At 39.3% G+C, this 125,819-nt stretch overlaps 6 protein-coding genes across 13 annotated transcripts; 4 read left to right on the top strand and 2 right to left on the bottom strand.

Annotated features, from left to right (window-relative positions):
- The first annotated feature begins 9,217 nt into the window (after positions 1-9,217).
- LOC117300984 (glutamate--cysteine ligase catalytic subunit-like) lies at positions 9,218-44,624 on the top strand. Of its 2 annotated transcripts, none has more exons than XM_033784859.1 (15): positions 9,218-10,380; positions 25,917-26,124; positions 27,868-27,977; positions 29,034-29,156; positions 31,128-31,199; positions 32,240-32,356; positions 33,371-33,429; positions 33,957-34,171; positions 35,266-35,382; positions 36,054-36,192; positions 36,926-37,038; positions 38,354-38,551; positions 39,139-39,220; positions 40,853-41,056; positions 41,982-44,624. In XM_033784859.1, the coding sequence occupies exons 2-15, from the start codon at positions 25,969-25,971 to the stop codon at positions 42,203-42,205; spliced, it is 1,929 nt and encodes a 642-aa protein (XP_033640750.1). In that variant the 5' UTR covers positions 9,218-10,380; positions 25,917-25,968; the 3' UTR covers positions 42,206-44,624. The 2 variants fall into 2 exon arrangements, with proteins under 2 accessions (XP_033640750.1, XP_033640749.1); XM_033784858.1 differs by lacking the exon at positions 9,218-10,380 and adding an exon at positions 24,193-24,473.
- Positions 9,736-10,248, top strand: LOC117301029 (C-type lectin domain family 4 member A-like). The gene has a single exon (XM_033784913.1). The coding sequence runs from the start codon at positions 9,736-9,738 to the stop codon at positions 10,246-10,248; it is 513 nt and encodes a 170-aa protein (XP_033640804.1).
- Positions 44,625-56,527: 11,903 nt separating the features above from the next.
- Positions 56,528-90,248, bottom strand: LOC117300803 (ras-related protein Ral-A-like). 3 transcript variants are annotated; one of them, XM_033784619.1, is made up of 6 exons: positions 90,078-90,248; positions 65,058-65,238; positions 64,099-64,307; positions 63,414-63,597; positions 62,342-62,479; positions 56,528-56,739 (listed from the first exon to the last, which is right to left on the bottom strand). In XM_033784619.1, the coding sequence occupies exons 2-5, from the start codon at positions 65,154-65,156 to the stop codon at positions 62,357-62,359; spliced, it is 615 nt and encodes a 204-aa protein (XP_033640510.1). In that variant the 5' UTR covers positions 65,157-65,238; positions 90,078-90,248; the 3' UTR covers positions 56,528-56,739; positions 62,342-62,356. The 3 variants fall into 3 exon arrangements, with proteins under 3 accessions (XP_033640510.1, XP_033640508.1, XP_033640509.1); XM_033784617.1 differs by having other exon boundaries at positions 62,361-62,479; XM_033784618.1 differs by lacking the exon at positions 56,528-56,739 and having other exon boundaries at positions 61,847-62,479; positions 90,078-90,247.
- On the top strand, positions 76,429-102,598 carry LOC117300802 (ribose-phosphate pyrophosphokinase 4-like). 3 transcript variants are annotated; one of them, XM_033784616.1, is made up of 9 exons: positions 76,429-76,608; positions 91,754-91,970; positions 92,474-92,621; positions 93,950-94,022; positions 94,670-94,763; positions 95,825-95,943; positions 97,181-97,371; positions 98,106-98,182; positions 100,115-102,598. In XM_033784616.1, exons 2-9 carry the CDS (start codon positions 91,782-91,784, stop codon positions 100,352-100,354), a joined length of 1,131 nt encoding a protein of 376 aa, XP_033640507.1. In that variant the 5' UTR covers positions 76,429-76,608; positions 91,754-91,781; the 3' UTR covers positions 100,355-102,598. The 3 variants fall into 3 exon arrangements, with proteins under 3 accessions (XP_033640507.1, XP_033640504.1, XP_033640505.1); XM_033784613.1 differs by lacking the exon at positions 76,429-76,608 and adding an exon at positions 90,686-90,784; XM_033784614.1 differs by lacking the exon at positions 76,429-76,608 and adding an exon at positions 90,956-91,094.
- Positions 102,599-106,271: 3,673 nt separating this feature from the next.
- Positions 106,272-113,146, bottom strand: LOC117300801 (F-box/WD repeat-containing protein 2-like). Of its 2 annotated transcripts, none has more exons than XM_033784612.1 (7): positions 112,999-113,146; positions 111,543-112,166; positions 109,818-110,012; positions 108,999-109,132; positions 108,550-108,636; positions 107,943-108,121; positions 106,272-107,259 (listed from the first exon to the last, which is right to left on the bottom strand). In XM_033784612.1, the coding sequence occupies exons 2-7, from the start codon at positions 112,045-112,047 to the stop codon at positions 106,953-106,955; spliced, it is 1,407 nt and encodes a 468-aa protein (XP_033640503.1). In that variant the 5' UTR covers positions 112,048-112,166; positions 112,999-113,146; the 3' UTR covers positions 106,272-106,952. The 2 variants fall into 2 exon arrangements, with proteins under 2 accessions (XP_033640503.1, XP_033640502.1); XM_033784611.1 differs by having other exon boundaries at positions 113,004-113,146.
- Positions 113,147-113,157: 11 nt separating this feature from the next.
- Positions 113,158-122,899, top strand: LOC117300804 (protein Mpv17-like). 2 transcript variants are annotated; one of them, XM_033784620.1, is made up of 8 exons: positions 113,158-113,216; positions 114,308-114,401; positions 114,667-114,782; positions 115,971-116,063; positions 116,258-116,353; positions 118,375-118,407; positions 119,901-119,953; positions 121,477-122,899. In XM_033784620.1, the coding sequence occupies exons 2-8, from the start codon at positions 114,329-114,331 to the stop codon at positions 121,625-121,627; spliced, it is 615 nt and encodes a 204-aa protein (XP_033640511.1). In that variant the 5' UTR covers positions 113,158-113,216; positions 114,308-114,328; the 3' UTR covers positions 121,628-122,899. The 2 variants fall into 2 exon arrangements, with proteins under 2 accessions (XP_033640511.1, XP_033640512.1); XM_033784621.1 differs by lacking the exon at positions 113,158-113,216 and adding an exon at positions 113,223-113,240.
- The last annotated feature ends 2,920 nt before the right edge of the window (positions 122,900-125,819 follow it).

Here is a 125,819-nt window from a genome sequence, read left to right as displayed (position 1 = left end):
CGTGATAGTGTAACTGAATGTTGGCTGGTAACCTGTTATGCTTAGCAAGATTTGTCTTTGCTTAGCAGTTTTTTTTGCTTAGAGCTTTATGAAATCGGGCCCAGCAGGTACTGCTAGAACAGTCACTTTCTATTTTGGGCTCTAATTTGACACTGGACAGCTGGCCTGAGGCAAGTGGATTTAGCTTTGGGCCAGTAAACTGACAAGTTCTGTGGTCTTGTGTTTTTCATTTAGTTGAATAGTAGTCATTTTGTGTCACTGAAATTGTTACAATTTTGACTTTGAGTTTGGTATTTATACAATTAATTTGAGTATCAAAATGTACTAACCCATTAGACAAAAGATATTCTCTTAGTGCTTGTGCAAATAAACATAATTTACATGAATATTCTGGTCTTAAGAAATAAGTTATGGGACCGGTCCGGTAAAAATGTTGAGCAACCAAGCCCTGTGGTCTTGAGCCCTGACTGTCCACAGCTTCAAACATCATTTGATGTTGATAATGTTTTCATTTTGCTTATGAAGTCAAATTCCACATAAATGAGGACCCTGTCTTAACTTTATTCCCCAAATTTCTTTCACTGTCATCTTATAACTAAAGTTTTACCTTATACATTGGTGTGCAGTTTGATTCTTGTTTTAATTCACAAGATTTGTCTCCCAAGTTTGCCATCATGTGTTTGTGCAATATCAAATGGTGTGTGGTACCCAGTCTTTATACAGGGACCTTGTGTACTAAGTGGTCAAAGGAGTCTGCTGATAATGCATGGGGAAGTACAGTATATTAAGTTCCTGCAGTGACTATCGTTGACTATAGTTTGACCTCATTAGCCCAAGCTCTGTTTAGTCATACATAAGGCCTTTTCATATCAACAGCTCTTGCTTGGCACTGGATTGTCCTCTGGGTTGGCTTGTTGGCTCTAGTATACACATATTGACTGGCAATGAGGTAAATAGTGTACATCTATTCCCCCGAGGGACTTTGAGTGACCAGAAGAGGGACCTACAATCCCGGCCATATCTCGTTGGGCCCCCCCTGACCCCTTTCAATGTTGGTTCCAATTGCTGATTGTGTTCTGAGTTGTGTTCTGCGTTATTGCTGATTGTGTTCTGAGTTGTGTTCTGAGTTAAAGTCAACATTGAGCGGGGGGCGGGGGACAAATGTTTTGAATGTGAATGGGAAGTGCACAGGGAATCGTTGTATACAACGTTAGGAAAGGGTGGCCCAAGCATTTTGGCCGGGATTGTAGATGTACACTAGTTACCAAATTATGCTAGTCAATCTGCGTTTTATAACACAGCTCGGTCTTAAATGTGAAATAAGAACAGAAATCTGGAAAAGAAAGGAAGTTTTGTAGTTGCAGTTCACGAGAGTCAAGAGAGGCCGCTGTAACCAGGCACTATTTTCAAAGACTAGTGCCCGCTCGGGAACTAGTTCCCGCAAAATACGCGCGCGATCACTAGACTATATTAGTTCATCCCATGTGACCATGTTACAGCCAACCAGAATACAGAACAAGCAAGAGGTGTGTTATAACTTGAAATAGAAAATGTTTGCTTAGAAAGGCTGGGTTACAAAACAAAAAATACAATGGAATGTATATTGTAACTGATTGGTTCCTTGCTAAATTGTGCTAAGCAGTATTATCTTCAATATGAAGTACGTAGGAGCCTGAGATGTGACTGCCTTATAGAACAATCTACCCGGATTCCCGGCGGGAATCCAATGGGATTCCACTGGAAATCCTAGCAGGATCCTGGCAGGAATAATTTGCAGAAGAATTTGGCGGGATCCGGGATGGCGGGATTTGGATGGGATTGTTTCATGCGTAATGCATGGTGTGCAATCTTTTCAAATGAAAATACGTGCCAGTAAAGCATTTAACTATGTTTGTAACACTAAGAAATATGTATACTTGGAATTATTTGCATTGCTTGGCAAGCAATTTAATTTGTACACATTGCTAATACTATGTGTTAGGCACAATTCAAGGCAAACACAATAATATCAAAGTCTTATGTAGCGCATGTATCAACCAAACAAGGTATTCAAGGCGCTGAGTATAAACAAATGTACAGAAAGATAGGTTATTGCAGTGATGGATTCTGAGACCCAATTATGTAGCACCTTATAATTGTTTACAAAGTGCTATGGCGCTTACAGCAGCCACAGCCAGGAACACCGGGGCACACCCCTTCTCTTTTCGATAAGTGCACTTGGTTCTTTTACTTGCGTTACACAACACATGGGACCAACGGCTTTATGTCCCATCCAAAGGGCGAAGCAATGGTCAAGTGTCCTGCTTAAGGACACAAGTGTCATGGCTGGGGATTCAAACCCACACTCTGCTGATCAGAAACACCAGAGTTTGAATTCGGTGCTCTAAACCGCTCGGCCACGACACTTCAACACGGTTCCCATAGATTTACAGGCAAACTTATGACAAGGTACGCATATGATTTCACTCTTCCCTCTCTAAATTATTTAAGCCCTGCTGCATGGTAAAATTTTGCATTTCAGAGAAGGCTCCATTTAAGAATTCATGAATTGGCCACAAAAACTTTGAAACTATACATCCTTTTGAGTAAGTGAGTGTGTTTACACTGTCATTACTTGGGTCGTTAAACTTAATTGATGAACAGTTAATCTGCCTGGAACAAACAGCAGCACTCCTGGTTTGTTCTTGATCCTGTAATAAATTTGGCATTCACTGTTTGGACAAGGAATTATATGGAGATAACAGGTGTGAGTTGGCAAAGATAAAAAGGGTGTATTATTCTGGACTATTTCTTAATTGAGCTTTACCTTAATTTATTGCATATGGCATCCTACATTTTGCTTAATACAATGTTCAATTCTTTCACTAAGGTATTCAACTAACTTTCCCCCTAAATCTCAACTATAAATCCCAAGGAAAAAGTTGTAAATTTGATGTTAGATTAATACCCTATGTTAACAAATTGCCTCCCCACGATGTGTATTGACAAGTTGTAATGTGCATATACATGTAGGACATGATACGATGTACTAAATTGACTGTATGAATAATGTACTCCATATTTTGCGTGTATGATGCCACCCTGTATATGAAGTAACGTTTATAACAAATTACAATGTATCTAGAAAATTATAAACATCCAAACATGGAGTCGTTATATGTAAATGATTTTGTTGGCCTGTATTAGTTTGATTTGTGTCATTTGTCATAGCGCAGTGTATGCCACGAAAGATTTTGAGTGTAAAAGTTACCACTAAGCTCACCTGGTAACGTTTCAGTCATTTACGCAAGTCTGCGCGTGCGCTTCCTTTCTGAGAACAGTACCTTATCGAAAAGGTCCATCAATCAGTTTCAGCTATCTGAAACAAACTAACATCACTTACCACAAACACTTGATTCATGTATTGATTTGCTCCCCAATACATGGGTGCATTGATTAGCTTCCCTGTGTCGCCCTCTCGAGGTGACGTCATGCACCTCGGGCCAGCCCAAAGTGACCCACTCCACAAGCAGGGCACTTGGGGCTGACCAGGGCCCAATTTCATAAAACAGCTAAATGCAAAATTTTGCTTAGCATGAAATATTTGCCTCAATAAAAACAGGATTACCAACTAAATTTCCACGTGAACAACAGCTGAATACCAGTAACAAACAATATACAACGAATGGAAATTAGGTTGGTAATCCTGTTTATATCAAGGAAGAAATTTCATGCTAAGCAAATTTTTGAGCTTAGCAGCTTTATGAAATTGGGCCCTGCGTGAGCCCCTGGAATGACATCAAAGCTATATGATCGTACCAGGCAAATCGGGTTGACCCGGGGCCAGGGGAAGCCAATCGAACGCACCCGATGTAATTGCAGAAATCCGTGGTAAGCAGACTCGAATTCCGGGTCATAGTGCCACATAAATGGGTCCAGCCAGCTTGGACCCAGAACTGGGTCAATTCTGAAACAGGGGTCGATTTCTCAAAGAAATAAGGACTACTCCTAACTTAGTCCCTAGTGCTTTTATTTAAATGTATACCTGGATATCCCAGGGCCTCTGATAGTGCAGGGCCCGATTTCATGGCTCTGCTTACCGCCGAATTCTGCGCTTACGATGACGATTCCTCGCTTACGTGCAAGTGCCTAATTTCTGCGCTCGCCTTGTAAGCGTAGAATGCCTAGTAACGTGGAGTACGCACGCGCAGAAGCCAAGATTCGCCACTAACCCGTGAAATACGCTTGCCGTAAGCACAGAATTCCCTGCTTCCGTAAGCGCCAATTCTGTGGTTGGTTAAGGTAAGCAGAGCCATGAAGTTGGGCCCAAGTAGCCTCATGTTTATGTCATGCATGATTAGGCAGGACACGAGGCAAGACGTCAGATAGCTGGGTGTCACACCCTCTATTCTTTTTAGGCCTTTCCCAGAGTTTAGATATTGCTTACATAAGGGTAGTCAGACACCTCATTAAACTTTATTTATTTACCGTAAAACAACAGTATAGTCTGGAACCAAGACTGCCACCAAAAGGCGAACACGCCCCACACGATCGACTCCGACCAAAGGGTTCTTGGTTGAAAAGCTCAAAACAAAGTGAAGATTGATCTATGGAGATGCTAGATTGCATATTGCTGTGCAGCTGTGAGGATAGTAGATAAGTAACAAAGATGCAAGTAAAAAACCTTCATCGGCTGCAGACGGTGGTGAGTGGCAGTGGGAAGAAATTGCCGCACTGCCGGTATAGCCACGGATTTGACGACCGCGGAGGAGATGTTGCAGTCACTGCGTTGGCCGGTTATCTATTCCAGGCAGAGGTTACCGGTCATTTCGGCACCTTGCAAACTCGGCACCTTTCAAACTCGGCACCCACTAACTCGACACCAACTTAGCAAACTCGGCACCCACCAACCGGCATATGCCGAGTTTGCGAGGTGCCGAAGTGTCCAGATTGGTAATACCAATGGTATGATCCTCACATATAGAAGGAGAATTTGTAGGAATCACGAGCAGCATCATGAATTGGACAAGTGATGTTCCTCCGGGTGTTTGGTGAAGGTGTGGACACATGTGAACTGGATATTAATATCATTGTGGGGGATTTTATGCAGTATCATATGGCTCATCAGGCACCTTGTTAAACTACCCAGGTCGAGTTGGCTCAGCATTGCTCCATGGCGGCTTACGCCTCGCACAGCGAGGAGACGGAACACGATAAAGATAGGGTAAGTTTGTGAAGTATTCACAACTAACTATTTATTTTTCCTCTCTCCTTTCTCTGGATGCTGTAATCCTTTCTCAGGTATGAAACAAATTCAGTGGAAATTAGGGCGGATAAATTGGTGGCGAGGTGCGGAAAATTCATACACTAAAATGCTTAGACATGGGTTTGGTCATGGTTTTCTTTATGTTATTCTATTACTGCTGAAATTAGCGTAAAAACTGGTAACATAGTACTATGAAAAAGGCACTGGACACGTTTGTTTAAATTGTCGAAGATAAATATTCTCACTTGGTGTAGGCCTATCCCAATATTATGCATAAAATAAACCAGTGAAAATTTGGGCTCATTATATGTAATTGATTAATGAAAGAAAAATACTCTTGTTGCACAAAATGTGTGCTTTGAGATGCATGGGACAGGCTTAAGGTTCTCCACAAACATGCCAGGCAAGTTTGAGTAATATATAGCCCGAAAAAATGCACTGTTGTTTGGGCGCATGGCCATTTTTGAAACTCGCGCGGAAGGGCAATTTTTTCACGTAGCAACCTTTTCCCGGACATTGCCTTATTTTTCAATTTGCGTAGGATAGTTCGGGCGCAAACTTTCTTACCCCAGATGTGGTGCAAAAGATCTACGGATCATAGTATGTATTTGCTTTTGTTGTCCCTTGCCCATCTCGTGGTATATTGTCTTGTATTTTGTTTTGTACTGTTATGGCAAAAAAAGATTATAATAATTATAATTATGAAGTTATAATTTGTCCTTTGTTTGAAAATGGGTCTGCTCACACGAACGTAAGTTCAGAATTTCCTGTGACAAGCTTGGTCTCGTCCGCGCTATAACTTATGCTATGCCAGTTCGATAACTTATCATGTATGTACACGATAAGTTATCATGTACGTACGTGATAAGACTTGAAAAGTCCATAGCCAGGGAACATTAATTGCCTCGCGTAGACGGCTACCGATAATTTGTTGATGAGTATTTATTCAAGGATGACGACAATAAATATTTGTAATTGTTCTCTTCGGCGTTGATTTTTAAAGGCAGTGGACCCAATTGGTAATTACTCAAAATAATTGTTAGCATAAAACCTTACTTTAACGAGTAATGGGGAGAGGTTGGTAGTCTAAAACATTGTGAGAAACAGCTCCCTCTGAAGTAACGTAGTTTTCGAGAAAGTTGTTATTTTCCACGAATTTGATTTCGAGACCTCGGACTTAGATTTTGAGGTATCGAAATCAAGCATCTGAAAGCACACAACTTTGTGTGACGAGGGTGTTTTTCCTCATTGTTATCTCGCAACTTCGACTACAAATTGAGCTCAAATGGGTTCTCGTGGGTTCCTGGCTTCTTTTGTAAAAGCATCTCATAATTTATGTTCAGAATTTGTACTTATATTTTCAAATACCTCTGAGAGATATCTTTCTTCAAAATTCATTGACAACTTGTTAGTAATAATTGTAAAGTTTATTTCGGCTTGTATTTATTGTGTGTAAAAAAGAAAAAAGGATAATACACCGAAAATCACTGTCAATAGGGCTCGGTAGCTGAGTTGGAAAGGCACCTCTACTCTAATTCAACTTCTTATTCAACCCCTGCAGCACAACTGCAAGTTCAACTCTAGGAAACCAAGCAACAGGCAGACAACTTGACGGTAACTTTGGTCAAGTTTTAAGTTGCTTCAAACTTATTGACAAGAAAACAGGCATGTACCAGATGTTAATATTGATTCTGTGGTTCCTTAAACGACGTGTCATATAAAGTTGCTAAATAAAAGCATTGTTACAGAAATCCTTGAGGTCGTAGAGACAAATTTATCACGAGAGAAGTGTGCGCTGCGAAGTAAGTAAAGATGTGTAGAGAGCCATCGATAACCGTTGCTGACGAGTGACGTGTCATTTCAAATTATTTTACAGAAATCACTGGGGGCTGAAAATATTGATAATGGAGAGAGAAATTGAGAAGTTAGTGCAACAAAGTGAACATAACATCCAGAATTGTGAAGAACCGTAAAGAGCGATATTGATCTAACGGTAGCGGTTGATATATATTTTTTTAAATGCAACTCGATAAGTACTAGGGTGAATATGTGAGCAGATTGCTAGTTAGGTATCTGAACCTGTCACATCTGTCAATAATAATAATAATATCGAAGTCTTATATAGCGCACGTATCAACAAGGTATAGGCCTACTCATACGGCACTTTATTATATTATATACATTTTTACAGAAAATTATAGGTTATTGAAGTTATGAATTCTGAGACCCAATTATGTAGCACCTGATAGGGTTTACAAGGTGCTAAGGTGCATTCAGCAGCCACAGCCATGTTACCTGTTATTGGTTACGGCCACATTGGTTAGATAGCCAAAGTTACATCATTGCTGACGTTTCGTTTTAAAACCTCAGAAGCAATTCTACACAATGGCTAGAAAAATTGATCAAATAGACAGACAAATTAATCATGCGAGAAGTGAGTGCAGCAAAGTGAATAATAACATAGAATTGTGAAGTACCTTGACGCGCGGTATTGATCTATGTACATGCAGCAAGGGGGAGCACTAGGGCAAACCTTTATAACTTACTGCTTATTTTATTGTTTTAAAGGCACTGTACACGTTTGGTAATTACGCAAAATTTACATTAGCATAAAACCTTACTTGGTAACAAGTAACGGAGAGCTGTCATACAATGTAGTATAACACATTGTGAGAAACGAATCCCTCTGAAGTAAGGTATTTGTTGAGAAAGAGGTAATTTCTCACTAAAATGATAAAAGACCAGAAGCCTTTTATTCCTATCTGAAAGCACACTATTTTTTTAACAACAAAGGTGTTTGTCTTTCATCATTTTCTTGCAATTGATTCAAAATTTTCACAGGGTTGTTATATTATGCATATGTTGGGATATACCAGGAGCCTGTCTGGCATGAGCTGACCCCGCATGATTTAGCTCACAGATCGTCTCTTTTGTTGTTTTGCCAGCGTTGGCATTGGCAAAACAAAAAAGAGCTAAATCTGTGAGCTAAATCATCGGGGTCAGCTCGTGCCAGACCGGCTCTTTTGTTATTGACTAACGCTGGCATTGCGGTCGGGGCACCATACCCACGATGATGTCATCGTCAGCCAATCACCGTGCAGGAAAACCATGGTGTCTAATGGTTGATTTTTTTCGTAACGGGAGTTTTGGACTACCGGTGGAAATCGCTGTATCCTGACTGGACTAGCTCGATCCAGTCTCGCTTTTAACATTTCCGGCAAGACTATGAAATAATCTATCCATATTTACTAATTGGGCACTTGCCGATATTCATAACGGGAAAATTTGCCGTGTTTTTGTGACTTGTTTTCTTTCTTTTTGAAGCCATTTTATACGTACAATATTCTCTTTTTAAAATTTGAGTTGCGTCGGTTTTTTCATATATAACGACAGATATGCTCTTCATTTCAATTTACTGGTACATTATTTTGGTTGAGAATTTTCAGAAAAGGCCGAAAATGACCGAATTCCAGAAGCCCTGTTGACTAATTAAATATTCACACGGAGGTCACGCACGAAATACGATGAATAATTTGGAGATAAAAGGAAAGGAAATTTAGTGACCTGCGGATTGACTGTTCAGCACAGATTTTGAAATACATGTAAGTTTCAAAATTCAGCTCAAACTTGAACACATTAATGACATCATTTTGGCCTTTCCATGTGGTCTTGAAAGGATGATAAAGCGCAACATTGAAAGAACGGTTCCATCAGATGATATCATGATGGTATTCATGTAAAAAATAAAGCCATTTGTATAAACGAGGGGTGGATGATAATCACATATATATCCGTGGTGAGTTGTTTTTAAACCAATCACAACGCAGTATTTGCTGTACGTCACTGATGTAGACTGTGCCAATTGGAGCCAATTTTAGCTGACTTTACATTGCGGTAGGTGCCTTTGGCTATCATAATGCAACGCTTCCTTGGAGTGGCGGCGACAACTCAGTATTCCTTTTTTCAATTGGAAAACCGTTGTTTTGGAAACCGATCTTGGCACAACTCATCGGTGTGATTAGTTGAGTGGGATGCGGCCACGATACAACAGGTTGCAAAAATACCGTCTTTTGAGTGGTGTTTGATTGAAACAATTACAATCTATTGTGTTTAAATAGACATTTTTCTAAATTGAGTATTAAAAAAACATCACTATTTGGCGCAAAAACCTCATCATACAGACTGTGGATTGATTTCGCTACGAGCCGTGTCTTACCCCAGTTCGGATACCGCCTTGGACAAAAACATTTGGATTATGTTTTCAGTTCTCAAATGATAACGTGTGAATGCTGCAACTTCTTAAACCAGCAAGCAAGGATGCTAGAGCTTAACAATCTGTTCTTTGTAGTCTTTTCATCGTACCAAAGTGCAGTGCTACAGCTACTTTTGATGAAAATCAACCGTTTTCAATCATGAACAAACGTTTTAAAGGTTCGTGTTTTTAAGCCATGTAGCAGTGGTTTGTGATTTTGTCAGCAAAGACGGCAATCATGTTTTCAATAACCTTGCAGACTATTTTACTGACTTGCTTTCTGATTTACATCATACCTGGTAAGAGCCAAGTGTGTTTGACATTTATTGACCCTTGCCCAACATCTTGGCACCTGTGGGGAAACTCTTGCTACATAATCACCGAGACGATCGTGCCCTGGGCAAGCGCTAGAGGCGAGTGTACCAAGCTGGGAGGTGCCCTTGTTGCCCCACGGACAGTCCAAGAAAATGACTTTATTGGGGCATTGATTCCGGCGGGCAAGAATGCTTGGATCGATTGTGTTCTAGATGGGAGTGACGTATGGGTTTGCAAAGATGATGGTGAGGAGGTCCAGTTAAGGAATTGGGACCTTGGGTGGTCGCCACGGCAGCCCGATGAAGGGCGCCAGAGGTGTGCCGTCATACAGCGTGAATGGAGCTTTCAATATCTGTGGCATGATCACTGTTGTAACATAGACCAACGATCAGCTTGCAAGAAACCTGCAGGACCAAGATATATCTTCGATGAGTAAACGAAAAACAAAACATTATGCGAATCAGACGAAGAAAACCCCCCAGGATAAACCGACTTCGCAGGAGACATTAAGGCAACAAGAATCAGAAGCGGTTTAGAAGCCGTTTTGCAAGAAAATAACAAATAAACTGTGAGTAATCCTCTTGTATATTGGGAAAACTCTCCTCAAAAATTGTCAATTTATTTCGATTCAAATCAAAGAAGGCAACATTTCTAAAATAAGCGCGTAAAATTCACTGCGTATCTTTCATTTGATCTTTCTCGAAATCGCAGTCATGAGAAATGTTATGGTTCTCTGAAAATCGGAGTATTTGGATTGAAACTGGAGAAGTATGGCACTATTTTTGTATGGAAATAAACTACTTTAGAGTGTGGTCATTTTTACTGACTTGTTTGTCAGGTTGTTCATGTGATGTACATGCTGTAGTATTAATGATTTATTAATTTTAAAATAATATCTTTTGAAGGTTTTTACCTGCATTAAAAGCGCATCTTGATTAATGTTCAACGAGGAATTGTTGACACCATCATTTCAGTATAATGGAAAGCCGCGCGAATGTGACGTACTACATAGTAACGTTATCCTTTAATTTGTCAAGGCCTTCGGGGCATTGACAGCTTCTTCAAAGGCAGGGTTTACTTTTGGTAATTACTCCTTCATAAGTATGACCATTTGCAAAGGGAAATGGAGAGATAGCTGTTGATACTATACAACATTGATTTGGGGTTGGACATAAAAAATGACTAAACATGCTAACATGTCGAAATGTAGTTTTAGAGAGAGAGAGAGAGGGGTGTAATTTTTCAAAGTAGTCACTTTTTGAAAGTAAACTCACTCCTGGCTCGAGAGACAAGTCTAACGATCTCAATCCAAAACAGTTTATTTTGAGCCAGATGTCGTGTTGCGATCGGCGACTACGTTTTTACACAATGAACGTTAATTGCTACGCAAGACTACACCTTTTGCCGGCTGGCGGTCAAGTATAGATGAGAGGATGACACCCTACAGTGAAGGCCTATTGTAGAAACGAATTTCTAATTTCCCTTTTTCAAAAATAAAATCTTAGGAGCGGTTCATTTTGTTTATGGTTGAGCAGCTCTGTGAAATCGGCCCCACCGGATCGAAGATTTCTTTATAATATTAAATTATAGCTTTGTGACCTTGAGTGGTCATTGTTATCCCTTCTTTCAATGATGGTAGCTAGAAGGAGAATTAAATAAAAAATTATTAACAACCTTTTGTGCGTAGAGGAAGTCCGTGTAAAGCTGGATATACACAACGTAGATTTTAACAGCACCGTATAAGTTAGCAGGTTGTTTGTTGTGATTTGTCTTGAAAATAAAGGACACGAAATAATATATCTTATGCACTCTTTGAAGCATTGACTTTTTGTTTTCGATAGTACTGTTGCTTACCTGTCAATACCCCTTTTTGAAAATTTAGGTGTAAATTTAGGGCTACGTTTAGGTCTGGCGACATCTAGGCTCAACTTTGGGCTATGGTCGGTGATTTGGGGCCCGGGCTACATTTTTAAGGTGCCGCACAACCGAGCATACCCACAGTGAACTTTTCGTTAGCTCTGTTTTATTCTTGGGGATTCAGTGAACCTTTCTGAGTCTAGTTATTCGATATTAGCAAATATTGTTTTACACACAATTTTACCGCGGTATATTCACTAAGTATACGACCACGGGAATGCGTGGGTTTTGATTGGCATACTACACTGCAGGGTTAAGGACTGACAAACGCTATACGCAACTTGACCTCGCTCAATCCTAAGAACTAGCTCCAACCGGAAAAATTTGGTTTTAAAAGTCTACACATAATTGTAAAAGTTAACTAAGGTTGGATACATTTTTTACTCTGGTTGATTTCAGGTTGATTTTTTTAAAGAATATATCATGGTTATATAATGTTGTGTTTGAGTTGAAGCTCTCCTCTGGCCGTTAATAGAAGATTGTCTCATATAATATAAGACTTCAGTTTTATTATTACTAAACCTTGATTCAGACTTGATAGTTTGCCTTTTCGACTGATACCAGATAACAGACAAAGACCTTGGTGTCACTCATAAACGACAATCACTTAAAAACGGCACTGCGGTCTGCCAGAGAAACAACAATCAAGTCTATTTTGGGCAGGTTTCCTTAGTGAAAGTAATAGGAGACTTTCCAACGCTAGGTGGCAGCAGACATACCGGGTAAATTTCCATTGTTTACGTAGTTCTGAACATGCGCATAATTCTGAGAACAATGGATTTACCCGGTAAGTCTGCTGCCCTCTATCGTTCCAGAAAGTCTCCCATTGGTTTTCGTCAATACAGGCACCACACGCGTGTGTGGCAACAGATAAAACTACAATTAGACTAGCAGCCATTTTTCGAAAATATAGTCAGTTCGTCGTGTCTCTACGTACCTTTCGTACCCCTTGGACAAAAGCATCTGGATTATGATTTCAGTTCTAACATTATTCACGTGTGACTGCTGCAATCTATTCATTGAAGTCGCTACAAGTGCAACGCTGCAGTAACCTTTAACGACCATCAACCGTTGTCAATCCTGAGTTAACTTTTTAAAAGTTCGTGTTTGCAGCCATGTAGCAGTGGTTTGTGATTTTGTCAGCAAAAACGGCAATCATGTTTTCAAACTTGAAATCTTTGCAGACTATTTTACTGACTTGCTTTCTGGTTTACATCATACCAGCTAAGAACCAAGTGTGTTTGACATTTATTGACCCTTGCCCAACATCTTGGCACCTGTGGAGAAACTCTTGCTACATGATCACCGAGACGAGCGTGCCCTGGGCAAGCGCTAGAGGCGAGTGTTACAATTGGGGAGGTGCCCTTGTTGCACCACGAGCAGTCCAAGAAAATGACTTTATTGGGGCATTGATTCCTGAACGCAAGAATGCTTGGATCGATTGCGTACTAGATGTGAACGACGTGTGGGTTTGCGTAGATGATGGTGAGGAGGTCCAGTTAAGGAATTGGGACCGTGGGTCGTGGACACGGCAGCCTGATGAAGGGCGCCAGAGGTGTGCCGTCATATCACGGGAGTGGAGTTCTCAACATCTGTGGCATGATCACTATTGTAATTCAAACCAACTATCAGCATGCAAGAAACCTGCAGGACCAAGATATATCATCACTGAGTAAAAGAAAAACACACATCACGCGGATCAGAAGAAGAAAAAAAAACCAGGTTAAACCGGTTTCGTGAAAGACATTTAGGCAACAAAACAGATCCTGATTTTATTGTTTGTAAAACGAATTTTGCCGTTGTGCGAGAATGAAAAATTACAACTCTCTGTACGGTTTCTGAGCTACCGTAAAGGTCCATACAATATGACCGTAGAGGTAGTTTCACAAGTTATTGTTCTATAACTAGTGGATTTGTCTTGAAAAGGATGTTGCTAAAGACGTCCTATAATATTTCAATGCATTATGATGTTGAAATCTAGCCGTAAAGCCGCGCATTTGGACACCTAGCAATAAGAGAAACTGTGCATGTGTTTCATTAAACAGCCGTCAAGAACTATTTGAGAATGAGGTTTCATTAGCAGTGTAGAGCAATGTAGCAACAGCTCGGCTAAACTTTTATTATTTTACAACCCCTCGACGTTTCGATCGGCATGTTCTGGTGGTATTCATGGTGAGTCATTTGTTAAAACGAGAGTGTGGATGGTGGACACCTATTACATGAATGTAGTGTATGATGATTTGTTTTGCATTGCAGCAGTGACATCATTTGTTTCCAAATGACAACTAAATTTACTGTCACTGAGGTTGACGGTCCGAATTATAGAGCGCCCCTAGCGCTGATTTTACATCGAGTTTCTGATGTAGCTTGAACAAATGACGTCACACTTCGAGGCTCGTGGTCTACGCTGGAGAGTGTTCTTAAGCCTGCGCCAATAATCTGACGGTCACGTGGTACAGATGTACCGTTGATATTGCATTCGTTTTGCTGTTGAATTAGACGAACACGTTTATACATCAAACACCATTATATGGATGTACAATACTGTAATACATTTACGTTGTATCCAATGATATCGCTGGTTCCGTAAAACCACATACCTATCTTTTATCGTTGCGGATAAAGACAGGGGACCAGTCCAGTGCCGTCGAGCTTGGACATCTGACGTCACTCTTTAACATCTGACGTCACTCTTGCAAGAAAGGGCGGGGACCAGTCTAGTGCGGTGATCATAATGTCAACCTATGGTGTTTGTTGTGGTTGTAGCAGCGACAACACATCAAACCGTTTTGGAAACCGGTCTTGGCATGACTCATCAGTACGATTAGTTGAATGGGATGCAGCCACGATAGCTGCAAAATACCGTCGTTTGAGTGGCGTTCGATTGAAACAATTACAATCTATTGTGTATTTTAAACAATATACATTTTTCAAACTTGAGTAACATCACCTTTTGGCGCCATTACCTCATCATACAGACTGTGGATTGATTTCGCTACGAGCCGTGTCTTACCCCGGTTCGGATACCGCCTTTGACAAAAACATTTGGATTAGGTTTTTGGTTCTCAAATGATAACGTGTGAACGCTGCAACTTTATTAAACCATCAAGCAATGATGCTTAAACTTACAGTCTGTTCACTGTAGGCACCTCATCGTACCAAAGTACAGTGCCACCGCTACTTTTGACGACAATCAACCGTTTTCAAACCTGAGCAGACGAGGTTCGTGTTCGAAGCCATGTAACAGCGGTTTGTGATTTTGTCAGCTAAAACGGCAATCATGTTTTCAAAAACCTTACAGACCATTGTACTGACTTGCTTTCTGATTCACACCACACCAGCTAAGAGCCGAGTGTGTATGACATTTATTGACCCGTGCCCAACCTCTTGGCACCTGTGGAGAAACTCTTGCTACATTGTCACCGAGACGAGCGTGCCCTGGGTAAGCGCTAGAGGCGAGTGTGACAAGCTCGGAGGTGCCCTTGTTGCCCCACGGACAGTCCAATAAAATAACGTCATTGGGGCATTGATTCCAGCGGGCAAGAATGCTTGGGTCGATTGTGTTCTAAATAGGTATGACGTGTGGGTTTGCAAAGATGGTGGTGAGGAGGTTCTTTTCAGGAATTGGGACCGTTTGTATTTGCCACAGCAGCCTCAGGGAGGGCTACAGAGGTGTGCCCTCATATCACGGGAGTGGAGTTCTCAACATCTGTGGCATGATCACATTTGTCTCGGGACACATCAACGAGCAGCTTGCAAGACACCTGCAGGACCAAGATATCTACTCGATGAGTAAACGAAAAACACACCACGCGGTTCAGGAGAAAAATTAAAAGAATTTTTAAACAGGACAAGTCGGCTTCGCGAGGGACATAATAAAATAGACAACAAAATTGACCCTAACTTTGTGTATAAAACGAATTTTTCCAATTTGCCAGAATGATAAATAGAAATTGCAAACCACCTTGCGGTATATGGTTTACCATAAAGGCCTACACATAATGTTAAGTTAACCGGATTATTTATATTTTGGTTTGAAACTGACGAAGTATATTACCGAAATATTGTGTGGCAATGAAGTTACTTGCGTTGTGGTAAATTTGTACATAGCAACCATTTACTGTCTTGTGATGTAATAATATTAAAGTATGATTGAGTATGGTTATTTGTTTACACCTGGGAGCAAAGAAAAGGATCTGGTTTTTGTTTCTCCCTTGTCTATGAAGCAGTGTTTACTCAGTACTTTCCTGAGTCACTTGAATATATAAAATACACCAACATGCGTATCACTCGGGTGGGATTCGAGCCACCACGTTTGCTTAAAGGCAGTGGACACTCTTGGTAATTGTCAAAGACTAGCCTTCACAGTTGGTGTATCTCAACATATGCATAAAATAACAAATCTGTGAACATTTGAGCTCAATCGGTCATCGAAGTTGCGAGAAAATAATGAAAGAAAAATAACCCTTGTCACACGAAGTTGTGTGCGTTGATTTCGAGACCTAAAGCTCTAAATCTGAGGTCTCGAAATCAAATTCGTTGAAAATTACTTCTTACTCGAAAACTATGGCACTTCAGAGGGAGCCGTTTCTTACAATGTTTTATACCATCAACCTCTCCCCATTACTTGTCACCAAGAAAGGTTTTATGCCAATAATTATTTTGAGTAATTTTTACCAATAGTGTCCACTGCCTTTAATAGAGCACATGTAATGCAACTAGACCATCGAGTAAGCCCGATGGCTAGTGGCAGTTCGAATCCATATATTTTTAGCAGCAGGTAATGAATGCCGGGGATAAAGAACAATATTTACTGTTTTTAATCGTTTGTGCTATAGACGATGTGACCTATGTTTACATTCAAACCGCCCTCTGTTGACAAAACACTATATACGTCATGTTTCGCCGGGCACTGAGCTGCGTAGTCATAGTAAGATTGCGTACACTTTCTAGCTGGCTGCCAAAACACAAAGGTTTTGCCCGGCGGTATGCGCGCGAATCATGTTATGGTTTTCGTGTGACGTCAGAGGTCACATCGTCTTACAAACCTCTCGGTGGAATATTATTAGGGGCAGTCAGTATTTCGGATATCGGAGCCTACGTTTTTCGTATACAATGAACGTCGCCAGTCAAGACTACACTTTTGGGTTGGGCAGGAATATGATGACGCACATCGGTGTAGGTCTATATGTAAAAGACAATTGTAATATTATTTTTCCTCTATTTAGAAATAAATTCGTGGGACCAATTAATTTTGTATGCTTGAGCAGCTCTGTGAGATAGGCCCTACGGATCGGAGATGTCATATTAATATTTAAGTATCGCTTTGTGACCGTGACGCTTTTATAGAAATAAATTCGCCAGTGGTCATTGTTATCCCTTCTTTTATAGGAGGAGAAATATTTTTAAAAATTATATATTTAATAATTAATTAGCAAACAACCTTGTGTAGTTTAAATCTGGATGCATTGAAACGTTAAAGACAGTGGACACTATTGGTAATTGTCAAAGACTAGTCTTTACAGTTGGTGTATCTCAACATATGCATAAAATAACAATAGCTATTATATTATAGACAGTATAGTTTTGTGGTGGAGAAGCCTCATACATTGTTTGACAAATTTTCTCAAATTCAGTTTCATATTTGTTACCATGTTGTTGTTTTTTGCAGTTTTTGCGACCGTTTTACGGGTTGTTTGTTTTGATTTGTCTTGAAAATAAAGGAAATGAATTAGATCTAGTATTCCCTTTGAAGAATTGATTTCTTTTTTCGTCGATAGTTTTGTTGTCAATGCCGCCTTTTAATGCTGTGCATAATCTAACATATGCATAATAAATAACAAAACTGTGAAAATTTGGGCTCAATAGGTCATCAAAGTTGCAAGAAAGTAATGATAGAAAAAACACCCTTGCTGCACCCTGTATTTTCATATGCCTATAATAAAGGGTTTCAAGCCTGAAGTCTTTTAATATTTGAGTGAGAAATTACCCCTTTGTCAAAAAACTATGTAACTTTAGAAGGAGCCGTTTCTCACAATGTTTATATACACTATCAACAGCTCTCCATTGCTCGTCTAATACCAATTTAGTTTTTTATTACCAATTAGTTCCCAGTGCCTTTAAGACAATTAAAATATTAAACCGTTGTCAGCAAAAGCTGACAAGGGTACTTTCCGCAAGATTGCTGCAATAAATTCAGGATAAAGTGCCCACTAAAACAGCAGTTTGTTTTTAGTGCAACCGGTGCAGCTCAGTAATCATCTTGTTATGCTAAATTAACAGTGCAATTTGTTTTAAACAACGTTTACATATTATATATATAATATTGACCCCTTGCACGCGCGTCACACGCGGCGACTGATGCCACGCCCACCATGTTTGGTGGGCAGTAAGGTCTACGTGTATTAACGCCGCGTCGCCTCTGATGATGACGTCAGGTGAAATGGGTCAATAGGCCTACATGTTTAGTTCCAAAGAGGCCTTGACATTTCGATATTATTGCACATTGAAAAATCCTCTCATAAAATATATATTTTGTACATATATTTTTAGAGACATGGTTTTGTTGGGTCTGGTTACCATGCGCCTCTCTTAATATTTATGCATGAGGTACGTCACAATGCTGACTCAAAACGAGGCGATGGGCGCAGCCACTGCAAGTGATCGGGGACGTGCGCCCATAGCCTCGTTTTGGGTACGACTTATGACATCATGCATAATATTTAGAGAGGCGTATGGATCGGCGGTCTGTTGTTGCAGGGTCATGAAATTGGGCCCACATTACAACGAACATTTCCACAGAGCGTATATCGCTCACGGCATCGGTGTGTTAAAAAGACAATACAATTTCGAGTGCGAGCATTTTAGTTGACCCGTGATCAACCACTGACCGGAATTTGCCACAGTGCAGTGGCGCACTCACTAAAACGACTCGTTTGAGAGCGAGTCAACCATCGGGAATACTGCAGTGTGCCACTGTTTCCCCACCGCGCTGTACACATATAAGCACGAAACACGGAGGGTGCTAATTCAGGCAACTGTGAGACAAAATAACAACCGTTATCACAGACTTGAAGCCAAGTCTACGAATTGTGTAGAAATTCGTCTGATAACGCCCTCTTTTGAATCAACTTCACCGCACTAGACTCACCCCTTTCTTTATCCGAAACGACAAAGGTATTGGTTTTCAGAAGTAGTGACTTAATTGAATACAATGATTTCAGCTTTCCATATCTGTGTTTTGATTGGTCCGATGTTTGTCAGCTGCAGGTTGCATTGTTTCGAGTTATGCGTATGTGATTACACACACACATATTATGCAAACATTATTGATGGTATTATCACGCAATATTTGAACTGATTAGAAATGAATAAAGGTATGTATCAATGCTTACATTTTTGGAAATTCGAATTGCTGTGGTGTCCGTTTTTTAATGATGCAGTCACAGATAAGGTTGGTATACCCGCTGTCACCCCAAACGTAGATGAACGCGACGTTCTGACAAAAATATCTTGTCCGTAGTTTTTAGCTCAACAAACAAAGGAGAAACTGTGTTCAGCTGAATTGTTCATACTCCCCCATGTACTTTTTATTGTACCTTTCTTGATATTGTGCCTACGAATCAGTATTACGTTTACAAAAACGAGGTCTCTGCGTCTGACCGCGTACATGTCTTTAGAAATGATTGAATTGTTAAGACTATAGTTATGCTATAGGAGTGTCTCAAAAAACCTGTACACTTTTGAATGGCTGCCAAATAAAAAGTACATGACTCTTTGGGAATTTGTTTTAGATGTATGGAAAGCTTATGGACTCGACTTTCATGTATAGCACCAAATAGTCCGTAAATGATTTATGATTTTGGTGAGCACTGCTCACTTTTGTCAAGGGTGGCAATTATGTTGCGCGGTAATTATCCTTCCAATTTTTTGAGTCGAGGTAAGTCCTTTGGAGCTAACAAAATTCACTCCAAGATGTCGGCTACTTATTTTTCAGTGAGCAGTGCTCAACCAAGCATAAATTATTTACGGAATTTTTTGTGTTATATGAAAGTTGAGTCCACAAGCTATCCAGACATCCGACCTTTTTCCACAGAATCATATATTTTTGATTTGGTAGCCATTTCAAAAGTGTAGATTTTTTTTTTAGACACACGGTATACTCATACTTACAAGGATTGTCACCAAAAGGTACGAACTGTAGATCTACCTTAGTACGTAAAACTAGGATTATCATAATTTAAATATCGGTTTAAAACGATCAAAAACGAACAATTATATATTTTGACGACAGATATTGTTTATAAACAGAAACTCTTAACTCAATCATCGGTTTTTGAAAGAAAGCATTCACATGCCAACTAAGGCAGGCCTGAACTAAAGGTGATTACAATACTAATTAACGAACGTTGAGTTAAGGCCGAGTCAAGCTGCAGCAATAACGAAAACGATATCGATCACGACACAAAGAGAACGCACTCTATTGGTTGAGTTGCTCCATACGCCCACGCTTATTCAACCAATCGAGGGCGTGCATTGTTAACATTCTCGTTTTCGTTCTGGTTATCGAGGCGTGTGTGACCGGGCCTTTAGCCGCACTTTTTCACACAGAATGCCTGCCCGAAAACGAACTTGCATGACAACAATGTACGCAGTGCCGAAACTAGGGCACAATTTTAAGGGTCACAAGGGATGAACCATTTTTACCTTGGTGGCACTTCTCAAATTAAAATTGCCGTTTCCGTTTACATTTCTCGTAAACAAATCCATTTTCAGCACTCTTGTTGTGCCATTTTGTATTAAAACGTAAGCGGTTTGAAAAAACGAAGGTCGTTTTTGGCGCCAGACCGTCATTTCGTTATGTCCACGTAATGCATTACATTGCCCACGTAAGGTCCTTGGCTGTGAATCAATATGTAATACAAAGAATTACAAATAGATATGTATAGAAACTTGAACCACGAGACACATTATTTATTACTTCAAACGATGAATAACTCAAACCTTAAAACCGGGTCAGAATGAACCCGGATTGGGGGTCTCATCAGTGTGCCCGACTATTGGTTTACCCTTCCATTGGTCGGGGTGAGCCTTGGTCGGGTTTACCCTTCCATTGGTCGGGGTGAGCCTTGGTCGGGTTTACCCTTCCATTGGTCGGGGTGAGCCTTGGTCGGGTTTACCCTTCCATTGGTCGGGGTGAGCCTTGGTCGGGTTTACCCTTCCATTGGTCGGGGTGAGCCTTGGTCGGGTTTACCCTTCCATTGGTCGGGTTGAGCCTTGGTCGGGTTTACCCTTCCATTGGTCGGGGTGAGCCTTGGTCGGGTTTACCCTTCCATTGGTCGGGGTGAGCCTTGGTCGGGTTTACCCTTCCATTGGTCGGGTTGACCCTTGGTCGGGTTTACCCTTCCATTGGTCGGGGTGAGCCTTGGTCGGGTTTACCCTTCCATTGGTCGGGTTGAGCCTTGGTCGGGTTTACCCTTCCATTGGTCGGGTTGACCCTTGGTCGGGTTTACCCTTCCATTGGTCGGGTTGACCCTTGGTCGGGTTTACCCTTCCATTGGTCGGGTTGAGCCTTGGTCGGGTTTACCCTTCCATTGGTCGGGTTGACCGTTGGTCGGGTTCCTTGGTCGGGTCCCTTGGTCGGGTTGACCCTTGGTCGGGTTGACTATTCCATTCGTCGGTTTGACCCTTCCATTGGTCGGGGTGAGCCTTGGTCAGGTTTACCCTTCCATTGGTCGGGGTGAGCCTTGGTCGGGTTACCCTTCCATTGGTCGGGGTGACCGTTGGTCGGGTTCCTTGGTCGGGTCCCTAGGTCGGGTTGACCCTTGGTCGGGTTGACTATTCCATTCGTCGGGTTTACCCTTCCATTGGTCGGGGTGAGCCTTGGTCGGGTTTACCCTTCCATTGGTCGGGGTGAGCCTTGGTCGGGTTTACCCTTCCATTGGTCGGGTTGACCCTTGGTCGGGTTTACCCTTCCATTGGTCGGGGTGAGCCTTGGTCGGGTTTACCCTTCCATTGGTCGGGTTGAGCCTTGGTCGGGTTTACCCTTCCATTGGTCGGGTTGACCCTTGGTCGGGTTTACCCTTCCATTGGTCGGGTTGACCCTTGGTCGGGTTTACCCTTCCATTGGTCGGGTTGAGCCTTGGTCGGGTTTACCCTTCCATTGGTCGGGTTGACCGTTGGTCGGGTTCTTTGGTCGGGTCCCTTGGTCGGGTTGACCCTTGGTTGGGTTGACTATTCCATTCGTCGGTTTGACCCTTCCATTGGTCGGGTTGACCCTTAGGTCGGGTTGACCCTTCCAGTGGTCGGGTTGACACGGAACTGATTTAAAAAGGGGGGATTTAAACCCTGATTCTGCATCAGTTTGACATAGATTCTGGCGTGGCTGAATGAGTCAAGCTCAAAGAGATACCTAGGCCCCTTTCTTAAATAATATGAACACACAGCATAGTTATACTAACGTTCTAACAATGTCAAAATATTAAAGAAATGCAAATGCTTATTTACTAGGGGTTATTATTATTGTAAAAACAATTATTTTTATCTTCATTGTTCACTGTGTAGATCATCAACCAACGATGAGTAAAATCTTCATAATATATGCCTACTGATGTTTCTTGCTTTCTCGGTTCTGTTAAGGGAAATCCAGATTCACCACAATTTCATGACTTTAGCACCATTTTCGTCTTACAATGTTCTTCTATGAGTCGAAAGGATACCCAAGTCCGGTCCATAACTATCGAAACTCTCTCCTCTGGCTGTTTTCCTACCCATGTTTACTGTTGGTGGTTGCCAGATTTCGTGGCGGTTGACAGTTAGTGTTGAAATGATTTTGTTTACAGATGGTCCATGAAGATCACGTCTACACTGGAGTTTAATGTTAAGCCAGTGTGTTGTTACGAGCAGCCGGTTGCTTACAAACAGCAAATTCTTGAAACCCGCAAAAATAATCATGCCACTTACGTTGGGAGCCGTGCTGCCGTGATATCAGAACACAGTCCTCCCCAGCACCTTTGCCGGGTTGGCCGACTTCCCAATTCCTGTAGGCGACCTCGTCATTGCCTTCTTTGCACACCACTGCCCCATCAGTCTCCAAAGAACTACAGTCAATCCAAGCATTCTTATCCACTGGAATCAAAGTCACGACAAAGTTGCTTTCTTGGAGAGATCTTGGGACAGCTAGAACGCCCCCCAAATTCTCGCACTCTTGTCTGGCGTTTGCCCAGGGGAAGGTTGTCCCTGTTACCCTGTAGCAAGAGCTGCCCCAGTGGTGCCACGATACTCGACAGGGGTCGACAATTGTGTAGCACAACTTTTCAGCAGCTGCTACGACTTGTGGTAAAATACAGCATGTGGTTGCTACACCAAGGAAAAGGATAGAAATGTTCATGTTTTAATTTATGTCCATGGACTCTCATCCAATAAGAAAGGTTTTCCTGCTTTGAATTCAAATTCGGAAATCTAGTACAATGTCACTCCACTGTAAATAAAAATGACCCTATGCAGATCAGAGGTACACATCGATAAAGGGTAACACTAAACTTAATAATCTCTATCTCCGATGCAAATTTAACGTCCAACAGATCAGAGTTGCTTCCTAAGTGACGAATCGTGCAGGATATATCGGTACAACGTGCAGCGAAGCTTATGGAAAACTAAGGAATCTGCTCTTCCGAAGTTTTAATTTTACAGAGTCTAGAGCTGAAGGTACGCCCATACGTCATAAGAGGATACTGTTTAATATTACCATGACTACCCAATAATTTATGAGAAGAGTATTGTCGATCGATAAAGGAGATTGCGGATTGCGGCCTTTCCAAACGAGCGTTTTAATCCTGAAAACGGTCGTGGCGTCCTCAAAATCAAGGTGTACTCGAGAGCTGCTTGGCTTTTCAAAACCTTTGGTGATGAATAAATAATGAATGATGATTCAGACTGGTATACTCCGAAAAATTTAATGACTATAAAAAGTTTGCTCCGGAATTCGGCGATATCTCAGAAACGGCGACTTATAATAGGAATAAAACAATCAAACGGTTCAAAAATTCAAAAGGTATCGATTCAAAAGCCTTTATGACCCCTTTTTTTCTGGTGATAAATTTAATTTCCAACATCCACCTCGGCAATGGATGCTCGTGTCCCGTAATAAAGGATATACTTATAACTACGACAATCGGATAATTGCTCGTGTAAACGACTAGGTCGTATGTACAATATACAAAGCTGAAATGAGGAGAGCATGAGTAGAAAATAACTCGTGTAAATGGCGGCTACACACTTAGGAATGGCGCTCGGAAGAGGCTGTAGTCGTTTTCCGTAGGCCCTAAGCATAACATCACTTTTTGTGCTCGAAGGCATAGCCCACAAGAGGGCGCAATTCACGGTCACGACACCAAAACACTACACAGACTAGGCCAAGTCTACATGTGGACGGACACCGTGCGTGACTCAGCAATCTGTTTCTTTTGGCATGTCAATCCTCTACGTGAATATCATCAACTTTGTTTGAATTGTTTGTTTGGGAGCGAGTGTGTACAAACAATCAAGGTATAATATGAACAACGATGACATTGCTATTTCTGCAGACAAGATAAGATTTTAGACGAGACGTGGGTCTACTGCACCGCAGCAAAGACATATTTACTAAAGAGAAATCTCCTCACTTACAAGTTTGTTACAGTCACACGGAAAGCTCAGCGAGTCTTTGGTTTAGAGCTTGGATTTGGAAAGTGTCGCACAGATTGCGTAAGTATTTAACCAGATAACAATACAGCATATGAAGAATAGCTTACTTTGGTTACTTTACTTTATCCTAATCATGAAAATACGTAAATATGAAACAATAGTAGAACTTAGAAGAGATGGTTTCTAAGTAATACCATGGATGGAGGTACGTGAGCCTTTAATATATAAATATACTATATTATATAATAGGGGTCTACGCTAACTCTAATATTTTGGGTCCCTTATTAAAAAAAAATATTAACACAATGTGTTTTTAAAATTGGCATTGATAGATGAAAGTTTTACGACCGTTAGCCATCAATAACTGAAGTTTCCTTTGTACAACCAAAACTTTCCCCACACACTCAATATACATTCATAATGCTTGTAATTGCCTTTTTGTTGAGTGAAATTAAAAAACATCTTAAAAAAATACAATTTTCTGCTCGGTACTCACTGTTGTTTTTCTGCCGCACCGCCGAATTTTTGACTTCTTAATTAATATGCTCAACGAACGCTTTATATTTTAAGTCACTACCTAAGCGCTGTACATGCGGGCACCAGCCTACTAGATCGATGAACTGCCGAGCCGCGACCTAGTCGGACTAAACCATTCTGTAAAAGGGGTGTTACAAGGCAGTGCGTGGGCCCTGTCCGTTTACAATACAAAGGCGCGTTATGAATACGGTTATTTATTATTATTGTTATTATGAGAATTCTAGTTTTTAAAAATCGTAGGAAAACCCTTTGCATGAGTTCCAAATTCAGATAGATTTATTTTTCTTCTCTTTCATGCACCGACCGGTCGCTAGTGACTGGTTCAACCCTTTCACTAATGACTGGTTTAAAGACACTGGACATCAATGGTAATTGTCAAAGACCAGTCTTCTCACTTGGTGTATCTCTCAGCATGCATTAAATCACAAACCTGTGAAAATTTGAGCTCAATTGGTCATTGAAGTTGCGAGATAATAATGAAAGAAAAAACACCCTTGTCACACGAAGTTGTGTGCTTTCATGCTTTCTGTTCGAGACCTCAAATTCTAAATCTGAGGTCTCGAAATCAATTCGTGGAAAAATACTTCTTTCTCAAAAGCAACTTTACTTCAGAGGGAGCCGTTTCTCACAATGTTTTATACTATCAACCTCTCCCAATTACTCGTTACCAAATACAGTTTTATGCTAATAACTATTTTGAGTCATTACCAATAGTGTCGACTGCCTTTAATCTCTTCAGAAAAAAATAGATGTAAAACGGAAAAAATAAAGATAGCTCGACTAATTTTCCGAATGGGATCAGAGGACTCTTGAGGGTGATATTGTGACCTGCATAAGGGTGGGCATCGTGGGTTGTCATTTTAAAAAAACAACGAGAAAACAATTACTATGTCCATATCATCAATTTATTTAAAATAAATGGTGCATGAAAAGATTAAATTTAATATAATTGTTTTGATTTTGCAGGCTTTAATCGGAGTGGTGTATCTATCTGACGTAACTTTGACTCAACTGTACCATGGGTCTGCTATCACTTGGGAAGCCACTGACGTGGGAAGAGATCAAAGCAAACAATTATCATGAACACGTCAGACGTCATGGATTAATTCAGTTTGTGAATCTCTATAACCGATTGAAAGATAGACCTTGTGATGTACTCAAATGGGGGGATGAGGTAAGTTTTCAGATCTGTAAAGGGATCGTATATATGTTATGTAAAAGAACCCAGTGCACTTATCGAAAAGAGTAGAGTTCGTCCCGGTGTTCCTGGCTGTGGCTGCTGTATGCGCCGTAGCACCTTGTAAACCCTAATAAGGTGCTAAATAATTGGGTCTCAGAATTCATTACTTCAATAACCTATCTTTCTGAAAGTTTGTATGTACTCACGGCCTTGAGTACCTTGTTTGGTAGATACGTGGGCTATATACAGGTAAGACATCAACTCTCGACAAGCGGTTTTGGACAGGCGCCCAGATGAATGGAGCCTTCTGTCCAGTGTTGAAACCATGGTGGGCGGTGCTGGGCAAGCCTGCCCAGGACTCACAATTTTTGCTGTAGTACTCTGAGCGAAATAAATTGTTCCTGTCCAGCGCAGGTTAAAAAATATTTTCCACTGTGCATTGATCGTTGAACAAAGAAAAGAAGAAAAATTTGCTATAGAGCAGGATGTGAACCAACGACCTCCGGCGCTCTACCCAAACTAGTAGCCATCTAGCCCTACTACATAGGTTGGTGTACTCTCAACAAAACAAGGGGGGTCGTTGGTTAAAACCTTGCTCCAGTAATTTTTTCTCTGTTTAACCCAAAACATTTCAAATGTACCCAGTCAGTTTCCCTAGTGGTTTATCATTTGCTATCAGAGTGGTTACATAAGACTTTATATATACTTTCTTACATTCCTTCATTCTTGAAACTCTGTGCAATACAGTGTTTTTAGTTTATAAAGCCTGCACTACTTGAATGAGAATGGCAACAAGATCTTTGCTGAATCTCAATTAAAGACAACTGGACACCTTTGGTTATTGTTAAAGACCAGTCTTCTCACTTGCTGTACATGTATCTCAACATGTACAAAATAACAACTTAAACCTGTGAAAATTTTAGCTCAGTTGGTCGTCGAAGTTGCGAGATAATAATGAAAGAAAAAACACCCTTGTCACGCGAAGCTGTGTGCTTTCAAATGCATGATTTTGAGACCTCAAAATCTAGTTCTGAGGTGTCAAAATCAAATTCGTGGAAAATTACTAAAAAAACTATGTCACTTCAGGGGTGAGCCGTTTCTCACAATGACTTATACTATCAACCTCTCCCCATTACTCGTTACCAAGTCAGGATTTATGCTATTAATTATTTTGAGTAATTACCACTAGTGTCCACTACCCAGATTGCCCGGTGGCTAGTGGCAGTTCGAATCCTATTGTTAGTAGTTGGGTACTCAACTAGATGTTAAATTTGCATCGGGAATAAAGGGTAGTTTCAATGAATTTTGGGTTTACCCTTACACTGATGTGTGTAAGCACTGTTTACTCGGGTAAAGTGTACTTTCAACCCCCAAAAATCATTTAAAAATTTGCCCAGTCAGTTTCCCTTGTTATTAATATCTGAAACAAAAAGTTGCTTCCCCTTAAGATGATCCCCTGGCTGCCGCTTCTTAGGTTGTACTATCGTAATTTGGGTGTGATCCCTGGCTACACGGAAGTTAAAGGTTGTATGGATTCTAACTGGCACCCCTGAACAAAGATATTGAGAAAATAGGGACACTAGGGCCAATATAGGGCTAGATAGCTCAGTTGGTAGAGCGCCGGCACGTTAATTTAGAGGTTGTTGGTTCGAATCCCACTCTAGTCAATTCTTAGTTCAACCCCAAAAATCATTTGAATACTTTTCAATGAACATTCTGTGTCTCTTTTTTGAATAGGTGGAGTACATGTTGGTGAAGTTGGACCACAAGACAAAATCAGCGAAGCTGTTACTGAGTGCTGAGAAGGTACTTCCAGTCCTCCAAGAGCATGAGGAGATGAACCCAAAGTAAGTCGACCTTTAAACCACCGACAGCTAGATAAACATAATGGGATCTACCAATGTTAGTGGTCTCCCTATTTTGAGACATGTTGTGGGTGATTGTAAGGTCACCGGACCGAAGCAACAGTTGTCAGCAACAGTGTGTGGGTTTGAATCCCAGTCATGACACTTGTGGGCATGAACCATGCACTTAACCGTAGTTGCTTCATAAAAAGTTTGGAAGGTACATGTACAGGTTGTGCATTCTGCTTACGGGCTGTGAAAGGAGTAACCCCCTTTCAGCTCCAGGAGTAGATGGCAACATTCACCTGGTGACAGCCCGAATCTGTTAATTGTAGCTCTCACCTTGAAATATCTTTGCTTGTGGAAGTGTCGTGGCCGAGCGGTTAAGAGCACCGAATTCAAACTCTGGTGTTTCTGATCAGCAGAGTGTGGGTTCGAATCCCCAGCCGTGACACTTGTGTCCTTAAGCAAGACACTTTACCATTGCTTCGTCCTTCGGATGGGACGTAAGGCCATTGGTCCCATGTGTTGTGTAACGCATGTAAAAGAACCCAGTGCACTTATTGACAAGAGAAGGGGTTCGCCCCGGTGTTCCTGGCTGTGGCTGCTGTATGCGCCGTATCACCTTGTAAACCCTTATAAGGTGCTACGTAATAGGGTCTTAGAATCCATCACTGCAATAACCTATCTTTCTGAAAGTTTGTATATACTCAGCGCCTTGAGTACCTTGTTTGGTAGATACGTGCGCTATATAAGACGTCAATATTATTTTTATTATTATTATTATTATTATTATTCTTCTTATTATTATTATTATTATTATTATTATTATGGTTGCTAGTCAGCGACAAAATTGATATAAGATAGATAGCTTAGTTTGTAGAGCGCTGACATGTTAATCCAGACGTCAAAGCTTTAAGTCCCTTGTCGAATTCTCTTTGCTCATCTCAAAACAAGTTCAAAACTGTAACAACTTTTGACCAAAAGCAGTACATTTTTAACGCTGTGGTTCAGAATAACAAGTTAGTTTATCAAACACCTGTTGTGTTTTTTTACCAGTGGTGACCTGAAGACGTTATGGCGGCCTGAATACGCAGCCTATATGGTGGAAGGAACACCTGGGAAACCCTATGGAGGTCTTATGGCTCATCTCAACACTGTAGAAGCAAATATGAAGCTCAGGTTCGTCCCCTTGCATTATTTTCATTGGCCAATTCCCTTTAAAAGACACTGGACACTATTGGTAATTGTCAAAGACCAGTCTTCTCACTTGGTGTATCTCAACATATGCATAAAATAACAAACCTGTGAAAATTTGAGCTCAATCGGTAATCAAAGTTGCAAGATAATAATGAAAAGAAAAAAAAACCTTTGTCCCACGAAGTTGTGTGCTTTCAGATGCTTGATTTCGAGACCTCAAATTCTAAATCTGAGGACTCGAAATCAAATTTGTGGAAAATTACATCTTTCTCGAAAACTACTCCACTTCACAGGGAGCCGTTACTCACAATGTTTTATACTACCAACCTCTCCCCATTACTCATTACCAAGTAAGGTTTATGCTAATAATTATTTTGAGTAATTACCAATAGTGTCCACTGCCTTTAAAGGAACATTACAGAATTGGTAAGACAAATACTCATCTAAGATGTCAGATTTACTTAAAACTTACACGGTCTAATGATGATGATAGTACATTGTGGGTATTTGTAAGGTGCATGTAGAAGCTATATTTGAGGGGTGTTTTGACTTTGCAACCACAATGTGTTGAACATGACCAATAACAATCCTGACGATGACTAGAGCAAGATAGTCGAAACGTTGGACCAATTCAAGAACTGACTCCACGATAGTACAGTTAATTGCGATCCTATACGCTGAATTTCTAAAACATCCGCCCGGGTAATAGTTAATAAGCAGGACAGTTCTTTTCAGAATCGAGAAGTCTCCCGAACAATCCGATAAATCTACTCCGCGGTAGTAGAATATAGAAAGACAGTTCTCTAAGAACAAACTCTACCTGGCAAGTACATGTAGATACACACATGGCGTTACCGCAAACCAATAACAATAATAATAATAATAATTATTGATTGATTTTGTATTGCGCTGTCTCCAGGACCAGCCTGTTTGGGGGCTACATAAAATAATAAATGGCAGTAGGGGAAAAGTACAGTAGAGTTCTGGTTGTGATTAGTAATTCGCAAATTTGTTGTGCGTACCCATCATTACATGTACGTAGTTCATTTAATTAGCTAATTTATTTTTAAATAGCAAATTTGTTGTGCGTACCAATCATTACATAGTTCATTTAATTAGCTAATTTAATTTTAGATACCAACTAAAAGTACTTTGACTAAATTCCCAAAGTAATTGATTGATTTGCTATTTTATACTGGTAGTTGGCTTAGCCGTTACTTACTTGTTATCAACCTGTCTCATCTATGTTTTCTAATTCGTATTGTTTGTTTAATTATTAGTCCCTTTGTCTACTTCAAATATACATGTACTGTTCTGGTGTTTATACCTTCTTTTTAAACATGGTTAAACCTTTGTGTAATTATCTACCGTTTCATTCATTCAAACTTATATTTATTTCCATACTTTTTTTTAAGGATTAACCAATTAACAAAGCTATTTAATGTAGCCGAGAAGAAACAAAATATAGTATGGAGGCTTCATCTGGAAGCGGAGGCTTATTTAGGGATGCCGTGGGACAGACAATAAACGGGGACAAGAACGAACGGACAGACAACTAGAACAAAGACAGACATGATGACGACAACAATGATAAGAATAATAGTTGCACAACAATAATAATACAAATAATAACAAAAATGAAAAGAAATCAAGTAATAATAAAAAAACCTTTGCTGACAACTAAGCAATAGTAAAATGGGATTGAGAAGGCAAACTATGTCAAGTAACCGTAACAGTGAGTATTTATTTGTTTGTCTATTTAGTGCTGTTTTCCTGTTTTGTTTTGTATTGAGCACATCTGCCACAAGCCTGGGCTTTTAGGATGATGCCTCAATGTGATAATGGAACTAAATGTCATAGGCCTATTGATGTAGTGCCATGTCATTTCTGAAGCATTGATATTGTTTGAAGCTGGTGGAAACAAGTATGTATATTTTGCCGTTCTTTTTCCAGGAGGCAACAAGTCATTGAATTACTGAATAAAGAGGAAGGAGAAACGGCTCTCAGTCTGACTGCTTTCCCCAGGTATTGTAACGGCATTTTATTTGGGATATTTGTTTCTTAAAGGCAGTGGACACTATTGTTAATTACTCAAAATAACTGTTAGCATAAAAACTTACTTGGTAACGAGTAATGAGGAGAGGTTGATAGTATAAAACATTGTGAGAAACGGCTCCCTCTGAAGTAATGTCATTTTTGAGAAAATACATAATTTCTCACTAAAATATTTGAAATGAATTTGAGACCTCAGCTGAGTTCTGGAATTCAAGCATCTGAAAGCACACAACTTGTGTGCGACAAGGGTGTTTTTTCTTCCATTATTCTCTCGCAACATAGAGTTAGGACTAGTCCTAGGAGCTTTTAAAAACGTATGGCAAGGACTAAGTTACCTAATTCGAGATGAGACTAGTCTTAACTCTTGGTGATATCCTCGCCAGTGCATTTTAAAGTACTTGCAGGAGGTAGCAATGTTTTTGTGCACCGAACGCTATTGCAAAATAATTATTAGCATAGCAATTGTTAGGTAACAAGAAATGAAGAGCTGTTGAGTTTTGCAAAGTAGTTTCACATATTGCCTACAGTAATTGTTGCCAATTTAAGATTATCTTTACCACTTGTTCGGCTTGATATTTACAAAAATGATTTATTGTTATAACTATTCCTATTTTTATTGGGTGAGTAAATCTTGGAGAGGTGCCTCAAGATTCTCAATGACTCATATGACTTGTGCTTCCAGGCTTGGATGTCCCAATTTCTCCTCCCCATCCTATGAACCACACTCAACAGATGAAGGTGTTTCTAAGTCTTTCTTGTTTGATCATTTAGACTAGCTCGGCTACTATATTATTTTATTATTATTATTGGGTGTGCGTCATTGCTTCGTTTGACTTGTTCTTCCAGGCTTGGATGTCCCAATTTCTCCTCCCCATCCTATGAACCACACTCAACAGATGAAGGTGTTTCTAAGTCTTTCTTGTTTGATCATTTAGACTAGCTCGGCTACTATATTATTTTATTATTATTATTGGGTGTGCGTCATTGCTTCGTTTGACTTGTTCTTCCAGGCTCGGATGTCCCAATTTCTCCTCCCCATCCTATGAACCGGACTCAACAGATGAAGGCGTTTCTAAATCGTTATTCTTTCCTGATGAGGTGATCTACCCTGGACATCCAAGATTCAGGTAAAGATATTATTCTTAAAGGCCTGTTTTTAGTCGGTCGCGCTATGTTCGCTTGATGGTCGGGTGATGGAAATAATGACACGCGATCAAAAAAAGACACAGTTTTTAGGCCTCAGCGATCACTATAAACTGTGTCGCGAGTCAAAATTTTCATCGTGCAACCATCACGCGACCGACTATTAACCGTCCTTTACGCAAGTAACACATACGGTACTCAACATCAAGTATATAAAGACATGCACGTAGTACAACTATTGAACGTTGGGTGCAATTTAAACTTTGGTGAAAAGGCCTGAGGACAGGATTTGAATGGTTTTACAAAAAGATAAGCTCAGTGACATTTGGGTGTAAAAGAGTATTTGACTCGGTCTGAAACTCTTTTTTTTAAACTATTTGGTTTTTATTGTTTTATTGGGTTTTTTTATGCACGTCGCCAGACACACATGGCCTGAAGGCCACTTCAAGGTGTGGGCTACAATTATTTTTTTCCCAGAAGCCGTTGCAATCTACTGCTAGGGCTGAAAAAGGGTTGCCCCTTTTACAGTCATACGAATGTAGGCTTTGGTATCATCAGTCTAAAGCCTGGCCGGTGCCAATTTTACATAGCAAGTGTCATGACCGGGATTCGAACCCACACTCTGCTGGTCAAATACCAGAGCTTGAAATCGATGCTCTTAACAGCTGGGCCATGACAGGGCTTGGCCTCGGGGTAAAGAACCTTTCCCCTTTTAGTTCAGTGCCTCTTATCAGCTAGAAGTAAATGGAAGCAATATTCATAACAGGAGCAGGGATCTTTGCGCTTAAGTCAAGCCTAGGGAAATTTTGCTCGGGCATGTGTGTACTCCATGATACTAGGTGTTCTTCGTTTAGTTTACATGGCCAGCGCAGAAATTCAGAGCTTGCACAGTAAGCGGTGAATGGTGATTGTAAGCGCAGAATTCAACGGTAAGTAGAGCCATGAAATTAGTTCCAGATTTGTTTGTTACAATGTATGATATTTTCTCCTTGTTTCAGAACTCTAACCAAGAACATCAGAAAGAGACGTGGAGAGAAAGTTGCAATCAATATACCAAGTACGTCTTCACTGTTCTAGATTCTCTTTTTAAACCATACGCCCACTTCAAGGTGTAGGCTACACTTTTAGGCTATCGACCTAAATCAACTGCCACCTGGGACACGTTGCCACCTACTCCTTGGGCTGAAATAGGGTTACCCCCTTCACAGTCTGCAAGGATGTAGGCATGGGTATCATCCACTAGGAGCCTGGTTGGTAGAGCAGAATGCACTCCCTTCCCAGTTTGTTTACGAAGCAATTATGTGGTTAAGTGTCTTGCTCAAGGGCACAAGTGTCAAGACTGGGATTTGAATCCACACTCTAATGCTGATAGCATTGGCTTACAGTCCCATGGTTTCACGCGTGCGCCCAGCCGCAGTGCGGTAATCTTCAAATTTTTGAAGCAGCACTTTAAAGGTAAAAGAAGAAGCACAGGAGCTTGGGTCCGGTGACCAAGTCCGCTCGGCCACGGCACACCATGGCTACTTATTATCTCCAATTCTCTGTCCTTTTTAAAAATTCTTCCTTCATCATTTTACTTTGCAGTTTTTAAAGATATAAACACCCCTTCCCCCTTTGTTGAGAAGTTCACCAACGATTACGACGGTGAGAGCGCCCTCGCAGCTAAGCCTGATCATGTATACATGGACTGTATGGGTTTCGGTATGGGTAATAGCTGTCTACAGATGACTTTCCAAGCATGTAACATTGATGAAGCGAGGCATCTCTACGATCAACTGACGCCTCTCTGTCCGATATTTGTGAGTTGATGTACATTTTCATTGAAAACAAGAATTTGGGGGCATGGTTGGCTTGTGCGTAAAGCGCTCGCCTCTCACCAAGGTGACCCTGGTTCGATACCCGGCCAGGGCCATATGTAAGTTTAGTTGTGCGTTGGTGCTCTGCTGTGCCACAAGGGTTTTCCCTTGGGAAAAATCAAACACTTTCGGCCATGCTCCAGGGTCATAATGGGTTGTATGGCTGGCTGCCAAGGGCGGCCTTGCATGCCTGCTTCTCATACACATTGTAGCCGCGTCCTTTGCATTTCAGCTCTTAGCTGCCAGTAAGAATGATGAGCCTCCGATATTATTTAAATTATTATAATTTGCTGTGGTGAATTGTCACATACCAACCAAAATTATTTTTTACATTTTTGTTTCAATTAATTTTTTTATTAATAATTTCTGCTCAAATAAATAGCAAGTCATAGAACAATCCTGGGTTGAGGGCCAAGGGGCAGCCTGGACTTGGTGTAAGGGCAGTCCTCCCGGAGCGTGACAAAGTACGGAGTCAGAGGCCTTCATAGGGGAGGATTCGTGGGGGCCAGCGGGGCTCCGTCCCCCACGACCTTGCACGGCAGACACGGTCAATTGTCTCAGCAAACTTTACTCGATTTTTGGGGTTGAACAAGAGTGGGATTTGAACCAATCACCTCCAGATTAACGTGCCGGCTTTCTACCAACTGAGCTATCTAGCCCTATGTTGGCGGTGTCCCTATTTTGTCAATATCTTTGTTCGGGGGTGCCAGTCAGAAGCCATACAATCGTTAACTGCCATGTAGCCAGGAATCACATCCAAATTACTATACAACCTTGGAAGCGGCAGCCAGGGGATCACCTTAAGGGGTATTTCTTTTGGTTTCAGATATCAATATAAACCACAAGGGAACTGACTGGTTAAATTTTTAAATGATTTTGGGGGTTGAACAAAGAATTGACTAGAGTGGGATTCGAACCAACGGAGGTCGTTGGCTCGAATCCCACTCTAGTCAATTCACCATGCCAAGTTTTGAATCCTACTTGTAAACTTTGTTATTGAATGTAACCACCCATGATGTTGTGTTTGTATTCATCAGCTTGCACTAAGTGCAGCCTCACCTCTGTACAAGGGTTATGTGACGGATCATGATTGCCGATGGAATGTCATTGCAGGATCTGTTGATGACAGAACCAAAGAGGAACGCAATCTGGAGGTGAGTGAACTCTCAATTAAATTGTTTTTTAGTAAAAAAACATACAAAATGATGGGTTTTGGGTGAAAATAAACCCTAGTAGAGATGGTCAGGTTGTGATTTCACTGAACTGTATGTAACTTTGGCTTGTAAGCTGTTTCTGTTAAAGGCAGTGGACACTATTGGTAATTACTCCAAAAAAAATATCATCATGACACCTTTCTTGATTACGAGTAATAGGGGAGAGGTTGATAGTATAAAACATTGTGAGAAACAGCTCCCCCTGAAGTGACGTAGTTTTCGAGAAAGAAGTAATTTTCCACGAATTTGTTTTAGAGACCTCAAGTTTGCGAGGAGGTCTCGCAATCAAGCATCTAAAAGCACACAACTTTGTGTGACCAGGGTGTTTTTTTCTTTCATTAATATCTCGCAACTTCAACAACCGATTGAGCTCAAATTTTCACAGGTTTGCTAGTTTATGCATATGTTGAGATACACCAAGTGAGAAGACTGGTCTTTGACAATTACCAATAGTGTCTTTAAGCAATACTTTTCTGTACCTGTACCGAAGTTGCTATGCTTACACGCTTTACGAAATTGGGCCCAGTTCGCTAATTCTTTTGCTCAACAGTTCCAAACTTAAATGTATACTATCATGTTCCCGATTCTCTGGTTCTATCTTTTCCCTCCAGCCTTTGAAGAATAACAAATTTGTGATTCCCAAGTCACGTTATGACTCCATCGATAGCTACCTATCACCTAATGGTGAGAGATACAGTGACATTGACTTGATTCTAGATGAGAAAGATTGTCAGGAGCTCATGGATGCAGGTATGTCTTGAGTCTTGAATCTTATCTCCCGATGCAAAACTAACATCTATTAAATCATTACGGTACCTGTTGCTAATACATAATACAGGATTCATACTGCCTCTAGCTACCGGGCAATCTCCGTGGTCTAGTTGGTAAGACATCTGCTCTAGATAGGCAAAGGTCGTGGTTTTGAATCCCATCCAAATATGCCTGTGATTTTTTTTCACAGAACTCGGGAAAGTACTGAGTAAACAGTGCTTATACACAGAGCTGCTTATGGGCCCAATTTCATAGAGCTGATGAGCACACAAATTTGCTTAGCATGAAATATCTTTTTGGATAAAAACAGGATTATCAACCAAATTTCCATTTGTTGCATACTGCTTGTTACTGGTATTCAGCTGTTGTTTGCTTATCCTGAAAATCACATGGAAATGTTGTTGTTGGTAATCCTGTTTTTATGTCATGCTAAGCAAATTGTTGTGCTTTGCAACTCTATGAAATTGGGCCCAGGTTGGAAGGGGATGTTCCATGATTTCATGGCCCTTGTAATAAATGCAGGCGCTTAAAGAAACAGTTTATCCTTTCACAATGGCTAATATCATCAGTTGACAACTCTTTTCAACACTTCTGTACTTATTCTCATGCAGGCATCGATCATCAGTTGGTCTTGAAGACTCTTTTGTATTACATCACAATTTTACTTCACATTGAGGCAAATGATTAACTAGCTGTACTAATTCTTATTCAGGCATTGATCGTCAGTTGGCCAGACACATAGCTCATCTCTTTATCCGTGACACTGTGTCAGTATTTGCAGAGAAGATTGACCAGGATGATACGCAAGATTCAGATCATTTTGAGGTTAGTGGACTCGCATTCCTCTCCTGTCCTTTCCAGTCATACAACTCATAAATATTCATGAGCAAATATGCTCACCTGATTGGTCAACCCTTGCATCATGGAAAGAAAGTGAATCCAACTCACTGCATCCACTCATAAATATTCATGAGCAAATATGCTTACTTGATTGGTCAATACTACCATTATGGGAATAGAGTGAATCAAACTCACTGCATCTGCTATTTTGTTGGCACCCATAGAGTTATTTATAAGAACTAGAGGGCGCACTGGTGATGCTTCTTGCACAAACGCGACGGGACCGCAAGAAAACACGCGCACCATTCTGCACGCGCGTTGAATATGAAGTACACGTTGGAGTTTGTGTTTGTTGAACGCTGACGCGATCCTGTTTTGTCAACTTACAAAATGGCCGCACTGCCTGTAGTTCTTATATATAACTCTATGTTGGCACCATGGTTTCTTCCCTGTCTTTAACCTTGTATCGGTTCAAATCCTAGACCATATCCTTACCGAAGGTCGTTTGCGATGAAATTGCATCGGTGGTAACCTAACTCAACTACATCACACTAATTGGAACAGTGAAGACCGAGTTACACTGCATTGATAACGAAGTGACTTTTTGTCGCTATTGGCTTTCCCTGCCAGGGTTCTTGTTTTTTGTTTTGTCTGTAGTGTTTTGTGTTCCACCCCCACTGGAGGTGTTTCCTACACAATCCTTATATCTGCCCGCGGTCAGGCCAGGTTTCTCAGTAATTTGCTAGTGGTTTTACATAGTTTTTTTTCTTTCTCTTTTATAACCATTGTATTGCTTTTTCTTTTAAATCTTTGATGTGCAATTTTTTAATACATGTATGTGTTTTTTCATGTTTGCTGGCAAATAAAATGAAATGAAATGAAAATGATAACGATCACAATGCAAAGAGAAGGCATTCTATTGGTTGACTTGCTCCACGTAGAATACGCACACGCTCATTCAACCAAATGGAATGCATTCTCTTTGCGTCGTGATCGTTTTCGTTATCGCTGCAGTGTGACTCGGCCTTAACTGAGCACCAGCGAACTGATAAATTGCGAACGAGGGACGTCAGAGAAACGTGATGTGTGTCATCGTGTGATTGTGTGTCATGAAATCGCATACAACCTTTGGGACAGACAAGTTCACTTGGCAAAAGGGGCTGATTAATGTTTTATAATATCAACAGCTCTCCAGTGTTTTTTACCAAGTAAGGTTTTATGGTCAATAACGTTTAGCGTAGATAGTAACCAATATACACCATGCCTTTAAATGGTTCCATTCTTAACATTCCTACTGTAGAACATTCAGTCCACGAATTGGCAGACGATGCGTTTCAAGCCCCCGCCAGTCAATTCCAATATCGGCTGGAGAGTTGAGTTCCGGCCAATTGAGGTTCAGCTGACGGACTTTGAGAATGCTGCATTTGTCGTCTTTCTGGTTCTACTGACTCGGACGATTCTGTCTTTCAAGCTCAACTTTTTGATGCAGCTGTCAAAGGTAAATCAAACTATTGCAGGATGAACCAATTTAAATGAACAAAACAATATTGCTCTGTTACAATATTTCTTTCTCTTTTTCGCAATTAAAGACAATGGACACTATTGGTAATTGTCAAAGACCAGTCTTCTCACTTGGTGTATCTCAACACATGCATAAAATAACAAACCTGTGAAAATTTGAGCTTGATTGGTCGTCGGAGTTACGAGATAACTATGAAAGAAAAAAACACCCTAGTCACACGAAGTTGTGTGCTTTTAGATGCTTGATTTCGAGACCTCAAGTTCTAAATTTGAGGTCTTGAAATCAAATTCGTGGAAAACTACTTCTTTCTTGAAAGCTAGGTCACTTCAGAGGGGGCCGTTTCTCACAATGTTTAATACTGCCAACCTCTCCCCATTACTCTTTACCAAGTGAGGTTTAATGCTAATAATTATTTTGAGTAATTACCAATAGTGTCCACTGCCTTTAAACTATTGAAGGATGAACAAATTTAAATGAACAAAACAATTTTGCTCTGTTACAATATTTCTTTCTCTTTTTCGCAATTAAAACACGGCACTCTGGACTTTATTTCTTTGTTTCAGGTTGATGCTAACATGCAACAAGCGCAGAAACGCAACGCTGTCCTAGACTCCATGTTCCACTTCCGTAAAGATTTGAGATCATGTAAGTAGTTTTGTTGCTTCATTTCAAAGGAACCAAACCCTCATGTGAACCCTATCTGGATTTCTAAACTAAGTATCAATAGACTTGAAGGATTGCAGTAAAGATGTTTGGAGATATGTGCACAGTCATTCATCTGGATGAAGATTTTATTCCTACTTAAGTTTTATTTTCCATTTTTTGTTTTGCCCTTTGGAAAAAAGTAACTATGAGTGTTATTATTATTGATGGTTTATTAAAATCGAACTTGTAGCCAATGGCTTAATTGCGTCAGATTATAAAATACATTTTTTAAAAGAAATAAACATTAAGCAATGAACAATAAAAAGGAAATGATTAACTAACCGCAACAACACACAGGAACAGCTATAAAAAAAACTTGAGATTAAATAGCCTGAAATATCTTACTCGGGTGGGATTCCAACCCATGACCCATGCAATTCTAGAGCAGTGTCTTACCAACTAGACTATCGAGATTGCCCGGCAGCTAGAGGCAGTTCGAATCCTATGTTTTGGCAGCGGGTACCGCAACGATATAAGAGATGTTAAATTTGCATCGGGGATAAAGAATATTAATTTTGGTTTTTACCCATACACTGATGTGTGTATATATCTTCTAAAGCTGACACCTGTGTACATGTACGTTAACTCCTGTACTCTTTAAAATGTTCCTACTTTTTCCAAAGGAAGGAAAGTGTATTAAAAGCCTTTGGAACGCTACAGTTGCCCGGGGTTGTGTACTCCCTAGGGAGCTGAGAAAGATTAAAGGAATGTTATTGGCCCATTGACCAAGGCACACGTGTAAAGTGCATTGATACGGTTATTGTAAATAGCGTTACTACTATACGAACTTGTTTTTATTATTAAATAATAATAATAATAATATTATAAAGGATTTGAGGCATTGCATGGTGAGGTATCAATTATTTGGTTTGTGGTAACACCATGTGTGTATCTACTTGCCAGGTAGATGACTAGAACGAGCTAGTCGAAACGTTGAGACCAATTTAAGAACTCACTCCGCGGTAGTGCAGTTATTAACGATCCTATAGGCTAAAGTAGTAGTCCCAGTCAATTTTCTATACCTTCTGCCCAGGTAGTAGTTAAAAAGCAGGACAGTTCTTTTCAGAACTGAGAAGTCTCCCGAACAATCCGTTAAATCTACTCCGCAGTTGTAGAATACATATCAAGACGGTTCTCTAAAGAACAAACTCGACCTGGCAAGTAGATACACACATGGTGTACCGCAAACCAAATATATAATTCTATCTTCAAGTACGCGCTAATCCTCCGATCAGGTTCGCAGAATGGAGGGGTGTTAAAAACCTATATTGCACGGCTAATATCACTACCTGCGTCTTGTGTGTTCTATGGTCACGCGCCAAGTTTGCTTGGAGATTAACACGTTATCACACGCACGCTCATGGAAATACGGAAGATATAGCGCATCTGCCTCCCATATCCAACTCGGCCTTTGGCCTCTTTGGATATAGGAGGCAGAAGCGCTATATTTTTCCGTATTCCACTCGTGATAACTTATAATATTAATATTATTATTATTATTATTAAAGGTTTAATATCAAGAACCAATTATAATGCCTATCAACCGTTTGACCCTTGACCTTTCAACTCCAGGTTCATGTGACTGTCCAATCGAGAAGGAGCAATGTTTGATGAGTGTAAATACAATAATCAATGGAGGACCATTAGGTGATGGACAGGGCGAGTTCCCAGGTTTGATACCTCTTATAAACCAGTACGTCAGTACAGTAGAGACGGATCTAGATACAAGGTGTACAATCATGTGTTACCTGAAATTCATCTCGGACCGAGCCTCGGGTAAGTCTTATTATAAAGGAACATTACAGAATTGGTTTTGCTAGCAAAGAAAAGTTGCTGGCAGTGTAAGCACATTTTGTGATCCACCATATACAAACTGACAAACTTGTGGAAGTTTGAGATCGATCGGCCATCTGGGTCACGAGAGAATAGTGAAAAACCAATTACAAATTTTGCATTGCATCGATGCCAAAATAAAAATGAATAAAACACTCACTGAGCGATAAACTCCTAACGCGAAATTAGATTATTTATACATTCAAGGGATGTTTTCTACTATCATGATCATTAGACCGTGTAAGTTTTATGTAAATCTGTGATCTTCACGGTTTTTGTTTCTTACCAATTCTGTAACGCTCCTTTAACATTAAAATATAAAATTTGAACTCATATGTGTATCTCTTTTAAAGGCACATAGATAGTCCTAACAACTAGTCCTAAGAGTTATTAAAAACTTTAAAGGCACTGGACCCTTTTGGTAATTACTCAAAATAGTTGTCAGTATCAAAACTTACTTGGTAACAAGAAGTGGAAAGCTGTTGATAGTAAAAAACATTGTGAGAAACGGCTCCCTCTGAAGTAACGTAGTTTTTGAGAAAGAAATAATTGATCACTAAAATATTTGAATTGAATTCGAGAACTCAGTTGAGGTCTCAAATTCAAGCATCTGAAAGCACACAACTTGTGCGTCAAGGGTGTTTGTTCTTCCATTAGTCTCTCACAACTTTGACAAGATTTTCTCAAGTTTGTTATTTTATGCATATGATGGGATACACCAAGTGAGAAGACTGGTCTTTGACAATTACCAAACAGGTTGAAAGGAGTTTTATGCTCATATGTATTTTGAGTAATTACAAAAAGCGGCCGGTGCCTTTAACTTCTTTTTGCATAAAATTTGAAATTAGAATGGATTTTTTTTTTTCAGGCAAACTGATGACACTAGCAACCTGGATAAGGAACTTTGTCTCGGAACATCCCGAGTACAAACAAGACTCGGTCGTTACCGATCAAATCAATTATGACTTGATCTCGGCGTGCGATCGCATCACTAAGGGAGACCTTAAAGTCCCGGAGCTTGTCCACATCATCGAGTCTAAATCATCCAATGACATTCCAAACTCCATCAAGATTGCTCAGGATATTAAATAGCGCCCTCTATTGGCATATTGCCCCCCCCAAAAAAAAAAAAAATTAAAAAAAAATTGAATTTTATACACTCGGGGAATTCTGACCTGATATATTTTTGATGAAAGAATAGAAAATAGATTTCTATGTAATTCTGTAAAATGGGATTGTTTTGAGGCATTTTGATGTTTAGGCTGAGTAATATGAGGATTAGGTGATAGGAATTCTGACGTTTATTGATGTTTTTCATGATTGTTTTATACAAGTGATAAAAGTCCAGTTGGGAGAACTAAGTACTATACTAAACTGATCCACTGTCCTTATCTGCAAGTATGAGGACTGGACAGGTATTGGTTTATATGAATACATATGTACATTGGATTTAACTGCGAATCTCCAGAGTCATGATGAAAGCCATATGAAATGATGTGAGGTCAATGGTTAATTGGACATGGGCTCAGCGGCAGATCTCTGGCTAACTGAGTACCAAGCAGCCAAAGTGATTAGATTTGGGACAGGGCCCTCTACCAAAATCATTGAACCCAAATCCAAAATCACCCGATTTTGATTTCTTAATCATTTTGGATTTTACTACCCGATTTTGACGAGTGATTGTTATTTTGAAGGGTGATTTTGATTTCTGAACAGGTTTTGCCAACCAAAGTCAGGTCTGATTTTTGGTTGGTAACACTTCTAGTACAATTCCCTGGTCATTGTCTTGACTAATTCCATAAACTGTACATTATTGTGACTGGTGCTTAGCAAACCAATTTGCTGAGCAGTAATTTCTGTTTGACAGCTTGATGAAACATTAGCCTTGGTTTAAGGTTTCACAAAAAAAGGTATTAGGAAATGGTATCATATATTGTAATTGACATAAATATAGTTATTTTATGATGTACATTTAATAATGCAGTCACATGATTGTGATGTGTGTTTATGAAATTAATAGGTTTTCTCCTGGCTCGCTTAAGATGAATCTTAGTGATTTGTAAAATCAACCCCGGTGACCTGGATGGAAACTTGAACAGGTTATATTTGTAATTATAGAATAATATCTGTGTATATATATCTCTTCAAATAAATAACTTTTTGATACCGGTAATAGTTAGAGTACTGAAAAACGAGGATGTATTGAGGTACCGACAGGGAGGATGGACTAGTCTTGGTACAAGACAGTTTTATAGTTATTGTTTGTGACTATTTCACCAATAGAGGGCGTTACCTAGAAGCCACGAACTAGCTACAGTGTATGAACTAGCCAATACAAACATGAGGTGGTTGATGGAAGAATTCAAGTTTTCCTATCATTGGATGGTAAGAAACAACATTGTATTGTGACAAGACTCAGGTTGTAATTCAGCAAAAACTCCTAAATGAATGAAAACAAAACAAAACACAAATAAGCAGTCAGCGCCCCATTTCCAATTGTGATGAAAGGAAATTTGCCTCCCACAAAATATGCACAGGCAGAATGAACCAGGCTTTTGGCTTGTATCATATTCAGCCATCTTGACTTATTTTAATCGCTAGCCTGGTACCTTTCTATGTAAAGACATCCATTATCTACAATAGTTATTGCACATTGGGAACTAGACTCAAATGATGAGTGCATGATACACCTAATCATGTTGATTGAAGTGCCTTAAGTTTCTATGGAAACAGAAAGCCAGTCTTAAATTCTGGAAACAAATTGTACAAACAGAAAAATGCTGCTTTTATTTTTCAAACAATTTCTAGATTAACACATAAAAGAGAAAGGTGCAATTCCAGTTGAGTGTTTAACTTTCATGGAGCTTTTTGTACAAGTTCACAGTGAAGACTATAGACAAATCCATTTGGGAGTCCTGTATGTACCAATGTTTCACCCATTATAAAATGTAAAATACTATTTTGTTACACACTACGCCAATTCTGACCAATGACGTGCCCTATGTAAGTGCCGTGTCGTGGTTGAGTGGATATTAGAACACTGGACTCAAGTCTGGTGTTTCTGATCAGCAGAGTGTGGGTTCAAGTCCCGGTCGTGACACTAGCTGCGCCCTTGGGTTGGGACCTAGAGCCTTGGGCTCATATGGGTGTAATGCATGTAAGAGAACCCAGTGCACTTATCGAAAACAGAAGGGGTTCGCCCCGGTGTTCCTGGTTTGGTTGGCTGCATATTGTCACCACAGCACCGTGTAAAACATCACATGGTGCTATAAAGGAATTGGTCTCATCACTTAAAAGACTTAATAATGACCAGTCTTTATATCCGGAGGGTGTCTCAAAGGGCTTCCAACATTATTACCCCTGGTCACTGGGCCTTAATTCACTCCTTAAACCATCTCAGCTCCCTGTTGGGGAGTACGCAGCCTGTGCAACACTAATATGCGCTACTCGGCAAAACCAATCAATCACAAGAACCATCTCTGTCCTCACAGGTACCCATTCAGCCCTGGGTGGAGAGAAGCAATTATAGTTAAGTGTCTTGCTCAGGGACACAAGTGTCCCGACCGGGGTTCGAACCCACACACAGCTGAACTCAAGCACCAGAGCTCGAGTGCTCTCATCCGCTCGGCCACGACACCCCACATCTCTCAAACTCTTCAGTCTCCTGATGATGATGACTAGAGCTTCAAATACCTTGCAGGACAAAATACTGAGCGCGAATACGCACCCAAGCGTGTGATAAAGCGCTATAAAACAATCTATTATTATTATTTTGTCTGTGTGAGCGTGAAAAGGTTGCAGTAAGTTTGGAAACATTGGTACATGACCTATGAACTTACCTAAAATGGAATGATCTATACTAGGCTTTTTGTTATTTTCTGTACATGTTTCTGACTTGGCAGTATTTTGTAGTCTTCTTTATCTAAACGCTTCCATATTGTGTTCAATGGGATTCAAATTGCAGGTCCCATTTGGTTGTTTCTTTGTCAACTATGTCCAAGTATGGCTGGGGCATCATTGAGCTTGGGAAAGTGCAACATTAAGGCTGGTCACCAGATTTGAATAATGTCTGGTATAATGACTTGCTTAGTCACAATGTACCGCTTACATTTGAATTCCTCATACTACAGAGACAGTTACTATGTCAAATGGTTCGAGGCAAGCTTTGTATAGCAACCTCCAGATGAGCAAACCCTGGTACCATTGTGCCGTACAAATCCATTCAGAATTCTGTGTTGGAGTGCTCACCGTCTCTTACGTAACTACGCAAAAAGCTTGCCCCGAATCATGTGACATAGCAACTGTCTCGACAGTCTGAGGAATTTAAGTGGTAACTTGTGATCAAGGACATCATTGTACCTGAAAATATTCAAATCTAACACACAATTGGCTTATTAGTGGTGTTGCTGCACCAAAAAAGTGGAGGCAAAAGTTGCACACAAACTTTACGCGGTGAATCTTTCCAGTTAAAAGTTGATTATTTGAACATTTCTGACTTACTGCTAAAATGTGGTTGCTAAATTTTCTACTCTTCTAAGAAAAATCTATTGCAATTTATGATTTTGCAGTATTTGTTATTATTGTATTCATTTTACTTATATCAGGTACCTAAGTAATATTTTTGTATAATTTAGATAGAAGCGGCAGGCTATAGACTATATTGAATATGACGTCACAATTCAAATACCTGCCCTTCAACGTGGCGACTGTGAGCGAGTGCGTGTGCCATACATAGATGTAGAATTATAATAACTAGATCGGCCGCGCGTGCATACGCGCCATTGCTTGTGTAGAACAAGTTTTGGTTCGCCATGGACGCGGTAAAAATTTCACGTTCGAAATGTTACGCGCGAAAACCAACATGGGAGATAGGCCTTTGACGCGCTAAATGTCACATGCTGACGGCAAAAAGTCACGTGCTGACGGCAACGCACAAAAAATGAACATGGGAGATAGGCCATGGCGGCCCTATTGCCAGAACATGCGTACATGAATGTAAGCGCGGCAGATCTAGTTGTTCTATTCTATATCTATGGTGCCATGTATATCAAACCGGGGACGCTGCGTGCATCATTGATGTACGCGTTTAGATGCGCATATGGCCTGCCCGACATAATGGCCACTTTCATAGCATCAAAGGGCGTTATTGGATACGGTCTATACCTAGTGCTAACAAATACAATTTAAATTCCGAGGGTTGCAGTTTTGGAACAGAAAATGGTTATCTGGACAATATTTTGTTGTATAAAAGGGTCTGTACACGTTTGGTAATGACTCTGAAAATTGATAGCAATACAAACCTGAGTTAGTATAATGCATTAATTATTAGAATATTTTCCCTTTGAAATACTGCAGTTATGGAAAAAAATATATATCGTATTGTTATCCGCCAAAGTTTGAATCTGAGAAGTGTTACTGACGGTAACATTTCTCAGATTGTGTATTCCAGTTGTAGATTATTCTTCCTGTGTGGATAAAACCCCTCCAGATATTCAGGCGATGATTCAAAATGGCACTACCATCTTTTGAAATGATAATAATACGTGTAAATCTTATAACTATTTAGAATTGAAACAAACGGTGTGTTCCAGTTACCAAATATACACAGTCCCTTTTAAAGGGAAGGTACACGTTTGGTAATTACTCAAAACAAATATTAACTTAAAAACTGACTTGGTAACGAGCAGTGGAGAGCTGTTGATAGTATAAAACATTGTGGGAAACGACTCCCTCTGAAGTAATGTAGTTTTTGAGAAAGAGGTAATTTCTCACTAAAACAGTAAAAGACTTCTAGCTAGAAGTCTTTTATTCCTATATGAATGCACACAAATTCGTCCAACAGGGGTGTTTTTTCTTTCATCATTTTCTCGCAACTTAGATGACCAGTTGAGCCCAAATTTCACAGGCTTGTTATTTTATGCTTATGATGGGATACACCAAGTGAGAACACTGGTCTTTGACAATTACCAAACGTGTACAGTGCATTTAAGTAAGCATACAGGTTTAAAAAGGAGGAAATAATTTTACGAATACAGATGGTCGCTTTCCAATGAAATGATGTTAACCTTGAAGTTGGCTGAATGGTATTGTGCAGTGGGCTCATACAACCCATGTTAGAACGACTAGTTTTTAATGTTATACAAAGTCTACGGTTGTGTATTTTAATTGGTACATAACTTTGTTAAAAGAAAAATTATACATTTATTATGAATATATGAATAATTACTCTTTGTTCATGGCTCTCATTTAAGAAGTCCCATGTCAACCTTTGTTTGTTTGTTTGTTTGTGTTTTACCTTGTACCAATGTTAAGGGTATTATACTAGATTTGTATAGCGGACAAAACAGTGTTCAAGTTTTTGGTCAACAACCATATACATGAAATAACGAACCCACTTGTGACCCCACATTCTAAAAAACACATTTGTTATTTACTAATGTCAAACACCTTCTCGATTTGATTCTACCGGAGTAGGCGAGCTGGCCTAAAGATTGACGTTTATTTAGCAGATTTTCACTGCTCATAAACCATAAATTTAAATAATGAGTTTATGAAAAGTAGTTAAGCCCACTCAGACAGCCTTACTTTTATTTACTTATTTATTTGTGTATGTATTTCTTTGTTTATTTGTTTATTTCATTGCACATCCAACATTATTTTTATCACAAATAACAAGATTAATAGGGGCGATGAAGAAATAAGATGTTGGAGTGCGTGCGAGTAAGCTTTGAAACTCCTTATGAGATCTAACACTTGATGTAGTTCATAATAGTCTTATCATGCCCCAAAATCAGCTTCGTGTCTGTAGAGGGAGCCCTATTGGCTTACAATAAGCGCATTTGAGTTTTGATTACAACTTGCTCAAGATAACAGCAACTCAAGACTACGACTAGAGTAAACAAAGCATCAAAACAACAACATCATTTGACATGTGATAGCAAAGCACAGGATAGACTTGCTCAAGGCAGTCACGGTTTCCCGCCCCTCCCCCCCCCCCCCATAAAAAAGACGGTGTAAACCCACATGTATGTACATGTACTGTGTAATTTGTGTATCACTTTGAGCTTGACTCTTGTACTACAATTGTGCGCAGGTTAGCCGCAGTCTTAGCCGCAGTCTTAGCCGCAGTCTTAGCCGCAGTCTTAGCCGCAGTCTTAGCCGCAGTCTTAGCCGCAGTCTTAGCCGCAGTCTAGCTGTAATAGCTCAAAGAGAAAACAGACTTTAAAAAAAACGTATACAAAATTAAAATACAGCTCCAACACCTTGGTTTTTAGACTGAGTTGACTCGATCAAATCAGAGGATGCATTTAAAACGTAGATTCAAAACACAATAGACAAGTTAGTTTTGTATCAATGCGATGCTACTTTTTTATTTCAATCTACGGCCAATAGGGAAATGCAATACTACTTTTTACAATTACAAAATCTATTTCTTATAACTAAGGTACTCCTGGATTAGTTAATCTAATCCCGGATTAGTTAATCTATTCCTGGATTAACTTAATCTACTCCTGGATTAGTAAATCTATTTCTGGATTAGTTAATCTGTTCCTGAATTAGTTAATCTATTCCTGGATTAGTTAATCTATTCCTGGATTAGTTAATCTATTCCTGGATTAACTGAATCTACTCATGGATTAGTTAATCACTACACTTCATCAGTTGAATGAACCAGCTGAGCAGTTACTAAAGGTTTTACTAGTATAGTTTAACCAGTGTAAAACTAACACTAAACTGGTCTCTATGCTTAAACCAGTTTATAGCTACTACGAGTGTAAGCTAGTTTAGCCAGTGTAAAACTGATATTATTAAAAGGTAATGTACAAAGGAGATATATTTGAAAAGTAATTATTAGGTTAAGTGCAAATTATATAAATCTTCAATGATACATTTACATATACAAATATTTAACAAATGTTCAGACAGTTTGACAGATTCATAGTTAGTGCTATGTGAACACTTAAAGGCAGTGGACACTATTGGTAATTGTCAAAGACTAGCCTTTACAGTTGGTGTATCTCAACACATGCATAAAATAACAAACCTGTGAAAATTTGAGCTCAATCGGTCATCGAACTTGCGAGTTAATAATGAAGGAAAAAATACCCTTGTCACAAGAAGTTGTGAACGTTTAGATATTTGATTTGGAGAACTCAAGTTCTAAACTTGAGGTCTCGAAATCAAACTCGTCGAAAATTACTTCTTTCTCGAAAACTATGGCACTTCAGAGGGAGCCATTTCTCACAATGTTTTATATATCATCAACCTCTGCCCATTGCTCGTCACCAAGAAAGGTTTTACGCTACTAATTATTTGGGGAATTACCAATAGTGATAAATTGAATTACTTTTTTCTCTTTTCCGGTTTCAGTGCTTGCATCCTTTACTTTAAACATGCCTTTACAATTATTCATCAATAGTTTATCAGTTTGAGTTAACCTATACATATACTGGTTAATTTTTGTGTCCAGTTGTATCCCCTCAATACAAGTATCTATGTGGCTTGGCTATACACTTTTTAAAGGTACAAAGTAATATTTTAAAAGTCAATAGTCAGGTTTAACATCAGCTATTTAGTTAAGTAACTAGGTTATCTAGCTTTACATTCGGTTTATAAATAAGCTTAACCTGTTTACAGTCATGGTAAGTCGTATAACCAGATAACTAGATTATCATATTCTGGTAATCACAGTTTCCTGCTTAGCTAGTTTTTAGTTGTGTATGTACAACAAGGAGCTAACAGCAACATAAATGTTACCAGATTAAGATTACCAACAAAAAATAGAATGTCACATGTACAATTTGTGACTGGTATCCTGCTAATTTCTGCTAAATTGTTAAGCAGAATTTTCTGATTAAGCAGCTCTATGAAACTGGGCCCCAATTTCATAAAGCCTGAAAGCACAATAACTTGCTAAGCACAGAGTCTTGCTTAACAGAAACAGGTTACCAGCCAACATAACACTTACATTATTGTGACTGGTTGCCCACTCAGTTTTTGTTTTGGACATACTTTGTTTAAGCAGTTCTTTTCTGCTTAACAGCCCTATCGAATTGTGCCCTGGGCCCAACTTCATAGAGCTGCTAAGCGCAACAATTTGCTAAGCATGAAATGTTTGCCTTGATAAAAACAGGATTACTAACCAAATTTGATTGATTTTAGGATAAGCAAACAACAGCTGAATACCAGTAACAAGCAATATGCACCAAATCAAAATTTCGTTGGTAATCACAAGGAAGAAATTTCATGCAAAGAAAATGGTTGTGCTTAGCAGCTCTGTTAAATTGGGGCCTGGACAATGTCTTGTAGAGATAAAAAACCACCTTTTTGCCTTTGAACTAGGATTCTTTGTCAATGCATACACATTGAAACATCACCTGTGTGACTACATTCTTTCGGCAACGCCCATTGAGCCTATTCCCCTTTGTTTAGTTACATCATACACTTGCAGCATGGCCCAGTTATTCACAAAGTCCTTTTCTTCAACAGCATTCTTTAGTTCTTAAATCTTACAGCTAGCTGTAGGCAGAGAAAGCTAGGCTAGGGTGATTTTGTCTTTTGGATGTGGCCAGGTAACACCATATGTGTGGAGGGCTGAAGGCATGACATATTCTGGGGATGAAGGGATTTCTTTTAAGGGGAATGCATTCTTACACCAAATCAGAGTAAGTTTCTTTGAAATGTTCTTCTCAAATAATTGATTAAAACCCATTTATTTTGCATACATTTTAGTCTGTAACCAGCCACATGAGGACTTTGCAAATAGGTTTGTCTTTGTTCATTTTCTTTACAGTTCAGTGCCACCATTAGTGGTGTGTTACGTTCGTAAGGCATGTCTCTAACCAGTAATTTAGATAGTTATCATAGGTCCATGTTCTACTCTTTAAGCAGTTTGTGTAAGCATTGATTAAGCACTGTATTAGCTCAGAACTTGCCCTAGATCTGTGAACAATAACTTAAAAGGCATATTACTCGAGTGGGATTCAAACCCACAACCTTTGTATGTCTAGGAACTGAGTGTATGATAACAACAACTGATATTATTATGTAAGTGAACATTCCAGCAAAGCAGAATTAACAATGATTTAAAAATAAATTACTTGGGCTGACACATTTTGTTATACATCTGTGCAAATTAACATGCAAAATAATTAGGAGCCAATATACACAAAAGAGAAGAAATGAAAATTGTTTTTCTTTATCAAGTTTTAACATAAACAGGTTGCTGGGAAAAATAACATTAAATTTACATTGTGACTGGTGCCCGCTCAATTTTCGCTAAGCAAAAAAGTTTGTCAAGTAGTATCCTCTGCCAACAATTTTATGAAATGGGGCTCAATCGTTCACAGCCTTGACATGGTTTGGAGAACAGAGGTAATACGCAGGCAACAAAAGACATAATACAACATTTGTTTAACAATTACATGGAGTGAACATGAACAAATCAACAAATTGCAGACATTGTTTTGTTTCTATTATCAACTATATAAGCACTGTAAGATGCAGTGCTTTATGTATTCAGTTGAAAAAAACAAAGTTATACCATGCATGCATGCAAGACGTACATGTCAAACGTGTCAAAACAAATAAAATGGAGTGCACTTTCAAGGGTGCAAGCCGCGGACATAAACAGCAGTGAAAAACTTATTACATTGGCCTTGTTTAAACATAAGAACAGTAATAAGGTATTATAATATGGAAGTTTAAAACCAGGAGGGACGTGGCCTTAGAATGTATAGGTCCTTTATCGCAGGACCACGGCCCTGCAAGGTTTTAAACGGTGGTTTAACACAGCCTTAAATATTTTATTACCACTTATAAAGGACCCTTTTTGTTCGTAATAATGTAGGAAAGTCTCAGAATTATGTTCTGAATATTTTAAATTTCTGTAATGTACTGTCTCCAGTTTGCAAGGGGTCAAACATTGTCAAACTGCACTGGTTGATTGTATGCAGGCGAATAGATTTGACATTGGGAACCAGAGTTCTTCTGACTAATTCGGGACCTTTTCGTTTTCGGGCCTTTTTTTAAAGAAATGGGTCTTTTTAAGCCATCATTTTTTGTTTAAAAACTGCAAGGGGTTAAACTTGTTCATTTGACTGATTTGGGACCATTTCGGTTTTTTTGGCGAATTTTTTAAAATGGGTCTTTTTGAGCCGCTGTTTTTTGTTTAAAAAACTGCAAGGGGTTAAACTTGTTCTTTTGACTGATTTGGGACCATTCCGTTTTCGGGCCAATTTGTAAAAATGGGTCTTTTTGAGCCATGATTTTTGTTTTAAAAAGTTGCAAGGGGTTAAACTTGTTCTTTTGACTGATTCGGGACCATTTCGTTTTCGGGCCAATTTTTAAAAATGGGCCTTTTTGAGCCATGAATTTTGGTTTAAAAGTTGCTAGGGGTTAAACTTGTTCTTTTGACTGATTCGGGACCATTCCGTTTACGGGCCAATTTTTAAAAATGTGTCTTTTTGAGCCATGATTTTTGGTTTAAAAATCTGCAAGGGGTTAAACTTGTTCTTTTGACTGATTTGGGACCATTTTGTTTTTGGGCCAATTTTTAAAAATGTGTCTTTTTGAGCCATGATTTTTGGTTTAAAAATCTGCAAGGGGTTAAACTTGTTCTTTTGACTGATTCGGGACCATTTTGTTTTTGGGCCAATTTTTTAAAATGGGTCTTTATGAGCCATGATTTTTGGTTTAAAAATCTGCAAGGGGTTAAACTTGTTCTTTTGACTGATTCGGGACCATTTTGTTTTTGGGCCAATTTTTAAAAATGGGTCTTTATGAGCCATGATTTTTGGTTTAAAAATCTGCAAGGGGTTAAACTTGTTCTTTTGACTGATTCGGGACCATTTTGTTTTTGGGCCAATTTTTAAAAATGGGTCTTTATGAGCCATGATTTTTGGTTTAAAAATCTGCAAGGGGTTAAACTTGTTCTTTTGACAGATTTGGGACCATTTCGTTTTTGGGCCAATTTTAAAGAAATGGGTCTTTTTGAGCCATGATTTTTTTTTTTAAAAGTTGCAGGGGTTAAACTTGTTCTTTTGACTGATTCGGGACTATTTCGTTTTCGGGCCAATTTTTTAAAAAATGGGCCTTTTTGAGCCATGAATTTTGGTTTAAAAGTTGTTGGGGGTTAAACTTGTTCATTTGACTGATTTGGGACCATTTCGTTTTTGGGCCAATTTTAAAGAAATGGGTCTTTTTGAGCCATGATTTTTTTTTTAAAAGTTGCTAGGGGTTAAACTTGTTCATTTGACTGATTCGGGACTATTTCGTTTTTGGGCCAATTTTTAAAATGTGTCTTTTTGAGCCATGATTTTTGGTTTAAAAAACTGCAAGGGGTTAAACTTTTTCTTTTGACTAATTTGGGACCATTCCGTTTTCGGGCCAATTTGTAAAAATGTGTCTTTTTGAGCCATGATTTTTGTTTTAAAAAGTTGCAAGGGGTTAAACTTGTTCTTTTGACTGATTCGGGACCATTTCGTTTTCGGGCCAATTTTTAAAAATGGGCCTTTTTGAGCCATGAATTTTGGTTTAAAAGTTGCTAGGGGTTAAACTTGTTCTTTTGACTGATTCGGGACCATTTCGTTTTCGGGCCAATTTTTAAAAATGGGCCTTTTTGAGCCATGAATTTTGGTTTAAAAGTTACAAGGGGTTAAACTTGTTCTTTTGACTGATTCGGGACCATTTCGTTTTCGGGCCAATTTTTAAAAATGGGCCTTTTTGAGCCATGAATTTTGGTTTAAAAGTTGCTAGGGGTTAAACTTGTTCTTTTGACTGATTCGGGACCATTTCGTTTTCGGGCCAATTTTTAAAAATGTGTCTTTTTGAGCCATGATTTTTGGTTTAAAAATCTGCAAGGGGTTAAACTTGTTCTTTTGACTGATTTGGGACCATTCCGTTTACGGGCCAATTTTTAAAAATGTGTCTTTTTGAGCCATGATTTTTGGTTTAAAAATCTGCAAGGGGTTAAACTTGTTCTTTTGACTGATTCGGGACCATTTTGTTTTTGGGCCAATTTTTAAAAATGGGTCTTTATGAGCCATGATTTTTGGTTTAAAAATCTGCAAGGGGTTAAACTTGTTCTTTTGACAGATTTGGGACCATTTCGTTTTTGGGCCAATTTTAAAGAAATGGGTCTTTTTGAGCCATGATTTTTTTTTTTAAAAGTTGCAGGGGTTAAACTTGTTCTTTTGACTGATTTGGGACCATTCCGTTTTCGGGCCAATTTTTAAAATGTGTCTTTATGAGCCATGATTTTTGGTTTAAAAATCTGCAAGGGGTTAAACTTGTTCTTTTGACTGATTTGGGACCATTTCGTTTTTTTGGCCAATTTTTTTAAATGGGTCTTTTTGAGCCATTGTTTTTTGTTTAAAAACTGCAAGGGGTTAAACTTGTTCATTTGACTGATTTGGGACCATTCCGTTTTCGGGCCAATTTTTAAAAATGTGTCTTTTTGAGCCATGATTTTTGGTTTAAAAATCTGCAAGGGGTTAAACTTGTTCTTTTGACTGATTTGGGACCATTCCGTTTTTGGGCAAATCTTTTAAAAATTGGTCTTTTTGAGCCATGATTTCTTCTTTAAAAAACTACAAGGGGTTAAACTTGTTCTTTTGACTGATTTGGGACCATTTCGTTTTCGGGCCAATTTGTAAAAATGGGTCTTTTTGATCCATGGTTTTTGTTTTAAAAAGTTGCAAGGGGTTAAACTTGTTCTTTTGACTGATTCGGGACCATTTCGTTTTTGGGCCAATTTTTAAAAATGGGCCTTTTTGAGCCATGAATTTTGGTTTAAAAGTTGCAAGGGGTTAAACTTGTTCTTTTGACTGATTCGGGACCATTTCGTTTTTGGGCCAATTTTTAAAAATTGGTCTTTATGAGCCACGATTTTGGGTTTAAAAATCTGCAAGGGGTTAAACTTGTTCTTTTGACAGATTTGGGACCATTTCGTTTTTGGGCCAATTTTAAAAAATGGGTCTTTTTGGGCCATGATTTTTGGTTTAAAAATCTGCAAAGGGTTAAACTTGTTCCTTTGTCAGATTTGGGACCATTTCGTTTTTGGGCCAATTTTTAAAAATGGGTCTTATTGAGCCATGATTTTTGGTTTAAAAATCTGCGCACTTGTAAAATAACTAATTGATAACTACTTATTGATCTCTATTGCACTATTAACAACTATACACATATAATACCGAGAGAAATTATAGCTACAATTATTCTACTTAAATAATTCATAACAGAAGAGAACCTTTTTTATTCTTCACAATCACAGTTAAATATTTCATTTGATTTGGGATGACATAGCACATGTGTCCATTGGTTATTTTCAAAGACCAGGGGCCAATTTCATAGAGCTGCTTAAGCACAAAATTTGCTTAAGCACGAAAATAGCTTGCTTATTTTACACATGTTACTTGCAAAAATTTCATGCCACATACATTGCTTGTGACTGGTATTTAGCTATTGAGCATAACAATTGAGTGGGGTCTTGGCTGGTAATTTGATTTTACGAAGCAAGGACTTTTTTGCTTAAGCAAAATGTTGTGCTTAAGCAGCTCTATGAAATTGGGCCCAAGTATCCACACATGATGTTAACCAACATATACATGTACACATGAAATAACAAACCTGAAGTTGTAGTCATAAGAAAAATTGAAGAAGAAAAAAAAAATATGTTTTTACGTTTTTAAACATCGAGTGTTATACTCGCGAGATAAAAACTAATTGTTTTACTACTTTTAAAAAACTATTTCCAGCAAAGATTATTCAAAGGAAATTGTCCACCCAGATTGTCTTATTCTTTGTACATTGTGTTCAAATCTGTGAACATTTATGTTGTTACTCTTTTATGAACACTCTCTAAAGAGAAGAATTTAAGATGAAAAAACCAAAAGAGGAATTATACATGAAGTTGAAGTTGATGTTAATATGGATTTTGAGTAGAGCGTAGACGCAAAGTGAACATTGGCTAAAGTGGTTAGATCCAATATACAAGCTTAATGAAATTAGGCCCAGTGCTATGACCACAGCCATTATGTTAATTTGCTTAGCACAGAAAAACATTGCTAACACTGTAATGTATACTGCTTGTCACTGGTTCCCTGCAAAGTTATGGTTAGCGGGACAATTGTGTACTGAAGCAGTTCAATGAAACGGCGCCTTGTGTCTAAATCGATAGAATAGCAATGGGTCCCAGACATAACCATCACCATGTGCTTAGCAAAAAAGGTTACCAGTTAAAATACTGTACATTTACCGCTGCCGTGACTGGTACCCCACTCATTGTTTGCTTAGCAAAGGAATGTTTGTGCTAAACAGTTTTATGAAATTGGGCTGTGCCGTTGATTTCACCAAACTCTTAACTTTAGGTTCATCTTAGGACTTATGAAGATTAGCCCATCCCAAGTTCCTAACTCGAGATCGGATTAATCCTAGTGTTTTGTGAAATCGGCAGCAGGCCAAATAAAGCGCAGAATTCTGCAGTAAGAATGACATTACGCCCTAAATATATGATAATGAAGATCCTTGTTATGAGTTGAGTACTAGTAGGCCTCCTTCCTATCAATCCATGTAGAGTAACAAGATGTACATGGGGTGCCACACACGTTGTTTACAGCACAGAACAACTGGAACGAATGCAAAAAAGTACAGGGCCAGTCACCCTAAATAGCACAAGAAAACTACCATGCTTTAAAAGGAGAGTATACCTCTGGTTATTTTCTCAAAAAAGAATGACCATAAAATCTTATTTGGTAAGAAGAACATAGAGAAAGAAAATGTTTTACATTCTCTATGGTAAGACGCAGTTTTCGCTGTCATACCATTTTGAGAAACAATTCCTTTTCAAGGAGTGTGGTTTTAGAGAAAGGGATTCAAAAAAACATTCTAATCTGATAGACGTTTCTGCATGTAACGTTTCTCAGATTGTGTTTTTTCAATTACGTACTATTCTTCCTGCTTTGCCATAACCATCTAAGTTTGTTTGCAAAATCTCAAAAACGCTACCATCTTTTGGAAAATGAAATGAGCACAGGTTATTTTGATTGTAAAGGGACATTTATATAGGGTTAAAGGGAAGGTACACGTTTGGTAATTACTCAAAACAAACATTAACTTAAAAACTGACTTGGTAACGAGCATTGGGGAGCTGTTGATGTATAAAACATTGTGGGAAACGACTCCCTCTGAAGTAACATAGTTTTTGAGAAAGAGGTAATTTCTCACTAAAATAATAAAAGACTTGCTAGAAGTCTTTTATTCATAACTTAAAAACTGACTTGGTAACGAGCATTGAAGAGCTGTTGATAGTATAAAACATTGAGAAAGTGGTAATTTCTCACTAAAATGTTAAAAGACTTCTAGCTAGGAGAAATCTTTTATTCCTATCTGAAGGCACACATTCCTCCAACAAGGGTGTTTTTTCTTTCATCATTTTCTCGCAACTTCGATGACCGATTGAGCCCAAATTTTCACAGGCTTGTTATTTTATGCTTATGATGGGATACACCAAGTGAGAACACTGGTCTTTGACATTTGCCAAATGTGTACAGTACCTTTAAAACAATCAAACGATTTCAAAAACCAAAGGTATACTTTGCTTTTAGAGTAACATTTCTAGAAAACTTGTAAAGATACACAAATTTTAATGACCCTCTTGTAAAGCTTGCAAGAAAACGGCGTAACATTACAAGACAAAACAAAAATCACTAAACCAAGTTTGATGATAGTCAGTTCCAATCAGCTACATTTTATTTCAGAGGCCATCTTTGTCTGGGTACCCTGACTTCATTAGCCACTGATAGCTGATAATATCTTTCAGCACCTGACTTTTGAGCCATTGCCCTGGCCTGTGTGCTGCATTCAAAACAAGTCTGGTTCCCTGTGCTCTTAAAAGCATGTACAAGCAATACATGGAGAAGTGTACCAATCTGTTCCGTCTTGGGCGCCAAACTAGTTTTGTTTTCTAAAGTGCTTATAGAAAATGAAATAAGCTAGTACGACATTCTCTTTGTGGAATGGTTAATTTACAAAATGATGTTTGACTCTTTTGTAAATAGCTTCATATCATCAAATGACATTTTCTGATAAAAACTACCTTTTGGCAGTTTGGCACCCCTATATGTCCCCAAATGTTCCAAGGATTCCTAAAGTTTACTGGACATGACACCAATAAAGTAAAATAACTGTCGGCTTAAAAAAGTTCATCAAGTCAAGTGCGCACATTTTTTTAAGCATGTGCGCGCTTGCCAGCACTCAATCCACACAGAACACGGAAATTCAGACCAGTTTTAAACGAAGCTCCACTAAAGCCATCTAAACAAAAATCAAAACAAAATGGCTGCCTAACTTATGCATACAGCAACAATACATGTACAATCCAATAGAATAGGTCGTGCAACACATGCAATACATTAGCAAGTAACTCATAAATCTTGATTAGGTTTTTGTCTCAAAAAATAATAATGCCACTTTAGCTTCATTACTATTACCTTACAATAGTGGGGGGGGGGGGAAGAAAGGAAAAAATATACAAATAAAGAATATACAATCATCATTTACAATCAAAATGATACAAACTTAAACCACATGTAACTATTAAAGTTACAATTACAAGAAAACAACTTTCAAATGTTTGTTTTAAATAATGTTTTCCTAGTCAGGGAAGCCCATCAGATTCTGCAATTGTATGGACCAATCAGGGAAGAAGTAACAAATTTCTCGTTTATAAGGCAAGTTGTAATTGGAGGAAGAGTAAAACAGTCTAGCCACGATTGGTCGATTGATTACAAATTTAAGTTTTACTATTCAATACTCGGTTTAACTTTTTAAATGACGTAATTTTGTTCATTATGTGATTAAATAAGCTTCTTTGTCTAGTAAAGGAGGAAGACTTAAAAAAAAAAAGTTTTCATCAAATATCTGCCATTTCGGTTTTCAATTTGTAGCAACAGAATAGAATGCTATAAAGCCAACTGCAAGCAAAGAACCAGTCTGACAATGTTGAACTGCATGAAATTCGGCTGGTAACCTATATCAGCTGAGCAAGATTTAAATGTGCTCAGCAATTTGTTTGTGGTTAATTATTTGTGCAAACCAACAATCTGAAATTGGGTTCCCCTTTTCAAAGCGACAGAGTCGTTCAGAGCTTGTCAGCATTTGTTAAGCTGTTAGCAATTTGCACACAATTTATTAACAGCCCAAGTCAGTGCCAAACTCGGTCATCATACAGGAGCCATTCCTTATGCTGCTCAGCACACAACCAAAACTGCTTACCAGCTAAAACACCAAAGCTTATAAAAAGTTCAATGTTACTGTTGTTGTATGTATAAACGGTTTCTAATGCACAGGAATGACACTGACTTTTAACATAAAAAGTAGGACAACTATACTGGGAGCAGGGGTGGATTTCACAAAGGTCCTAACTTAGGACTAGTCCTAGGCAATGCTAAGAGATAGGACCAGTCCTAAGTTAGGACCAGTAACTCATCCTAACTTAGGACTGGTCCTATCTCTTAGTATTGCCTAGGACTAGTCCTAAGTTAGGACTACCTTTGTGAAATTCACCCCTGGGCCTCTATGCATATGATGAGCATAGGCTTTCACAGACTTTCAAAGGGAGGTGCCTTTGGTAATCACTCCAAAAATGTATGACCTTAAAACAGAGGTTAGTTTATCGTGTCAAAAACTTCATTTAAATAAGATAAACACAATTGAATGTTTCCATAAACCAAAGGTATACTTTGCCTTTAATTAAAACTCCGTTAATCTTGTACCATTTTTTTCTGAGGGCACAAACAAAATCATAAACCAGAACACCATGCCAGAAATGTCTCAGCTTTATGACAGTCGACTGTGGTTTTGTTAAGACTCAAATTATGGAAACAAAAAGGTGCCTTTTCAGCTACTGGAACCCCAAAAGTACAAACTGGTTTCTTTTAACCAACCAACCATAAAACAACCAATATAGACACAGGTTCAGTTTGATAAAGCAGAACATCTTTCTCCGCAAAACAAAATATTGGCAGGGTACCAATCACAACAGTTGAACCAATACAGCATTTTGGCTGGTAACCTATTCCTGCTCAGCAGGTTTTTTCTGTACTTAGCAAAATTGTGTGCTTACCAGGTTTATGCCATTATTTGAGCATACTCTAGTGATCTTATAAAGGCTTTCAAGAAATTCCCGCTTACAAAATATACAAATCAAGATACCAGTCTACACCTCTGCCAACCAACCGGACTAAATTCATTCCAAGTTTTTTTTTCCTCCACTAATTTCAACTAAATAATCTTTTTAATTAACCAATTCAAATTCATAATTCTTCTCAGCGGAACAAACAATTTACAAACTTAAACCTGTACAACACCCCCAGCTGCATTTCATGCACTTGTTTTTTTTAAAGTTTTTTTTACGCCATACTTTGGTGCCGAGTGCAACAGTAATTATGCCATGCAAGAACGTGTGGAATTTTGCTATTCATTTAAAGTAAGGTCTATCCATATTGGCGGATACAGCTACGGCTCTGGCTAGATTTCCACGTCATCATGCGTTGGAAGTAAAGGGCGTCCAAAGCAACACACCTAGCAACAGCCGTAGCCGTAGCCACTACTAAGGATACAACCTTAGCATGCAAGATATTAACTCAATCAAAATACAACATTTGCACAAAGATCCAAATCACGGCTTTGTCAGAAACGTAAAACCACAACTTTCAAAATCACGTTTCAATTTCCAGCCAGGTTAAACCACATTTTTTTCAGAAAAAAAAAGAAACATAAATAATATTACAGTGTGAAGAAAAAGTCCAAGTATGTTTCATAATTAGTGTACCAAGGAGTTACAATGATGTTTTGATATGGAGTGAACAATTTTATCACAAAAGAACATTTTCACAAACAACACAAAATTTCATCTATGAAAAAAAAAAACACCCCATACAACAAGCAAATAAACAACTGCCCAAACTTGACAAAAAAAGACAGAAGTTTTAGAAGAAAATAAATAAATGGGCAACACCCATTTAAGAATTATCTTTTAAAAAAGTGGATTAGTTGACATTACTTTTAGATTCCTTTAGGGATTTGTAAACGGCTTCAACCAAAATGCAGGGCGACCAGAAATGCCCACAAATTATAACCGAGTCTTAGTCAGGGTTCCTTCCTTCAAGCCATACCCCCCCCCCCCCCCCTTTTGTAATTGCAGTTACAGTCCGGCTCCGAGTTGTAGACTTCTTTAGTTTAATGCCTACAATTTCATAAGAAAAACAAGTAACCGTTCTGTTTAGATATCGTTACAACCAAAAAATTGTCATAAAATCAGAAAAATTAGTTTGTCTAGCAGATGTGGCAACATAAAGGATAACGTTCACATTTAACGGATTAAACAGTATAATGGTTTGGTCAAAGTCAGTGTTAATTTATCATTTTGTCAGTTTTAGAAGAGTATAAGTTACAGAAATAAATGTATCTTTTGTCCTTAAAATGTGACAAAAATCAAACTCTAAGTGTAAATTTGTTCCTATAAATGAATATTTATTCAATGAAACTAAAAGTATTCTAATTATAGGCGGTGGTTAAGAGTTTATAAACTTCAAAAATGCTTCAAATATGGGTCAGTTTTTTACACGCATCAAGGTTTAAGGCGCTTTGAAATAATGAGGGAAGTGAACCAATAACCATGAGAAAAATGTTCAGAGGTTGACAAGAATATGATATAGTTTTTAGTGGTGTCTCTTTTTTTTCAATGATTGAATATCTTTTGGAAAAATTATAGACGACTGGCGAAGTAGAAAGAATTTTGAAAATCTTATGTAGGTATGTTTCATAGTTCTAGGAGAAGATACTTCTAATTCAATCAAAAGCACCTAAAAGCGCCTTGATGTACCCATTTTGGACTGTTATAGATACTTCTAATTCAATCAAAAGCACCTAAAAGCGCCATAATGTACCCATTTCGGACTTTCATAGATACTTCTTATTTAACTAAAAGCACCTAAAAGCGCCTTGATGTACCCCTTTCAGGCTCTCATAAGATACTTGTATTTCAATCAAAATCACCTAAAAGCGCCTTGCTGTACCCTTTCCCTTAATGACTCCCAAACCCAAAGCACCTGAAAGTACCTCGATGTACCCACTGGCTACCAAACCCCTTTACTTTTTTTTCATTGTTTGTATAATACACATGAGATTAACATCCACTTGGTTAGAAAACATTCAGTATGGACGCACAACAATCACACAGCCTCACAGGATGACACACTTCCGTTTATGCCGCCCCGGTGTGTCTTTGCTCTTGCTCTTGCCGTTCTGTTTCTGGTTTTCTTTCGCCTTCTGCTCGCGGATTTTCCGCATGAGGTCATAGAACGACTGCGAGGGAGAAAGAAAATGTCAAGAAATCATTGCCTAATACCTTAAGGCTTGAATTTTACAGCCAGTGTCCATACAAGTAAACTCAAGACAGGACACGACCACAGGTCTTGTTGTTTTCAATTCAACACTTCATTTTATTTATTGTGGTTGTAAAGCCAACGACTCTCAGAAAAGCATGATTTGATCGGGATCCCAGTAGTGGAAAGCCAGGAAAAATACGCCAACCCGACCACCCAACATCTCTGTCTCAAATGTTAAGTTTGAGTCTTACAAACATCTTTCAATCCTGCCGAATGTCACCCATAGAAAAAAAGAGATACATCTTCTCTTACTGTTTGTTCAAATGAAACAGTTTCGATGATGAAACTGTGTTTTCATTTCGACTCCGGTCTCTTCTCATTTTGATTCTGGTCTTGTATTTTCTTCTGGTCATCTTCCCTAAACCTCCCCCTTGCCTCCTTTTTCTTTTCTGTCTCTCTTTCAGTTCATCTCTTTTCACCTTCTAAACCCTTATAAGGTGCTAAATAATTGGGTCTCAGAACTCATCACTGCAATAACCTATCTTTCTGAAAGTTTGTATATACTCAGCGCCTTGAGTACCTTGTTTGGTAGATACGTGCACTATATAAGACTTCTATATGTCCCACTGGACTGCTTCCATTACACCAGTATACCTGTTTATGCGAGTTGTTTTGTTATGTAGCCTTTGAGAAAGACTCTGCTAGGTTTAAAACGTCAGGCCATTAACTGTTTTTCCCATTTATACCAAACCTCATTTTGGCTGGTAAGCAGTTTGCAACACCAAATTCTATTTACTCATCTTCTATTTTGACCGAATCAAATTTTGAGCAAACCTTGTTGACGTTTTTCCTTGTTTTAATCTATTTACTCATCTTCTACTTTGACCGAATCTATCAAATTAAGAGCAAACCTTGTCGACGTTTTCTCTTGTCTTAGCGGATGTCTCTACGTAGGGAACTTTCCATCCTGCAGCTCGGTTCTGTGCCTCCTCTTGACTCACTTGCCGCTTGTCGTCTAAATCTGCTTTGTTTCCAACGAGTAGGAACGGAATCATGTCCTCTGTTTTATCGCACTTCACTCTCAAAATCTGCTCCCTGGTGAAATCATTTGCACATAAGAAAATATCTTTAGTGAAATTCTAGCATGTAACGGGTCTGATACTTCACGGAGGTAACAAAGGCGATTGCCTCCATGCGCCCCCCCCCCCCCCCCCCCCCCGGTCATTGCCTCCATGCCCTTGAAATGTGTGCTTCTATGGGTGCGTTCGATTAGCTTCCCTGTGTCGACTCCGCGGTGCTCACTCGGGTGAGCCCCCGACATGAGCTAATCCAACGATCACTCACCCTCTCGTTGTGACGTCATGCAACTGGGGCCAGCCCCCAATCTACCCACTCCACAAGCAGGGCACTTGGGGCTGACCCAGGTGAGCCCCTGGAATGACGTCAAAGCTATTCGAACGTACCGGGGCAGACCAGGGTCGACCCAGGGAAGCTAATCGAACGCACCTTGTATGAAGTGGGTATGGTTTATTGTGGACTTACACCACATAATCCGGATTTGGGTAAAACGCATTTTGGGGACACTTTCGCCCTCACCTGAATTCCGACGTGGTAGCAAACGATTCTTGCTCTGTGATGCTAAACACGCACAGGAAGCCCTCGCCTGACCTGAAGTAGTTATCTCGTATGGCTGCATAATCTTCTTGTCCTGCTGTATCGAGGATGTCTATTTGTACCTCTTCACCGTCGAGTGTTATCTTCTTGCGATAACTGTCTGCTTTAGTCGGCTCATAGTCTTCCACAAACTACAAGACAAAAGAAAATCATTGATGAGGGTAAACTACACACATATTTAAAGGCACTGGACACTCGTAGAAGGTTACTTGGTAATTAGCAACGGAGAGCTGTTGATAGTATAAAACATTGTGAGAACCAACATGACTCAAAAGAGATTTACACATGGTGCTACCGCTAACTTCACCTGATTATAATCATTATACTCCCACTGTGCACAGCCGTGCAAAGTTTCACATCCTATGTATTATTTTGGTTTATGGTTTCACATCCTATGTATTATTTGGTTTATGGTAACACCACATGTATATTTACTTGTGGCGTGTCATGGCCTAGCGGTTAAGAGCATCGGACTCAAGCTCTGGTGTTTCTGATCGGCAGACTGTGGGTTCAAATCCACTAGTCATGACACTTGTGTCCTTAAGCAAGACACTTAATCATGATGCTTCGTCCTTCGAATGGGATGTTAAGCCATTGGTCCCGTGTGTTGTGTAACTCACATAAAAGAACCCAGTGTACTTCTCGTAAAGAGAAGGAGGTTAGCCCCAGTGTTCCTGGCTGGATTGGCAGCATATTGTCTACAGCACCTCGTTAAACCATTACATGGTGCTATGTAAAAGGAGTAGCACTACATGTATATAAGAAGCCACTAATATTATTATTACTACAGTTGTTCTTTTGAGAACTTGTCTTGCTATATTTTCTACTGTCGCGGAGTAGATGTTTACTAAATGCTACTTATCAAACCTGTACTTCCTCACCTCATCATACATGAACTGTAGTGTCAGAGCAGACTTGCCCACCCCTCCACTGCCCACCATGATGACCTTGTGTAGGGGTAATGCCTTAGGGGTCGGCATGGTGTCGTTCTTGTCTTCTTGTCCGTCAAGAATAGAGAAAACCGATCCTTGTGATCCCTAGAATTTACTTCCTGAGCAGTGCCTATCAGAGAAAAGAAAGATAAACAAAGATTGAAATCATCTACGATCAAAGAAGGTTATTTTCACCGGACTGAAACCTTCTTAAGACCCAATTCACCTGACGTCATCATCAGAATAATCATGGATGCGCCATTTTGGTGTTCAATGTCACTGTGCATTATTCAGTGAAGTGCGCATTTTAGGCGACGCAGAGTTTACACGTAAACGTATTGCCCACCAAAATGGCACAGTCGCCGCGTGTGACATGCGTGCAAGGGGCCAGAACGTGTGGGTCGTATCGGAAGTGGAGACTACAGCTTCACTGTTGGTGAGAGTGTTGCTATGGGCAGTCAGGTTGGTGTACATGTACATGGTATAGTGATGCCTTGCCTCGCCTTCCACCTCTGGGACTCTAGTTCGAATCCCACTAGGGGCACTAGTCCTATACTTTAACCTATTCAAATGCTGTCCTCTAAACTTACTGTCCTCAAATAGGAATCCTTTGTATTTTTGTGTTCCCACGTTTTTTCTTGAGCTTGTTTAGGGAGAGATTGTGTAGGTAATGTACGCTCATTTCTCATAAACAGAAACACATCAGAGTTCAACTGCATATTTCAAGTACACATGTATGTTTATAATGCAAGGCTATGTATGTACATATATACCTCCAGCTTCACTTTTGCTATACTAATATTGCATTTTCTACATCAGAACCAATCATAATGCATTTTATCTTCAAGTACGCGCTAATCCTCCAATCAGATTCGCAGAATGGAGTGGTGATAAAAACCTATATTGCACGGCTAATATCACCACCATGCGTATTGTGTGTTCTATGTCACGCGCCAAGTTTGCTTGAAGATATACGTTATCACACGCGCGCTCGTGGAAATACAGAAAATATAGCGCGTCTGCGTCCCATATCCAACTCGGCCTTTGGCCTTGTTGGATATGGGACGCAGAAGCGCTATATTTTTCCCTATTCCACTCGCGCTTGTGTGATAACTTATATAGTACCTACTTGTTATTACTATGATAATTATTCACAAACACACTCAAAACTTCAAGTGTGATTCAGATAAAAATATTTCAAGTGTCTATTTCTTTGTAACTAAAACGGACTGAGATGGTGTACAAATGAAAGATCCATGATGGAACATGTGGGAGAGGAAGCACAAGATCATAGAGCTATATCCTTTCTCTATGATAAGACACGTCAGTAAATGTAGTCCGGTATGCAAAAGCTGTGTGGAATTCCATCCTGAAATGATAAAGAATCACAGCAGGATCTTGCCACTACCCTGCTAGGAGGTTATGATACGCTGCGAGGGGTCCGTGGCTTGACCATACAGGAATTTGTGTCTGAACCTATTACAATGATACGCAAGAGGAAGGAAGGCTTATATTGAGTAGCGCTATGATGGGACTCTTGGGACCAATTGGTATTCTCCATGCATGACCCACCTTTAAAGGGAAGGTGTACATTTAGTTAGCACTCTTTAAATTAGTGGCAAATAAAAGCTTACTTGACAGTAGCTTTCGATAGTATTTAAAGCATTTTGAAAAATTCATCATGTCCACTGGTTATGGACAAATTTGTCAGTTTTCACCTCCAAAATTTGAATCAGAGAAGCGCTACGAACAGTAACGTCTCTCAGATTATGTAGTCCAATCACAGATCAACCGCTTTTTTCCCTCGGCGATTTCTCAAAACCGCGACCACCTTTTGAAATGAAATGTTTACAGTTTAGTTTCATAGTATATTTATTTGTGTAGGTTTAAAACAATCAAATGGTTACAAAAACCAAAGGCATATTTTCCCTTTAACAGAGTTTTGATTGTAATAAAACCTGTTATGCAAATACGTACGGTTCACAGATTGCATCTGTCTCCAATATTAAAATGTTTAGCATGACTGCATGTACATTACCACTTGAGTACATGTACATACATGTACAATGAGATAAAATGTTCGCAACACATTCCCAGATGTTACAGATTACGTTTGTACGTCTGCATTATGAAGCTTTAACCAAGTTGTATGTGCCTCACGTGGTAGACAAGTTGTAACATTATACATGTAAATCGATGAACAGACACAAACATTTCATGCCCAAAGTACTTTTAAATTTGTCTTAAAGGGTCTAGGTACTTTTTGTAGAACACAAAACACAATGTCCACAGACTTATACGATTTGAAGATTGATGATAGAAAGCTTCCCTTAAAATATTACTTACTGAGGTGCTGTAGTTTTTGAGAAATGAGTACCAAGACAAGTCAAGAAAAATATTTTTTTTCTGAGTGACACAAAAACTATTTTAATTATGTAAAAAGTGATTTTGTGACATTGTTCTACTAATTTCTCAAAAACCAGAGCACCTCAGCAAGTAATATTTAAAGGGAAGCCTTCTATTATCGTCATCTTCAATTTGTGTCAAGTTTTTTCAATGTAAATGCAAACAAAAATTAACGGCCTGTTGTTATGACTCTAGCTGAGTCATTCCCGAAAGCTAAATTTATTGTAAATGTGCAGACATTGTGTTTTGTGTTAAAAAAAGTACCCCAATCCTAGGCAAAGTTTTGGAACCGTTCGATTGTTTTACAAACTGAGAAGCGTTACTGATTCAAGTAACTTTTAAGTGAAATGTTTTTCAAAATGATTTTTACTATTGAAAGCTGTTGTAGGCTTCTATTGCCATTAATTTCAAGCGTATACCTTCCCAAACGGTTACCTTCCCTTTAAAGCCATTGGACACTTTCGGTAAACAGTATTGTCCAAGGGCCCACACTTCGTATAAAAAATAACAAACCTGTGAAAATTTAGGCTCAATCGGTCATCGGGGTCGGGAGAAAATAACGGGGAAAACCCACCCTTGTTTCCGCAAGTTTCGCCGTGTCATGACATGTGTTTAAAATAAATCCCTAATTCTCGACAACAAGAATTGATAATTGTTTTAATGTTTTCTCGATAAGTAAACCATTTCATGGAATAATATTTCAAGAGAAGTCTTTCACCATTACCTTCTGTAAACCCTGTAAGTTATTTGTAAATCTGTGAACTTTTTTTTTTTCTGTGCCGAAAGTGTATAATGACTTTAAACCACAGCTTCATTACTCCTTTCGAAAACCGTAAATTCTAAACAAAATTTCAAAAATACTAACCTTAACTGTGTATTGTTGAAATTTATTAAAGAATTGTTTACACACCTTCAGGTTTTAGCATTGTACTTAGTGAATGTACATTGACATATTTATCATACAAATCTGACAAAAGCCAGGCTATACTACGCCTCTACACTCCCACGTGTCAAGCGGACTGTATCTACAGTACATGGTAATCATAGGGCAATGATAATCATCAATGACAGGTGATGGGTAGTAGTTACTGAGTATTCCCTCAACTCAATGCCACGGGCGAAAATGATAAAATACAGCCTTCAAGTGGCTTAGGAGCTATTACTGTACTCAGCCTGTGCACATTGCTGCTCAATAGCAAAACTACAATGTGCATTTAGATTTGCCTGGTGCCCACATGTAAATTGTTTAAATTTCTGTACAGCGATATTAATGGCAGTGGACACTATTGGTAATAACTCAAAATATTTATTAGCATAAAACCTGACTTGGTAACGAGTAATGGGGAGAGGTTGATAGTATAAAACATTGTGAGAAATGGCACCTCTGAAGTGACGTATTTTTTGAGGAAGAACTAATTTTCCACGGATTTGATTTTGAGACCTCAGATTTAGAAATCCAGCACACAACTTAGTGTGACAAGGGTGTTTTTCTTTCATAGTTATCTCGCAACTTCGACGACCAATTTTCACAGGTTCATTATTTTATGCATGTTGAGATACCCTAAGTGAAAAGACTGGTCTTTGACAATTACCAATAGTGTCCACTGTCTTTAAAGGCAGCGCGCGATTTTCACAGCTCAAGTTAAGTTGGTACACAAACATATGTAGGTCAAAATAGGTTTGTGAAAGCTGCATTTTGTTCGCATTAGAGAAAAAAAAGGAAGTTAAACTTATATTGAATTAACACAAGTAAGCGATCATCCATTTTTTAACAATGCAGCTGGCAATGCTCAAGACAAACATCAACGCCTTGCCAGCCAAGTCTGCTGACGTGACAAATTTAGTTTAGATTGAAAACACTCGGCCTACTATCATGACTATACATTACACACACTGATCGCCCAAGTCTCTTCACTGCAGACTAATTATTTCCCAACAGGCGCATCTACTATTAATTATTTACCACAGTGACTGATGCAACTGTTAAGTGAATATCCATGACAGAGTTAATAGGGTCCCTAAAACCAACTGTATGCTCTTTGCCTTTAAAGGGTCTGGGTTCCTTTTTGTACAACATGAATAATGAAAGAAAACACCCTCAGTGCACAAAATTGTGAGACTTTCAGATGCCTAATAAAACGCTTCAAACCCATGGACATCTTTATTTGAGTGAGAAATTACCTCTTTCCCAAAAACTACATGTTTGACTATGTTACTTCAGAGGAAGTCGTTTCTCAAAATGTTAGAATGTTAAAATCTCTGTTGCGCGTTACCAAGTAAGTTTTTATGCTAATAATTATTTTGAGTAATTACCACAACGTGTCAAGTGCCTTTAAACTCCACATTGCACTGCTTAGCAAAATTACAATGTGCATAATCTACGACCTGACTACACACACATTTTGTGTTGTAAATTTCTGTATGGAGAAATTAAAGGCAGTGTATATGACAATAAAAACTTAGGCCCTAATTGCTGAGAAGCACTGAAGCTCTCCGTTGCTCGTTACCAAGTAAGTATTTATGCTAGCAATTATTTTTTAGTAATAACCAACCATGTCCAGTGCCTTTAAAGCCATTGGACCCTTTGGGTACAGAAAAAGAAGAAAAAAAGTTCACAGATTTACAGGGTTTACAGAAGGTAATGGTGAAAGACTTCTCTTGAAATATTAGTCCATGAAATGCTTTACTTTTTGAGAAAACATCAAAACAATATAAATTCTCGTTAGCGAGAATTACGGATTTATTATAAACACCATGTCATGACACGGCGAAACGTGCGGAAACAAGGGTGGGTTTTCCCGTTATTTTCTCCCGACTCCGATGACCGACTGAGCCTAAATTTCCACAGGTTTGTTATTATATATAGAAGTTGTGATACACGAAGTGTGGGCCTTGGACAATACTGTTTACCGAAAGGGTACAATGGCTTTAACCTCCACATTGCACTGCTTAGCAAAATTACAATGTGCATAACCTACGACCTGACTACATTGTACATACACATTTTATATTGTAAATTTCTGTATGGAGAAATTAAAGGCAGTGTAATATGACAATAAAAACTTAGGCCCTAATTGCTGAGAAGCAATGAAGCTCTCCGTTGCTCGTTACCAAGTTTTTATGCTAGCAATTATTTCGAGTAAAACCAACCATGTCCAGTGCCTTTAAAGCCATAGCTGTTTATGACACGTGTATGACATGAGGGTACTAACTAAAGCCATGAGCTATAGTGAGTTAATAATTGACTCGGACTAAGCTGAGAGCTTCAGGACAAACTGTCTCTACCTTTAGGGTCTGGTTGATGATGTTTCTACCTTTAGGGTCTGGTTGATGATAGACGTCATGATGGATCTCTAATTGGGATGTGGTCTAATGACCTGGGCACAATTTCATGGCGCTTCGTCACTCGTACTCCTGTGTGTTGTGCAATGTTTGTAAAAGAACCCAATTACTTTTATAGTTAAGAGCAAAAATTTATTACCAGTCGTTCTTGCAGTGGCTGCTGAATGTACCACAGTAGTGTACGTATACATGACATACCTAGTAAAGTTTACTGTAAACCAGTATAAGTTGCTACATACATGTAAATGGGTCTCATAATCCAAAAACTGCCCTGAGTATTCTACATGTTTTACCCTTGTATTGTACAACATTACTTTCCCGAATTCTGTGAAAAAAATACACAAAGGCAAATCACTTGGTTGAGATTGGAACCCACAATGCTTGCATTATAGAGCAGAGTCTTACCACTAGACCACCGAGCTGGCATGGTGGATAGAGGCAGTTTAAATCCTATGTGTTAGCAGTTGGTATAGCAATGATTTTGATAGAGGTACTACAGTTTCGCACGAAACAAACTAGACTCCCTGCGCGGAGAGTGTGGGCCCAGTATCTGTACATAATTATGTAGGATACGTGCACTTAAGACTCATTTGGCGTGTCATGGCCGAGAAGTGTAGTTCATCAGACCCGAGCACTTGTGTTGTCAGCAGCAGAGTGTGGGTTCAAATCCCAGTCATGTCACTTGTGCCCTTGACTTGCGCATGGCACTTAAAACCATAATTGCATTGTAAAAAGTTGCAGCCAGGCTCCTAGTGGAAGATACCAATGCAACCATGCCTACCCATCCTTTGCTCATAAGCAAACCTTTAGCATCAAACAACTTTGCTTACAGTTTTAAAGGATTACCAGCTAAAGTATCATGTTACGGTGCACCGTTTGGGACCAGCTCCCTGCTCATTTTTGCTAAGCAGAAATGTTTAAGTACTATTTTTTTCGCTTTTCAAGCAGCTCAATGAAATTGGGCCCAGATCACTGTGACTGTTAGCATAGAGGTTAGAATTAATACCTGTTACTATGAAACAACCCGTAGCATACAGTACAGTGCGAGCTCGCCGTCAAAATGTGGTCCCGAGAATGGGACTTGACGATGTCGTTTCTTACTCTGCACGTTGTTATTGGAAAATCTCCCCAAATGGGGAGATGTACAAAACCAATGGGAGCATGCTGTGAGTAACTTGAACTATCCCTTCTGTTTGATTTCCAGTCTCGAGGGATCTCCATCTTGTTTGAGGTGGAACACTCCATTATGACCAGAGGGAGTTCAGGTACACAGTGAATTACTGCAAATCGAATTATAGGGGCATACACACTCTGGAATTGATAAATTTATCCTTCATCAAGTCCTACGTTACCTAGACTTGGTTCAAGTCCCATTCTCGTGTGAGAGGTCCCTAAGCTATTACCTCAAATTACTATGAAACAACCCGTAGCATACAGTACAGTGCGCGCTCGCCGTCAAAATGTGGTCCCGAGAATGGGACTTGACGATGTCGTTTCTTACCCTGCACGTTGTTATTGGAAAATCTCCCCAAATGGGGAGATGTACAAAACCAATGGGAGCATGGAAGCGTTGCCCTGCTGGTAAAATATTCATTGTACTCTGTGACATCACTATAGAAGACGTTGTAAGGCACGCGTCTATACGCGGCATGGGTCTATACGCGGCACGCACGTCGGGTGGGTAAACTCATTAGCAGGCAGGGGGTGTCGGTGTCATAAGTCCTTTTATTGCACTTCCCAAAATTCAAATTTTTTACAAACAAAACCGACCCCAATGTATGTTACAACGTATTACTTAAATTCAAATGAACATTTAGTGCTTTCTTTTTTATAATTAATTGGTTGTTAAAAAATGTATTTCAATCATCAACTAAGTACTTAACCCACAAGTGACAAATGATCTAGTCTTCTTTTTGGGTGCGTTTGATTGGTCAAAACGTATCACGTAACAATGTTACATATTTCATAAGTGAATACATTTACATACCAGGCGACTGTGACATCGTCAATTCCCTGTCTCGCATGCGGAACAGGTTTTGGAATGCAGAGCGTCACACAACAGTAGTTTCCTGGGGATGGCACGGGATTGGGACTTGAGTCAAGTCTATACGATACAAAAGTACAGTACAGTGTGCAGTAACTTCTGGAAAATCACATTGTTTCCTGTTTAGGCCTTGATGTGTTTAGCATTTAGGGATTGGCATGATTTCATATAACTCTTTAAGCCCATGCTGTTTGCGTTTTGAACTTTTCTTTTAAAGACACTGGACACTATTGGTAGATGTCAAAGACTAGCCTTCACAGTTGGTGTATCTCAACATACGCATAAAATAACAAGCCTGTGAAAATTTGAGCTAAATTGGTCGTCATAGTTGCGAGATAATAATGAAAGTAAAAACACCCTGGTCACACGAAGTTGTGTGCTTTCAGATGCTTGATTTCGAAAAAAATATATCTTGCTGATTTGTGTTGCCTTGGTACATCCCAAAGTCAAAAGTCTTTCCAGAGCTATTTTGCCCTCTTATTATCTCAAAAACACAACCTGACCACCTTTTTAAATGAAATGTTCACAGGTTATTTTGTAACTTTTTTTATCTACATTTGCAAAGGATTAAACCAATCGAAAGATTCCAAAAACTACATTCCCTTTAAAACTGTCACACAAGAATGTTTAGATATTGCAAAGTTTCAGACTAAATATTAATTTTTGATACTCACACATCCGTGTATGGGTAAAACCAAAAATTAATATTCTTTATCCCCGATGCAAATTTAACATCTATTATTTCAGACTAAAATTCGACACCATTCTAGATGCATCTCAAAATATTCTTGTATACACATTTTGAGGTGCCCGTCCCTTCCCGAAAACATTAACGAACGGTAGAAGGCTGTACATATAAGTGTACATTTCCTAAATCAAATTTACTCAGCACTGAAGTGTACATCCCATATTTCATAATGAACGTGATGTTATCAGCCTGTACATGCACATGTAGCTGCCAGCAGTCTACCCTTCCCAGCATAATTCATTTGTACACATTAATGCGGAAAACCAAATTGAGTACGTGCACTTAGCGACGGCGAACTGATTCAATAATCTTGATTAACTTTAAGCTCTACATATTTTCCACAAATACGGCTGACGATATTCGTGCCCAACCAAAACAACAACCAAATTGCAGTCTGTGTGTGTGTTAAACATGTTTAAAAAGGCACTGGACACTATTGTTAATTACTCAAAATAATTGTTAGCATAAAAACTGGCTTGGTAAACGAGCAATGGGGAGCTGAAGATAGTATAAAACACTGTGAGAAACGGCTCTACCTCTGAAGTAACATAGTTTCTGAGAAAGAGGTAATTTCTTCGTATGCAAATATTAAAAGAATTCAGGCCTGAAGTCTTTTAATTATTTTTAGGCATCTGAAAGCACATAAATTTGTGCAACAAGGGTGTTTTTTTCTTCGTTATTTTCTTGCAGTCATCAATGGCCAATTGAGCCCAAATTTGTACTGGTCTATCACAATTACCGAAAGGTGTCCAGTGTCTTAAATGCGCTGTGTCGGATATTATTTTGGGACATGGTCATGATGGTTGTTAGACGCTGAATGCATTAGGAAGCCTTCAGGCATTGGACATGTTGGAGTGGCGAGGATCTCTGATGTTCAATCCTTGGAGACCACTCTCAAAAGAGCTTGCTTGGGTGTTGTACCTGGGCACGTAGACAAACAAATGCTGATACATACATGTAGCAAGTGCATGTATGTGTGACTGTTAAAGACATTGGTACAGAAAAAAAGAAAAAGTTCACAGATTTACAAATAATTTACAGGGTTTACAGAAGGTAATGGTGAAAGACTTCTCTTGAAATATTAGTCCATGAAATGCTTTACTTTTTGAGAAAACGGTAAAACAATATAATATTTGTTTTATAAACACATGTCATGACACGGCGAAACGCGCGAAAACAGGAGTGGGTTTTCCCGTTATTTTCTCCCGACTCCGATTGTCCGATTGAGCCTAAATTTTCACAGGATTGTTATTTTATGTATAAGTTGTGATACACGAAGTGTGGGACTTGGACAATACTGTTTACCGAAAGGGTCCAATGGCTTTAAAGGTAGGGTTTGGTAAATACATGTATGCCACAAATAAATGACATAAAAACTAGGGTAGGATCCGTGGCCACACCATTGTACACGTTTGGTAAATATTAATTTAAAAACTGACTTGGTAACAAGCATTGGAGAGCTGTTGATAGTATAAAACATTGTGGGAAACGACTCTCTCTGAAGTAACATAGTTATTCGAGAGAGAGGTAAAATACTAAAAGCACACCAATTCGTCCAACAATGAACAATGGTGTTTTTTCTTTCATCATTTCTCCAATTTCGATGACCAATTGAGCCCAAATCTTCACAGGCTTGTTTTTTTATGGTTATGTTGGGATACACCAAGTGAGAAGACTGGTCTTTGACAGTTACCAAACGTGTACCTTCCCTTTAAAACCACAAAAAAAGTGTATAGAAGGCAGCTACATGTAGATTATGTGTACACTGTACACAACTGAAAGATGACTGGAAACAAAACCTGAAACCTTCTTTTTACTAACACCTAAAACCATACAGGAAGGAAACTTTAACATAGAAATGATCTCAGGTTCAAATGACTATACTTCCTGATAATGATATCACTAACAGTCAAACCCACATCCAGCCATATTAAACAGCACCCATTGACAAACGATGTCACATTAGGATTCGAACTGCCTCTAGCTACCGGGCAATCTTGGTAGTCTAGTTGGTAAGACACTGCTCTAGAAGTGCAAGGGTCGTGGGTTCAAATCCCACACGAGTAACATGCCTGTGATATTTTTTCACAGGACTCGGGAAAGTACTGAGTTTACAGTGCTAACACACATCGGTGTATGGGTAAAAACCAAAATGAATATACTTTATTCCTGATGCAAATTTAACATCTATTAGATGTCACATTGTTAAAATAGAGAGTGACCAGGACTGATACTTCACGGAGGTATTGAATTGCCTCCATGCCCCCTTGTCATTGCCTTGGTGCCCTACAATGCTCCAGTAGAAATTTACAGTTTCCTCATAAGGTGCCCTTTACCAAAAAGAAAATGCCTTGATGCCCCTTCAAAAAACGAGGCATACAGGCCTGGAGTGACTATCTATATACAGACTGGCATCATGTATAACTTTGTACCCAAAAATAATGTGTACACTCTGGGGCATTCCTGGCAGGCAAGATACAGGACTAGTCTTGTACAGCAAGCTTCACATTTTCTGTCACAATTTTAATAAATTGAAGATGGGGGGATGTACACGTACAATGTACCCGGTAGTATAATACTGTATTCATAGATACCTCAGACAGTTTCGCTATTCCTATTGGTGGAGAGCGCGTCACGTGGGTGTGTATAAACCTTTGTTTATGACCGGTTTTTTTATTTCACATAATACTTCTTGGTTGTACTTTCAATGTTTAGATAATTTATAACTTTACAATTAAATTTATTATCATTTATCATAAACGTATTATTGTCCACAGGCCTTGTATTTCATCTTTGAGAGAGCAAGACCATTTTCGTTTTGCAAAGGAACCTTGATCAGAAAATCATCACGTCAATGGGAAGCTTTCAAAGGGGCACCAAGGCCAAGACCAGGGGCAACAAAGAGCCATGGCCTACGTGGACTTCATTTATTCCTGAACTGCATCTACACCAGTCATAACGTGAGTACATGAATTTGTACCTATTTCTATTGGTGGAGAGCGCGTCACGTGGGTGTGTATAAACCTTTGTTTATGACCAGTACAAAGTATTGAAACATGGGCGTGACACGCGAGCTTGCACCTCTTCTTATAAGACAGTTTCTTCATTCCTATTGGTCGAAAGCAACGGCTGAAACAGTTGCGCACAGCATTCCCTTATAAGGAATTGTTTACCCGAGGGCAGCGGAGGGCTTTATCATTTCATAGCTGGAGGGGTGTTGTGTTGAAAGAAATCATTGAACAATTATAATTTTTTCATTTATTTTACCTTTTGACCTAAAAGCGTTGATGTTTTGACCGAAAAGGTATTCATGAATGGGAATCAAAGTGTGTTGAGTCGGTTTTCAACTAGTGGTTTAAACCCACCAAGGCCTGGTTCTTGATAAACTTACCTTGACTTCGTCTCGGTAAAATTATCAAGAACCAGGCCTCGTTGGGATTAAACCACTAGTTGAAAACCTCTTCACCACACATTGATTCCCTTAATCAAGCTCTACAAGCTATTTGATACCATCAAGGACATTGGGGACACTACATAAACCTTTTAATCGCAAACACGCGGTACGCGCAAAATAGACGTGGAATGAGGTGCGTGCTGGTCTATGCTAGCGATCAAACTTGATCACTAGCTAGACCAGCATGTACCTCATTCAACAGTTAGCGCTTGCGCAATGGGTATTTGCGAAAAGGTCTATGTAGTTGGCAGCCGGCTTACCAGTTGAATCCATTGTTCTTGGTAAGGTACGCTTGCTCAGAAATACGTACATTTTGTGTGCGTAAACAATGGAGATGAATGCTGCCACCTACTGTTTAAAAATTGCCCTTTGTGTCTCTGCGATGAAACTGTCTGCGCAAAGATAAAATGATCCGAGTACACTTATGCCCGTTTCATCTGATAAATTATTTTGTACTCGTGTGATGTCATGAGTCCATGATTAGAAAAAAATACTAAACGTTCCGCATAAAAAGGTTGAATGCCTAACCTTGGAATAAGCAGTGAGTCAGATTTATCATAAATTGACATCCAGGTTGCGTTTACGGTTGTATGCAATGCATACTGATATCACCAGAGCTATTTGTACGATCTAATACCATTTGGGATAGTGTACATTGTACATGTACATTTCAGATTCAGATGAGACTTTAAAGGCAGTGGACACTATTGGTAATTACTCAAAATAATTGCTAGCATAAAACCTTACTTGGTAACAAGCAATTTAGAGCTGTTGATAGGATAAAACATAGTGAGAAACAGCTCCCTCTGAAGTACATGTAACATAGTTTTCGAGGAAGAAGTAATTTTCCACGAATTTGATTTCCGAGACCTCAGATTTTGAGGTCTCGAAATCAAGCATATGAAAGCACACAACTTGTTCAACAAGGGTGTTTTTTCTTCCATTATTCTCTCTCAACTTCGACGACCAATTGAGCTCAAATTTTCATAGGTTTGAGAAGACTGCTCTTTGACAACTACCATAGATGTCCAGTGCCTTTAATGTCAAAATGTCAGGCCTTATACTTGTTACGGTTTTTTAAGTACTTAGCGTACAATATTAAAAAAGGCTGCTATAATATTATCTCGCATCCATATTATATGAAAATCTCTGTTTACATTTTGTCAGTATCATACATTGTGTACAGTGTAGTGTGTAAAAGCATGATCCGATGTGCGGGGGCCACAAGTAATTTTCCACTTGTCAAGAAATGCAAAGAGATAAAATGCAAAGAGATGGATCAATAACCATCTTGCCCAGCAGGTCCAAAACCAAGAATTGTAACATTAGTTCCGAAAAGACTGGAGGGCTTGCATACAAATGATCAATAGGTACATGTTCACTAAATATTAGAAATGCACGCAAACAACCGTGGGAATGCATTTTCAGGATACAATTTTGTATTCCAATTTTATGTCAAATCTTGCCTTAAATTTTGATTTTTTTTTACATTATTGGCCTATTAATGATCTTGAGTACATCTTGGTTGCTTTTGTAAAATGTCTACGGTGCGTTATTGTACGTGTTTTTGGTGGGTTGAGGAACATTTGGCGTTCACCAACATTGGTACTGTACATGCACATCAATGAAACCACTGAAGGTTGACTTGACTTAAAACAAAAACCAGGTCTAAGATATCATGGAGGTGACCAGATGACTAAGGCGATTGCCTCCATGCCCCCTGGTCATTGCCTAGGTGCCCTTCAAATTGCAGGCCTGGAATTACACACGGGCCACGGAGGTGGCCTCTGTTGCCCTCTGGTCTTGGCCTTGGTGCCCCTTCAAAAGTTTCCCATAGACCTTAACATTTTCCAATGGAAGTGCCCTTTGCAAAATGGAAATGGCCTTGCCCTCTCAAAGATGAAATCCCATGCCTGAAATGCTCCAGTAGAAAATTACAATTTCCTCATAGGGTGCCCTTTACTAAAGGAGAAAATGCATCAATTGGTGCCCTTGTCCTTTCAAAAACGAAGCATACATTTGGTACATTCTTGAAAAACAACATCGCCAAGTCTTCTCATTTATATTCTAGTCACGTGAAATAAATTCTGTTCTAGTATAAACGGATTGAGCTTTATGTACAAAGTCCTTTTGGTCTCGTGGATTGTACCCCCAGATGTACAATAAGCTCTGGAAGTTCCACTATGAGCTACTCACATTACAATGTGCATTGAATTCAGATCAGATACAGTGTATTAAATTTAGATTTCTCTTGGGACAATTGCCGGAGAAACTCATTAAATTAGTCATTTAAATTCATCCACTGAAGCTGTTCAGCAGAAAAACATACTCAACCATTTCATTTGTCAACTTTTAGGTGCTAAGCAGCCTTACAAATACGTGTAAGAGTGATCAGTTACAATACTGTAAAAATCCCGCTAGTGGTAAATGGTTTTTTATCAACCCTAAATTATTTTTCAAATTTACCCAGTCCGTTTCCCTTATTTATTACTCAAAATTACTCTGCATTAAAAATCTTTCTGAACTATACATGTACAATGTATGGCTCAATGCTACACGTACCGGATACACCAAAACTGCCGGCCCACTGAATTGGAAGTATACATTTAAGTTTGGTTTCTCTAAAGGCAATACTTTTGGTTTTGTTTTGGAACCGTTTGATTTAAAGGCAGTGGCCACTATTGGTAATTACTCAAAATAATTTTTAGCATAAAAACTCACTTGGTAATGAGTAATGGGGAGAGGTTGATAGTATAAAACATTGTGAGACTCGGCTCCCTCTAGAGCTGTAGAGTAACATAGTTTTCGAGAAATTAGAAATTTTCCACGAATTTGATTTCGAGGTCTCGAAATCAAGCATCTGAAAGCACAGAACTTCGTGAGACAAGGGTGTTTTTTCTTTCATTATTATCTTGCAAAGTTCTTTAATGACTGATTGAGCTGAAATGTTCACATGTTTGTTGTTTGTTTGTGCATATGTTGAGATACAGCTAGTGAGAAGACTGGCCTCTGACAATTACCAATAGTGTCCACTGTCTTTAATTATAATCCCACGTGTTCTTGTAGAATTATGAAACTTAGAAATATGATACCAACATGACCAAGTAATTTTTTATTTTTTTTTGAGGGGGGGGGGTCATTTTTTTGAGAGACCTTCTTAATCCAGCTCAAAATACAACCAACAGATACAGTACTGTTCATGTAGTCTCATTCTACATGACATGTCAAGTAGCAGAGAAAATAGAAAAGGGGTTGTTCAGGAGCACTTAGCGTACTTCTGGGCAAGCAGCCAGGTGCAAATATCAACCAATCACTTAAATCGTGAATTGATTGATATCTTGATGTACAGTACAGGTGCAAGCCTACATTTTAAGGGTGTGTACAAACAAGTACAAGCAAGTCCTCAACTTTCCATGCAAGACTCAAATTTAGAAGAAAATCCTCAAGACTTAAGGCTGGTCCTACATGGGGATGTAAGTAAGGACGAGTAACTCGTCCTAACTAGGATGAGTAACTCGATATAGGACCTAAGTCTGAACTCTTTGTAAAATCCATCCCATGGGTCAATTTCACAAAGATAGTTTGAACTAACTTTGGACTACATGTAGTCCTAGATGTATCATAGCAGGTTTTTTAATCAAAAACTTTTACATGTAAGACTAATCCTAAGATAAGACGAGTAAACTCGTGGCTTTCATGGCTTTACCACACCTAATGCAACACCCTAAACAAAAATCACAACCATGCTAAAATTAAGCAAGGGACCCTTGCTAAATTGCCCTAGTGTGAATGGGGCTTTGGTACAAGATCCTCAAAAATGGCTTCTATGGCTTTACATGTATGTAATGCAGCACCCTCAAAAGAATTAGCATGGTTGTAAATTCAATTTACAACCATGCTAAAATTAAGCAAGGGACCCTTGTTAAAGCACTGTCGTGTGAAAGGGGTCTAGTCAATGATCCTCAAACATGGCTTCCATGGCTTTGCCACACCTAATGCAACACCCTCATTCGAGTTCACAGCTTAAGGAGCTGGCAAAGTCCGGCACCGCATAGCAATTATCACGAGAGAGAATCCACGGAAAAACAAAACTGATTCCTCGGTGGATTGGTCAATCCGTTCTCCCTGACGTGGACTTGTTTTTATCGACAGACCAGTCGGAGTTGATTAAGCCGGTTGTTGGGGAAACTGGAGCGCAGAATTGTGAGGCAGTTCCGATGTGGAATGCCACAGATTTACATGATGCTATTTTTGGACACCTTGAATTTTGTGTTTGTGAAAATGAAAACATGTTTGTATGGGAGAAGGGTAAACAGGGGTAAACACAATTTTTAAAGTTCATATTACAGTTCCATTTGTATACAGATGATGTGTACACTTAGTGTGTAATTTTCCTGTAAATTACAACAAAATTGTTTCAGCATTTCAGGGCTTGCCAATTAAATTGGAACACTGGCCTGATGAGTAGGCCAGTGATTTCAGCGTCGGCATCTTCAGTCCAATAAACTCAAGACAGGACAAAACCGATATTTTTTTTGTTTTCCCCAATTCAACATCTTTGTCTCAAAAGAATGATGTTCAAATGTTGAGTTTGAGTCTCACAAGTATCTTTCAATTCCGCTGAGTATCACCCTTGAAACAAAAGATATAAATCTTATTGTGTTTTTTTTCTTCTTCAAATTAAACAGTTTATAAAACTGTGTTCTTGTTTCGATTCTAGTCTCTTCTCATTTTGAATCTGGTATTGTAACTAGAATCCCGGTCCAGTAAAGATTCTGAGTGCTCAACAAGTCATGCGGTCTTGTGGATTGGATTTTCCCCCGAAATTTGAACCCTGGGCCCAATTTCATAGAGCTGCTAAGCACAAAAATTTGCTCAGCATAAAATTTCTTCCTTGATAAAAACACGATAACCAACCAAATTTCCACGTGATTTTCAGGATTTAAGCAAACAACAGCTGAATACCAGTAACAAGAAATATGCAACAAATGGAAATTTGTTTAGTAATCCGGTTTTTATCAAGGAAGAATATTCATGCTAAGTAAATTTGTGTGCTTAGCAGCTCTATGAAATTGGGCCCTGGACTGTGTACAAAGACAATATTGTTCTCATTATGTGTACATGTACAGTAGTGTAATATCATTAGCATTTAGTTCCAGTGTCCATTAATTTTTGTTGCCGCTTATGGCACATGAGTATTATTACCTAGTCACTGAACCATTTAATTCATTCCGCAAACCATCCCAGCTCCCTAGGGAGTACAACAGTCTGTGCTGCTATTAGTATTTTAGTGCACTAAGAACCATCTCTGCCCTCACAGGTACCCATTTACCCCTGGGTGGAGAGAAGCAATTATTGATGCCTTGCTCAAAGACACAAGTGTCATGACTGGGATTCGAACCCACTAATTTCACCACCAGTACTAAAAGTCCAGTGTATTTTTAGATACTATGCCACGACACTTTATCTGGTTTTTGCTTTTGCAAACCTTTTGTTTGAGCACAGCTACCCTGCCGGCAAGTTCAGCCAGCAATGCATCCAGGCGTCTTTGGGTAACCATGTTTTAAAATTGCATGTATTTTTTTTACGTATACAAAATATGTGTGCATCTAATGTAGGTGAGCAATTTTCATTGCAAATAAACTAAGGCCCAGCCTAAATTTCTATTAGATCGTTATGAAAGAAACCACAGCAAAAAGGGCACCCACAGGGAATTGTCTGATTCCGAGCTAATTCTAGAAAGTATTTGTGTGGTCTGGTCTACATCGTATCAGTGCCCTAGGTGTCAATCCAGCTGAATCTGTCATAGTTTACCATCTTAATCGGGGTAAAGGATGTCTTCTGGCGTCAGTTTTTTACATTCATACCACACTTTGGGACTGACATTGCCAATACCTGACTCCCTAGTGATGCAATCTACATAGTTCAAAACACTAGTCAGAATCCTAGTCTGAACAAAATAGTTCCAGGCCTGATACTTCATTGAGGCACCAGAGACGACTGCCTCGATGCCCCCTGGTCATTGTCTTGGTGCTACTGCTCTTGTGAGTCTGACCAGCCATGCAGACTGACCCCATCTTTAGTTGTTTTTCTGCATTCAGCAGCAATACACTTGGTCGGCACTGCCGGAAAAATGCAAGATTTTTTTTTTGAAACGTACAAACTCACGACTTGGACTTGCATGTACACGCTACGCACCAAGGCAAAGTCTGCCTCGATTGACGTCACAAAAGGGGTAGGCGGAGTCAACCCCAAAACAACTTTATCTATTTTTTAAACATATAAATCGTGGCAAACAATTACTTAAAAAAATTGTTTTATTGTTTACATGTACTAAACATACTCTTATGTTTGAAAAAATAAAAATTATATTTCCAGGTGACTTCATAGGGTGCCCTTTACCAAGAAGAAAAGGCCTTGCTGCCTTTGCCCTTTCAAGAACGAAGCATACAGGCCTGTAGTTCAATTGAAAAAGTACATTGTAATGTAGAGAAGACAAAGGTAAACAAACTTTCCAGTTCATTGAAAATATTTACAAACATTCGTTAGAATTGAGTTAAACCTACCTTTTTGTAACTTTTAAAGGCAGGGTCATAGGGACTATTTAGATTGGGTTTTTTTTTGTCAAAGTAGAGCCTACATGTACTTGTAATGCTGATTTATTGACCAAATTATCAATGTATGTAACCCGAAGAAAGGTTAGACCCAATTCCTTACTAACACCATGGAGGTAGAATATTTCTACCTACATGCTAACACCGAGATTGGTGGGTTCCCTAGTCATGCTAGTCCTGGGAAGGATTAAGTTTTACCTGAATTAAGCCAGTTTTGGGTTTGTTAATCCAGAGAACTTACAGCCCTGAAAAGTGCAATGAGAATGCTCAACTTAATCATGAGAATCTCTGCGTTTAATATTTCCCCGGATTAAAGTGTAGTGTGAAAGTAAGACAAACGGTGTTGCACTTGAAGCAAGAACAATTTTAGTGGTGAGCTCTAAACCCAATTTAGTCCACCAAGGGCGAGCCGCGGTTAAACAAACTACTTATGTTTAGATATGTATGGGGCCATCACTGGGGGAAATCTGTGCTGGGCAGCACAGTGTATTTTGCTCAGAGTGCTGGGCGGAATTTGAAATTTGTTATTGTTAGATCTGGGCTAGACTTGTGGACAAGTCATTAAATCGGCCCCTGCAGTAAGATAGTCGAGTTGTATCGGTGCTCTCGCGAGATCACTGCTCCCGCGCGAACTGCTGGCTCCCCGATTTCTACTCGTTAATGAGGAATAGACATCGGGGAGCCAGCAGTTCGCGCGAGAGCAGTTATCTCGCGAGAGCACCGCTACAACTCGATCTATCTTACCGCGTGGGGCCGATTTAACGACTTGTCCACAAGTCTAGTTCTAGGCAAGCCCTTCTAGCACCGCCCACCGTGGCCAGCTACACCACTGATGATGGCAAAGCCAAAGAAACTCACCCAGGGCATGCCAGAAATACTTGTTTATGTACACACTACACCTGTAATGTACACTGTTGAAAGAACTGTTTACTATAATTACACTTAATGTCAATTGTCATGATTGTAGGGCTTTTGAAGGCTGTCCAATGTGAACACAGTCAAGGTAACTAGTCTCTGTTTTTACTGGACTATGGGCTTGAACACCCACGCAGTGCACACAAAAAAAAGCACTGTCAGTTTGACACACAGGGCTATTTTTTCACTATGGGTAATTTGGAAGCAGAGCACAAATGTACCAGGGGTCAAACTTTACACTAGGCCACCGGCCCGAGATTTCAGTGTTGGGCCAGTAAACTCAAGACAGTACAGAGTAGTCTTGGTTATTTTTTCTTTTCAATTCAACTCGTTTTATAATGTCTCAAAAGATAAAATGTTCAAAATGATGTGTTTGAGTCTTCACAAAGATCTTTTAATGCTGTTGAGTATCAACAAAACAGGAGAGATAAAGCTTCTCTTCTCAAAGCCATTGGACACTTTCGGTAAACAGTAATGTCCAAGGCCCACACTTCGTGTATCACAACTTCTATATTTAGGATCAATCGGACATCAGAGTCGGGAGAAAATAACGGGAAAACCCACCCTTGTTTCCGCACGTTTCGCCGTGTCATTGTTTTAATGTTTTCTCAAAAAGTAAAGCATTTCATGGAATATTATTTCAAGAGAAGTCTTTCACCATTACCTTCTGTAAACCCTGTAAGTTATTTGTAAATCTGTGAACTTTTAATTTTTTTCTGTACCGAAAGTGTCCAATGGCTTTAAGTGTACATTGTATGTATTTGTTGAAATATAATGGTTTAGACGATAAAACTGTGTTCTCATTTTGATTCTACATGTGGTATCTTTTCATTTTGGTTGTAATAAAATTCTGGTCAATAAAAAGTCCAGCGGTCTTGTGGATTTTCCTTCAAAATTCGAGCCCAGCCAGTACACCATGTAATAAACCCACACTAAAAACGATTTCTCGCACCTCACCTGTTTTCTATCTAATATTAACACCGCAATATATTTATTCTAGATGAAATCAAACAGGAAATTAAATCTCTCTGGCCTCCTAACCTCCCCCCCCCCCCTTCACGGCATCATATCAAGTCTCCATCATGTCCATAATTTTGCCCCTGTCATAACTTGCTCTCATCCGGTGTATGCTTCAAGCAAGATAGCGAGAATCAATGGTTGTTTGGTCAATGTCCGGTCATCAGATACGATGAGAGTGGTTAATCCACTGTGTTGGTGATTTATGAGTCTTAGTATTGTCTAGGCGGCCATTCAAAATAATAAATAAAAATAAATTCTTTCTCAAAATTGTGTATGGGTGTATTAAAGGCAGTGGACACTGTTGGTAATTACTCAAAATAATTATTAGCATAAAACCTTTCGTGGTGACGAGTAATGGGGAGAGGTTGATGGTATAAAACATTGTGAGAAACGGCTCCCTCTGAAGTGTCATAGTTTTCGAGAAAGCAGTTATTCAACACGAACTTGATTTCAAGACCTCAGATTTAGAACTTGAGGTCTCGAAATCAATTATCTAAACGCACACATCTTCGTGTGACAAGGGTGTTTTTTCTTTCATTATTATCTCGCAAGTTCGATGACCTATTTTGAGCTCAAATTTTCACATGTTTGTTATTTTGTGCTTATGTTGAGACACGCAAACTGTGCAGGCTATTCCTTGACAATTACCAATAGTGTCCACTGCTTTTAAAATAAATGACTGAAAATTCAGTTATTTTACCTTAAAAGGAACTGAAATTGGAGCCTTTCAAAAGTTGCAATCCTACACAAATGTAATTAACGCATGAAAAATTCATGTGGAATGTTTTTGTGGGAAAAAAAACAGAACTTTGAAATGAAAATAAAATGTCTCCCAAATTGCATTATCAAAAACACTGATATTTCTAACAAAAACCATTAATTTTCCGACTCATTTCCAAACTTATACCAGTACTGACCCATAACAAAAAAATTAAAAAAAGACAATACCCAGCTATGTAGCCAAGATGGTCAATTTCATTCATGATCAAACATCACACAATTTTTTATTTTTTTTTTAAATCTTTGAACATTGACTATTCTGAAGGGCCCCTTAACATCAAATAACCTGCCTACATTGTTGAAATAGGTTTACTTATAATTATAGTGTCAATGCGATCACGATTCTATTCAGTGTCCACTGTCCACCTATATTGACAACATGTACATTGTAGGTCATTGGTTCAAGTCCGCTCCAGTAATATTTCTTTGTTCAAACCAAAACTATTTAAAGGCGCTGAACACTATTGGTAATTATTAAAAAATAATTAGCATAAAAACTAACTTGGTAAAGAGCAATGACTTTGAAGAGCTGTTGACAGTTATAAAACAAGTGAGAAAGAAGTAATTTCTCATTAAAATAAAAGACTTCAGGTCTGTAGCCTATTATGAGGCATCTAAAAGCACAAAAAGTTGTGCAACAAGGGTGTTTTATCTTTCATTATTCTCTTGTTACATTTGTACTTTGATGACCAGTTTAGTCCAAATTTTCACGTTTTTTATTTTATGCATGTTGGGGATAGACACTTGTCCAGTGCCTTAAAGACACTGGACACTATTGGTAACTGTCAAACACCAGTCTTCTCACTTGGTGTTCATGTCTCTCAACATATGCACAAAATAACAAACCTGTGAAAATTTGAGCTCAATCGGTCATCAAAGTTGCGAATGAAAGAAAAAACATCCCTGTCACACGAAGTTGTGTGCTTTCAGTATGCTTGATTTCGAGACCTCATATTCCTAATCTGAGGTCACGAAATTAAATTCTTGGAAAATTATTCTCAAAACTGCGTACTTCAGAGGGAGCCGTTTCTCACAATGTTTTATACTATCAACCTCTCCCCATTACTCGTTACCAAGTAAGGTTTTATGCTCATAATTATTTTGAGTAATTACCAATAGTGTCGCATATTATGTCCACTGCCTTTAAAAAAAACCTTACCAAGTCAGTTTCCCTTGTGGTTTAATATTACTGGACACAATAACATTGCTGACTCACATATTTATTTATTTTACTACGGATTACTCCAACAATGATTAGCAACAATCATAACAACAAGTATGTTAGTCATCAGTTGGTCAATCTCTCATTGTCATCTCTTGACTTATTTGTTATGATTGATAAGAACTTAAGAACAGTGGAGTGTAGGACAGGTGGCTCTCAGGATACAATTCACAGCAGCTGCTAAATATTTATATTGGTCAAGTCAATTTTTTTGACAACTTAGTCATTTTAGTCTATGAAAAATGTGCTCTACTTAAATATGCGTCAGAGAGGGTCCTACAAGATTTATTGCTTATAAGCTATAAACACATTTTATAGCAAGCCTGGAATTTCCTTTTTGAGAATTGGAGGGCAAGGCCAAGCCTGATACTTTACGGAGGCAATGCAGGCGATAGTGTCCTCGTCGGCCATTTATGGGAGTCAAATTCTTGACTCCCATAAATGGCCGACCGTGTTAGCTCGCAAAGCGATTTCGAGTGATACTTGTGTGGGTCATTATATTCTACTTTTAAAATATCTTTCTAACCAATGCATTTTATAACAAACGTTAAAAATGCTTTTCGAAGACCAACTTCGACCGATCCAAGGCAACGTGTTCCTTTAAGTGTGAGAAACTTTTAAAGGGGCACTAACACTGACCAAGGCCAAGACAAGGGCATTGTGTCCTTCATGTAATTCCAGAGTATGTAATTCTATAGAACAACTTACCCTGTGGGATATCCATCCTGTAGCATAGCGGCAATATATTATTAAATTATTACCCTTTTAATTTGTAATTTATTCACCACAATACAGCAAAACAATGACATTTTGTGGCGAGTGTAAAACCTTGCTAAAGTGAGAAAACTAATGAAAAAACAGACTGAAAAAAAACCCCAATGAAATGTTGCAAGGCTTAACCTGCCAAAATAGGCCAATGAAATTAGATCACTTGTTTCTTTAAATTAAGTCAGCACTCCTGATTTTGGCCCCACACTCCAACATTAACAAATTCATAATTAAATTTTAATATAGGCCTACTGAAACTTCATTATTTTAAAAAACCGTCGCAAACTACTTCCACCCAGCAAAAATGTTCCATTTTCAGTTCGCAGACATCTTTTACAGCAACCTGACTACTTCTACATGTATGCGTGAACGGCGGGGAACGTAGGCGGACAGCGTGCCCCCTTTTATAAAATGGTTTAGTCCAACTTGGTCGTGGCTCGGCAGTTCAGCAAGCAAGTAGGCCGGTGCCTGGGATTTCCGGTGCCTGCGTGTACAGCACCGGTGACCACAAAAATGACGTGTTGAGCATATATTGAGAAGCCAAAAAACGATGCGCCAGAAAAACAACAGTGAGTATCGAGCCGAAAATTTCATTTTTTGAAAATGTTTTTTAGTACAACTTAACAAAAAGGAAGCATCATGAATGTATAGTACATAGGAAACTTAAGTTATTGATGGCAAACGGACGGTCTTAAAACTTTCATCTATCAATGCCGATTTTAAAAACGTATAGCGTTAAGGAGGTCCAAAATATTAGACCCCTATTATAAGGCTCTCGTGGGACTAGGAGCCTTATAGTTTCTAGAAGTACAACCTGAGGATAACTTTCCGTATGGCGCCACCACCTTTTCACTCATTTTTACAAAAAGGGATATCTCAATGAGGTAAATTAGATACTATATTTCATATCGAATGAAAAAGTGGTGGCGCCATACGGAAACTTTTCCCAACCTGACATGCTATAAATCTACAAATCTTGTTTTCAGTTCAGATCGAGGTTACGTCCACAACCTTTGTGCATGGAAATGTGGTTGTACGTCGCCATGGTCGAGGTTGGTAGACTTTGACTAATCCGAACTGTATATGATTATGAGGTTCGTTGCCAGGTATTCAGCAGGTCCAATACCAATGCCAATTATTTATAGCAAAACTTCTAACGTAGACCCAGTAACTGGGGCGCTGTACTCCCTTTTTTCAAAATTTTGTCATCTATATCGCACGGACCGATAATGACAACATTTCGAGGGAAAAAGGATTACAGCGCCCCAGTTACTACTACTAGATCTACTTCTTACTAACAAAAGTTTCAAAATGGAAGTTTAGTACTTTTTTAAATCTCTCAAAAAATTCTTTAAAAAAATGATAGAAAACTTGCCATGCTTTTGTGGGGTTCCTTACTTAAAAACAAAACATGAAAAGTGCTGGACTCCCTAACAACGATGCTTTTAATTCATCACATACAACCCGATCCGAAGGGAACATGCCATGCCAGGAAATCCGTAGACCACAACACAGACAGTGACAGAGAAGGTCGATGTCGAAATAGCAAACATTTTAAAAACAAGACGATCATTTTAATTGATTCAAAATCCACTTCTTGTTGAATTACAATTATACAAACAAACAGACAACACACATTACTAAAAAAATACCTACCTTCAGTGATTCAGATCTTCTGACCAAACAACAACTGCAGCCAAATAATCCACTCCCTGACACAACTCAGCAGAAGCTACGTGCTTATCGTTCCTGTTTATTGCAGTGCGAAAACAAAACAGGAAGGAACTCCCAACATGGCCGATATTCTTTGGGACCGGAAATGTGGATGAGCGCCCTCTGTTGGCGAAATTGTGAATGAGCAATTTATAATTTTTTATGAATCACACCACTCGCCGGTGTGACTGTTTTGTTCGGCATTCGGTTGAAAAAAATAGGCAAACAAACTAGCTTTGGTTTCACCCGACATTCCTGCCTTTGAAGACCTCGAAAATAAACACAAAACTTGTTTTTCGCAAAATGAGCCGAACCAAAACCTGCCGCGAAGTTCTGAACTATTAAAGCGCATCCGGTAGATCTTGGCGCGCCCCATCCCGATCACATCCTCCAAAAATGTAATCGAAACAAAAAGTAATGCACCTGTTCGAATGATTAAATTAAGCTCTTTGTTTAATTTTGTACATGGGACAAAATCCAAAATCTATAAACAAAATAGTTCCAGTATATCTGGGTTTTTTTTAAAAGCCAAATTAGATGATAAACGCAAACACTGCCCCCTTGCCACACCCATCCATTCGCATCCTCCTCCTCCTCTTGTTTTAACCACTTGTCTGCTGCATCATGGAGGATAAAGGAAAACGAGTAAGGTGAGGAGCGAATCAAATAACTTGCCAGGAATGCTTTTATGAGAACGTTTGGTGAAGGGTTTAGATGGAGGTTCCAGACCCCCCCCCCCCCCCCCATCCCAAAAACTGCACACATCTTTCTGCCATTGTCAATATTTTGACAACAACCATGGTGTCCGTGTGCACGGCGGTCGAGTTGGTTCGCGGCATAGTTCCTGCTGGAGCGGCCTGCTGTCGTGTTTTGGCTTTGGGTGATGAAGCTTCGTTAGTGTTGAATTAACGACAGTACTGAGCTGTATTTAGTAACATTTCAAAAGACAAAAGAGCCAAGGTAGGTTTTGTGGACGATATTCCAAGAGGCTAAGTGGAGTCAGTTAGTGGGTCAGGCCGGGGGGAGGGCCCGGCGGCCCGGACGCGGGGCCCGAACTCCGAGGCGCGGTGTGGCCGACCATCGAGCTGACCGGTCGGTATGCGCAAGCGGCCTCGGGCCCGCTCGATCTTCCATGTCCTCAGCCGTGCTACTACCCGGCCAAGCCTCACTGCAGAAGGTGTTTGGGATTTGTTTGTGTGTAAAAAAGAATTTTTTTCAAATGCCTCTCTCACAATATAAAATATTGGTGGTCGGTTTTGCTTGGTTGAATTTGTCCACCATTTGTTTATTTAAACAATGTATCTTTGTTGTATCCCATTCATTAGTTTAGAAGTTTAATGTTTTACTACATTCTTGCATTGAAGATTGAATTTGTTGTTTTATCCCATACACCACCGATGTGTCTTAGCACTAAGTACTCAGTACTCTCCCAAGATCTGTGGTGAGGAAAAAAATCACTTGGTGTATTACTTGGTAAATTTGTTGGGATTCGAACTCATGGCACGACCTTTGCAATTCTAGAGCAGTGTCTTACCAACTTTTCATCTGAAGTACATGCCAGTTTGTTATATAAATTAATAAATTTAAATTAATGTTGACTTCCCGATACTATAATACAGATTGGTCATAGAGCAAAACAAAGACAACATGGAACCATTGAGGAAGGAAATCCTAGAACCAACAAGGAGACTGTCCCCTTCTCCAGCCCTTCTCTTCTGTCACCCATCGATGGAAGAATTAGCATCTGCAATTGCCAGGAAATGTTGTCGGGAGTCCCTGTCCATGACTTGCCTTACTCCAACGCCTGCAGTAGCTCACAAGACACCTTCTGAGTTGGTGTGTACATCTGTGGTCTATTTGTTTTTATTCAGACGGACATTTTTAGACGCTAAACCTGTTACTGTTAGTGTTCATTCAATTCACATTTATTTCCATACTGTCAAAAACAAAGCATTATACAGAATGCGTTCGCATTTGGGTAACCTAAACCAAGCAAATGGGTGACTTGCTCATTTTAAGTACAGTGCGAACACCTTGGACAAATTTTATCCAGGCAGCTTAACTGAGTCACAGGCCATGAGTGTGTAGGCATTGGTATCATCCACTAGGACTCGGAGTCTGGCTGGTAGAGCAGAATGCACTACTTTCCCAACTTTGTACTAAAGCAGTTAGGTTAAGTGCGTTGCTCAAGAGCTCAAGTGTCATGACCGGTAATCGAACCCACACTCTGCCACTAACGGCAACACCAGAGCTTGGGGTCCAGTGACCTTGACACACCATTTCTATTGAGTGTATGTTTAGTAACTACCATAATTCATCCATTATTTTGATCACAACAGCACCCTCTGAATAAGGAGAATATTACACGTGTTCAGATGCGAGTTCAGCATGTTGAGTTTCGGAGAGATGGTATACTGTGGGGTAGCTTCAAGGATGGATGGCCTAATCTATTCATTGAAAACGTCAAACAGTGCGCTGGCAGAGATGGTAAGTCAACTGTACGAGTGGTTGGGTTGGTCTACTCTAGTGGTATCTTTCCCCACCTTCCACCTCTAGGACCCACGGTTCGAATTATGCAGGGGGCGCTCTGTGGATTTGGTTTTCAGTCACTACCAGGGTCCATTTTCATGGCTATGCTCACCGTAAGCAAAAAGTTGGCGCTTATGGAAGCAGGGAATTTCGCACTTAACCCACGGGTTAGCAGGGAATTTTTGCTTGTACGATTGCACACTTGTTACTAAGCAATCTTCACTCACGCAGCAAGCACAAAAAAATGCTTGCAGGGTAAGCGAAGAATGGTGACTGTATTTATAAGCAAATAATTCGGCGATAAGCAGGGCCACGAAATTGGGCCCTGATGGTGTTGGTTTCACCTGGAATAGTTCTCTTGGGTTTTCCCGCCCACTTCTTTTATTGTCTCCTCTCCATTGGGTTCTTAGCTACTATAGTGATTTAGTATGCTTTTTACATTTGTCATGTTTGTAGAGAAGAGGCTTGCCAAGCATGGTTTAACTGCGAAAAACACTTCAAATATACTGCATGACTGGTTCAACCAAGAAATTATTTAACTAGCACTGTTGCGTTTTGAAGGAAATTACACATAGAATTTCTAAAGAGTGGCAATTTCTATACCTTCCACCCAGGTAGTAGTTAAACAGCAGGATAGTTTTCTACAGAACTGAGAAGTCTCCAAATCAATCCGATAAATCTACTCCGCGGCAGTAACATAAAGAAAGACAGTTCTCTAAGAACAAACTCTACCTGGCAAGAGGATACACACATGGTGTTACTGCAAAGCAAATATATATTGATACCTCACCATGCAATGCCTCAAATCATATATAAGTGCCACTTTCAGGATGGAATAACATGGAGGCCACAGTGGCAATTCTAAGCCAGTACCTTTGTTATTCTACGGTTCAGTGGAGTGTGGGTTCGAATCCCGGTCGTGACACTTGTGTCCCTGAGCAAGACACTTCACTGTAATTGCTTCTCTCCACTCAGGGGTAAATGGATGCCTGTGAGAGCAGAGATGGTTCTTGTGATTGATTTAGCCGAGTGATGCACTTGTTGCACAAGGCTGTATACTCCCCTGGGAGCTGAGATGGTTTAAGGAATGATTTAAGGCCCAGTGACCAGGGGTAATAATGTTGGAGCGCCATGAGCGTCACTGCGTGACGGACCTGAACGCTATATAAGAAGCCATGATTGTTATTATTATTATTATTAAGTATTGAAAATTAATAACAATAACATTTTTGTATAATAATATGAGACCCTTTTAATTCAGAATGTGAATTTGTTTTTTCTTCCAGTGATTTTTCTTGGGAGTTTCCACTCGCCAGAAATAGTTTTTGAGCAACTTTCGATACTCTACAACATGCCAAGGTACACTGAATAGTTTAATTGTTGATCTGTATCTGGTTTATTTTACACTAAGCTTGGGCGATATTGAATTATTTTATTCACTATATATCGCCGATAATATATCGCAATATTCGATATAATCGCGATTAGTTAAATTTGACATCATCAGTCTTCAAACTCCAAGTGAAAGTTGTAGAAGAGACAATCATAGCATAAGAGAGGTGTTATAATGAACTATTCTTCTGAGTTTACTCCAAACCTATGGGGTGCAAGATGTCTCAGCTAGGAAATACATCGTGATATTGCGATACTTAATTGATATCGCGATATATCGCGATATATCGATATTTCGATTAAAACCAAATCGAACCGATATCGAAATTGTTTCCAAATTGATATTCGATAATCTCGTGATATCACCCAAGCTTATATTACACTACAAAGTGATGAGGTCACACCTGGTTCAGACAGGCAATCTTCAGTCACGTCAAACCAAATTATTAAATTAAGTTTGGTGTCTTAAACAGTAAAGAGCGACTGGACGCGCTGGAAGTCAAAAGATCAAACAGTTAAGTGCATGCAGTCTAGTTTTGCTTGCTTTTTTATGCATATAACTGACTCATTTATTTTCTCTAATCTTATGGTCAAATACTTTTCTTCATCAACAGGTATCTTGCCAGATCCTTCAAGTTCATTTTACCGTACTTCCCAACTGGAACCATGGAACGTGTTGACACAGAGGGCCAAGTTGCAACTGCTAAGGTATTAACAAATTGGCAAAGGACGTGGGTTTGAATCCCAGCCAAGTATATGCCTGTGCCCTTTTCCCCCACAAGACTCTGGAAAGTACTGAGTTTATAGTCCTTTATTTACACACATCGGTGTAAGCATACAACCAAATATGTTGTTTTTATCCTAATGCAAGCTTAATATTTATATTAAATTAAATAATTTGGGTACCCATTGCTAATATATAGGATTCAAACTGCCTCTACTAGCAGCCAAGCTATTTCAGTGGTCCTGCTGTTCCAGAATAGACCGATCCATTAAGCTCCGCCCCATTGCATATTGACCAATCTCAACGCAACGAAGGTCCAACTAATAAGGTCCGACATGCGTGCGCGTATCTTGGCGCGCGCGGTAGAGTTGTGCAGAAATGCTTTGGAGAGCCCCCACGTGTTCTAGCTCTCACGTGCGTCGTGGGCGGAGCCTAATGGATCGGTCTATTCTAGAATAGCAAAGGGTTGTGGGTTTGAATCACGCCTGAGTCGGTGTACTTTGTTCACAGGACTCGGGGAAAGTACCAAGTATACATGTACAGTGCTTTATTTCCTCACATCAGTGTATGGTAAAACCAAATAATTTTCTTTACTAGATGCAAATTTAACACCTATTAGAATGCTTCTTATTCTATGGATTAGTGTTTAATAATTTAAAAGAATAATAATAATAATAACCAATTCTTATATAGCGCATTTCACAATAACTGTATCAATGCGCTTTACATTAGTGCCCTGGTCATAGGGCCAATAACATCCCTTTTAAAAAAAATGTTTCTCAGCTCCCTGGGGAGTATACAACCTGGGCAACGCTCCAAAGGCTTTTTCATTCACAATATCAACCTCTACCCTCGCATGTACCCATTTATTCCCCTGGGTGAGGAGAAGCAATTATAGTAAATTATCTTGCTCAAGGACACAAGTGTCACGACCGGGATTCGAAACCCACACTCTGGTGACTTAACACCAGAACTTGAATTCGATGCTCTTAACCACTCGGCCACGACACTCTAAGAAAACGAAACATTGCTTATATTTTGGCAGGTATTAGCCATGATGTTATCTGCAATCCCTAGTACAGCAAGAGGACCAGCCCAGATTGTTATGTTTGACATTCATGCTCTACAGGAGCGATTCTACTTTGCTGATACCATTATTCCAAGGTAAGGCCGTGTCCGAAACGACGACTTCGGCTACAGCTACGGCTAGATCGCGCGCGTCTGCCTATTCTTCAACACTGGTAGACGCGCTGATCTAGCCGTAGCTGTAGCCGAAGTCGTCGTTTCGGACACGGCCTAACTTCCCATTCAGTACTATACCCTCGGCAAGTCTTGTGCGTATGCAAACATTGGGACCTGTTAAAGTGCACCATGTCTGTTTCCTTCACGTGTAAAAGCATTACATGTGGGATCAAAGTGGTCCCAAATTAATTGAACTTGCAATTAGTCTTTTGTGGACTTCTTAAAGCCATTATACACTCTCGGTAAACAGTATTTGTCAAGTCCCACACTTCGTGTATCACAACTTCTTTATAAAATAACAAACCTGCATAAAAAAAAAAAACACAAACAAATTTAAAAAAAAGGTCATTTCATTTTTCCGCCTACAGGCCTGGCACTTTATGGAGGCAACTGCCCTTTGAAATGCTTCAATATAAATTTCCTTCGTAGAAGTGCCCTTTACTAAGCAGGCAGGACACTTTTCCTAACTGAGTCTGATTTCTGATTTTTGGCCCTTGACACTGGACACTAATGGTAATTGTCAAAGACAAGTCTTCTCATTTGGTGTACGTATCTCAACATATGCATAAAATAACAAACCTGTGAAAATTTGAGCTCAATTGGCCGTTGAGGTTACGAGATAATAATGAAAGTAGAAACACCCTCGTCTCACGAAGTTGTGTGCTTTCAGATGTTTGATTTCGAGACCTCAAATTCTAAACTTGAGGTCTTGAAATCAAATTTGTTGTAAATTACTTATTTCTCAAACACTATGCCACTTCAGAGGGAGCCATTTCTCACAATGCTTTATACCACCAACCTCTCCCCATTACGCGTCACCAAGTAAGGTTTTATGCTAACAATTATTTTGAGTATTTACCAATAGTGTCCACTGCCTTTAAATCTGTTCCAGCCTACAAAAGGCTACATGTACATGTGATGTAGGTCAGTCCTTGTACTCCTACCTTTTTCTAAGGACCAAATATCATGCCTGACTAAAGGGGAAAACATGTTGCACTTGAACAATAATGAAACATCAGGATTACTTATAGATTACATGTGTTAGGCACTTTCATACTTGTTTTATATATATAAAAAAAGCACATAAGAAAAACCTTGTGTATAAAAAATATTTTACGTTATAAGTGTTTCTTGATTGTGTTTTTGTCTTGATCACCAGACTAGAGTCCGCAATACCCCTCCTTCATCGTGAGATGCTAACCTTACCAGATGAAGTCAAGTTCCATATCGCTATAGCCTTCCCTGATGAAGGAGCGCATAAGAGATTTAATGGGATGTTTCAAGAGTTTCCACAGATCACCTGCATCAAAGTACGCAATGGAGATCAGAGGCTCGTCACAATCAAAGAAGGTAAACTACAGCTCCTATTTGTTTCTCTCGAGTGGTTAAGAGCATCAAATCCAAGTTCTGGTGCCAGCAGCTGAGTGTGGGTTTGAATCCTGGTCGTTAAACTTGTGTCCTTGAGCAAGATACTTTACTATAATTGCTTCTCTTCACCCAGGGGTATAAATGGGTACCTGCGAGGGTAGAGGTTGATATTGTGTATGAAAAGCCACAAATGCCTTACAGGCAGCTCAGGGCTGTATACTCCCTAGGGAGCTGAGAGACATTAACAGGGATGTTATTGGTCCCATGACCAGGGCACTAATGTAAAGCGCATTGATACGGTTAATTTGAAATGCGCTATATAAGAATTGGTTATTATTATTATTATTATTATTAATACGTAACCAGGGGCCAATTTCATTGCACTAATCAAATTTTCAGCAAAAAAATTTGCTTAAGCATCAGCCTATTTCATAGTTTAGCAAGGAAATTTGGAGGCCATCCTGCACTTGTACCATAGATTTGCATTGTGACGCGATTTATTTTTGTGCAGTATACTGCAGTAATGCAGTAATGCGGGAACATTCCCTTTTCGTTTTGTTACGGTTAGCGTCGCTATGAACGTGAAATCGCGCAGTAAGCACAAAAGCGACTGTTCTTCCACAGCAACAACAAGAACCAGTCAAATGAAAAAACGGAATATTGGTTCTTCCAACAACAAGAACCACTTAGAACAGGATTATTGGTTCTTCCAACAGGGGAGCCTAAGGATTACCATGTGGTGATCATTGATGACTTGGTGCAAACTGGTGGCACTTTGAAGAACTGTGGACGGGTAAGTTCCATTTTGTTTGTAGTTCTAGGAAATACATGTATGTAGTTAGTATAAGTCCTCTTCCATTATGTGGCATAGCTCTCTTTTAAAGTTAGTCCAGGGCTCGATTTCACAAAGAGTCAAGCCCGGTTCGATACGAATGTTGACGATACGAATGTTGACGTCATAAATTTGCAACGAATTCGCACTGAGTTGAGTGGTGCTCAACTCTCTTGCGAATACTGCAGCGAAAGAGGGGTTGTGACGTCAAATTCCCTGTAAATTCACATTGCATTCGAGTTCGCCGGAAGTATGAACCGGGCTTCATGATTGATCTTAAGTGTGAGTCACTTTGATCAGTTATACTGACAACTCATCTTAAAGACACTGGACACTTTTGGTAATTGTCAAAGACAAGTCTTCTCACTTGGTGTTCTCAACATATGCACAAAATTACAAACCTGTGAAAATTTTAGCTCAATTGGTCGTCGGAGTTGGAGATAATAATGAAAGAAAAAAAAAACCTTGTCACACGAAGTTATGTGTGCTTTCAGAAGCTTGATTTCGGGACCTCAAATTCTAAATCTGAGGTCTCGAAATCAAATTCAAATATTTTAGTGGAAAATTACTTCTTTTTCGAAAACTAAGCTACTTCAGAGCCGTTTCCCACAATGTTTTATACTATCAACAGCTCTCCATTGCTTGTTACCAAGTTATGCAAACAATTATTTTGAATAATTAGCAATAGTGTCTAGTGCCTTAAAGATGAATCTCAGTGCTTTGGTGAAATGGATCCCTGCTCCTACATCATCAGCCATTTTCTTTAGCCCTAGTTTATACATTTTCAACCCAGTCTTTTTTTTTTTTTGTCTTGTCTCCTTGTTTGTAGTTTGTCTGTTTCGGCTTGGCTTAATATTCTAACAGCCTCATACTCTCTTTATTTTGGTTTATATATGTTAACTGGTTTCCCTTCACCTTTCTGTGCTTACTATTTTGCTTATTCTGTGTGTGTTATATGTTGAGAATAGTAGTATGAAATTACAATTAATTGACTTGAATGCTCTGTACCAAAGTCAAGCACTCCTAGGTAAATGAAACCACTGCCATGTTATTTAGAGTTTGTTAAAGACACTGGACACATTGGTAATTGTCAAAGACCAGTATTCTCACTAGGTGTATCCCAACATACATGTAAGCATAAAATAACAAACCTGTGAAATTTGAACTGGCATGAGAATAACAAAAGGAAAAAACAACCTTGTTGAACAAATGTGTGTGCTTTCTCAGATCAGATGCGTATAAAAGGTTTCAGGCCTGAAGTATTTTAACGTTTGAGTGAGAAAATTACCTCTTTCTCAAAAAGTGCATTACTTCAAAGTAAGCCGTTTCTCACAATATTTTATACTATTGACAGGTCTCCATTGCTCATTACTAATTATTTTGAGTAATTACTGATAGTGTCCAGTGCATTTAACTCTGTCAGTGTCAATGTCGTGCATGTACAATCTATTTTATGTGTTTAAAATTAGAATAAAGAATCAAATGTTGCACATGTCATGCCAAAAGGAACTGAAGTAGAAATGCCTGATGAAAATCAATGCTGCAGAACTATGCTGTCAGATATAACAACAGATATATTCCCAAATTGATGAGTCTGCTTTAAATCACAAATATTAGCTTTTAGTTTTATATGCTGTTGTTCACTGGCAAAAGTTTTTAAATGTCTAGTTTTTTTTAATTAATTGTTTTCTTTTTTTCTTCTTCTTTTAAACACTTGTTCCCTTGTGTATATGTATAGTTTATTGAGTTCTTTGTATAATGTATCCGCAATTCGGCCTTTTTGCTGTCATGTTTGCATTTAGATTTAACCATTAATAATTTGAAGAACAAACTTAAATTGGGACATAGTAACCATTTTCTAAATAAATTTGTACTTTCTTGTCACCACTCCAGGTATTACTAGAGAAAGGAGCAGCATCAGTTAGTGCCTTTGTTACTCACGCTGTATTCCCCCAAGATTCTTGGAAGTCATTCACTACCGAAGCAGCAGACGTTAAATTCAACCATTTCTGGATAACCGACTCGGTACCTCATGCTAGTACGATTGCCAAGCACGCTCCATTCAAGCTCCTGTCTCTATGTGATGTCATATCGGAGGCACTCCTTGGTTACGACCTGGTACAGACACTATGATTGGATGATTTTCCTGAAGCACCTGGTACAGACGTTGTGATTGGATGATTTTCCTGAAGCACCTGGTACAGACACTGTGATTGGATGATTTTCCTAAAAGAACCTGGTACAGACGTTGTGATTGGATGACTTTCCTAAAGCATCTGGTACAGACACTGTGATTGGATGATTTTCAAATAGCCGCTCTCACGTCGACCTATGTATTTGCTCTGCTACAGTACTGTCGTGATCACACAGAACTCATTACAGGAAAGCTCGCATTAAAGAATTTTGTTTTGAGTATGGCCACAAAAAATAACTTTTTAGCAGTTAACCTGCCTGGGGCAGTCGGCACCCCTACTGGTTTGTGCATGATCCATTTAAGTCCACTGTTTGGAAAAAGGAATTATATGGAGATAACAGTTGTGAATTGTCAGACAAAAAGGATGTTTACTTTTATTCTCACCTCTTTCTTTATTGGAGCCGTCCCAAAATACTTGCATGCGTAGGTCACTTATAAGGAAACTGATTGCTCTAGAAGTATTTTTGGTGTTATTAGTCATACGCGTTTTGGCGTGCAAGCTTAAGCATGCCCTATAACGTGTAATGCCATCATTATTATGCAGTTACTTAATGTAGAAACTACTGATTTTGCAATAAGTAGTAATTTTTCGACTTTTTTCTGATGCCGACTGGTTTTGATTGTTTAACACTGTCGTTGTTAAACTCAGGATGTTACCAATCAGAGACTGAAAGTTCCTGACACTCTGTTATTTGATGATTTTCCTCAAGCACCTAGTACAGACTCTACGATTGGATGCTTTTTCTTAAACACCTAGTACGAACTCTGTGATTGGATGATTTTTCTTAAACTCTTTTGTACAGTCTCTTGTGATAATCTGATTTTCCGAAAAAGACTTTTTGTGGAGGTTCTATGCATTCTACAGATATAGCACACTTTATAATTCCTATCGGGTGTCTCAAATCAGGTTGTGTCAATTTTAATTCAGTCACAAATTTTGTATGTTTTCTACTTATTCAATTTATTGGCTAGGGTTTTTGTGCAAAAATACTTATTTGAGAGAGGATGATCCTCTATAAATAAATCAGATATTATAACATTATTCATGAATATGTTTTTTTTACCCATTGTATTAGCACTGTATACTCGGTACTTTCCCAAACTTTGTTTAACAAAATCACAGGCATACTCAGGTGGGATTCAAACCCATGACCTTTGCGATTCGAGAGCAGATGTCTTAGTAAACTAAACCACCGAGATTGCCTGGTAATGTTATAACATTATTACAATACCTTAGATGGAACCCAGTGATCTTTAAGGTGCCTAGCACTGAAGGCTAGAGCCTTGATTTCTATATTTTGTTTGCTTTGTGTGGCGTGTCTTGACCGAGCGGATAACCTGATAACAGCACCGGACTCAAGCTCTGGTGTTTCTGATTGGCTGAGTGTGGGTTCAGGTCCTGGTCATGACACTTGTGTTCTTAAGCAAGACACTTAACCATTATTGCTGTGTCCTTCGGATGGGACGTAAAGCCGATGGTCCCATGTTCTTTGTAATGATTGGAAAGCACCCAGTGCAATTATCGTTTAGAAAAGGGGTTCGCCCCGTCGCCCCTGTATTTCTGGTATGGCTGCGTTGCAGATTGCGCCTCTGCACATTATACAATTGTTGCACACTGGGACGGGGTCCATTCAAGCGTTTCATTTTATTCTGGCTGAATTATTCATCATAAAGTTCACATCTAGTACTTAATTTCCTCATTGGGATCTTAAGTTATATTTTCAGCAGCACTTCCTTCTTATATAGCATTTGTTCAGTTTTAAAAACTAATCTTGTGCATAACTTGTAAGTCTTTTAACTGTTTGAAAATTGTATAAATGTAGATGTTTGTTTCAGTACATCGTTAACAGTAGGGCGGTGTCTGGCAAATTGTTTCAAAGGAAGGTATAAGTTTGGCAATCACACTCAAAATTAATAAGCCTTTTTAAGATATGGCGGACACAATACCTAGATTTGTTCGTATGTCCTTGTAGTCCCTTGTCTTGTGAGTCTTATTGTTTTGTTAGTCTGTCAATAGGTTAGGGTACAAAAGCCAAGGCTTCACCCAATCCTAAGTTTTGCCCTTCTGATTTGTTAATAACTTTGGCTACTGTTTACAACTGCCACTGTTAATATTTATGAAAAACCAATGATGTATTATATCATGTGAGGACAATACCGAAATAAATGTTTATTGAATTGAATTGAATTGAATTGAATTGAATACTACAACACTATAAGGTTTGGGTAAATCTGTCTGTAGACACCCAAACCAAACAGTGCACTCCTATCACATCCGCCATACTTCACGAAGGCCAATGGCAATACAAACCTTTGATTAGAAGGCTACGGCAGCTTTCGATAGTATAAAGCATTTGAGAAACATTTCCATGCACAGGAATGTAAGTGTGATAAGCTATCACATTTTAGGCCCCCTAATTTGAGTCTGGACCCTTTTGGGGATTTTTATTTTTGCGTGGACAAAACTGCTCAAGATTTGAGGCGATATCTCAAAAATGCGACGAAATGAAATGAAATTTAGGTTAGTATCATTGTATTTAGGTTAGTATCATTGTATTTATCGGGTGATAAAAATCAAACAGTTTCATAATTCAAAGGTATACTTTGCCTTGAATCTTTACCAAAATAAAAAGCACCCGGGGCCAAAACAACAACAAATGAACAAATACAAATTAACAAATGTAAATTTTAAAAGCAATAAAGGCTACACCCTTCTGCAAACTTTATTTCCTTGTATTTCACAATAACATATTTATAAAAAGAAATGTACAAATTACTGTAAAATCACTGAAATATTATTGTAGTCCAATAAATTTAAATAAAAATTGCAAAGAAAAACATTTCCTGTATTAATTTGTAACATAAAAAAATTGAAAGTATACAAGTTTAGCGATGGCAACCTTGATACCACTTTTAGAACAAAGCGAACATTGTGAAAATTATCGACAGATTTTATTATACATTTTATAATTAGACATGGTTAAATGTCTTAAGTATTTTTTATTTAATACAACGATCCAAACATACAAAATGGGTTGGGTGAAAGTGCTTTAGGCAGAAATATGTTCCTTTGTCAATTTCTTATACCCCAGTCATAATTAGTTTCGATTGGTTTGCAAGTATTTAATGACGGATTTCTAAGCGTCGTTGGCCAAGGCCCCACAGAACTCCTTGTGGACGCTTGGTCATTTTGGGGAACCAGTCAGGCATTGAGTTACTTTTTACTTGGACTTAAAACTTGGTGTGGCATTTTACATCACCTCACAAACGGATCGCTAATAAATCAGACGATGCCTGGCTGATGTCCGTCAGGGCATCGCACACATTGGGCGCAAATGTTATAAGTTTACACACAGCTTATCACACATACATGTAGGCAGGTAATTGATTAAGTGCCTGTCGGACACCGACCGATATAAACGGGCCAAGAATTTGACCCCATTTCTCATCATGGGACACTTTTGATTGTGACTGTGACTGCCCAACCTCGTTACCAGGGGGGATCGATCTCGCCGCGCCATTTTGTCCCAGCATGCCTTGCTCGTTCATAATCCCTGGAAGTGAAACTCCAAAATATCCAAATATATGGGATAATTACAATATTAGTCCTGTGGTTGATCCGTTCTGTGTTGGGCGTTAGTCGCGCACACGCTGGATTCGCTGTGTGTAATAAAAGTCATACACTTGCCTTGGCGTTCAGTGTTGCGTGACAAAAAACGTGAGTACATACATCTTTATACGCACGCGTTTCGGCATAAAGAGCTTTTTGAAGACGCACGGCGCTTCATATTTTGCGCGTATATGATAGCCAATCAAAGACACGGATCAGAGTTTCCCTTCCAGGGGTTAGAGACGTACGCAGAGCTAGCGGGTGATACGGCGCGCTGCCCATGGTAGCGAGGTTGGTGACTGCCCTATTGCGCGCTCTTCCGCTGAACTCTACATGCCGGTCGATGCCATGAAAATCACACATGCTGCTGCCGCCGCACCTTGTAAACTATTACAAGGTACTAATAGGATCTCATAATTCAAAACATATAATAGCTCTGCTTATCCTGTTGAAAAACTGAAGAAATGAACGATTTGATACACCCCTAGGAGAGTGATTAGCTATATAAGAACCCAGTATTACTGTTATGTGAACTTGTGTAACAATCAGATTAACAACTCTTTGTTACATAGTTGTAACCAGTAAGCATTTATTTGCACATGATTATTGGCAACGGGGAAGGGATATCAGAAAGCAGACATGTTATCAAATGGAAGCCAAATACTGAACATTTTAAAATGATTTCACAGATAACCTTGAACTTAAAAATTTGAGTGAACATTACGTGGAAGATTGAGGACTGTATAGGGCTAAATAACAATTGTGTATCACTGGGCCAGGCAGACCAATCTTACCCTCTAAACATGTTAGTAATGAGTGACCATAGAGTAGATGAATAGTAGATGATTGAGGACTGTAGGTCCAAATAACAATTGCCTATTGACCCCTTGCACGCGCATCACACGCACTGACCAATGCCACGCTCACCATGTTGGTGGGCAGTTAGGATTATGTGTATTAACGCCGCGTCGCCTAAAATGCACACTTCACTGCATAACGCGCAGCATAGAGTTACATATAAATACGCACTGTGAAATTGCCCACCAGTCATGGCGCATTCAAGATTTTTCTGATGACGACGTCAGGTGAAATGGGTCAATAACTAGGCCAGGCAGACAAATGTTCAAGTTCAAACATGTTTAAAGGCTTTGGGAGTAATGATAATGTAAAAGAAAATCCTGACAACTGTATTAAGAAAGTCCTGTGTTAAGGTTTTATTTCAAACTTTTACTAAACGCTTTTCAAGTTTTCCAATTGATTGGAAACTGAGAAGAGCCACTACTTAAACGGGAAGGTACACATTTGGTAATTGTCAAAGACCAGTGTCCTGACTTGGTGTATCCCACATAAAATAACAAGCCTGTGAAAATTTGAGCTCAATTGGTCATCGGAGTTGCGAGAAAATGATGAAAAAAAAACACCCTTGTTGGACGAATTTGTGTGCTTTCAGATAGGAATATAAGACTTCTAGCTAGAAGTCTTTTATTATTTTAGTGAGAAATTACCTCTTTCTCAAAAACTACGTTACTTCAAAGGGAGCCGTTTCTCACAATGTTTTATACTACCAACAGCTCCCCAATGCTCGTTACCAAGTCAGTTTTTAAGTTAATATTTTTTTTGAGTAATTACCAAACGTGTACCTTCCCTTTAACAATGGTTGTTACATCATGTGAATGAATGCAAATTGAAAAAAACAAAATTCATGTATCAGAAATATTCAACATTATTTCAGCAGAAACTTTCACCAAAACTGTTGTTGATGATTAATGCGACATTCCAAACATTTATTTAAACAAGGAACCATTGTGTTACATATCTTTCCAACAGTGAATGACTTACAAGCACAATACACAATGACAATAAGCCATTAGTGAGTTAGGCCGTGTCCGAAACGTCGACTTCGGCTACAGCTACGGCTAGATCGCACGCGTCTGCCTATTCTTCAACACTGGTAGACGCGCTGATCTAGACGTAGCTGTAGCCGAAGTCGTCGTTTCGGACACAGCCTAAGTATACACATAATGAATGTTTATGAGTGCAATGGTGCGAATATGTTCATGAGTTGAAAGATGGAATGTTCTACTCAACGAGGCGGAGCCGAGTTGAATGGAACATTTCAGCTTTCAACGAATGAAAATATTTGCACTATTGCACGAATGAAAAACATTCATTATTTGTCTTATATAACATACAAGTAGATCTTTGTCATTTTGATTGGAAGATATAACTTTCAAAACAAACAAAGCGTAGGCATACAATTTTTAATTGTGAAATTACACCTGTTTCTCTTTGGGTCGGCCTGTTGGATTCAACAGTCACAATGTGCGTTCTGTATCAAACATTTTCACTTGACTGTTTCTATTACACCAGTAAACTTGTTTATGTTTATTGTGTTGTTGAGAAAGTCTCTGCTGGTCCGAAACGTCAGGCCATTAACTATTTACCATTATCTTATTTCACAGGTTAGCAAGAAAATTAAGCGGACAGCTTGTGCATTCACCATGGATTAGCATTGTTACGTCATTCATTTTCATGCAGCAATAAGCACTGAAAGATTGGCATGCCTTTTTAAGTGCTTATGGTTAGCAGCACTATGAAATGGAAACAGTGACTTTATTTTGTGCCCCCTTTCATCATATCAAAAGTTGAATTAAAATTACACAGTGCAATTGAGCTGTCCACAAATCACTCCTGCGGGAAGTCCAGGCTTAGTTGCTCTTTTGTGAACAGTTGATGTCACATCTTGAATTATGATGTGCCACAAGTATCCAAACTTTGATTACAGTATTCTGTAGGATTACATTTACAAAGGAAAAACATTGTATAATATTTCAGAAAAGTTACAGGGAGACGACGTGTTTTAAGCAAATAGCACTGAAAGCTGCACAATGTAATCCCAGATTTTCGGGTCTCTGGATGTTTTAACGTCACCTCAGCTCTTTACCCTCAACTGGCTGTCTCCAACGTACTAGATGCAAGCTGTGGTCCGTCATACTCGTTGCAAACACCAGGCCTTCCTCGGCCTCCAGCCTCAGTCCCTCCAACCATTGGACGGCACCGGCTACGAAGTTAGAGCCTCGTTTGGAGCGGCGGTAGGCTGGTAGGCGCCATGAGGAGATGACCTCGTGGGTCTGGGTGTTGAGGAGGCGGAGGAATTGATGATCGAGGAGGAGAGTAAAGGCAGAGCAGATGCCAAGGAGGATGAGGTTGCTGGAGTCGGCGTACGGGATGAGTCTGGGGGAAAAAAAAAAAAGAGAAAGATTGCTGCCTTTTCGTTCACCAGAGTATTGTTGGTAAAGTTTTGCTTTGTTTTGCTCTTAGCATTGCCACAATTTCTTTTTGTCTTGTCTTGGTTGTTTTGGTCTCCATTGAGGTTATCAGTTTTTAGGCTTGCATCTCTGTTTCAGTGGCGTGTCTGTGTTTTGTCCTTTCGCTCATACTAACTGCTTTGTTTCCAGTTTCTCCGGGGTTTTTCTTTTCCTGTGTTATATTCTGTTGCCTGTCTATGGAGTCGTCATGTGTTGCCCCTTACCACATTAACTACATGACGAAGGCTTGTTGTGGCTGAGCGGTCAATCACACTGAACTCAAGCTCTGGTGTTTCTGATCAACAAACTGTGGGTTTAAGTTCCAGTCTTGATACTTGTGTCCATCCGTTGATTTCACCAAACTCTTCCCGACTTGGGATTAATCTTAGGATTTAGGACGAGTAAAGTTCCGTATCCATAGACGAATTGAACTTATCCTACATGAGTTACTCGTCCTAACTCGAGATGGAATTAATCCTTGCGCTTTGTGAGATCGACTGCATAAGCAAGACACCTAACTGTGATTGGATGGGAAATAAAGCCATTTAAATCAACCCAACACTCAAAGCTAGACAATGTTCAAAGTTATAAACTCAAAATAAAACTTACTTTGTCAACTCAAATGTTTGGAAACTCCAGACCAAGATGCCGATATCCGAGGCACACGCCACATGGGCTCCATAAAATTGTAGCCTCGGTAGGAAAGTTTGAGTATGGACGGCCATGGTGCTTGGTGATGTCAATGTTCTGATGCACTGTGACTCATCGCTGTTCTTCAAATTCCAAACCTGGTGATTTTTTCAAAGAAAGAAAAGTGAAGTCGGGTAAAAAGTTTCGGTTGAATGAAGACAAATTGAATAAAGCTGGGTTTAAACTTGTGCTATTTGTTGCATGGTGAGGTATCCAGTTTGTTTGTTTGTGGTAATACCATTTTGCATGCATCTACTTTGCTGTGTAGAATTGTTCTTGAGAGCTTGTCTTACTATTTATTCTTCTGCAGCGGAGTAGATTTCTGGAATATGCGTGTTAGATTTGAATATTGTCTGGTACAATGACGTGCTTGAGCACAAGTGACCACTTAAATTTGAATTCACCAGACTATCGAGACAGTTGCTACATGTATGTCACATGATTCGGGGCAAGCTTTTGCGTAGTTATGTAGTTCTGGAGTTCACAGTGAATTTCTTGTTGTGTTTGTCGAGTAAAAGTTCATCACCTTTATTTCTGCTTTATCCATTGTAAGAAGAACAGGCTCACCGGCACTGAAAAAATCAGAGTCAACACATGCTTCGTGTAGAATCACCTGAAGACAAAAAAAATCATTGATTACATTGTTGGAATCGGACGCCAAAATATCCACTGACCCAAGTCAAGACTTTTCACAATAGCCAAGTTTTGAAGTAGATGCATGTCTGAGATCAATTTCTTTACATAGCACCATGTAATGGTTTACAACGTGCTGTGGCGCAATATGCAGCCAATCAAATCAGGAACACTGGGTCAAACCCCGTCTCTTAGCGGTAAGTGCACTGGGTTCTTTTTACATGTATATCACACCACACGGGATGTTTTCTTTTAATGTTTTTTTCGCTGGTAACCTATTTTTGCAAAGTAAAAGTGTTTGTGCTAAGCAAGTTTTTGTGCATAATCTTGATTAATGCTTACTTGAGTGACCCAGTCACAATGTCCATGTAGTGTGTTCAACAGTGCGCCATCGCTCAAGCACCATAGCTTGACTGTGGTATCCGCTGAGCCACTGACTAACAGGTCCAGCTTGTCGCTATAATCAATGCTAAACACTAAAACAAAAAACGTTAAGATACTTTTACAACAATTGAAACTACATAGATCAGAATATCATTAAAATCAGTGTTATAACCACTTCAGGACAAAAGTTTGGGTCTGGGATTTTCGAAATAACCCCCAGAAAAGGAAGATTACGAGCAAAACTCCAGTACCTTCTGTCCCTCTTTGTAACAAAGCGTAGCAGGGTACACCTATAGGTGCATGTCTGTGCACTCTACACAAGTGTAATGTTGGTGTGCAATAGACCTTATGCACATGACGTCATTTCAGTACGGCGCCCCCGCATTGAGGTCAAAAGGAGGTTGTTCATTGGCCAATCTATGTGCGTTTCGATTATTTCGTCACCGTTTGACCTCAAAGATGGCGGCTGGATGACGTCAATGCATAAGGTCTATACTTGTCAGCTGTCAGATTGACTGCTTTTGATCAGTTCAATAATACAATTTCAATTGGCCTTTGCATTACTGAGTTTCTAGCCATGGGCAGGTCTCAAAATAACCCACAGCAATTGCCAGGGGTGCCCTGTGCTTTTGCTGTGGTGCCCTATGCAAGGTTCCTGTACAAGGTTTTCTCATGGAGGCGACACTTACAAGAGGGAAATTGCTGTTGCCCTAAAAGAGCGAAGTTCAAGGCCTGCATGGGATTTAGCATTACATTCCTTTTAAGAATGTGTTTTACCTGCCCCAGTGTGACCTGAGAACCTCTGAAGTCTGGTTCCCGTCTCCCAATCCCAACAGGCCACTGTATTATCAAACGAAGCTGTGATGAGTTTGTTGTCGTCAAACTTGATGTCAGCGCAGGTGTGAGTCTGGAGTATTTTGAGACACTGGCCGGTGGAAACGTCCCATAGCCGGGCCGTTAGATCATCAGATCCTGAGTGTTAAACATGTATAAGGAATGAAGAAATCGTTTGAGTTGTGTTGGTGGAGTAGTAAGCCTTAATGAGGAGCATTGAATTCAAGTTCTGGTGGTTAAGTCACCGAAGTGTGGGTTTCGAATCCTGGTCCTGACACTTGTGCCCTTGAGCAAGATGCTTTACTCGAATTGCTTTTCTTCACCCAGGGGTATAAATACATGTAGGTACCTGCGAGGGTACAGATTGATATTGTGAATAAAAAAGCTTTCGCAGCGCCACGGCAGCTCGGGGCTGTATACTCCCTAATGGGAGCTGAGAAAGATTAAAGGGATGCTTATTGGCCCAATGACCAGGGGACTAATGTAAAGCGCATTGATACGGTTATTGTAAAATGTGCTATATAAGAATTTGTTATTATTATGTGTAGCCTGGTATTTCCAATTTTGCTAAATCTGGTACTATTTTTTTCCAGTCTCTAACAATTTGATGATAAACTGTAAACAGCAAAGCCATTTTGTTCAAAGAGTACAGGCAAACTAAATGCAATACTGACATGACTAAGATTTTAAATGAAGGGATCATTTCAATTATTTTTTTTGTGAGAATTTTTGGAGGAGACCACCGACTAGACCACCGAGATTGCCCGGTAGCGAGAGGCAGTTTAATTTCCTCAATGTAAATAGTGCTATAAATGGCATGTCGTGTCATGGCCTAGCGGTTAGGAGCACTAAACTTAAGCTCTGGTGTTTCTGGTGGGTTTGAGTTGCTGCCTTGACATTCATGACAGGCCTGATACTTCACACGGAGGCAACGAAGTGCGATTGCCTCCATGCCCCTTGGTCATCTGGTGCCCTTGAAATACAATTTCCCCAGGGTGCCCTTCCAAAGAAGAAAATGCCTTGGTGCCCTTGCCCTCTCAAAAACAGAGCATACAGACCTGTCATGATGCTGGGTAGTTTGGATGGGATGTAAAGCCTTCATGTGTTGTGCAATGCGCGTAAAATAACCCAATAAAACTTATTGCAAAGAGAAGGGGTTTGCACTGGTGTTTCTAGCAAAGGCTGCTGAATGCATTGCAGCACCTTGTATTAAAGACACTGGTCACTATTGGTAGTTGTCAAAGACCAGTCGTCTCACTTCGTGTATCTCAATATATGAACAAAGTAACAAACCTGTGAAAATTTGAGCTCAATTGGTCGTTGAAGTTGCGAGACAATAATGAAAGAACACAAAGTTTTGTGCTTTCAGATGCTTGATTTTGAGACCTCAAATTCTAAATCCGAGGTCTCAAAATCATATTCGTGGAAAATTACTTCTTTCTAGAAAACTACGTCACTTCAGAAGGAGCCGTTTCTCACAATGTTTTATACTAGACCAACATCTCCCCATTACTCGTAACCAAGTTAGGTTTTATGCTAATAATTATATTGAGACATTAGCCTACCAATAGTGTCCACTGCTTTTAAAAAACCTGTCTTAAATAGTTTCTGTCACTTCAAGCTTCTTGAGTAACCTATTTGTAGACTCGTGCGCTTTAATCAAATTACCTGAGGCCAATTGTCCATTTCGATAATGCAGAGCATACACCCTGGCACTGTGTCCCCTTAATGTCAAACTATCAAATGCACATCCCTCTCGTAGCTGTCTAAGCCTCAACATAAAGTCCCTATAAGCAGCCTTCCAATCTCGTCCGTTCTGATCCAGACGTAACTCCAGCTCCGTGGCGTTCAGCCCAAGCCGACAGCAGGCGTTCTGCCAGGCCTGGCCACACTCATTCACCATTTTGTTCCATTGTTTATTAACGAGGCAGCATCGACACAGAGTCTCGGCGTCCAACCAGGCTAGGAGGTAATTCCCGAGCTCTACCGGGAGGAGACGTAAGAAGTCTCGTTTCACAAGACCTTCGAGCTTGGTGGAGAGAAACCGAAGCTGGCTGGCACCGCTGGCTGCGATGAGATTGTCAAGGACCGAGCATCGTTGCTCGTCGCTCAACTCTTCGGTGAAAGACCTGACAAGGTTACGGTGCCATTCATCAAACTTCTCCGATTCCATGTTTGTTTTTTATGTTGCATCAATCATCCAACAGAAGGTGCGGAATTCCTTTGGTAGGGGAGAGAGGTCACACCCATTATGATGATAGCATCCCGTTAAACTCAAACCACCGTGGCATTCTGATGAGAAAAGTACACCTGAAAAAAGTTATTTCAGACATTGGACAACAAAGAATGCAACTCACTCACAATCAAAACACACCTTACAGTTACACTGGATCAAATTGAACAGTCATTATTATTACACATAAAAACAAAACCCAGATTGGATCCATGAAATGAATTGATGTCTGTACTTTTTTAATGATGTTGTCTATTGTCTATTGGCTGGGAATGGAATGGGATCCTTCTTAATCTCTTCCTTTATACGTCTAAGGAGTCCATGATAATTATCTTAGTCTTACAACAAGAATTATATTACAATAAATTATTTAAAACTAAAATAAATACATTCAAATTAAATAAATTATTTAGCAAATCAATCAATCCCACAAAAGTAAAAAAAAAATGCATTTATTGCTTTTGGTTGGCATGGAGGTAGAGTTTCTACCTCAAAATGGTTTTGGGGTCTACCTATGGCTGCCTATTATGGGTACAATCCAACCAATTAGTCTTGCTTAAATTAAGTTCTTGTTGAGGAGGGTTTGCCAACTTGAAACTTCATTCGCATTCAGGAGTGCGCATTTCTATACCACTGTGCACTAATGCTCTCATGGATAGTCGCGCATTTGACTGCCATCTATTTCGCACGTTGTATTCGCGCAGTTTCGCAACTGGTTCTTGTATTTCAATATAAAATGTGCGCAAGATCGGAAATGCGCGGGCATTTCATACACACTGATCAACGAAGCGAAAAAGGCTGGATAATTTCACTCTATTGTTTTAAATTTAATATTTCTGGCTCCATCAAACAATCGGATAGGAATAAACCTACAGATCAAAAGCAGCATACCTTACCATGTAGGTTGTCTGTACTTCAACTTCACATAGCCTTACATGAGGGGTAATTAATACTGGATTTGGATCAAAACAATCAACAATTTTTGATCATATTTACTCGATCATGTACACGATCACTTCGGGTTGGTCAGGTGATGTACATGACGCTTGAGGGCGCTATATATTTCACGTGTGATTGGTTGTTTTGGTAAAAAAGGTGAAAAATAGAAGGTAGGTGCGACTTTTTGATCGAGTGTGAGTTGTTTGTTATTGTCCGTTTGTTTGAATGATCTTCCCATCACGGGAACTCGGCAAACTCACACAAGGCATATTAACACCAAGCTGGCAAGAACCAATCTCTCTCGCAAACATTGGTTTAACGTCTATGAATTGAATGATCATGGATTACTCAAATCAAGAAATTGTGATTCAGTCTAGACGACAATATATTTGGATAACTTTCCGTATGGCGCCACCACTTTTTCACTCATTTTTACAAAAAGGGATATCTCATTGAGGTAAATTAGATACTATATTATTTCATATCGAATGAAAAAGTGGTGGCGCCATACGGAAACTTTTCCATATATTTATTCAGTCATTGTCAATAATGTCATGTGAAATCAGTGGTAAGCTGGGGGATTCGAACCCACACACAACCTTGTGATTGCGAGTCATTAAATGATAAGTAATAACAAAAATACACGGGAACCTTGTGGAAAAGTTTCTGTCTGGCGTCACCACTTTTTCATTCGATATGAAATAAATTGCCTAATTTACCTCAAAATTCAATGATGAGATCCCTTTGCTTGGCCTGTTGAAGGGGGGGGGGGGGCGTATTCTAATAAGTAACGAAAGCTAACTTGTCCTGCTTACCTGTTCCTAGTTGCGATAACGTATGTAACCCTCCTCCTGGCGGCCGTTGGGAGGAGGGTTACATTGTCGCAACTAACCTGTTGCTTAGTAAAAAATGAGCAAACTCTTCTTTTTCTTACTACATAAAAGTATAAAAGGAGGGAAGTCAGGTTGGCGCATTGCCTCGCCTTCGACTCACCACTGGGACTGTGGGATCTCAGTTCGAATCCTACCGGGGGCACTGTGGATTGGGTTTTTCAGTCCATCTTGACTTCGTGGGTTTCCTAGTTTTCCCTGGTAGAATTCTCGGGGGGTATTCCTCCCACTTCTAAAATTGAAATTTCTTCATTGTCATCTCACCTTGTCTAGATGCTGAAAAGGCTTTGAATATATCATAGATGTTGATGTAGATGTAAATTGTATATAATTCTAAGAAATGGTTTGTTTATACTTTTTATTTATGACAGGTACTTTAAAGAGGAATCAAGATGTTGAGATTATGGCAGACATATACAAGGTTTCTTCAGGCACATCCACTGAAAGCACAGATGATGAATACGTGTAAGTGAAAACAACTAAGATATTCTAAATGATTATGTGATGCCTATTAATCTTGGTTTTACCCTTGCACTAATGTGTGTTAGCACTGTATACTCAATCTCAATACTTTCCTGAGTTCTGTGAAAAAAATCAACAGCTCTCCATTGATCGTTAGCATGTAGTTGTAAGTTTTTACGCTAACAGTGATTACCAATAGTGTCCAGTGTCTTTAAGAACCAAACTCAAGGCCTGAAACTTAATAATAATAATAATCTCTAATTTACAGGTGTTCTTATGGGTGTTGGTGACATCGTCTCACAACAGGTGGTTGAGAAAGCCGGATTGAAGAATCATAATGCAATCAGGACAGTGAGACAGGCTTCCTTTGGTCTCATCATTGGGGTAAGGGCTTCTTCATATCTAGTTTTATTTTGTGTGTTTGCAGGCCTGGGATTTGAGAGGGGCTAGGGGCAAGAACATTTTCATTTTAAAAAAGGCACTTGATATCAGAGACTTTTGATACCAACGCCAAGACCAGGGGCAACAGAGGCAAAGGCCCCTTTGTTTGTCCTGTTTGCAAAGTGTTAACATTGTCAATGCAGTATAATAATAATAATAACCAGTTTTTATATAGCACTTTTCACACCCGGAGGGCGTCTCAAAGCGCTTCACATTATTACCCCTGGTCACTGGGCCTTAATTCACTCCATTCGCGTCTGTCAGCGCAACGTAAACCGTTGATTGACGTACTAAAAAAGTATACACGCCTTTTAAACATGACGCACATGACGCTCGCAGTTTTGTACGCTCATCAGCAGATTGTGCGTTCACATTTGCTGCATTTTTTGGTTCGATGACACATACATAGAAAAGAACAAACGCACTATCATGCAAATAGCCGTACAATTGCCGTACAAAATTTCAAGCTTTTGTATTGGTTCGTACATAAACATGGATGCGCCCACACGGCTTCAAAACATTAATGCGTGTATAACGGGGTGTTAGCGCTCTAGTCAATGTATAAATATAGCTCTATGCTGTGTACTCTTCGGTCAGCTGATGGGACCCCAAATGTTTTCCTTGGGTTTGTTGTAACCTGCGACCATAATAATAATAATAATAATAATAACAATACAATAATAAACGTATTTATAACGCACCTTTTCCAAAGGATACAAAGCGCCAATTATTTTTACTGCAAGGTGAGTGGGACGAAGATTTTGAAATTATGAGACCTTGTCCATAGCACACCATGTAAAGGTTTACACAGTGTTACGGCACATACAGCAGCCACAGCCAGGAACACCGGGGCGAACCCCTTCTCTTTTCGATAAGTGCATGCACTGGGTTCTTTTACATGCGTTACTTAACACATGGGACCGACGGCTTTACGTCCCATCCGAAGGACGAAGCAATGGTCAAGTGGCTTCCTTAAGGACACAAGTGTTACACAGCTGAGGATTCGAACCCAGTTGTATTCGGTGCTCTTAACCGCTCAGCCACGACACTTCCGTGAAGTCTGCAACTGACGCAGTGATTGGTAGATCTGCTCTTTGATTTATGTGAATGCTTTTTTTTTTTTCAATTTAGGGACCACTCCTCTTTACGTGGTTTTCAACGTTAGACCGACTGGTTAAAGGAGCAGGCACTATCAAAGTCCTTAAAATGGTCGCCATTGATCAGGTAGAGTGAATTTTGTAAACATTTCTTTTTCTCACATCCAACAGCTTAAGTGTCAATGACAGACCAAAGAATAATTCCCTCTGCCCAACATGATAAAATTGAATATGAAATTAAGTAATTGACTCATGTACTATTTTAACCATGTGCACCCAAACTGTTTTCACAAGTATCTGTTTCTTCTGTTTTCTCCTTAGTCTGTGATGGCTCCGTTGTTCATCACTACATTCTTCTCGTACATTGGCTTGACAAGTGGACTATCAATACAAAATGTGCGAGACAAACTAAAAAAGGTACTGGCAGTTTTTTAAAGCATTGACTCAATTTGTGTAGTTCCATTCCTTGTTGTCCGATTCCGAGTGTGAGTCTTTCCCACCGAGTGTGAGTCCCTAATATCCGAGTTTGGGTCCTCCCCACCAAGTCCATGTTCCTGTTGTCAAAGTCCATAGTCGACCCACCGAGTCAGTGTCCCTGTTGTCTGAGTCTTAGCCAGAATCCTGTCCATCGAGTTCATAACCCTGTCAGAGTCCGAGTCCGAGTCCTTTTCCACCAGGTCCCCGTCCCTGTTGTCCAAGTCTTTGTCCAAGTTCTCCCACTGATTCTGTGTCCCTGTTGCCAAGTCCGAACCACCAAGTCTGTGTCCCTGTTGTCCATATGTTGGTCCCAGACCTCCCCACTCTGTTCATTATCCTGTTGTCCGAGTCTGAATCCTCCCCACCACGTCCAAGTTCCAGTTGTCTATCTTCGACTCCTAGTCTTCCCTACCGAGTATCCCTGTTATTCAAGTCCTAGTCCTCCCAACCGAGTCCCTGTTGTCCGAGTCCTCCTGACGGAGTCCCTGTTGCCATAGTCAGAGTCAAGTCTTTCCCAAAGAGTTTGAGTCCCTGTTGTCTGCCTCCGTGTTTAAGTCTAGGTCAAAGTCTGAGTCTGCCCCACCGAGTTTGTGTCCCTGTTGCCAAAGTCTGAGTCCAAATCCTTCCCAAAGAGTTTGAGTCCCTGTTGTCGGCCTCCGTGTTTAAGTCTAGGTCTAAGTCTGACTCCGCCCCACTGAGTTCGTGTCCCTGTTGCCAAAGTCAGAGTCAAGTCCTTCCCAAAGAGTTTGAATCCCTGTTGTCGGCCTCCGTGTTTAAGTCTAGGTCTAAGTCTGAGTCCACCCCACCGAGTTCGAATCCCTGTTGCCAAAGTCTGAGTCCAAATCCTTCCCAAAGAGTTTGAGTCCCTGTTGTCGGCCTCCGTGTTTAAGTCTAGGTCTAAGTCTGAGTCCGCCCCACTGAGTTCGTGTCCCTGTTGCCAAAGTCAGAGTCAAGTCTTTCCCAAAGAGTTTGAATCCCTGTTGTCGGCCTCCGTGTTTAAGTCTAGGTCCAAGTCTGAGTCCGCCCCACCGAGTTTGTGCCCCTGTTGGTTCTGCCCTGTTGCCGCAGTCTTGAGTCCAAGTCCTCCACACTGAGTCTGAGTCCATGTCTGTCTTATTCCCTCATGTATAAGTAAGTGCAGAACTATTTGTAAGTCATTGCATCACATGCGTTGGTATCGCTCCACGCCAACAGTTTTTGTTGCGTTGGACTCAAAAACTTGCATACATTTGTGTGTAACTTTACCAAAAACAGAAATTGGGAGGGGGCTGACATTACATCAGTTTGCAGAGCACCGGCACGGTTGTGTAGTATCGGTTCAAAGTTCCTCTCTAATTGATATATCTTATTTCAAACCCAAATCATTGGGTCCTAAACTGCAAGCAGTAGCTTGGGTCCTATTTGCAAGTCAGTGCTTGGGTCTTGTAGACTTGCAGTTGTAAGTTAAAGGCAGTGGACACTTTTGGTAATTGTCAAAGACTAGCCTTCACAGTTGGTGTATCTCAACATAAGCATAAAATAACAAACCTGTGAAAATTTTAGCTCAATTGGTCGTCGAAGTTGCGAGATAATAATGAAAGAAAAAACACCCTTGTCACATGACGTTGTGTGCGTTTAGATGGTTGATTTCGAGACCTCAAGTTCTAAATCTGAGGTGTTCAAATCAAATTCGTGGAAAATTGCTTCTTTCTCGAAAAACTATGGCACTTCAGAGGTAGCCGTTTCTCACAATGTTTTATACCATCAACCTCTCCCCCTTACTCGTCATCAAGAAAGGTTTTATGATAATAATTATTTTGAGTGATTACCAATAGTGTCCACTGCCTTTAAGCAATATTCCTGTGAAATGTATAGCTCAATTATGTTTCTGGACAACTAAGGCTCTTCATGAAAACAGGGGCGATATGCGTAAATCTTTGTATAATATGGTGAATCTTCTTGATTTTTCTGTTTTGTTACAGGATTTTAAGACGACTTTACTCACCAACTACAAGGTAAGCACAATTTTATTAGTGATGTTTGAAGATTTGCATGGTGTGGAGAATAAGAAGCAACTACTACTAGTAAACTTCCGGGTCAACCATGTAGAAATCTCGTTCGGAAGGATTGTTGGTCCTGAAAAGAGCTTGATCCATTGCATGGGTCTGCTACCGTAAGCAAAGAATCAGCGCTTATGGAAGCAGGGAATTCCATGCTTACGTCAAGCTTATTTCACAGGTTAGCAGGGAATTTTTGCTTGTGCAAATGTGTAGTCCGCATTACTAAGCATTCTTCCCTTCAAAGATAGTGCAGAAACTTGGCACTTGCCCTGTATGCGAAGAATGGTAAGCAGAGCCATGAAATTGGGACATGGTGTGTGGTCTCTTGTAGGGTGTCTTGGCTGAGCAGATAAGAGCACAGAATTCAAGCTCTGATGATTCTGTTCAGCAGAGTGTGGGTTCGAATCCCGGTTGTGACACTTGTGTCCCTGAGCAAGACACTTAACTATAATTGCTTCTCTCCACCCAGGGGTAAAATGGGTACCAGTGAGGGCAGAGGTGGTTCTTGTGATTGGTTTAGCCGAATAGCGCATCGTTGTTGCGCAGGCTGTATACTCCCCAGGGAGCTGGTTTACGGAATGATTAAAAGGCAGTGGACACTATTGGTAATTACTCCAAATAATTATTAGCATAAAACCTTTCTTGATAACTAAGAAGCAATTTTCCACGAATTTGATTTCGAGACCTCAGATTTAGAAGTTGAGGTCTCGAAATCAAGCATCTGAAAGCACACAACTTTGTGTGACAAGGGTGTTTTTTCTTTCATTAATATCTTGCAACTTCGACGACCGAATGAGCTCAAATTTTCACAGGTTTGTTATTTTATGCATATGTTGAGATACACCAGCTGTGAAGACTAGTCTTTGACAATTACCAATAGTGTCCAGTGTCTTTAAGGCCTGGTAATAATGTGAAGCGCTTTGGGACGCCCTAAGGGTGTGAAAAAGCTAAAACTAAATATTATTATTATTTTCCTCGCGCCAGCTCTTTACAGAGCCAACACTCTCAAATTTAGTTTTAATTTTTTTATTTATATTTATCACCAAAGCCTTTCCTAAAAGACATGCCCATTCAAACGTCTTCTTTGTCTCATATCCATGATACACAATATAGAATGAAACAATCAATTGTTTATGAAGAATTTAAGTTGTTTGCTGGATCAGCACTTGTGTGTAAAAACAAACAGGCTGAAGGAGGTCGCGGAAGACCTCCGCGCAGCCAAGGTTTGCTTAAAAGGGCCGATAAAAAGTCCGATAGGAACAATTCTGCACTGGAAACCTACCGCGACTACGCTGTAAAACGCTATGCAAATGTCGCTGAATATAAGAAGACCAGGTGGGAACAGACAGTAGAATTACACCAGAGCCAGTCACGATAACTTTCCGCATGGCAGCGGAAGAAAAAGTCCAGTTGGAACACGGCTTTAAACATTGAACAATTCTTTACAGGTCTGGCCTGCTGTGCAACTTGTCAACTTCTACTTTGTCCCACTACAACACAGGTAAGTTACTTTAAAGTCACCTGGAAGAGGTATTTTTTCAAAATAAAGCTTTTGTCCATAATATATGTGTTTTGATGAGTGGAATGTGAACAGTTAACTAAGGTTTTAAACAATCAGTTCTTATGTTATTTACAAATTTAAGAGTAGACCCCGACCCGAGAGGGCGCTGTTCCTGACGTCAATCGAGGCAGACTTTGCCTGTAATGCGTAGAGTAAACACAATTGCAAAGTACATGTACGGACCAAGTCGTGAGTTTGTACGTTTACAAAAAAAAAAAAATGTTTTTCCCGGCTATGCCGACCAGGTGTATTGCTGCTGAATGCAGAAAAACACTTTTTGAAATGTACCAACTCACGACTTGGACGTACATGTACTTTGCACGTGTGTTTACTATACACATTGCAGGCAAAGTCTGCCTCGATTGACGTCACAAAAGGGGTAGGCGGAGTCAGCCCCCCAAACAACTTTATATATTTTTTAAACATATAAATCGTGACAAACAGTTACTAAAAAAATTGTTTTATTGTTCGTAAGCATATACTCTTATGTTTGAAAGAAAAAAAATTCTATTTCCAGGTGACTTTAAGATGTCATTTTCAGATTATTACAAATTGCATTTAAATTTTGTAGAAATTTTGCCTTTGCTTCAAGTGGCACTTTTTGGGGAACTTGCTTTGAAACTTAAAGGAACACCTTGCCTTGGATCGGACGAGTTGGTATATAAAAAAAGCGTTTGTAACCGTTTGTTATAGAATGCATATGGGTAGAAAGATGCTCTAAAAGTAGAATGCAATAATCCACACAAGTTTGCCTCGAAATTGCGTGGTTTTCTTTTTACTTTGCAAACTAACACGTCAGCAATTTATGGGAGTAAACAATTTGACTCCCATACATAAATGGCCGACCGTGTTAGTTGACGAGGTAAAAGGAAAACCTACGCAATTTCGAGGCATGTTTGTGTGGATCATTGTATTCTACTTTTACAGCATCTTTCTACCCATAATTGTTTTGGCATTTTATAACAAAGACCAACTCGACCGATCCAAGGCAGAGTGTTCCTTTACAGATATTGTAAACGTTTGGTAATTTGAACCCACTGTTTGTTTTAATCCAATTACAGTTGTAGATATAATATCATAAAACTTTGTATTTATTGTTTAAAATCCTGGAGCTTTAATAATGCTGCAAATTGCACAGTTGTAACTGTGTGTTGCACAATACATTGGATTATATTTGCTTTTGCTGCAAACGCACCTTTAGAAAGTTGTGTTTATAAAAACATATAAATTGATTATTTGATATAGATAAGTGTATTTATAAAAACAACACAGGTAGTTTTATAAAAATGTTAAATTTACGTTGGGGATAAATAATATTATCTGGTTTCACTCTTCCACCGATTATTGTCATTGTATACTCTGTGAACAAAAAATAATTTTTAGATTTCCTTAAATGCTGTTGCCTATATAGATTCTGTATTTCACTGATTTCTTTCTTCTCTTTTCACCATTTTTTCACCCAGAGTCCTAGCAGTAAATCTAGTGGCTGTATTCTGGAATACATACTTGAGTTGGATGGCAAATACGCCCCTCGAGGACGGACAAAAAGACACTAATGACGTTAGTGATGCACCAATGTCTGAAACACTTCAAATCGATGCTCCAAGATCATGACGAGACAATATGTAATTAACTGTAGTTCAAGTGATCATTGAGGTGCTAAGCTGAGGTGCTAACCATAGAGAGACTTTACTTAGCAAAAAAGGGTCTGATCAAAAGCACTAATACTGTATCACAAATCGATGCTCCAAGATCATGACGAGACAATATTCAAACAACTATGGTTCAAGTGATTATTGAGTTGCTAGGCTGAGGTGCTAGCCAGGCTAATCTGCTAAGCATAGAGTGACTTTACTTAGCAGAAAAGGTTACTTTCAAAAGTACATAAAAATTATCACTCTTAACGATTTTGCTCTAACATCATGAAGATACAATATTCGGACAACTATTGATCAAGTGATTGATGAAGTGCTGAGTTGAGGTGCTCAGCTAATCTGCTAAGCATAGAGGGAATTTACTTAGCAGAAAAGGTTACAACCACAAGTACTAATACTAAATCAGACATCAAATCGATGCTCCAATATCATGACAAGACAATAATTGGACAACAGTGGTTTAAGTGTTTATTGAGGTGCCAAGCTGAGGTGCTAAGCTAATCTGCTCAGCACAGATTTAATTTACTTAGCAAAAAAGGTTACAATCAAAAGTACTAATATTATATCATGCTTAAAGATCATGACGAGACAATATTCAGACAACTGTGGTTTAAAGAGTCATTGAGATGCAAAGCTAAGGTCCTAGGTTAATATGCTAAGCATAAAGTGACTTTACTTAGCAGAAAATGTTTTGATCAAAAGTATATACTATATCACACTTCAAGTCGGTGCTCCAAGATCACGACAAGACAATATTCAGACAACTATGGTTCATGTGATCATTTAGGTGCTAAGCTGAGGTACTAAGCTAATTTGCTAAGCCAGGAGTGCCAGGATTGTCACCTGTGATAGACATGGCGCATTTTAAGTTTCCCATATTAAGCATAGAATGACTTTAGTTAGCAGAAAGTGTTCATGTTTTATGTGATCATTCATGTACATGAAATAACAAACCTGTGAAAATTTGGGCTTAATCCGTTGTGTGGGGCAGGAGAAAGTTGTGGACAAGATTCAGATTTTTATTTTGGTTCCAACATCTGAAATCAGCTGTTGAGTTTATTTTAGGTTTTCAGATATGATTTTCTTCATAATCAGTAAGCTTTCAGACTAAAACTAAACAATGATGTATGGATTCTGACCAATTCTGTAAAATACCTTTAATTTAAAGGCAGTGGACACTACTGGTAATTACTCAAAAAAATTATTAGCATAAAACCGTACTAGCGAGTAATGGGGATCGGGGAGAGGTTGATAGTATAAAACATTTTGAGAAACTGCTCTCTCTGAAGTGAAGTAGTTTTTGAGAAGGAAGTGATTTTCCACGAATTTGATTTCGAGACCTCAGATTTAGAATTTGAGGTCTCAAAATCAAGCATCTGAAAGCACACAACTTCTTGTGACAAGGGTGTTTTTTCTTTCATTCTTATCTCACAACTTCGACGACCAATTGAGCTCAAATGTCCACAGGTTTGTTATGATGAGATAAAGTGAGAAGACTGGTCTTTGACAATTACCAATAATGTCCAGTGTCTTTAAAGCATTTGTATTCAAATTTGCCCAAAGCTACTGTTGAAATATTATGTTGATATCATGGTATAAACCACATTGAGAACTGATTGGGTAACAATTCATTTAATTTTGGGGTTTTTAGAGTTTTTGTTTTACCCAAAACTGTTTTAATAATTTTGTTAAATTCTTTTCACAAACCTACTTATCACACGTGATACATAGGTTTAACTTACCGGTACAGTTCTTGTCATGGTCATTTGTTGTCATATCTTGCCTCAACGAGACTGAATTCCTTCTCCACAACGATATTTACTATTACACTTTAGATGCATCCCATCGTGGCCCAAATGCGTGGGTAAAACCGGACACTACAGAAATAAAAAGTAAAGTTTGGTGTATAAAAAATGTAAAAAGCAGGAAAAAACACACAAAACTTGAAACTTTATCAAAAGGTGAACATTATCAATCACCTTTAGCTTAAGTCAGCCCACATGATCTTTGGGATAAAAAAATTTAGTGTTTTGTAATTTGCTATTTTAAATAAAAAAAAATGTGCAACTCCCTTTAAGGCACTGGACACCTTTGGTGGACTGTCAAAGACCAGTTTCATAAAATAACAAACCTGTGAAAATTTGGTCTCAATTGGTCATCAAAGTTGCAAGAGAATAATGAACGAAAAAACACCCTTGTTGCACAATAATTAATGTGTGCGCTTTCAGTTGCATAATAAGTGGCTTATCAGATGAATATTGTCAAAAACCAAAGAACAAAATAATTGTGTTTTCTTGGGGATGGTTAATAACCACGAGAGGGCGCTGTAGCGTTTGTTTGTTTGTTTATTAGACAATCTCCACAGAATTCTATAAAAAACAACAATTTTTTATTGGACAAAAACAGATAAAATACAAGGGAAAAGACATTTGAATCTGAGGAATTGTCGAGGATAACACAAAAGGGATGTAAAGGACGGGTGTTGATGTTTTTAGATTCCCCAAACTTTTGGTTTTATATTAGTGGTATTATGTCTGTTCCTTGCTCTATACTTTAATCATAATCATCGCATGACGAAAAGTATTGTATTCCTCATCACATTAAAGGAACACGTTGCCTTGGATCGGACGAGTTGGTCTATAGAAAGCGTTTGTAACCGTTTGTTGTAAAATACATATGGTTGGAAAGATGTTTTAAAAGTAGAATACAATGATCCATGACACATATTTGCCTCGAAATTGCGTGTTTTTCCTTTTACTTTGCGAACTAACACGGGCGGCCGTTGATGGAAGTCAAATTTTTCACTTCCATAAATGGCCGACTTTGTCGACGAGGTGAGAGGAAAACCACGCAATTTCGAGTGATACTTGTGTGGATAGTTATATTCTACTTTTAAATTATCTTTCTAATTATATGCATTTTATAACAAACGGTTACAAACGCTTTTCAAAGACCATCTTGACCGATCCAAGGAAACGTGTTCAATCATAATCACCGAAAAGTATTTATTCCTCATCACATTGATGTGATTGAAACCAAAGGCCTTGCCGCCCCTGTAAATCTTCCCTGAGTATAACCTCACTACTCGCATTCTGAAAATAAAATAATATTAATGAAAAACGGAATAATTTTTAAATTTGCCATTTTGTACTTCTTCTGGTAAATGTCCACCTTTTTGTTTTAGAATGTTAACTATATTAAACTGATCTGTTTACGTTTGCGTTCGTTTTTCAAATAAAATCTTGTTATTTTTAATGATAGATCTCTACTTACTCTAAAGTCTTAATAAAACCTCATTGAAGGTTACACACCTAAATAGTGGATGGTTAACTGACGTTTTGCCTTATTTTTCCAAGAAATGTTTTTAAATTAACTTTGTTTGGAATGAACAAGGTAATTAATTTTTTTCTGTAGGAAGGACAAAACTAGACCGCTTTATTTCAAGATAATTGAACAATTTATGTAGGACTCGGAAAACAGAGCCTACAAAGTTCCTTGGTCATTGCCCGTGCTTGATAGCTCTGGATTTAATTCCTCCTATGATCCATGATTCTAGCGAACTTGGGGGTTATTCTGGGAAATAACCAGAACTTTGGTGGTGGGGTTTGAAGAAACGTTAGTCATGGTTCGTCACAATGATGGTTCATCGCGGAAACATTCATCACCGAAGTGGGTGTAAGAAAAGAAGCGTGTGTGCCATGCCACACGGGTCTGTTTGGGCGTTATGAGTACCCCCCCATCCCCCCCCCTTCCCCTCCCCCATTAGCCAGGGCATGGGATTCCCCCTCCTTCAAACAATGGTCACATCATCATTTCATTGTATAACAATCATCGTGTCTGACACGCATGCAGGGATACCGATTGTTGCGGGGAGTAAAGTCTTCCGGTGTGACGCCAGATAAGGCCGCAAGCCACGGCCCTTTGCTAAACCACGGTTTGGGGTTGGGCTCACGCCCGTTCTGCATGGTTGAAGTCCCGTACCGAAGTATACGCTTAAGGCGGAGCCTAAGCCCACAATGCCGTTGTTTCGAAAGGGCCACTGGCTGCCGCCGGGCTGCGCTTTATCACTCTCGTCCCCTGGCTTGCTGTTGTTGTGGGGACGGACTCACTGCCTAGGATCTTTTTATAAAAATGCAAATTTTCCGTTTGTT

Source organism: Asterias rubens, chromosome 16 (assembly GCF_902459465.1).
Source record: "Asterias rubens chromosome 16, eAstRub1.3, whole genome shotgun sequence".
Classification (NCBI taxonomy): domain Eukaryota; kingdom Metazoa; phylum Echinodermata; class Asteroidea; order Forcipulatida; family Asteriidae; genus Asterias; species Asterias rubens.
The sequence above is the reverse complement of the archived record's forward strand: the minus strand, read 5'-3'. Positions and strand labels throughout refer to the sequence as shown.

Coding starts and splice junctions, on each gene's coding strand:
- LOC117300802 (XM_033784613.1), top strand. CDS start 90,759: ATGGAGGATAAAGGAAAACGAGTAAG. Junction 94,764..95,824: donor GCCAAGTTGCAACTGCTAAG/GTATTAACAAAT, acceptor ATATTTTGGCAG/GTATTAGCCATGATGTTATC. Junction 97,372..98,105: donor GCTCGTCACAATCAAAGAAG/GTAAACTACAGC, acceptor TTCTTCCAACAG/GGGAGCCTAAGGATTACCAT.
- LOC117301029 (XM_033784913.1), top strand. CDS start 9,736: ATGTTTTCAATAACCTTGCAGACTATTTTACTGACTTGCTTTCTGATT.
- LOC117300804 (XM_033784620.1), top strand. CDS start 114,329: ATGTTGAGATTATGGCAGACATATACAAGGTTTCTTCAGGCACATCCA. Junction 116,354..118,374: donor TGCGAGACAAACTAAAAAAG/GTACTGGCAGTT, acceptor GTTTTGTTACAG/GATTTTAAGACGACTTTACT. Junction 118,408..119,900: donor CTTTACTCACCAACTACAAG/GTAAGCACAATT, acceptor AATTCTTTACAG/GTCTGGCCTGCTGTGCAACT.
- LOC117300984 (XM_033784859.1), top strand. CDS start 25,969: ATGGGTCTGCTATCACTTGGGAAGCCACTGACGTGGGAAGAGATCAAA. Junction 35,383..36,053: donor AAGAGGAACGCAATCTGGAG/GTGAGTGAACTC, acceptor TTTTCCCTCCAG/CCTTTGAAGAATAACAAATT. Junction 39,221..40,852: donor CCGTAAAGATTTGAGATCAT/GTAAGTAGTTTT, acceptor TTTCAACTCCAG/GTTCATGTGACTGTCCAATC.
- LOC117300801 (XM_033784612.1), bottom strand. CDS start 112,047: ATGGAATCGGAGAAGTTTGATGAATGGCACCGTAACCTTGTCAGGTCT. Junction 108,122..108,549: donor TGGATAAAGCAGAAATAAAG/GTGATGAACTTT, acceptor AAAAATCACCAG/GTTTGGAATTTGAAGAACAG. Junction 107,260..107,942: donor CAAACATTTGAGTTGACAAA/GTAAGTTTTATT, acceptor TTTTTCCCCCAG/ACTCATCCCGTACGCCGACT.
- LOC117300803 (XM_033784617.1), bottom strand. CDS start 65,156: ATGCCGACCCCTAAGGCATTACCCCTACACAAGGTCATCATGGTGGGC. Junction 64,308..65,057: donor TACAGTTCATGTATGATGAG/GTGAGGAAGTAC, acceptor TTTGTCTTGTAG/TTTGTGGAAGACTATGAGCC. Junction 62,480..63,413: donor CAAGAGAAAACGTCGACAAG/GTTTGCTCTTAA, acceptor TCTCCCTCGCAG/TCGTTCTATGACCTCATGCG.